The 144,179-nt window shown below is 43.1% G+C and overlaps 2 protein-coding genes across 2 annotated transcripts in view; one reads left to right on the forward strand and one right to left on the reverse strand.

Moving 5' to 3' along the window:
- Window positions 1-33,303, forward strand: part of LOC306934429 (homer protein homolog 1-like) — a gene marked incomplete at its 5' end in the record, with an annotated part of 49,918 nt that extends 16,615 nt beyond the window's left edge. Inside the window, 4 exons of the mRNA XM_079516998.1 lie at window positions 20,435-20,591; window positions 25,073-25,183; window positions 32,628-32,708; window positions 33,014-33,303. Coding sequence (XP_079373124.1) covers window positions 20,435-20,591; window positions 25,073-25,183; window positions 32,628-32,708; window positions 33,014-33,205 — 541 coding nt within the window. The 3' untranslated portion in view covers window positions 33,206-33,303. The remainder of the gene's footprint in view (window positions 1-20,434; window positions 20,592-25,072; window positions 25,184-32,627; window positions 32,709-33,013) is intronic.
- Window positions 33,304-51,960: 18,657 nt separating this feature from the next.
- On the reverse strand, window positions 51,961-119,258 carry LOC306933567 (junction-mediating and -regulatory protein-like; the record flags this gene model as incomplete). Its single annotated transcript, XM_079515827.1, has 12 exons — window positions 118,478-119,258; window positions 117,656-118,186; window positions 114,448-114,795; window positions 72,161-72,311; window positions 69,194-69,363; window positions 65,055-65,220; window positions 62,038-62,213; window positions 61,505-61,594; window positions 61,225-61,317; window positions 60,019-60,670; window positions 55,112-55,225; window positions 51,961-52,199 (listed from the first exon to the last, which is right to left on the reverse strand). Exons 1-12 carry the CDS (start codon window positions 118,589-118,591, stop codon window positions 51,961-51,963), a joined length of 2,844 nt encoding a protein of 947 aa, XP_079371953.1. The 5' UTR covers window positions 118,592-119,258.
- Between the last annotated feature and the right edge of the window lie 24,921 nt (window positions 119,259-144,179).

Raw genomic sequence — 144,179 nt, forward strand, 5'->3', positions numbered from 1 at the left:
TCTGTATGGACAGGGTCACAGGGGTGAAGGAAGAGGTTCTGTATGGACACTTGGACAGGGTCACAGGGGTGCACATAAAGTTTTTGAGGCTATATAGTTCTCTCAGAGGAGCCCGTGGAGATGTTGCCTGGTGCGCGTCGACATCTCTACCACAACGTTATACTTTAGCCAGCATGCAGGCTGACGAAAAAAACGACTCACCTAATGCTGGTGGAGGTTCCATGTTTCAATGTATACTTGTGTACATTGTTTAAGTCACAGATGCATGGTTTTAACGTGGTAAATATGATGCACTTTGGCTAAAAGCTTGTGTTTTAAATCCACGTGGGGTTCTTGTTTACTACTTGGTTATATAGACTATAGCGCTTGGAATGGAAATGATGGAATCATAACAACTCCCTCCCCTCAGGCTAAGCTAACCGAACTAGAGATGCTCCGATAATCGGCCATTTACCATATCTGTGATCGGCAATTTGCCCTATCTGGAGACACCGATCATTTACACCATTTAAGTGGTATAAATGTCAATCAGATATATAGTATAATATCATTTTGCATCTTTGTGAGAGGCCTAAACATTCTCCCCTTCCTCCCCACACACAGTTTTGACGTGGGTTTTGATCCCTAAACCATCCGAACGCTTGAATCTCAGTACAGCAGCTGAAGGCTATAGTGTTTGTGTAGTTATCCGTCGCTCACACTGCCACAGGGAGCCGCCAAAACCTAAAAACCTTCTTAGGTCTGACGTCAAAATAAAAAAAAGACCCCCCCCCCCCCCCAGAAGCGATTTGAATTAAAAATGTTCGCTCTGAAAGAATATATATTTAAAGATTTGCGCCACATTTTCACGATTTTTCAAAAAATAGCAGACCTACAAGTTCATAGATCTGCTATTTTATAGCTAAAGTATAACATAATACTTAAAACACCAACAGGGGTTCCCGTCCAGAATGGGTTAAATCTTCTCTCTCTCTCTCTCTCTCTCTCTCCCCTCTGTGCACCAACTCTCTACCAAAAATAGCCGATCTGCAAGCGTCCAACGTGCTGCAACATGACGCATATATATATAGTGAGCTGTAGATCAGCTATTCTCAGCAGCAGATCAAGAGATTCCCCCTAGAATAGAGTTCATGCATGTGATCAAGCCGTCCGGGTTTATACATAGCTGTGCAGTGTGCACCACTGTCACCACTATAAGTATAGTGTTTACCTAGTTTCTTTTTTAAATGTTTTTTTGTGGCTTTCGCCTTTATTTTATATATATATATATATATTTTTTTTTTGGAGGGACAGACAGTAGGCTGACAGGAAATGGGGAGAGAGATGGGGGAAGACATGCAGTAAAGGCTGTCGGGATCGGGAGTCGAACCCGCGGCACACTGCCAGGCCAGTGTTTACCTAGTTGGTGTTAAGGCTCATTCATAGTCTGGATTTCCGGTGGTGAGGTGACCACCGCTCCGGTGCTGAGGTGACCACCGGAGCTGAAATAACGTTGAGCGGTGGTGAGTAAAAACAGAGAGAAGGGCTGGGGCGGTGGCGGTGGTTTGCTCTGCACCGCGGCTCAGTGACGTCATGTTGTAGTTCGGTGGTCACCTCACCACCAAAAATCCAGACTATGAATAACGCTTTACTGGCCCAGTGTGCATATACCGCTATAGCTGTCACCACTAAGTATAGAGCGTCGCAGGCCCGCCCCCTTTCATGACGACGCCAGGCCCAGGAAATTAATCCCAATGCATTTTTCCCATAGACATTTCAAAAAGTATTTATTTAAAGACCTTTTAAGCGTCGTACGAAGCCAGCTCGAGTCGTGACAAATCATGACAACAAACACAATATTTTGGACCAAACAAATAATTACAAAGAAGAAAACAACAACAAAAAAAGTGTTGTAACCAGCCGTTTTTTTCTACTTTCTAATTCTAATTCTAATTTCTAAACATTGTGTTTATTTATTGTCATGATTTGTCACGACAAGAGTTGGCTTTGTCCGCGGCGTAAACGTCTTTAAATAAATACTTTCTGAAAAGTCTATGAGGAAAATGAACAGGGATTTATTTTCCGGGTCTCTCGAGGGGGCGGGACTGCGAGGCTCTATAGTGTCTACCTACAGTAAGAGCGTCGCAGTCCCGACTCCCGCCCCCTTTCGCTACGACCAGAAGTGAATTCCTCATTCATTTTTTTCCCCCATAGACATTTCAAAAAGTATTTATTTAAAGACGATTACGCCACGGAAAAAGCCAACTCGAGTTGTGACAAATCATGACGACAAACAACATTTTGGGCCGAACAAATAATTACAAAGAAGAAAAACAACAACAAAAAGTGTTGTAACCTGCCCGTTTTCTTCTTCTTTCTAATTTTTTGTTCAGCCCGAAACATTGTGTTTGTTGTCATGATTTGTCACAACTCGAGTTGGCTTTGTACGAGGCTTAAAAGGTCTTTAAATAAATATGTTTTGAAATGTCTATGAGGAAAATGAACGGGGAATCATTTCCTGGTCCAGGGTAGGGGGCGGGACTGCGACGCTCTATAGGGCTCTATGTTCACCAGTGTCTTCCTTACCCCCTATCCCTAACATTCTTTGTCTTTTTTTTATAAAGGTTTCATGACTTTCATTTTCATTTATTTTTCTTTTTTCTTTTAGGTTTTATGACCTCAATTACATCCAAATAAAAAATCACACCCGTGTGAACTGAGTGGTGTAAGGTTTTATATAGCATGATCAGCTGTGGTCTGACGTAATGTCTGACGTAATGAAATCACACCCGGATGTGATTTCACAACTGGCTTTTTTTGTGCAGAAAAAATGAGCATGGTTGCTACGGTCATCCAGTTCACCCGGGTGTGATTTAATTACGTCAGAAATTATTTTGAACATAGCAACCATGCTCATTTTTTTCTGCACACAAAAGCCAGTTGTAGGAGTGGTTTACACCACTCAAAAACCTGAACTTTGAACATTCAGTGGATTTTCTGTGGTCTGGAGCTTTCTCTGGGGTTTGGAAGCCTTTTGAGCTGCAATGAAAACAGGCAAAACAGTGTGAACAGTGACATCTGCTGGCACATCCCATTGACATATATGGGATTTTCTGTCTCTTACATCACAAACAGCAGGAAACTCAGAGCACCTATTTGAGCCAGAAAACCCCACACCACAGAAAGTAGCTCAGATAACCTAAAAAAACCAAGAAAAAGCCTCAAATCAAACATTTGCCATCCAAGGCGTATATAAGAAGAAATGGCACCCTTTTCACATTGGCAAATTATAGCGCCACCAGGAGGCCACAACCTGACCTGCCCTGGTGGAGACCTGTGCACTTAATCTATTTTTATTTTATTTTTTACTAATTTGAAAAATTGTTCAACTAGCTGATCTGCATCAACACGTTGTGAGCTTGTAGATTGGCTATTTGAAAAATGTCCTTCAAATAAGTAAAGTTTAGAGATAAGGAGTAAGGCACTGGCGAAAAATAGGGCCCCTATAGGTGTGTGTGCTATTGGTGTCGTTGAGGGAGGTTGGGGGCCAAATGTGTCTATATCGTCCCTTTTTTTTGGTTGTTGTTGTACATAAATCCTTATTTTATACGAGTGTGTACCTACATTATAGTAAATGATGGCCATCCATCAGATCGATGGGCGCCAGAAAAAGACACAGACAGGATTTAGCCTGGAAGGGTTTTGGAATGACATTTGTGACGTCCATCCATTGAATACTGTCAGTCGACATTAAGGACCAGCGAAAACAGATGCACATGATGCACATCTATAACTGCCAGATGCTTCTCAGGAAATGAAAGACTTTTGCAGGGTTCTGCCGATGGACCTATATATATATATATATATATATATATATATATATAATTATTTTTCAGCAACATTATTGTTGCTGAGGGGCGCTATCCCCCCCCCCCCCCCCCCCCTATCCAACCTCTGGCGTTCGGAATTACTTGCATGTGGCAGCCAAGTCTATGGCTTTTGTAATGTTTGTTTAGAGCCTTTTCAGACGTGACGTCATGTGGACGCCAGATCTATGGACTTTCAATGTTTGAAATAAACTATCACCCCACGTGACGTCATTGTGTGGCTGCTGTTAGAGTGCACTAATACGAATGAGTTTTTTCTTTTTAACCCATGTGTATTTAATCTTGCTTGCTCCTGAATGTTTGCTTTATGTGACGTATTACCAGGGTGTCTATACACTACATCAGTGGTTCCCAAACCATTGTCATGTCAAGGGTCCCCAAATTGACACTAGTTAGCCCACGGTGCCCCATTTGAAGAGATGCCAGGGACCCCCCCCCCCCCCAGCCCACCCTCCCCATAAGAGAAGGTTTTTACGGCAGTGGTTCTCAACCATTTTCATTTTAAGGACCCCCAGGTTTGACCTGAATTAGGCTACGGTCCCCCATTTAATGGCATTTCTGTACCCCAATGTTTAATTGTAAATAATTGTAATAATTTAATTCTGCAGAGAGTGTACAAATGGAACCAAATGGACCCTAGCGGGTCCAGAGTTACAGACGCATAAGGGTCCATTTGGTTCCAAACTATCATTTAGCTGCATGGGGACCCCCCATGGAACTCCCTCAAGGACCCCTGGGGGTCCCCGGACCCCACTTTGAGAACCTCTGGTCTACACTACATTACCCAGCATGCAACACCTGGTCACATTAGCGGTGTAATGGTGAACACACATTTTGGTTCGGTACCCACCTTGGTTTTGAAGCGACGTTTTTTTTTAAAATTATTATTATTATTTTTTTGAGGGGCCTCCTATGTGCCCTGCTTTGTCTGTTTGAGTGAACTTTAGCGATGATTTGATTGGCTGAGCACCCCATAGCGATGATTTGATTGGCTGAGCACCTCATAGAGATGATTTGATTGGCTGATCACACCATAGTGATGATTCGATTGGCTGATCACCCCATAGCGATGATTTGATTGGCTGAGCAAAGTTACATATTATTGAGGATAAAAAGTGAGGGCAGAAAATTGAAACCGCCAATTGGCCGGAATGACAGAAAAATGACGACGGCAATTGTGATTGGCCGGCATGTGATGATGTATGATGATAAGAGTGCCCCTCACGAGTGTGATTTTATTTTCTTATTGTTCTTTTTTTGGTGCAGTAAGCAGTGGTGGAAAAAGTACTCAATTGTTTTACTTAAGTAAAAGTACCAATACTGCAATTTAGAACTATGGAATTGAAGTACGGAATTGAAAATGTACTTGAGCAAAAGTACAAAAGTATCGGCATCAAAATGTACTTAAAGTACTAAAGTAAAAGTATTCATATTGCAGAATGTCCCATTTCACAAGTTCAAAATGTGTACAAAATCTATTGAAAATAGCAGATCTACAAGCTCACAATGTGTCGCGTTGCGACGCATTATGAGCTTGTAGATCGTCTATTTTCAAATGGCCGAAATGTATAGGGTTGAAGTGGTATGTTTTCTAATCAAAATTAAAATCGCCAAAGTAACTAGTAACTAAAGTTTTCAAATAATTACAGTGAAGTAAAAGTACAAATTTTGGCTCTGAGATGTATTGGAGTAGAAATAAAAGTACTAAAAATTGGAAATACCTCAAAATTGTACTTAAGTACAGTACTTAAGTAAAAGTACTTAGTTACTTTACACCACTGGCAGTAAGGGCAAAGTGCATTCTGTTCATTATGGCCTTTTATCAATAATTCATAATTTGTTATAACATTTTGAATGAAACAATAATATATAAAAAAAATATAACAAAAATTAGCCTACCGCTGCTTTCTGTTCAAGGTCCCTCTCTACAGGGATTTGCACACACACACACACACACACACACACACACACACACACACACACACACACACACACACACACACACACACACACACACACACACACACACACACACACACACACACACACACACACACACACACACACAGGGAACTCGTGAAGTTCCGCACGCAAAACATATTGTATTTTTCCCGCCATTCGTTTGGGCCATGATATATTTGTACAGAAACAATTCAGCACCAGTGCGTGCGTGCGCGCACACACACACACACACACACACACACACACACACACACACACACACACACACACACACACACACACACACACACACACACACACACACACACACACACACACACACACACACACACACACACACACACACACACACACACACACACACACACACACACACAATCCTTTATATAACTCATATGGTTTGGCACTCCTGGCCAGGTGTTGTGGAGGCTCATTGGGCTAAGGCCTCATACACACATATCAGACGAACATCCTGTGTTCTGTCTGTGTTTCATGGCTGCATGCCTCAATGCTTTTCCAATGGAAGTCACGTGGTTTGAACAAACACTTGTGGTTTGACCAAACACTTGTGTGTGATGGGGGGAGGGGGGCAATCAAACACAAGTGTTTGGTCAAACCACGTGACTTCCATTGGAAAAGCATTGAGGCGGCCATGAAACACAGACGGAACATAGCATGTTTGTTTGAAATGTGTCTATGAGGCCTAACACACCCTGGGGGGGTGTGGTGGAGGCTCGTTAGCCCAAAAGGCTAACACTCCTGGCAAGGTGTCGTGGAGGCTCGTTAGCCCAAAAGGTTGATTCAGCGTTTATGTAACACTTATATAAGATACTGGAGGTAGTAGTGTAGTGGGAGGTGGGGGGAGAGAGAGAGAGAGAGAGAGAGAGGGGGGGGATGACAGAGATAGAGAGAGTGGAGAGCGAGATAGAGAGAGGGGAGAGATGAAGAGGGGGAGGGAGAGAGAAAGAGAGAAGCTGTGCATGAGTCACTGACACCCCAACATGAACTCACTGCAGAAACACACATGGATGACACCCACACACACACACACACACACACACACACACACACACACACACACACACACACACACACACACACACACACACACACACACACACACACACACACACACACACACACACACAAATGAAGTATATATTATACGGACAGTGGAGTTTATTCTAACTTTGTGTAAACAACAACATATAACAGTAGAACCTTCCAACACTTCATGTTGGGGTGTCAGTGACTCATGCACAGCTTCTCTCTCTCTCACATCGTTTTTGCGATTTCCGCATCAAATCAAATAACATAGGATTCGACCAATATAGCTCATGTTATGCACACAGAATCACTCTTCCTATTTTCGAGCCCTTTCTACTATAGGTGTCATACCATTACCAATGAGGGGGGGGGGGGGGGGGGGGGGGTGACGCAGAAACCTGTGGCCTGTAGAATGATGTTACCATAGGTGCGCGTCGTTGTTTGACGACTAAGTCCTAATTAACACCCTGAGCGCATGCACAGGACGGAGTTCTCCGCCCTATCAATTAGTAACGCCCAGCGCTCAAGACGGAGATTGATCAAAAGGACGGAGATTATTGATATCAAAACCGATCGCATCGCTCCACAGGCTGGGAGCTTCTGTTGCACATTCGATGTTGCGCAACAGTGGGACGTCATCGAAAATGTCGTCCCCCCCCCCCCCTGTTTAGCCGACGGGATGGAAAATCTTAAAACGTGAATAACTCTTGATCAAAAGCATTCCGTCCAATTCTAAGAAAACATTATGTGTTAGATGGCCCACCGCGATCCCGTCGCTATAGTCGCGATAGAATTAATCATACCTCCCGTTGTTGTCAATCGCCTCTAGAGTGTTTTGGCTACATCTAGCTACTTCAGCCACATCCGGGATAACATCCGGTCCGTCGCTAAATGTGCTCCGCTGCTATAAATCGCTGGATTTAATGGATTAAATAACCCCGTTCGGGGTGTTAAAAAGAGGTGGCTGAAATGTGCCTGAATAATGCGCTCTATATTAACCGTACAATTATATGAAGACATTGAGGGCGGGATAATAAGCCTATAGAACCTTGGCAGTATATACAACTTATGAATAAATAGTCTGTGGACGTGTGGAGGCGAGTGGAGTTCTGGTGAGCTATAGGGGCCTATATAGCAACCAGACACCATGCACGTCGTCGACCCTATTCTGATTATGGTGGTGAGACCAAGGCTCTGTTCGATTGACTGTAGGCCTACATCTGAAATGTTTTAGTTTTAGTCTAGTCTTATGTGACCATATTATATCATACGATTTTAGTCACCTAAATCCGTGGTCATATCAAGGCCCATTGTTTATTCTGCATTCGAGCCACGGACCACAAGGCTACATTTTAGCCACTCAGACCCAAAACTAAACAATATTTGGTATTGATGTTATTGTTGGTACCATTAGGAGAGATAACAAGCAAACGCTTGCGTTGTTGCGCCCCTCTTCAACAGACCTGGAGGAGACCTGGTCGTTGATCCAGGCAACTACGCAATAATTTGCGTAGTAATTTACACTCTTGAGAGTGTAAAATACCTACGGTATCAATACCATGGCTTTTTTTGCCACGGTATAATACGGTATATACGGTATTATATACCTTTACATGCCTAATATATTATCCATAATATCTCTCTGCTGTCAGAGAACTCCCACTAGCAGGCTGCTTATGTGTCAATTAATGCAGCGAGGGAGCGTGGGAGCGCTGAGGGGGTTGGCTCTCTCTGTGGCATTGGCGCTGGTTAGCGGCAGAGCCATCTAATAGAAGAGTTACGACATTGAGGGGGCAGAAACCGAGCGCACGAGCACTGTTCATGCAGCCCGGAGAGGGACAAGCTGGAGTTTGAAATACATTGTTTTCAATAAGAGCAATTTTAGGCATGTGTGCAACATGCCAACGGTTTTCAAGTATTGTACAGTGACAACTAAAGTCTCTGTAATGTTTATGTTGTACTATTACTACAAAACAATCTAAAATAAAAGGGATTTAATATCATTAAAGCTGGGCTGTTTGTTGTCTGGGTCCAATGCATTTCTGCCTACTTCCGGTCCAGGACTTTGTCCCTATTTGTTGTCCCCATATTCTCAATAGAAGTCTAGTCTATGTAGGAGTAGCCTCGGAAACCCAGACGTTTTTATTTCCAGGGAGGAAAAAAAAGTCTGGGTCCGAGGCATAGAGTAGCGCAAACATCGCTCACTCTCTGCTGATTTCTGATCGTCTGCACCTTTGTTAAATTGACACACACACACACACTCCTCTCTCTCTCTGTCGCTCTAAGTAATTAGTCTCATGTCGCGCAGCTGCGCATAGTTTCTCCCGGCGGATCCTGCTGGGAGCTGCCTATGCCATAAAAAGCATAGGTGAGTTCCAGGCTAATGTAGGAGAGCCGCCATCGGACTGAAGCCCCATGAAGTGAACTTTGTCTTACTCTATGGCTCTGGTTAGCGGGAGGCCACTGTGAGCTGGAGGATATACCAAAGATAATTAATTTATAAAGATGGGCGATCTAAATTGGAGCCACTAGAGGCCAAATGGTACACAAAGCCTACAGGTCTCCTAAATAAAGTAGGCGTGGTTTGCTTCTCCCCCGACCCCCCCACCCCCCCTCCCTCTCCCAGGCTGACAACAACACTGACAACGGAAATCAGCCCCCATCAACCAAGAGTCTATGGAAAATGATATTATTATTAAGCATTGGAACACACACACACATTTTATTTCACTTTTAATACGTCCATTCATTTCACGTTATAATATTCACATATTCACATATTCTCATCTTAAATATGGGGCCAGAGCCCCCTATGTGTCGTCCGTCAAATTGCAGATGGACAGAGAGTGGCAGATGGACAGTTTGTTGCTGGGATATAAAGAAATGTCGATGACAAAGTAGATTTTCTCCTGATTTGTCTCGCTAAAAGAAGCCATTTTAGTATGAATATCTTGTAAATATTGTGTGCCTTGTGATGACTGGGTCCAGCATTTAGTTCAGTGACCATGGAGCTAAGGAATGGATCATGAGCTGTGTTCACGTTCACTCTCCCATTGGAAATGAATAGACTCCAACGTTCTTCCTGTCTCCTAATAATGTGTCCGCCCCCTTCTCGCGGATACAGGAAGTAATGCAAAGTTGGCCCCTCTTGCTATATACTCTCTGAGCAGCGTGGGGGCGCTCTAAACACCGCTCACAGTTTCCCCCCAATTAGATGCAGAAGCCGATGATGCTGGTGGTGGGAGATACTACTATAGACCCCAAAGTGGGGTCCATGGGACCCCCAGAGGTCCTTGAGGGAGTTCCAGGGGGTCCCCAGCTAAATGATAGTTTGGAACCAAATGGACCCTTATGGGTCTGTAACAAATGGAACCAAATAATGGGTCCATTTGTACACTCTCAGAGTTAAATTAACATTGATTTTACAATATAAATTGGGTCCCAGAGATAGAAATCCCATTAAATTGAGGTCTGTCCGTAGCCTATATAATGCATGTCAAACTGGGGGCCCTTGAAATGAAAATGGTTGAAAATCACTGCTACATACAAATCTTCTGACTTATGGTGGTCCTTGGCACATCTTTTGAAATGGGGGTCCACGGGCAAATAAGTGTTCATTTGAGGGTCCTTGACATGACAAAGTTTGGGAACCACTGGTGTAGACAACTCAGATGCCCTCTCTCTCTCTCTCTCTCTCTCTCTCTCTGTCTTTCATTAATGTCATGAAACATTTAACATTCCAAGGTGTAGCCATTCATGTCATATACGCTGAAGCTGCCTTTATGCCTCCCACTGACTGCAGTGCACACGCACGCACGCACGCACGCACGCACGCACGCACGTACGCACGCACCGCATACACGCATACACGTACCGCACAGCACAGTCTCTGAGAGATGGCATAATGGTGCAACAGTATACATTATGCTCTACTGAGTTGATTTTCGTACTGAATAATAATAATAATAACTTAAGTAAATACAATAAAAAGGCTGCAGTATACTACTTTCTCTGTTGTTTTATTTATTTAGACGGTATTTGTTGGGTATAAAGAAATGAGAGGAGAGGAGGACGAAAACAAAAGGAAAAGAGAGGACGGACACAATGGTATACGTGGTGGGGCACATGCAGCGGGCGTTCTGCGTTGGGTCTTCTGTCCTTCTCCTTCCGTCTCCATTATAGTGGATATCCCTCGCCAGCGTCGTGCCGTGTGTGTGTGTGTGTGTGTGTGTGTGTGTGTGTGTGTGTGTGTGTGTGTGTGGGCACTGGGCATACGTAACGTAACGCACATGTGTGGGTAGATAGAAAGCAGACAGACAGACAGAGAGAGAGAGAGAGAGAAGAGGGAGGCAGCTAGTGACATATATACATGGATGACGGTGTGATACGAGGCGAGTGTGCAGGTGGAAAAAAATACTCGCATGTTTTTTACTTACATAAAAGTATCCATAGTGCAATGAAATACTCTTTTACAAAGTAACAGTCAAGAATTAACCCATTTAGACATGAGGCCGATTTTTTTTTTTTAAGACAGTTTTCTGAAAAACGTATGTTTATATGTTAGTATAGTGCTCAACCTTTTCCATGTGAAGGACCCACAGATTTATCTGTATTTGACCGCAGATCCCCATCTGAAAATATGTAGTTTCAGGGACCCCCCCCCCCCCCCCCCCCTCAGAAGCAAAGGTATGAGTTAAAACGTTCACTGTGAAAGAATATATTCAAAGATTTGCTCCACATTTTAATGATTTTTAAAAAATAGCAGATCTACAAGCTCGTAGCTATACGATACGATACAACTTTATTGTCAGCTTGCACTGACATTTGTTTTGCGTCCATGACGTCACCGTTCAAGATACAGACAAGACAGACAATACATTACAAAAGATACATTACAGGACACAGATCACAGAAGCAGACAGGAACAAGAACAATAGAACATATATCCTCTTGGTTCACCGATTTTGGTTTAAAAGCAGAACAGACTGGTGTACAAAAGAGTTCTTTAGCCTGTTTTTCTTATATTTAGGGACTCTAAACCGCCTCATGGAGCAACAGTTGATATTCATCATTTAAAACATGTAAGGGGTCAGAGGAGATACTCTTTGCCAGTCTAAGCATGCTCTTGGTCTGGGCTCAGACGTATAGAAAAGAGACAAGATCTGACTACTAGCACCAAACGATCTAAGTCGGTGTAAGGAGTACATATGCTGCTCTTACAGCTATGAGCTTGTAGATCTGCTATTTTTCAATAGCTAAAGTGTAACATAATGCTTTAAACACCAGAAGGGGTTCCTGTCCTGAAAGGGTTAAACAAATTGCTTGAGTGCAGAACGTCCGATTTCACAAGTTTTCAAAAGTGTAAAATGTCTTAAAAAAAATAATAATTTGAAAATAGCAGATCTACAAGCTCACAATGCGAGCTTGTAGATCGGGCTGTTTTGTGCATGGTTAAATCGTGTTAATAATAATCATTTAATTTCATTTTCATTTATTTATTTATTCCGAACATATATAAATGAGAAAAGACAAAGGAAATAAAGGAAAATTAGATTATTTAAAACAAAAAAGAAGCGTCCAAAAATAATAATAATAATAATTAGTTTATTGAAAAACGTATTGAGTCCTACCCCTAATCAAAATCTACAACGTACTGTAACTAGTATGTTTTCAAAGAATCGTAGTGGAGTAAAAGTACAATATTTCCCCTCTGTGATTTACTTTATGAATACTTTTTGAATATATTCTTTCAGAGCGAACGTTTTTAACTCAAATCTTTGCTTCTTGGGGGTCCCTGGAACAACATATTTTCAGATGGGGGTCGGTGGCCTATTACATATAATTCTGGCGGTCCTTGACATGAAATAGTTTGAGAACAACTGATATAGAAACATAAGTTTTTCTGAAAACTGTCATGAGTTAGAAGACATTTGTAGAATCTGGTATACAAGTGGGCCCTGATCCAGGACAAGGTTGTGAACCGCTGTCACAGGTCGTAGGTCACCGTTCCACACACACCCTGTCGTGTTCCTTTGCTGTTGCTATGACACGGGTTGCGTGTCCCACGCTGCGTGCTTCCTGTGTGTGAGTGAGTGCGTGCGTGCGTGCGTGCGTGCGTGCGTGCGTGCGTGCGTGCGTGCGTCATGGAAGGATTACCTGCAGCACCTGTTGGCACTCAGCATGTGATTAGAACAGATTACACTTTATACATTATGCATTTACATACATGCATAAATTAAATTACCCATGGATAGTATATACTATATATATGCTCTCTCTGGTATTCACTCTGATGCAATGCAGCAAAGTGTGAAATGCCGAGAGACAACTCCCGACAATATCCCGTTAAAGGCGTAGTGAAATGAAAAATACGTTTTTTCACACTTTTAGACCATATCCGTGGTTATCATATGGGCATACCTAACAATGGGTGCCAAAAAAATGGGCAAATTCTCATTTTTGTGTTTTTATATCAAACGTCCATAAAAATATATTTTTAATACAAATAAAAATGAAGCTCACCAGTTTGATTCCCATAGCTTCGTTCTCCTCCAACACAGCTGGTTTTGATTAAAGAACAATTCTGTTTTTAATCTCATTCAAGATGACATCCAGACAGTGTATATTACTCGTTTTAAACTTAATCATCACGCTAAAAAATGTATATATATGTTGCGTATATGCGTTGTGAGCTTGTAGATCTGCTATCTTCAGAATGTCATTAGGACGGCATCAAGGCCCGCCAAAATACATTTAGTTCGACTAAATCAACTGTAGATTTAGTCGACTAAAATCTTATGATATTTAGTTGACTAAAACAGACTAACACTAAAACATTCCTGTTGACTAAAATGTGACTAAAAACTAAATGAAATCTATTCCAGAGACTCTGACTAAAACTAAAATCAAAATGTGCTGCCAAAAACAACACTTGGTTTGGCGGTGTGGCTCATCTGCTCATGTGATATGGAAAAAGAGTGTATATACTGTAGGCCTATAAGATAAAAGACATTGAACATCATAACCACTTTCAATTGCACGCCCTATAAACCAGTGGTTCCCAAACTGTTTCATGTCAAGGACCCCTAAATTGACACTAATTAGCCCCGCGGACCCCCATTTGAGACATGCCAGCAGGGACCCCCCGTAAGAGAAGATTTGTACGGCTCTAGCAGTGATTCTCACCCGCGTTTAACTTCAAGGACCCCCAGTTTGACATGCATATTAGTCTACGGACCGCCCATTTAATGGCATTTCCATCTCTGAGATCCCCAATTCATATTGTAAAATCAATGTTAATGTAACTCTGAGAGTGTACAATATGGAACCAAATGGTTCCGCTTGTACACTCTCAGAGTTACAGACCCAAACTGGTCCATTTGGTGATCTACAAGCTCACAGTTCGTTTCAGCGTGATGCGTATAGTTAAGCTTGTAGGTCTGTTCCTTTGTCACGTGACCTGTGCAGCTGCAGCGCATGAGCGCAAATTGCGCTTGACTCTTACAGTATACAGTATATATAGTGCAGGAAATTGGGTTAAATATCCTGGAAATGTTTTGGAAAGGTTTCGAAATTTCATTGGAAGAAATACGTGTGGGAAATTACCTTGCTGTGGTTGTTCGATGAAACAGACATAATAAGACAAGGAACCACAGTTGAGTATAATATCACATAATTCGACATAAAGACAATAGCGTGCAAAGTACAAGAGTAAAACAAGGTCGTGGTATTTTTGCCCTAGAGCACATCCACACCGTAGAATTATTATTCATAATTGATACGTTCTTAATTGGTCATTAATCATTTTGGGGACAAAGCAGAACAAAACAACATAACATGCTACAAAACGTCAAGTGTATATGTGTCAGAATTTTACTTTTAATATATACACTAAAACAAACTTTCTATAGCACTGTAACATAACAAAGTTTTAAACAAACTGGTTTAATCAAACAGACGTGAACACAGCCGTAACGGAAGCTCTTCTGTGGGCAGTGTTGAATTCGTCGACTAAAACTATGACGAAAAATGTTTGTCGACTACCTTTTTTCACTGACGAAAACTAAATGGAAACTAAATGAAAACTAAGCTATGGTGACTAAAACTAAGACTAAATATACTGAGAATTTCTATAGTGGACAAGAGATCCAGTATGAGTCATTTTACACTTGGTTGCATGCTGAAAATAGCCGATCTACAAGCTCACAATGCGCCGCGCTGCGACGCGTTGTGGGCTTGTAGATCGGCTATTTTCAGCAAGTGTAAAATTAGCCATTACGACGGGATCAACACCCACCAAAATACATTTTAGTCGACTAAATCAACTGTAGATTTAGTCGACTAAAATCTTATGATATTTAGTCGACTAAAACTAGACTATGACACTAAAGCATTCCAGGTGACTAAAATGTGACCAAATGTAAAACTATTTACAGAGACCATGACTAAAACTACAATCAAAATTTGCTGCCAAAAACAACTGTCTGTGAATATAAGTAGAGTAAAGTTAAAGTAAATGAACAGTATACAGTACAGACACATCAGCGGTTATTCGCGACGCAAGCAGACGCAGCCATAGCTTACCTCTCTGAGCTCTCCCTCCCTCCCTTTGCGTGTCTGAACAGACTTCAGATCTGCTGTTTGGGCGGCATTAAGTGTGGACGTATATACCCTCTCTGTTTGTTTGTACACGCCCCCCACCCCCCCGCCCCTCATTGTAGAAAAAAAAAAACAGCGTTTGCTGCGTTCACACGAGCGGATGCAAAAAATATACACAAAGATACACGGTTATTTGTATATAGCTTTGTATCTTTGTATAGCTGAAAGTTGAAACCAGCTCAACGTTCTTATAAGCTTTGTAGCTGTTAATTGTAGCGCGTGCGGCAGCTATATACACGCGCGTCGAGAGGATGTATCTTTGTGTGTCTCCATATGTCGCCGGCTTCCATTGAAAGTGTAAACGGTACACAGGCTGTTTGCATCTGCCCCGCGTGAACGCAGCATGTCTCTCTACTCTTCTCTTCTTCCACGCTCTTCTCTGTCTCCCATGCACTCTGCATCCTCGCTCTGTGTGCGTGTGTGTGTATGTGTGTGTGCTGGTTTATAATTACATACGTACGTACCTATGTACGTACGTATGTTGGCAGAGCGAACGAGCGGCGTGTCCTGACGAGAGCATGTGCAATGCATGATGATGTAGTACAACAACGGCATGTGTGTGTGTGTGTGTAGGATGACACACACACACACACACGTGGGCGTGAGATGTGTGGTCCCTCTCTCTCTCTCTCTCTCTCTCTGCTGACTGAGTGGGAAGTATATGCGTGGTGTGAACATCACAGAGAAGCACAAGAACACCACCATTGTTTCAAGGTCGTACATACGGAGGAAACCCTTTGTCTGTCTGTCTTGGAGCGAGCTATATAAGCATCTCTTCTGAGTGTGTGCGTAATGCGTATACGTGTGTGTATGCGTGTGACGTGTGTGAGTGTGCGTACGTGTGTGCGTACATGTGTGTGTACGTGTGTGTGTGAGTGTGTTTGAGTCTCTTGTTGTGCGTGTCGCTTGGAGGAGTTACCACACCATGCGTGGGCGTGCGTGCGCGCGGTGGAGAGAGAGCTATATCTCCCTGTTCAGTGGCGTGCGTGCGTGCGTGCGTGCGTGCGTGCGTGCGTGCGTGCGTGCGTGCGCTCTGCACTCCACTCCAGAACAATTAGGTCTCTCTCCACGCTGACAGGCTGAGTGGGGTTTATGTAAGAGCTCGTCAGTCTCCCACTCTCCCACAGTGAGAAACATCAAAGCACGCATGCAGTGAGTTGGAGGGAGGGAGTCCACACATCATGCAGTGAGGTGGAGGGAGGGAGTCCACGCCTCATGCAGTGAGGTGGAGGGAGGGAGTCCACGCATCATGCAGTGAGGTGGAGGGAGGGAGTCCACGCATCATGCAGTGAGGTGGAGGGAGGGAGTCCACGCATCATGCAGTGAGCTGGAGGGAGGGAGTCCACGCATCATGCAGTGAGGTGGAGGGAGGGAGTCCACGCATCATGCAGTGAGTTGGAGGGAGGGAGTCCACGCATCATGCAGTGAGGTGGAGGGAGGGAGTCCACGCATCATGCAGTGAGGTGGAGGGAGGGAGTCCACGCATCATGCAGTGAGGTGGAGGGAGGGAGTCCACGCATCATGCAGTGAGGTGGAGGGAGGGAGTCCACGCATCATGCAGTGAGGTGGATGGAGGGAGTCCACGCATCATGCAGTGAGGTGGAGGGAGGGAGTCCACGCATCATGCAGTGAGGTGGAGGGAGGGAGTCCACGCATCATGCAGTGAGGTGGAGGGAGGGAGTCCACGCATCATGCAGTGAGGTGGAGGGAGGGAGTCCACGCATCATGCAGTGAGGTGGAGGGAGGGAGTCCACGCATCATGCAGTGAGTTGGAGGGAGGGAGTCCACGCATCATGCAGTGAGGTGGAGGGAGGGAGTCCACGCATCATGCAGTGAGTTGGAGGGAGGGAGTCCACGCATCATGCAGTGAGCTGGAGGGAGGGAGTCCACGCATCATGCAGTGAGGTGGAGGGAGGGAGTCCACGCATCATGCAGTGAGGTGGAGGGAGGGAGTCCACGCATCATGCAGTGAGGTGGAGGGAGGGAGTCCACGCATCATGCAGTGAGGTGGAGGGAGGGAGTCCACGCATCATGCAGTGAGGTGGATGGAGGGAGTCCACGCATCATGCAGTGAGGTGGAGGGAGGGAGTCCACGCATCATGCAGTGAGGTGGAGGGAGGGAGTCCACGCATCATGCAGTGAGGTGGAGGGAGGGAGTCCACGCATCATGCAGTGAGGTGGAGGGAGGGAGTCCACGCATCATGCAGTGAGGTGGAGGGAGGGAGTCCACGCATCATGCAGTGAGTTGGAGGGAGGGAGTCCACGCATCATGCAGTGAGGTGGAGGGAGGGAGTCCACGCATCATGCAGTGAGTTGGAGGGAGGGAGTCCACGCATCATGCAGTGAGCTGGAGGGAGGGAGTCCACGCATCATGCAGTGAGGTGGAGGGAGGGAGTCCACGCATCATGCAGTGAGGTGGATGTAGGGAGTCCACGCATCATGCAGTGAGGTGGAGGGAGTGAGTCCACGCATCATGCAGTGAGGTGGAGGGAGGGAGTCCACGCATCATGCAGTGAGGTGGAGGGAGGGAGTCCACGCATCATGCAGTGAGGTGGAGGGAGGGAGTCCACGCATCATGCAGTGAGCTGGAGGGAGGGAGTCCACGCATCATGCAGTGAGGTGGAGGGAGGGAGTCCACGCATCATGCAGTGAGGTGGAGGGAGGGAGTCCACGCATCATGCAGTGAGTTGGAGGGAGGGAGTCCACGCATCATGCAGTGAGTTGGAGGGAGGGAGTCCACGCATCATGCAGTGAGTTGGAGGGAGGGAGTCCACGCATCATGCAGTGAGTTGGAGGGAGGGAGTCCACGCATCATGCAGTGAGTTGGAGGGAGGGAGTCCACGCATCATGCAGTGAGTTGGAGGGAGGGAGTCCACGCATCATGCAGTGAGTTGGAGGGAGGGAGTCCACGCATCATGCAGTGAGTTGGAGGGAGGGAGTCCACGCATCATGCAGTGAGTTGGAGGGAGGGAGTCCACGCATCATGCAGTGAGCTGGAGGGAGGGAGTCCACGCATCATGCAGTGAGGTGGATGGAGGGAGTCCACGCATCATGCAGTGAGGTGGAGGGAGGGAGTCCACGCATCATGCAGTGAGGTGGAGGGAGGGAGTCCACGCATCCACAAGTACTTTCATATACTATGCATGGGCACTGTTGATTTTCACAGCCAATTTAGATTTTTTTTGTTTTAGTCATTATAGTCTCTCGGATAGTTTTCATTTAGTTTTGGTCACCTGGAATGTCTTGGTGTTTAGTCTAGTTTCAGTCGACTAAATCTACAGTTGATTTAGTCGACTGAAATGTGTGGATGGATGGATGGATGGAAGAAAGGATGCATTGCGTTGCAACACGACGCATGGTGAGCTTGTGGTTAATGTATGTTTTGTAATAATAATCAAAATCTACAGAGTAGCTAAAGTTTTCAAATAAATGTAGTGGAGGTAAAAGTACAATATTTGGATCCGAGATGGATAGTGGAGTAGAAGTAAAAGTATTGGAAATTGGAAATACTCAAAGTAAAAGTACCTCAGTAAATGCACTTTCCACCTCTGTACACAACAAGCTAGTGTAAGTATTATAATCATCATTCATTATGATGCGTGATGAGTTGATCTGTTCGTGGCTCTTGAAATAAAATGGTAAATTGTTCTTCCTTTGAGACTACTAGTGTGTAACATTATGTTAATTATTAAATAATGGTGTAGTATCATTTAACTTAGCAATTAGCTACTCAAGAGTTCATATAGTGTTTGTAGCGCATCAAATTAAGTGGTGAATTGTTCTTCCTTTAATTCTAATGTATATGTAGACTTTAATGTCCCTTTTATAGTAACCCATTTAGGAGTCGGACTGAGGCCGATTCTAAAAACGCCTTCTAAATACTCACCTAAGTTTTATGAAAAATGTTTATCAAATATTTATTCAACAATTACACAAAGATTTTTGCTGCTATATACTGTACATATGTAGCAACAAGAACCCCAAAAGGGGTTCCGATCCAGAAGGCTTAAAACACCAAAAATGGGGTCTGTTTTATTTTAGATTTTAACCACTTTATCCATTATTGATTATTTTATACTTCGGCTGTTCAAAAATAGCAGATATACAAGTAAGACGCGCGAACACGGGAAGCGAACGCAGCTCGTAAATTTAAGTTCTCTTTTTTTGTTTTTTTTAAAGACTTTTTTTTTAAGTTAAGTTTTTTTAAGTTATTTTTTAGTGTGTGTATGTGTGCGCGCGTGTGTGTGTTTTTTTAAAAGTTTTCTTTAAGTTTTTTAAAAGTTTTTTAAAAGTTTTTTTTAAAAGTTTTTTTTTAACGTTTTCTTTTAACGTTTCTTTTTTGAAGCACTCGGAAGAACGCTCTACTTCCGCATTTTCCTGATTTGGGAAATCACAGCGCGTCCTTGCAAATTGGGTGCAGGCTTTGGGATGTCGCCTCTACAACCAAGGACGTGCAGAGAGTGTTAGAGGGACAGGGGCTGACATCCCGTTAAGAGGGAACTTTTGGACAAAAATAGCGAAAATAGCAGATCCCGTTGAGAGCTTGTAGATCAGCTATTTTCGGGGCGCAACCCAGCACTCTTTAGCTAGTGGAGATGCGGTGTATACGACCTGGATTTCTAAACAAATTTGTTCAGCGCAAAATGCTCACGTCTCACACATGCACGCGCAGTCACACACACGCACGCACGCACGCACGCACACACGCACACACACACGACACACACACACACACACACACACACACACACACACACACACACACACACACACACACACACACACACACACACACACACCATGTACTTGACATGTGCACATTCATCCATAATGAGAAACAACATTTCCGCGTGTGTGTGTGTGTCCGTGTGTGTGTCCGTGTGTGCGTGCGTGCGCTCCAGTCCCACCATGACCAAGCACTGGGAGGCAGAGCTGGATGCGCTGAAGGGGAACAATGCTAAGCTAACGGCGGCGCTGCTAGAGTCCACGGCTAACGTCAAACAGTGGAAGCAACAGCTGGCAGCCTACCAGGAGGAGGCCGAGAGACTACACAAACGGGTGAGCGGGAAACATGCACAATCTGTTTTTCTTCCATTTTAACCCACACATTTTGTCACACCCATGCAGTGTCAATTATCGAATGTCATCCTGGGCGCTACACTCACTCTGTCAGTGCCAACCTGGGGAGAGCAACGGACTGACCTCATGCTTCCTTCAATGAACGAAGAGTCCTTCTTCTTTTCTTCTTCTTTTTTCTATAATTGTTATCCCACTGACGAAAAGTAAGTTAAAAGTAAATTAAAACTAAGACTAAATATACTGACAATTTCGTCAACAAATAAAAACTAGACTAAAGGAATGTTAGGAAGGGACTAGTGGACAAGAGATCCAGTATAAGTCATTTTACAATTGGTTGCATCATGCTGAAAATAGCCTGCGACGCGTCTATTTGTGTAAAGTGTAAAAAACATCAAGGCCTTTTTGTGTGGAACTAAAAGCAAAAATACATTTTAGTCGACTAAATCAACTGTAGATTTAGTCGACTAAAACTAGACTAACACTAAAACATTCCAGGTGACTAAAATGTGACTAAAACTAAATGAAAACTATTCAAGAGACTAGGACTAAAACTAAAATCTAAATGTTCTGCCAAAAACAACACTGATATGGTGAGCTAAAGGGATGCAAATGCATTTCAAGATAAATAGCAGCCAGTGAAAGGGCCGTCTAGATTTAAGTGTTAACCAGTTGAGGGACTTATACATAACACAATGGTTGGTCATATAAGGACAATGGCTGGGTTTCCCAAACGCATATGGTCAGTGCTTAATTTCTAAATTCTTAGGTGCCGGAGCTCGGGTGCGTGCACGTGCACGCGCACGCAAAATTCGTTTTTTTTATCCCGGATGTGTTTGCCTTTTTTTTTTGCACAAACAACGGCCAGCCCACCCATCAGAACACAATCGAGTCGGCATATAGACGTTTTTATATGTCTTTAAATGTTCTGATGAATTGAAAATGGAGGACCCTGAAGTAACAAGTCTTAAGCTTTTTCTGGTTTTATACTCGTAGCAGTCAGATTTTGTATTGACCTGTGTAGGCTTTCGTTTGAACTGTACCCATTCTACAAACGGAATAAAATTTCCAATCAGTCAATCAATAACATTTGCAGCAGCAGTTAACACAGGGGCCCGCCGGCTCACAACACACAACTACAGTAGGCATTTGCAGTTCAGTTGGCACAGCGGCTCAACGTTATATTAAATACTGTATAAAATACAGTATTAAGTTAGGGTGGCCCATCATCAGAACAGTACGCAATGTATACCTGCATGCGCGTTGTTGTTGTCCTTATCCAAGTTCCTCCTCCGCCTCCTCCTCCTCCTCCTCCTCCTCCTCCTCCGACCACCTCCTCCTCCCTCTCCTCCTCCGATGACAACTCAATAATGCTACTACTACTTCATTCTGTACTAGTCTTTTTTTATTTCGGGCCCACCAAAGCAAGCGTTATGATATTCGATTATGATCGAGCCATGTTGTAAAGCCGGGTGTCTTTGCGAGATTTGGCAATGCAGTCAGTTCTGTTCATAATAACTCACCATGTCCATGTTGTATTGAAAACAAAACGCATGCTGTCCCCAAGGCTAAACTCCAAGTAGCATGAGTTAATCTATTGCTCCATAAAAGTATGAAAGTTCCATATTCCATATGCAACGAACGACAACAGATGCAAATTGCAAAAGTGCGAGACGAGAGTTGTTTTTATTTACGCATCCGACACAGTCAACAGTGAGGCGTCAAGCCACACGACGCCGGGGTTTCATAGCCACCTATTTCCTCTCAAAACTGGCACACATTTCAAAATAAGAAATGTTTGTTTGTTGTTTGTACTTGCAATGCGATCATTCAAGCCATGTTTTATTTTGGAATCGTACTGGAAATAGAAGTAACTATGACGAGGAAGAAGCCTAGTTGACTTGAAAATTAAACTAAAATAATAATAGAGAGTATTGTATATTGTAATGTGCATTTGGGGTGGCGGAGCGCCCTCTACAGCTACCGGAGCTGCCTCTACAGGTGGCTTGAGCTCCCGGAGCTCAAGTGACAGGTACCGGAGCTGAGCTCCGCCAAGCTCCGGCTGAAATGAAGCACTGCATATGGTGTAAGACTTGTAGTGCTGCACATGCTCAGATACTCCTCTAGGCCGCACACAGAAGCCTGTGAACATAGACATTCCGTGCATAGATGTGCCTGGTATGGTAGGCCTCAGGCCTCAGGTCTACCATTCTGAAATTGAATTGAATAATATTTGGACTGCTGACAGTAGGCTCTCTTTACTCTTATATATAAAAAATAAAATAAAAATAAATCTGTGTGCGGCCTAGAGGAGCATCTGAGCATGTGCAGCAGTCTTACACCATATGCGTTTGGGAAACCCAGGCAGCCATTGATTGTTGTAAATTACATTAACACAATCAGTGCCGGGATTTCTTTCAAAATAGCAGCCCGGGTGCCGCGCAGATATGGCAGCTTTTACTCTGAAAGCCCCCCCGTACAAAAACCGGGAGACATAATGTTGCTTGCTTACCTCGCTATGATTACGATAAAGTCACTCGATAATCCATCGCGTTCATATTTTAAACAAGAGGCATGTTGAAGTCAGAAATTAAGAGCTTAGTATATCCATCTGGTCAAAACCACGGAGAGCTGCCTAGATTAAGAGATACTTTCTTTCTGATCCGTATACAGGGAAGTGAACGGCAGTGCGCATGCGCAGACAGCAAGGAGTATGGTGCAGAAGGAGAGGCCAACCCCCCCAAAAACGAAAAAAAAAATCTGAATATTTTTCTCTCTCACTCACTCCAGTGGTCCACTATAGTTCCACACTCACTCCAGAGGGCCACTATATATTTCCACACTCACTCCAGAGGGCCACTATATATTTCCACACTCACTCCAGAGGGCCACTATATATTTCCACACTCACTCCAGAGGGCCACTATATATTTCCACACTCACTCCAGAGGGCCACTATATTTCCACACTCACTCCAGAGGGCCACTATATATTTCCACACTCACTCCAGAGGGCCACTATATTTCCACACTCACTCCAGAGGGCCACTATATATTTCCACACTCACTCCAGAGGGCCACTATATTTCCACACTCACTCCAGAGGGCCACTATATATTTCCACACTCACTCCAGAGGGCCACTATATATTTCCACACTCACTCCAGAGGGCCACTATATATTTCCACACTCACTCCAGAGGGCCACTATATATTTCCACACTCACTCCAGAGGGCCACTATATATTTCCACACTCACTCCAGAGGGCCACTATATTTCCACACTCACTCCAGAGGGCCACTATATATTTCCACACTCACTCCAGAGGGCCACTATATTTCCACACTCACTCCAGAGGGCCATTATATATTTCCACACTCACTCCAGAGGGCCACTATATATTTCCACACTCTCACACTCACCACAATTTACAATTTACAATTTAGGCATTTAGCAGACGCTCTTAATCCAGAGCGACTTACAATAAGCAAGAACAAAAAGCATGGGAATACATCACATATGTAAAAAAGCATTTATCGCGAAACATGCGTAAGCTAAGAACGTGACTAGAACATATCTATATAATGACACTATACATATAAACTATAACTAGAACATATCTATATAATGACACTATACATATAAACTACACATACAGTATATGCTATACTATGCTGTACATATATACTATGAAGTGCTATGACTACTATACACTATATACTATGAAGTGCTATGACTACATACAATGCACTTATTGTGCTGTCTACATGACATGCTATAAGTCTGTTTCAAATGCTATATAAGTCTAAGAAGTGCTGTCTAAGGGGGGTAGGGTAAGTGCTATGGGCCATGATGGAGTCTGAAAAGGTGGGTTTTCAGACTACGGCGGAAGATCGGGAGTGATGCTGCAGTTCTGATTGCAACGGGAAGTGCATTCCACAGTTTTGGGGCCAGAAGGGAGAAGAGTTTGGGACGTGTGGAGCGTTGTCCCGGCGTTTTTAGTGAGGGTACTTCCAGCTTCCCTGCGTTGGCTGATCTGAGTGCGCGGGAGGGTTTGTAGGGTTCAATCATGCTGGCAAGATATGGGGGAGCCATACCTTTGGTTGCTTTAAATGCCAACATCAGAGTTTTGTATTCTGTGCGGGCAGCGACCGGGAGCCAGTGCAGGGAGCGGAGCAGGGGGGAGACATGTGAGAATTTTGGCTGGTTGAAGACCAAGCGAGCTGCGGCATTTTGGATCAGTTGGAGAGGCTTCAGTGCACATGCCGGTAGGCCAGTAAGGAGAGAGTTACAATAGTCAAGTTTTGACAGGACTGTTGTCTGGATTAGGAGCTCTAATAAGAAAAATGTCTAAAAATAAGAGAAGAAAAGATAAGAGATACAAGAAATAAGATACGATACGATATGACAAATCCGTACTTTATAGTCGGTGTGGCCATAATATTGATGCTTGTGTTCCTACAGGTGACCGAACTGGAATGTCAGAGCAACCAGAGTCCTGTGATCAAATCCCACAAGACTGAACTCAACCAAACCATCGAGGAACTCGAAACTACACTCAGAGTCAAGGAGGAGGTGCGTGTGTGTGTGTGTGTGTGTGTGTGTGTGTGTGTGTGTGTGTGTGTGTGTGTGTGTGTGTGTGTGTGTGTGTGTGTGTGTGTGTGTGTGTGTGTGTGTGTGTGTGTGTGTTTGTGCACGTGTTTACAAACACACACATCAGTTTCACGATGCTATGAGTTCACAGAGTTATGATGCTATCACTTGGAGTAGCAACACTTATGTCTGGGGCTTCCAGGGCTTAGCCACCTGCCCATTGTTGCGGCCGTAGGTCGCATTTACTATGAAAACCTGCATCTCCCGTCCGTCAATTAGTTAGTCACCCCACGCCTCCATATATGGTCACGCCTCATGACATCACACCTCCATATACGGTCACGCTCCAGTACTCCAGTTTGGAAGCGCTCGTCGTAAGTCACTGCGTGCTATCTGTTCCGCATTTGCACATAATGCAGGAGGCAGCAGCGCAACCTGTTAATAAAAACGAGTGCTTCCAAACTCCAACAGTTAGAAAAAGAATCACCTGCAGAGACAGAAATGTATACGGTGGATTTTTAAGAAACAAAAGCTCGGCAGATTGAAAGAGGATAATTCAAGCTTGGCCTAGAGCTGCAATGTTGGTGAGTTTAACGTTGTTTGATACAAGCAGATCGCAAACGCAATTTGGGTAGGGAGTCAATGGAGGGTATTGCAACTCTAGATTCATCCCATTATAAAAAAATCACACCCGTGTGAACTGAGTGGTGCAAATCCCCCCCCCCCCCCCCCCCCCCTCTCTCTCTCTCATTAGCAGGCAACAGTGCAGCACTATCTCTCTCTCTCCGTTTCTGGCACAACAGCGCCACTTTTGGTACTCATTGGTACTGGTGCTCATAGTCACACACACACATAGTTGAACACGGACATTGCTGTTCCTTGGAGTGGTTGCACCACTCAAAAAATCTAGAGTTGAAAATTGCGGCTACATATGGTCCATGGTATGGACAGGTGGTAGGCTACATATGGTCCATGGTATGGACAGGTGGTAGGCTACATATGGTCCATGGTATGGACAGGTGGTAGGCTACATATGGTCCATGGTATGGACAGGTGGTAGGCTACATATGGTCCATGGTATGGACAGGTGGTATAGGCTACATATGGTCCATGGTATGGACAGGTGGTATAGGCTACATATGGTCCATGGTATGGACAGGTGGTAGGCTACATATGGTCCATGGTATGGACAGGTGGTAGGCTACATATGGTCCATGGTATGGACAGGTGGTATAGGCTACATATGGTCCATGGTATGGACAGGTGGTATAGGCTACATATGGTCCATGGTATGGACAGGCGGTAGGCTACATATGGTCCATGGTATGGACAGGCAGTAGGCTACATATGGTCCATGGTATGGACAGGTGGTAGGCTACATATGGTCCATGGTATGGACAGGTGGTAGGCTACATATGGTCCATGGTATGGACAGGTGGTATAGGCTACATATGGTCCATGGTATGGACAGGTGGTAGGCTACATATGGTCCATGGTATGGACAGGTGGTAGGCTACATATGGTCCATGGTATGGACAGGCAGTAGGCTACATATGGTCCATGGTATGGACAGGTGGTAGGCTACATATGGTCCATGGTATGGACAGGTGGTAGGCTACATATGGTCCATGGTATGGACAGGTGGTATAGGCTACATATGGTCCATGGTATGGACAGGCGGTAGGCTACATATGGTCCATGGTATGGACAGGCAGTAGGCTACATATGGTCCATGGTATGGACAGGCGGTAGGCTACATATGGTCCATGGTATGGACAGGCGGTAGGCTACATATGGTCCATGGTATGGACAGGCAGTAGGCTACATATGGTCCATGGTATGGACAGGCGGTAGGCTACATATGGTCCATGGTATGGACAGGTGCCGGTAGGCTACATATGGTCCATGGTATGGACAGGTGGTAGGCTACATATGGTCCATGGTATGGACAGGCAGTAGGCTACATATGGTCCATGGTATGGACAGGTGGTAGGCTACATATGGTCCATGGTATGGACAGGTGGTAGGCTACATATGGTCCATGGTATGGACAGGTGGTATAGGCTACATATGGTCCATGGTATGGACAGGTGGTAGGCTACATATGGTCCATGGTATGGACAGGTGGTATAGGCTACATATGGTCCATGGTATGGACAGGTGGTATAGGCTACATATGGTCCATGGTATGGACAGGTGGTATAGGCTACATATGGTCCATGGTATGGACAGGTGGTAGGCTACATATGGTCCATGGTATGGACAGGTGGTAGGCTACATATGGTCCATGGTATGGACAGGTGGTATAGGCTACATATGGTCCATGGTATGGACAGGTGGTAGGCTACATATGGTCCATGGTATGGACAGGTGGTATAGGCTACATATGGTCCATGGTATGGACAGGTGGTAGGCTACATATGGTCCATGGTATGGACAGGTGGTAGGCTACATATGGTCCATGGTATGGACAGGTGGTATAGGCTACATATGGTCCATGGTATGGACAGGTGGTAGGCTACATATGGTCCATGGTATGGACAGGTGGTAGGCTACATATGGTCCATGGTATGGACAGGTGGTAGGCTACATATGGTCCATGGTATGGACAGGTGGTAGGCTACATATGGTCCATGGTATGGACAGGTGGTAGGCTACATATGGTCCATGGTATGGACAGGTGGTATAGGCTACATATGGTCCATGGTATGGACAGGTGGTAGGCTACATATGGTCCATGGTATGGACAGGTGGTAGGCTACATATGGTCCATGGTATGGACAGGTGGTAGGCTACATATGGTCCATGGTATGGACAGGTGGTATAGGCTACATATGGTCCATGGTATGGACAGGTGGTAGGCTACATATGGTCCATGGTATGGACAGGCGGTAGGCTACATATGGTCCATGGTATGGACAGGCGGTAGGCTACATAACCAACCAATAGTTCTCAGTGGTGCACCTGGAGATGTTACTGGAGTAATAATGTTTCTTTAGCCAGCATGAGACAGATGTAAACAACTACTCACCTAATGCCTTGTGGAGGTTCGTTCCATGTTTTACGCCCTTCCAATTTCCACAGTGTGTACATTGTTTCACAGATGCGTGGTTTTCATATGGTACTAAACATAATGCACTTGGGCTAAAAGCTGGTGTTTAATCCAGGTTGGTTCTTGTTCACATCATCATAACAACTTGTCATGGCAGCCAAGTTACAACCGAAATGGACTTCCTCTTCCTCTTCAAAATAAGAGCCACTTGGCCAGTGGTAGCCTATATGAATTTGTTGGATACTATTGTATACTGTAGTTACCTTCCCATGATGTAACCCCAAATGTGGACAAAAATAATTGCTCTTGTGAATAGAAATTGATAATTTATGCTCAAAATATGCTCTCCGTTGACTTACATTGTACGGTGAAACAGCTCTCAAAGTCACTCTTTTAGTACGTGAACAAACACAAACAAAGTTGATTCAGACATTATAGAGCATCACCAAAACCCAGTACTGTTTGTTTTGGAGGGGTACTAGCCCCTCCTGGCTAGGGATGGAGCTCGATAACCGATACCCGAAGAAATCTGATAAGAAGCTTATTGAGCACCCGTTATCAATACGTTTTGGGCTTATCAAGCTTGTTATTGAGCATAGCGGCATAGTGGCCCGGTCATGTTTAAACAATCAAGAGGCGAAATAAATGCCAACCAGCACTGTCCGGGTAAACACAATTATGCTTTTAAAGTGGCGGTACATATATTAACCAGTTTCTTTAATATTATTTTATTGGTTAAAAGGTCAATTGCCTTCTGTCTGTTAGAAAAGTACTGTATTTGAAGGCCCTAGTAAAAGATACTGGTTCTGTTCAGAATTTATTGTCTCCACAAAATAATAAAAAATGCTCGATAGTGGGCTCGATAAGAACCCGGCTCGATAAGCCTGATCAATAAGGTGATCGTTATCAATAAGAATCACACCCGTGTGAACTGAGTGGTGTAAGGTCTTATATAGACTGATCAGCTGTGGTCTGACGTAATGTCTGACGTAATGAAATCACACCCATGTGAACTGGGTGACCATAGCAACCATGCTCATTTTTGAGTCGTGTAAACCACTCCTACAACTGGCTTTGTTAGTTTACGTGTCTGTCTGTCTGTTCGTACCAAAAAATGAGCATGGTTGCTATGGTCACCCAGTTCACACGGGTGTGATTTCATTACGTCAGACATTACGTCAGACCACAGCTGATCAGTCTATATAAGACCTTACACCACTCACTTCACACGGGTGTGATTTTTTTTTGGTACGAACAGACACGGGTACATTTCTTTTGGTACGAAAAGACACGGGTACATTTTTGAGTGGTGTAAACCACTCCTACAACTGGCTTTTGTGTGCAGAAAAAAATGAGCATGGTTGCTATGTTCAAAATAATTTCTGACGTAATTAAATCACACCCGGGTGAACTGGATGACCGTAGCAACCATGGTCATTTTCTCTGCACAGAAAAAGCCAGTTGTGAAATCACATCCGGGTGTGATTTCATTACGTCAGATCAGAGCTGATCAGGCTACATAATACCTTACCTTATTTCATTACGTCAGACATTACGTCAGACCAGCTGATCATGCTATATAAAACCTTACACCACTCAGTTCACACGGGTGGGATTTTTTTTGGTACGAATAGACACGGGTACAAAGCCAGTTGTTGGAGTGGTTTACACCACTCAAAAAATTAACGAGCTCCATACCTACTCCTGGCTATGCACAGCTTTGAGTGTACAGTAGGTGTGTTTGAACACGTGTTTGTGTTTGTAGCACGGAATGTGATGATCTGATTGACTGATGTATGATATGATAAGAGCGCCCTCACTTCACACAGTGGGGTGATTATTTTTGTCCAGCTTTGAGTGTTTGTGTAAACACAAACGTTGCGTAAACATTGAAGACGAAGGTGAGGACGCAAATTGTGATTAGCCGGAATGAGATGATGTATGATGTGATTAAGAGCACCCTTCACTTCACACGGGTGTGATTTCTTTTAAATACAAAATATGATTACTTTTGCCATTTTTATTAGGAAGAAAACCCGGATTGGATCTGTGGATCCGGATCCAGATCTTCAAATAGTGAAATCAACAGGAAACAAAACTGTGTATGGTCGGAAAAAGGGACATGTGGGACAGTCAATAGAGCGTCGCAGTCCCACCCCCTTTCATGACGACGCCAGGCCCAGGAATGAGTGGTGTAAACCACTCCTACAACTGGCTTTTGTGTGCAGAAAAAAATGAGCATGGTTGCTATGTTCAAAATAATTTCTGACGTAATTAAATCACACCCGGGTGAACTGGATGACCGTAGCAACCATGGTCATTTTCTCTGCACAGAAAAAGCCAGTTGTGAAATCACATCCGGGTGTGATTTCATTACGTCAGATCAGAGCTGATCAGGCTACATAATACCTTACCTTATTTCATTACGTCAGACATTACGTCAGACCAGCTGATCATGCTATATAAAACCTTACACCACTCAGTTCACACGGGTGGGATTTTTTTTGGTACGAATAGACACGGGTACAAAGCCAGTTGTTGGAGTGGTTTACACCACTCAAAAAATTAACGAGCTCCATACCTACTCCTGGCTATGCACAGCTTTGAGTGTACAGTAGGTGTGTTTGAACACGTGTTTGTGTTTGTAGCACGGAATGTGATGATCTGATTGACTGATGTATGATATGATAAGAGCGCCCTCACTTCACACAGTGGGGTGATTATTTTTGTCCAGCTTTGAGTGTTTGTGTAAACACAAACGTTGCGTAAACATTGAAGACGAAGGTGAGGACGCAAATTGTGATTAGCCGGAATGAGATGATGTATGATGTGATTAAGAGCACCCTTCACTTCACACGGGTGTGATTTCTTTTAAATACAAAATATGATTACTTTTGCCATTTTTATTAGGAAGAAAACCCGGATTGGATCTGTGGATCCGGATCCAGATCTTCAAATAGTGAAATCAACAGGAAACAAAACTGTGTATGGTCGGAAAAAGGGACATGTGGGACAGTCAATAGAGCGTCGCAGTCCCACCCCCTTTCATGACGACGCCAGGCCCAGGAATGAGTGGTGTAAACCACTCCTACAACTGGCTTTTGTGTGCAGAAAAAAATGAGCATGGTTGCTATGTTCAAAATAATTTCTGACGTAATTAAATCACACCCGGGTGAACTGGATGACCGTAGCAACCATGGTCATTTTCTCTGCACAGAAAAAGCCAGTTGTGAAATCACATCCGGGTGTGATTTCATTACGTCAGATCAGAGCTGATCAGGCTACATAATACCTTACCTTATTTCATTACGTCAGACATTACGTCAGACCAGCTGATCATGCTATATAAAACCTTACACCACTCAGTTCACACGGGTGGGATTTTTTTTGGTACGAATAGACACGGGTACAAAGCCAGTTGTTGGAGTGGTTTACACCACTCAAAAAATTAACGAGCTCCATACCTACTCCTGGCTATGCACAGCTTTGAGTGTACAGTAGGTGTGTTTGAACACGTGTTTGTGTTTGTAGCACGGAATGTGATGATCTGATTGACTGATGTATGATATGATAAGAGCGCCCTCACTTCACACAGTGGGGTGATTATTTTTGTCCAGCTTTGAGTGTTTGTGTAAACACAAACGTTGCGTAAACATTGAAGACGAAGGTGAGGACGCAAATTGTGATTAGCCGGAATGAGATGATGTATGATGTGATTAAGAGCACCCTTCACTTCACACGGGTGTGATTTCTTTTAAATACAAAATATGATTACTTTTGCCATTTTTATTAGGAAGAAAACCCGGATTGGATCTGTGGATCCGGATCCAGATCTTCAAATAGTGAAATCAACAGGAAACAAAACTGTGTATGGTCGGAAAAAGGGACATGTGGGACAGTCAATAGAGCGTCGCAGTCCCACCCCCTTTCATGACGACGCCAGGCCCAGGAAATGAATCCCAATGCATTTTTCCCATAGACATTTCATGCATTTCCAACTTGCATCGTTCCAAGTAGGCCAGTGCCCAACGGGCACCGCTCTACTTGCATCTACTGAGCAATCAGTTTATTTTGCCGCCGACCTGCGCGTCGGCTGTAGCGTGAGGCAGCTTGATGTACAAGTACACCCCCTGGACATGACGCTAGTATATCGCAGGGACTTACCCCCTATCCAACCCTTGATGCTGAGTGTTTGGTCTTTGGTATGACCCGGCCGGGGATCGATCGAACCACGACCTCCCATGTATCAGGGCCGGACACTCTAACCACAAGGCTGTGAGAGTGTCGTGTGCCTTATACCCATACCAAACACTGAAGTGTAAAAGTGTCTTTCTTAATACATACAGTAATACATTTGTGGTTTGCGTCCTGCAGGAAATGGAGAGGTTGAAAGAGGAACTGGAAAACATGAACGACTTGATGGAGCAGAAAGACTCACTGAGCCAGAAATTGGAGGTGAGATCCAGAGCGCTGTAGTCTCTCAGAACACATTATCTCTTCCACACAATGTTCAAATGTGGCGCAGATTTTTGAATATATATTCTTTCAGAACAAACGTTTTTAACTCAATTCTTTTGCTTCTGGGAGGGGGGGGGTCCCTGAAAACAACATATTTTCAGACGAGGGTCGGCAGCCAATTTCATATATTTTTGGGGGGTCCTTCACGAGAAAATGTTTGAGAACGACTGACATAAAAACCTAGGTTTTTCCAGAAAACTGTCATTATTTAGAAGATAAATAATCTTCCCCCCTCTCTCCAGGAGACGGAGCTGCGGGGTCGCGTGTTGGAGGAGCAGCTGACGGGCGCGGAGCAGCGTCTGGAGGAGAACCAGGAGGAGCAGGAGAGCTTCCGGAAGAGCCTGCGGACGCTGCTGGAGATGCTGGACGGCAAGATCTTTGAGCTGACGGAACTGCGGGACACGCTGGCGCGCCTCATCGAGGAGGCCAGCTAGACCCCCTGCCCCCCCCCCCCCCCCCCAAACCCCCACCGCCGTCCCGGACCCCGCCCACTCAACTCAACTCAACTCCATGGACGGAGCCGTATTTATTAACTGCCCCCTTACCCCCCCCCCCCCCCCCTCCCTCACCCCCTCCCCACCAAATCTAATGACGAATTGCGTTTTTTTTAATAGCGCTTTTCCTAACGTACTCAAAGCGCTCCGAACGATGGTTTCGTGTGTTCGTTCCTTCGCTCACACGTCGGGGAGGCGAAGCGGCGAGCGAGCCGAGCGAGCGAGCGGTAGACGCCGTGCGGCGTCCTCCTCCTCGGTAGACGCCGTGCGGCGTCCTCCTCCTCCGGCACACTGACTCGTCCCATGCTGAGATTGGTCCTCCACCCATAGGACCAATCAGGCACAAAAGAGGGCAGCTAAACTTCCAGCCCCCACCCCAAACAAAAGGCACTATAGTATAGATTTGGCAAAGAGCTGAAAGTTCAGCGCAGACATGGATGACCTGCACTTTTTGCTTGGCTGGTTCAGGGCTGTAACTATAACCTTGGGCCGCATTGATTGATCTTTCCGGGTCCGATGCATACAGTAATTATTATTATAAACCTCTATGCAGTCTATTGGTTGTTTGGGGGGAGAGGTTAGCTTGTGAAGATCCATGTCCCTTGGTGCCACCTGCTGTCCGAATCTGGGAACTGCATCACTGCTGGTGCAGCCAGGCAGAATCTCTCTCTCTCTCTCTCTCTCTCTCTCTCTCTCTCTCTCTCTCTCACACACACACACACACACACACACACACACACACACACACACACACACACACACACACACACACACACACACACACACACACACACACACACACACACACACACACACACACACACACACACACACACACACACACACACACACACACACACACACACACCCCTCCCCAAGGGGACGACCGACCGAAGTCACCGGCTGGTAATAATAATTGCTGTTAAGACTGCTGCGTCAAAAAGCTGCCAAAAAAACGTACAGTAAATCCCACTGAAATATGCTCCTCCTCCAGCTATAGCAGATGCTCTCGTCCAACCAAAGTGATTCCCCCCCCCCCCCCCCCCCCCCCGGCAGTGGCATGCGTGCGTGCACACGCGTTTGTATGTGCGTGCGTGCTTGCGTACGTACCGTGGCTTGTGTGCTGTGTAGATTGTGTGGACACATGGTCCTGTTCGTGTGCTTTATTGGACTACATGGAAACAACAACGTAACCTAAACCCATCTGGCTCTGAACCAACCACTGCTACACAGTGACATCACAGTGACATCACGGCCGGCCGGGGATGCTGGGACATGGAGTTTTGTTTACAATAATATAATTGAACTGCTGGGTATTTTATCTTTATTTTTATTTGGATCATGACTGTACATGACTGTACATTGAACATAATATTTAAATGACATATAGAGGCGAGTAATTAATCTTCCATTGTGCATCAACGATGCCCCCCCCCCCCCCCCCCCCCCAGAATAAGCTGAGGCGTGACAGGAGAGGAGGAAGGCTCCTGTATTCCAAACAGCTTCCACATCATCATCATCATCACAGCCAACTGACCCGTCTTCCTTCCTGCCAAACTTCCCGTGTGTGTGTGTGTGTGTGTGTGTGTGTGTGTGTGTGTGTGTGTGTGTGTGTGTGGCGCGTTATGGTGCGTTCAAACGGGGCAGATGCAAAGATACGGTCTACCATTCATTGTCAATGGAAGCCAGCGCCGTGAAGCTACGAAACAAAAATCCGGGAATGCACGCGCAGATCCGACACACCAAAGGTCCGACATGCGGAAATCACCTTGTCGCTCCCGAACACGCGTTGGTCCGTCATGCGTTGCGAGCGCGTCATGCGTTGCGAGCGCGTCATGCGTTGCGCGTGCGCACGCTCGTGCTTGGCGGTTATAGGGTTAGGGTTTTGACAGTCGGACCAATAGTATGTCCGAACTAAAGACTGTACCCGCAAATCCGACGTTTGTATAGCTGCTGCAAAGGATACTAAAAGCTACAAAGATACGAATTGAAGCTGAGCTGCATGCGGGTTCAACTTCCAGATGCAAAGCTACAAAGATGGCGAAGACTGAAGACTTCTTCAGCGCCAGTTAGCTCATTCTTGGCTAAGGGCGCCTTTTACTGTACTGTACTTTTTACTGTACTGTACATGGACAGGACAAAACACTAAACATTGCAAACCTTGAAAACCTTACAGCCTCATTATGGTATTGAAATTATGAAAATACCACGTCCTATAAGAGTGAGTGCAAAAAATAAAATAAAGATAATAGTAATACGATAATATCCAATGCATACTGCGAGCCCTTTTGGACCTAGACATTTTTTACATCGGTGGTCCTTGAGGGCGTTCTCCAGGTGATCCCCTGCAGCTAAAAGATGAAGAGTTGGTAAACCAAATGGAACCTTATAGATCATTTAACTCTTGAGAGCGTAAAATGAAACCAAATTCATTTTACGCGCTTGACGCCGTCAACGACCGTGTGAGCGACAGATTTGACCAAGCGGCAAATATGCTGTGATCTTTGCATCGGGAGCAATTAGGGGGTTCAGAGTCTTGCTCAAGGACACTTGGGACACTAACTCTGGGGGGAGCACACAGGGATCGAAATGGGGAACCTCACAGTTGCCATCCGGTCACTCTAGCCCTGACGCCACTGCCACTGCGTCTTTGCATAATGCCTTGTGTGAACGCACCATTATAGATAGGGAACGACTCGGGGCCGTGCACGCACACACACACACGCACACACACGCACACACAGCAATACCAGACAGGTTCTGGGCAACACATCCGTCTGTCTGTCTGTCTGTCTGTCTGTCTGTCTGTCTGTCTGTCTGTCTGTCTCACATCATCGTATCTCTGTCTACCTGTCTGTCTCTCTATCAGGTACTCTCCTCAGCGGACTCACAGAGAGGTGAGGCAGGTCAGTTGATTGACACCTGTCTGGTGAGACATCTCAGTTGATTGACACCTGTCTGACAGTACAGTATAATGGACTACTCTCGACCTTTGGCCTTTGTGGCAGTCATGTAAAAAAGAAAAAAAGCACTCTTAAAACTCAAAGAAAGGTTCTATGTGTAACTGGAAAAAGGTTCCATAAGAAACAATTAAACACACAAACAAAGGTTCCCCCATATACTGAGGAAACATATATGCATTTCACATCATCGTGCATGCATGAAACTATGGCACTTTTTTTTTTAATTATGGCCTTTGTTATTTATTTATTCATTTTGTTAGAACCACATGGTCCCCACTACGACGTGGGTGCTTTTTTGGGGGGGGGGGGGGTCAACTATCGAACCTTTTTGGTGTGTCGTGTGCAGTGGTGGAAAAAGTTGTACTTAAGTAAAAGTACTGTATCAATACTATACAATGTAGAACTACTCTGTTACCTCCGTAGAAGTCCCGCATTCAAAATGTACTTAAGTAAAAGTGCAAAAAGTATTGCCATCAGTATGTACTTAAAGTACCAAAAGTAAAAGTACTCATTGTGCAGAATGTCCCCTTCCACAAGTTTAAAATGTATACAAAATGTTTTGAAAGTAGCCGATCTACAAGTTTTCATATAATTGATGTGAAGTAAAAGTATTGGAAATTTGAATTACTCAAGTAATGTACAAATACCTAAAAATGTTACTTAAGTAAATGTACTTACTTTCCACCACTGCATGTGTGCGTGTGCGTGCGTGCGTGCGTGCGTGCGTGCGTGCGTGCGTGTGTGTGTGTACACGTGTGTGTGTGTGGTCATAGTGGTACACTGTGTAAGGCTCAGGGTGTCTTCAATAAGTGTTTGTTAACCAAGCGAACCAATCTCCATGCTTCAATGAGACTAGTGTCCACACACATATACATGCCATTAAGACCTGGAACAAATCTGTGTCACTTTAATGTTTAACCACATTAAATAAGACTTTATGTGTGTATTTATGTGGTTTTAGATATTTTAGATTTTAGCAGTGAGCCCAGTGTCTCTGATGTCATGGACACTGGGCTCACTTACTTCCTGGACTACATCAAGGACTATCTAAAGAGGACGAGAAGTGAAGACCGTACGGTAAATGGTAAATGGTGCATTTATGTAGCGCCTTTATCCAAGGCGCATTACATTCACCCATTCACACACACATACATACACCGATGGCAGCGGAAACCATGCAAGGCACCAACTAGCACATCGGGAGCAATTAGGGGTTCAGTGTCTTGCTCAAGGACACTTCGACAGTAACTCTGGGGGAGCCCGGGTTCGAACTGGCAACCTTACGGTTACCATCCAGGCACTCTACCTCTGAGCCACCGCCGCCCCGGTGGACTCCATGTTGCTCCCTGGAAGGAAAGAAACATGCGCAGTTAAGACCAGGAAGTTGTACATGACAAATCATAGATATGGCACAAATGGCAGATGGCGTGATGCCACTGGAGAGATGCTTGTACATATGTATGTCATGTCCGACCAACATTACTGTCCGTGTGATGATCCATGCTGGGACTTACGTATCCACTTGCTGTTAAAACGTTAATATAAAAGGCAAAGTGCAATGACGTGACATGATATACAAGCATCTCTCATTTCAGTGGCATCACGCCATCTGCTGGGCCATTCGTGCCATATCTATGATTTGTCATGTACAACTTCCTGGTCTCAACCAAGGACAGTCTAAGAAGGACGAGACGCGAAGACCGTACGGGCGACGCCATGTTGCTTTGGAAGGAAAGAAACATGCGCAATGGGCTATATGCAGCCAACACTTCCGCGTTCAGCTTCCTTGGTCTCAACTGCGCATGTTTCTTTCCTTCCAAAGCAACATGGCGTCGCCCGTACGGTCTTCGCGTCTCGTCCTTCTTAGACTGTCCTTGGTCTCAACTGCGCATGTTTCTTTCCTTCCAGGGAGCAACATGGAGTCCACCGTACGGTCTTCGCTTCCCGTCCTCTTTAAATAGTCCTTGGACTACATGTTGTCTCAGTAAGACAACCCCCCCCCCCCTATCAACAAGGAGGAGCAGTGCACCAAAGCATTATGGGAATTGTAGTCCAGGAAGGAAGTGAGCCCAGTGTTGATGACATCAGAGACACTGGGCTCACTGCTAAAATCTAAAATATCTAAAACCACATATTACACGCACAAAGACCCCCAGGAAAGTGTTCTAAATCTTCTAATTAGTATATAAGTATATGTCATTAACATATTTATTTTTTTGCAAAAAAGGGTGAAGTGTCCCTTTTAACCATTATTTAAAAAGAAAAATTGTGAACATTTTGTGCAAATCTTTGAATATATATATAACGTTTTTTAACTCGTATACCTTTGCTTCTTCGGGGTCCCTGGAATAAAATATTTTCAGATGTGGGTCAATTATATATATATATATATATATATATATATATATATATATATATATATATTTATTTTATATTAATATTAATATTAATAATTTTTTTATGGGATCCTTGGCATGAAATAGTTTGAGAACCACTGACATAGAAACATAGTTTTTGTTTTGTTTTATCTGCCTCAGGTCTTAATGGGATATATATAATTACTCACTCTTTCAGGGTGAATACAGACCTGTCCTCAGTTTCTAGTCTTTTATACACACACACACACACACACACACACACACACACACACACACACACACACACACACACACACACACACACATATATATATATATATATATATATATATATATATATATATATATTACACGTATAATAGGCCGGTATTAAAGTAACTTTGTACTCTGCTGATAAGGTAAATTAATGGTCAGACAGAATTTGGAAACGCTCCACTTTGCAATGGGGCAGACATTGTGGTGGTATAACTATATTGTTTCAACCTATTGAATGTACGAGTACAACAAAAATGATAATATCTGCTTAAAAGGGGTCTTTTAAGTGATTTATTCATTTGTTTATTTGTTTGTTTGTTTGTTTGTTTGTTTGTTTGTTTACGGTTGTTAAAATGTAATTGTTAAAGATTGAGTGCCACGATTTCTTTGCCACCCTAAAACATGATCATCAGGTATTATTATAATATAAGGAGGAAGAACTTTTTCCAAAAAGTGTACAGTATTTGTTAAAAACATGCTATTATGTGGACACGCCCACCAGTTCATTAAGTATGCCTGGTTTGTCTGGTGGGTGGTGATGAGTGGTCATCTACCTGAACTGAAGCCGCACCCACAGCTGTAATTGTATGATAAAGGGGGAGGGGTTAGGGGAAGGGCTGATAGTGTGATGTCACTATATTACCGTTTATTTCATTGGCCCGTTTGACTGTCAGGGTTCAGCCTCCAGGAAGAAACCCTGAATACAAAGTTAATACACCATTGCACATACAAACGACTCCAGGGTGTCTAATGAAGTACTGTCACCTCATAGACACATGAAAAACTGGAAAAATACCAAAATGGTGGCACTCCATCTTTAAATAGCTCTCTATTCCCATAGTAGTGGTTGCTGGGAAGTGGTGAAAGAAAACCAAGTGTAAAAATAAGCAGACAAAGTTGTAAACTGAACGCTAATAGGCAGTGGTGGAAAGTAACTAAGTAATTTTACTACTGACTGTACTTAAGTACAATTTTGAGGTATTTGTATTTTACTTGAGTATTTCCAATTTCCAGTACTTTTATTTCTACTCCACTATACATCTCAGAGCCAAAATTTGTACTTTTACTCCACTACAATTATTTGAAAACTTGAGAACTATAGTTACTTTGGTGATTTTAATTTTGATTAGAAAACATACGTTAACCACTTCAACCCTATACATTTCGCCCATTTGAAAATAGCCGATCTACAAGCTCTACAATAGCCGAGCTTGTAGATCGGCTATTTTCAAATAGATTTTGTACACATTTTGAACTTGTGAAATGGGACATTCTGCAATAGGAGTGCTTTTACTTTTAGTACATTTTGATGCCGATACTTTTGTACTTTTACTCAAGTACAATTCCGTACTTTTACTTGTAACGAAGTAGTTCTAAATTGCAGTATTGGTACTTTTACTTAAGTAAAACAATTGAGTACTTTTTCCACCACTGCCAATAGGCCAGTCAATCAAAGCTAAAAAAGGGGCGCGACCCAAAATAAATTGCAATAGTAATCGTTTTTTATTTATTTTTTTATGATCCTTAGGGTCATCCAAATAACATATTAAAAATTCATTCTTAGATACATTTTGGATAATATCAAATCCGATTATATCCGTTTTCTCAAATCTGATCTTTTGGCCCGACCGTTCACAAGAAGCATTTTTGCAAGTGACCAGATTGGATCCGGTTTGTTTAAATAAGTCTAAACACAAACAAGTCACATGCGGAATCCGATTTAGATCAGGTCACTGCGTTCAGACTGAGACAGATCTGCTGAAATCAGATTTGAATCAGATTTGAAACCACCTCTGAAATGTCAGCTCAGGTCACATTAAAAAAAAATCGGATTCCATGTTGACTTTGTTTGTGTTTAGACTTAAATTTCAACAGATCTGATTCAGGCTGGATTTGGCTGCCAGTGTAAATGGAGTCAAATTGAAACTGATAATGGGTTATCACTTATACAGCATTTTGTACAGGAACCCCATTTGGTGTTTTAAAGGATTATGTTATACTTTAGCTATTGAAAAATAGCAGATCTACAAGCTCGTAAGCGCGGCACGAGCTTGTACGTCTGCTATTTTTTTTTTATCGTGAAAATGCCGCGCAAATCTTTGAATATATATTCTTTCAGAGCGAACGTTTTTAACTTAACTATATGTCAAGGACCCCCAGAATTATCTGTATTTGGCTGCGGACCCCCATCTGAAAATATGTTGTTCCAGGGAACGCAGCCAAATACAGATAATTCTGGGGGTCCTTGACATGAAATATTGAGTACCACTGACATAGAAACATTTTCAGAAAACTGTCAGGATTTTTACATCTTCTAAATTTCGACGTCAGGTCCAAATGGGTTAAAGCTGTGCTGTAAGTGAGTATGCAGCCCCAACTGACGAACAAGGGGTGTAACATGATAACAAGCTGCTATTCAAAACCGGGAGCGTATTAATTATCATGGCTCTGTTGTCCTAACTATATCCTAATTAGACATGGTTTCATTGGGACACTGCATTCATGTGGTTTTTCAGGTAACATTGTTTAAAACTGTATCATAGATAGAGAAAAACAAAACAAAAAAACACAAGAACTATCCCAAGAGCTATCCAGCTTACTGTGTACTATCCTGGGACAACAGTGTCGAAGGCATATTGTGACTTTTTGGGACACATGTGACTTGAATGGGTTGGCTTTTGGGGAATATATATGATTTTACGATTCTTTCTGTCCCTATATCGGGACATAACCCGGAATGCGCTGAGTCGGCAGTGGACTCCTGTGAGTCCTGTGGCTCAAGTCCGCTTGAGATGGCACTTTTTTTTTTTTTTTTTGGCGGACCGTCAAAAAACACTAAGAACTGGACTTTCGCATTCCTGGAGTGCAGTGCAGAAGTCCCGCAAAGGCATATTTAATTTGTGATTGATTTTTGACGTCACAAGTTGACGTTTGGTCAATAAGAGTCACAGTCTAACTTTTGGGTTGTGAGAGTGTGTTGCAACGACGCCTGGAAGAGCACTGAGTGTACTATACTTTATCCCAGGCTGGGGTCCCATCATATTTGGGTCTAGCCTCGCGTCCCTCTCAGTCTTAGATTCTATTTTCTCGCAATGTCCCGCCCCCATATTTGAAAACTGGGCCCAGGTTGGTTATATATAAGCCTGGCTCCAGACGAATCTGGTTGGCTCGTCACCATTTCGGCCGTGAAGTCCTCCCACAATTGAGAGGGGCCAGACTTCACCTGCATGGGGCAATAATATGCTTTGCAAAGGCAGATGAAGGCTGGCTACGCGAGGCTAGTTTGGGTCATCATCATATGCAGGGGGAAAACAATCTTCTAACCCAGGGGTTCTCAACGTTTTTGGCCGGGGACCCCCGGAAATGCTTTGGCAACGTCTCGGGACCCCCGCCCCGCCCCCTCCCGACCCCCAATATAAATTGACTGCTACAATAACCTTAAACCATTTTGGGCGGGAACCCCTTTTGGTGTTTTAAGCATTGTTATAATTTAGCTATTTAAAAATAGCAGATCTACAAGCTCATAGCGCGCCACCGAGTGGCGCATTCTTTTTTTTTTTTTTAAATAATTTGGGGACCCCCCTAAAATAATTTGGGGACCCCCTAAAATAATTTAGCGACCCCCCGAGGGGTCGCGACCCACGGGTTGAGAACCCCTGTTCTAACCCATCATGTTTGGGTCAGCATCATATTCAGGGGGAAACCATTTCTAAAGATGTATGGAAAGTTTGACACGTCAGTTTGATACGTCGTGTCGCTCACACGTGTCGTGCTGCTGCTGCGTGAGCCTGCAGAGAATTCTCTACGTCAGGGGTTCTCAACCCGTGGGTCGCGACCCCTCGGGGGGTCGCCAAATTATTTTAGGGGGGTCCCCAAATTAATTTAAAAAAATATATATATATATATTCTTTTTTTTTAATTTTATTTTCACGATTTTTCAAAAAAAGCAGACCTACAAGCTCGTAGCGCGCCACTCGGTGGCGCGCTACGAGCTTGTAGATCTGCTATTTTTCAATAGCTAAATTATAAAACACCAAAAGGGGTTCCCGCCCAAAATGGTTTAAGGTTATTGTAGCAGTCAATTTATATTGGGGGTCGGGAGGGGGCGGGGCGGGGGTCCCGAGACATTGCCAAAGCATTTCCGGGGGTCCCCGGCCAAACACGTTGAGAACCCCTGCTCTACGTGACTAATAAGTGGTCGAAGAGACACGAGACAGCCATGGAGTATGAGATGGAACACTTTAAAATTAATGCTAATATTAATGAATGCCTTTGTATAGTAGTGGAACATGGGTTTCACTCTAATGTTTTTTTTTTTGTAAACTTATGATATATAATTAATGTCGGTATATTATTATTATTATTATTATTATCATCATCATCTTAATCGATGCATTTAGAGGTATATGAAAAGACTGGCAATATTTTTGACAATTCAAAGTAATTTTGAACTTATGATATTAAAAAAGGGGTACCTTGTGTTACTGTATGTGATTTGGTAATGAGATGCTGTGTGTGTGTGTGTGTGTGCACGCGCGCGCACACGCGTGTTTGCACGCGTGTTTACAGGGGAAAGGCTTTTACCCATTAATGGGTTTAACCAGACGCTGGTGGGGTACATCGGCGCCATCTGCTGGTGCTTCAGGCAAAACTCAATTATCTCTGTTAATTAAAAGGAAAACAAAGACAAACCCTTCTGGCCTCAAGAAAGAACACACCTCTGTGAACTGTCAAAATGACATGTTATGTATTCAAATACAGTGACCGCATAATTCCGTGTGTGCAAACGGTTGTGTTATTTATTTATTTTCAATCTTGGATTTAAACTGAGATATTGCGATTATACCTACCTGCGCACAGAGACACACGCCGTATGCGCATGTCTGTTTGTGTGCCCGACATGAGATACTGACCATGATACTGACCTGATACTGACCATGATACTGACCATGATACTGACCTGATACTGACCATGATACGGGATGCACACGCAGATCCGACACACCAAAGGTCCGACGTGTGGAAATCGCCCGTCGCTCCCGAACATGCGTTGGTCCGACATGCACTGCTCCGTGCTTGCGGTTAGGTATAAGGGATTTGGGTTGTTGGATCGGTAACAGGTCAGGTCGCCCCAATTCCATCTCGCCCCAGCTTTTTTCCACCGACCTCACGCCGACAGCTCGGTGCTGCGGTTCTTGTATTCTTTATATTTTGTTTTACTGAGAATAAGGTTAGAAATAAGTTTAGGGTTAGGCATAGTTTTACTGGGGTTAAGTTTAGGAATAGGGTTAGGTTTAGGCATTGTTTTACTGAGGTTGAGGTTAGGAATAAGGTTAGGTTTAACCGTTTAAGCATGGATACCAGGCCGCGCTGTTCCCCTGGCTGTACGCCCGGGGCGAGTTGGTAAAGGGGCGAGCAGTCTCGTATTCGTTGGATCAATAGTATGTCGGAACTAAAGCCTGTACCCCATGATACTGACCATGATACACACACACACACACACACACACACACACACACACACACACACACACACACACACACACACACACACACACACAGACAGACAGACAGACAGACAGACAGACAGACAGACAGACAGACAGACAGACAGACAGACAGTATGTAGGCTACTATCTACAAATTACTTTAAAGTGTGCCGTTATTTTTGTATTTTCTCCAGTTTTTCATGTGTTTATGAGGTAGTACGCCATTAGACCCCTTGGTGTGGTTGTTATGTACAATGATGTCTTCCCTTTGTATTTAGGGTTTCCTCCTGGAGGCTGAAACCTTGAGTCAAACATATGCCAATGAAAAAAACAGTGATATAGTGACATCACAATATCATCCCGTCCCCCTTTAAATTTGACTGAGGGACTGCCATTGGATTTTTTATTTTCGTTGTTTCATGTCATATGAAAGCAGGGAATCATAGCTTCAAATAGAGATATTGGTTGTTCAGTTTGACCTACCAGTTTTGGAGATACAGTATCGCTTATGTGATGTCTTGCAGAAAACAGCAAGTTGAGAAAACAGGCTTGAAAGGTTCACTTCTGTGGTCTCTAACATTATACCTAGCTACATGTTTAAGCATTTATTTCATATTTACAGCATGTCGATTTCAGCTCTGACACTTATTTCAGACATGCTCTAGTATGTGAAGAGTCTGCCTGTGCCATTAACTCATTTAAAAAAAGAAAAGAAAAAAAGCTTTTCTCCTCTGGTGAAAAGCTGGAATTTGCGTGATGGCAGGCTCTCAGTCAAATCTGGTCATACTGTATACTTTTTGGAAAACATTCTTCCTCCTTATATAATAATACCTGATGATCATGTTTTAGGGTGGGGGAAAAAATCACGGCACTCCATCTTTAATATAATTATTACACTATAGGCTACAGTTGGAGGCCATCGATATTGTCCTTTTCTTTTTGCTGAGTTTTGCGTGATCTGCGCAAAAGGACAGTTAACCCATTTTGGGCGGGAACCCCTTTTGGTGTTTTAAACATTACGTTATAATTTAGCTATTGAAAAATAGCAGATCTACAAGCTCATATCGCGCCACCGAGTGGCGCGCTACGAGCTTGTAGGTCTGCTATTTTTGAAAAATCGTGAAAATATTTATTTCAGAAAACTGGAGGATTTAGAAGGATTTTTTAAAATGTTGAGGTCAGGCCTAAATGGGTCAAATGATAAGGGACAATATCGGTGGCACCCAACTGTACATCACAATTATCAGGGCATGAGTTCTGACAGATTTGTGCTCTATATCTACTGCGAGTGCACTTTTCTATTTATTTCTTTTACATTTATTCGTGTCTGTGAATACATTCTTGACTCCAGTCCTGCAATAATGTCCAGTAAAACACAATTAAATGACATTCTCAGCATTTGGTTTACAAGGATTTATTAAACTGCAGAGGAAAATAAGTTTGTAAATAAAATAAAAACAATGCCTTTGAACAAATCAAAATGGCAGGACTTAGCAGGGGTAAAAAGGTATCATTAGAATAGTATTGTGTAAAAAAAAAAGTATTTATAAGTCTGTATTCTAGGTGATCAAGCTCAATGCACGACCCATATATCTGTTTCATAATTTTCCCTTACACATTTTCTTTACCTCCAATATTGCACTTAATTGTCTTGTGTCTCACTGGCTTATTGGGACAGTCTGTGTGGCTAACAGGTCTAGGTAGCAATTAAACAAAGCAAACGTGAAAAAAACAAGAACAAAAAAAAACATTTTGGCTGCAACATATCGTGAAAAAATGACCAAAACACAAACAAGGCATTAGAATGTACAATATAAGATAGAGCGAGCTGATGAACAGGCCACGTTCAGTAACGTTCATAAGACTATATAGGATGAAAGTAAAAACACATAGAGTTGTGTTGCTAACGTCAGTCGGGTGAAGAGTGGGTTTACCGTTGTGCTGTACTGTACATCTCCAAAGAGCATCTTCTGTCCCAAAGCCAATATATATATTTGGCTATTTTGTCAATGGAGCAAAGATCTTCTTACTACTAAGGCTTATAGTTCATGGCTTCTGCACCGTAATGTGTGTGTGTGTGTGAGCTCTGCTGCACGACTGCATCACACAAACCTGGTATAGTCCTACACACCTACAACGTAGAACAGGGGTTCTCAACGTTTTTGGCCGGGGACCCCCGGAAATGCTTTGGCAATGTCTCGGGACCCCCGCCCCGCCTCCTCCCGACCCCCAATATAAATGGACTGCTACAATAACCTTAAACCATTTTGGGCGGGAACCCCTTTTGGTGTTTTAAGCATTGTTATAATTTAGCTATTGAAAAATAACAGATCTACAAGCTCATAGCGCGCCACCGAGTGGCGCGCTATGAGCTTGTAGGTCTGCTATTTTTGAAAAATCGTGAAAATAAAACTTTAAAAAAAATATTATTATTATTATTTTTTTTTGAAAATAATTTGGGGACCCCCTAAAATAATTTGGCGACCCCCCGAGGGGTCGCGACCCACGGGTTGAGAACCCCTGACGTACAAGAGGTGTGGGTGTGCCACCGTATGGGAAATCTCTACCGGCCCAGGCCTGTACTGACTGATGGCTGCGTGTGATCTCACAAGCAAAGCAAAGCAAAGCAAAGCAAAGCAAAGTCACTATATTTACCCAGGGTATCTGGGCTAAGCTCAAGAACTTGTTTCCAGCCAGGCCCTGCTCATAGAACATTTCATGGTAGTGGTTCAATGCCTTGCTCAAGGGCACGATCAGCGGTGGTAATTTTAACGTGTCGGACCGCTGATTCGAACTGGCGACCTTCCGGTATCAAGACCGCTCCGCAATCCGTTCGGCCACCGCTGCCCTAAGCAACTATGACAAGGCCCCCAGTAATGCCGCTTCGATGTCAGCACCTCGTTCTTTTCAGGAGCCAGCAGTTACTGTGTAGAGCAGGGGTTCTCAACCTGTGGGGGGTCTCCAAATTATTATAAAAAAAAAAAAAAAAAAAGTTTTGTTTTTTTGCAACTGAATGGCTGGGAAATGGAAATTAAGAGTTTACATAATACGTGGTGCATGCATAAACTTTCCTTAATGATTATATCTGGTTTCAGTATTAATTTATGATATATTTTCTTTTTATTTATTTATTATTTATTATTCTTTTTAGTTATTTTTGCAGTCAGTTTGTAGTGGCGGGGGTCGCGAGACATGGCCAATAATGCATTTCCGGGGGTCCCCAGCCAAAAACATTGAGAACCCCTGGAGGGTATGCACGTGACATCATCATCATACTCGGACGTTATGGGAACGCCTACTGAGTGGCGAAAAACTGCTTTTTGACGTCGACAGACGACAGCCCAAATATCCAAACGGAATAGTCCGGATTGTATTAAACAACGTTAACTTTTAAAGCGGTGGTTTTCAACCTTTTTCATGTCAAGGCCCATTATTATTATTTTTTTTATATCCCACGATTTTGTAACCCATTTTTTCACCCAGTGTCAATTATCTAATGTAATCCTGGGCGCTGCACCTCCTCTGCCAACCTCATGCTTCCTTCTATGCATGAGGAGTCCAAGCTGCTTCTTCTCACCGGACAGGGGAGAGTTTCCCCGGCCGGACGTAGCGCATGGAAGGAACACGTTATTCCGACCAGTTCTTTTCCCCTCCATCGGGCGCCCCGGCTGGCCAGGGGGAGGCAGTTTAGAGACCAGGATTACTGTATGTTTTTTGTGGGGGTGCCTACCCTAGGGGACACGGGGAGAACATGCAAACTCCACACAGAAAGGCCCTTTCGCCAACCCCGCTTTGGGTATGGGCACTGATGACGCGGGAGCACGGCCCCAGTGCCCACGGCGTACCCAGCGGGAATCGAACCCAGGACCTTCTAGCTGTGAGGCGACAGCGCTACAGACTGTGCCACCGTGCCCCCTCAAAGCCCATTATTTAGTCGGAATTTGAGCCACATACCTGCACCATTTGATGAGATTTATAGCCTCTCAGACCAAAAACGTAGAATATTTTGATATCGATCGGATAACATTGTTAACATTGTTAGGAGAGATACAGTAACAGGCAAATGTTGATCAAAATATCAATTCTTCTACATTCTCTAAATGTGTAGACTTCTTGAAAATGAAGTAATGCAGATGTTTAACAAAAATTAAAGTAAAATGAAACCAAATGGACCCATTTACGGGTCCATTTGGTTTCATTTTACGCTCTCTAGAGTTTAAGACCTACAAGGGTCCATTTGGTTACCAACTCCATCATTTAGCTATACATGGGGACCACCTGGAACCCCCTCAAGGACCACTGGTTGAAAACCACCGTTTTTAAGAATCCACGTGATTCTTAAAGAAACATTTGGTTCGACCACCTTCACTACTGGCTTAATTTAACCCAGCATCAAACCTCGTCAGATTCCATAGAACTTTTTTATAGTGTCCGGAAGCGGACTTGTATATAACTTTAACGCACAGTACTTTGTTGGTGATGAAATTAAACAAACAAACAAACAAACAAAACAGCAAAAAGTAACAACTGTAACAGCACAGACGATCTAGACATCTGATAACCACCTATCATGTATCGTGATGATACGTGATATCAAAACCCACTTTAGACAACGTGAGGCAGCTAGTCTCTGAGTATGACACGAAGAAGTGTGTGTGTGTGTGTGTGTGTGTGTGTGTGTGTGTGTGTGTGTGCGTGCGTCCGTGCATTCGTGCGTGCGTCTACTGGGAAAAAAGTACTCACATTTTATCCTTATAAGTGAAAGTATCAATTCTGCACTGCAGAAATACATTGCAGGCATTCATTTTGCACGAAATGCACTCCTTGGGCTACGAACGGCCATATAGCCACATTTGTGATGACCGCTATGGACGCTTTTAGCCCAACAAGTTATTTTTATGGGTAAGGAATTCATTCCCAGATTGGACATTGTTCCGATAATATTATTCTCCGACTCCACGCACGCACGCACGCACGCACGCACGCACGCACGGTCTCGCGCACGCACGGTCGCACGCACGGTCGCACGCACGCACGCACACCTTTCTATTGTTAGAATGTTTTACAAAGTGCAGAACAGCACACATTTACAACAACCTATATGTTTTTGGACGAGGCGTTCGGTTTAGACGAAGAAGACGCTCAGTGCAGTGCAGTGCAGTGTGTGCGTAATGTGTGCTGAGAACATGGCCATGAAGGTCCTTAAAATAATCATGGCATTTATATCGTTACAATTTGCTTACAGGCCTTGAAATGAAAACCCGATCCGTACAGTACAGTACAGTACAGTACATACAGTAGAAAGACACCGGTGACATCATCCCTCGTCACGGTGAATGCAGTGTGGACTGTGCCAGATGGGGGGCGCTATTGAGCGTCTCTTCCATTCGGCGGAGTCTGCGGGGTAGGACTGTTGTTGTCAGTTCTCAAAGTGGGGTCCGTACCGGTTGGGTTGGGGGGGGGGGGGTCCTTAACCCATTTTGGGCGGGTACGCCTTTTGGTGTTAGCATTATGTTATGCTTTAGCTATTGAAAAATAGCAGATCTACAAGCTCATAGCGCGCCACCGAGTGGCGCGCTATGAGCTTGTAGGTCTGCTATTTTTGAAAAATCGAAGAACGACTGACATAGAAACATAGCTTTTTCAGAAAACTGTCAGGATGTAGAAGACATTTTTAGAATCTGATCTCAGGTCAAAATGGGTTAATGGGGGACCACCGGTGAATGGATGGGTCGGTACAGTAACTGATTCCAGCCGTGGTGGTGAGACTCACTGACTACATGCGTTTTTTATCAGATGCTGCTCGACAGCTCGGAGGGAGAACACAAAGTGTATGAGAGTACGTGGTGGTGGTGGTATCGTCAGAAAAAGTCCAACGGATCAAATTCTTCCTTCCTGGGCTTCTCAGATGAGGGCGTTGTCCGCGGGCGGCCATATTATGCATATACATTTTAGGGGTCCTCGACCCCTAAGGTTAAGAGAGAGACCACTGACGGCGCAGACCGGTGGTTCTCTTTGATATCATAATATCATGACGTGTATTATAATAATTATAATAATAATAATAATAATAATAAATGATCCTAATATGATTATTCTGGAGGTGTCAATGGTTCTCTGCTTGAGGTGCTCTGATTGATCGGCCTCGATTTTCACTGGAGAAACCGATCTTTTAGACCATTTAAGTGGTATAAAAGTCAATCATATATATATATATACATATATATATATATAGTATAATATCGTTGTGGAATCCAATGGACCCTGTTCTCCTTTATGGAAGACCTTGACTTTGCAGACGACCTGGCAGTCATGTCATCCACTCGCAGCCATCTCCAGGAAAAGTCTGACCGGCTATGCAACTATGCAAAGCAAACTGGTCTGTACATTAACCAGAAAAAGACCCAGGTGATGTGCATCAACACCCCAACAGCACCTCCAATCACCATCGATGGAGAGACATTGGAATGTGTTGAAGACTTCACATACCTTGGAAGCCTCATAAGCAGAGAAAGTGGAACGCAAAAAGATATCAAGGCGCGCCTAAACAAAGCAAGAGGTGCTTTCAGCCAACTTCGAAACATCTGGAAGTCCAAACATTATAGCCTCAAAACCAAACTCAGGCTCTACAACAGTAATGTTAAGGCTGTACTGCTATATGGCTCCGAGTGCTGGAGAGAAACCAAAGAGGATATGAAAAAGGTTGACGTCTTCCATAATGGCTGCTTACGCAAGATCTGCAACATCTTTTGGCCAAACAAGATCTCAAATGACGAACTTTATAAAAAGACTGGCAGCTCTCATATGTCCCTTGAGATAAAGAGACGCAGATTAAGATGGCTCGGTCACGTACTCAGGATGCCCAACGAAAGGGCACCCAAGGTTGCCTTGAGATGGACCCCAATTGGGAAAAGAAAGAGAGGCAGACCAAAGAACACCTGGCGAAGGACAGTGATGATGGAGCTGAAGGAGATGGGTCTTACCTGGGACGAAGCACAGGCCAAAGCACGAGACAGGATCCAGTGGCAGTGTATGATTGCGGCCTTATGCCCCAACCGGGACGAAGAGGATAAGTAAGTAAGTATAATATCGTTTTGCATCTTTGTGACAGGCGTAAACATTCTCCCCTTTCCTCCCCACACAGGGACAGTTTTTTGACATAATCAGGCATCTAATAATTTTGGAAATATTGAAATTTTCCCCTTCAAGATCGGTATCAGCCGATCGTGAGGAGAAAAAAAGACAACCGGTGATCCGCATGACGGACAATGCACAGGAAACAAACAGTGACGTTAAGTATTAGATCAGATAACCTAAATGCACCGGAAAGAGATGGGTACCAGTGTAGTGTAGCTGTGTGTGTGTGTGTGTGTGTGTGTAAGTACAGTACAGACTATAATGTGCAGTGCCATATTGTGCAAGCATCTGTGTGTGTGTGTGTGTGTGTGTGTGTGTGTGCGTGCGTGCATGTGTGTGTACAGTATGTTCAGTGCCATATTGTGCTAGCGTCTGTGTGTGTTCGTGCGCGCGCATGCATGTGTGTGTGTGTGCGTGCGTGCGTGCGTGTATGCGTGTGCGCCTGCGCGCGTGCGTGTCCTCCTCCTCCTCCTCCTAGCTCTCCCAGTCGGGGCAGCTGGAGGACTCGTCATCGTCCGAGTCCGAGTCGGGCGAGGCCTCCTTGATGCGCCGCAGCGCCTCGTGGATGCTCCGGGTGAGCGGGTCGGTGCAGGAGGAGGGGGGCGGCGGCGCCCCCCCTCCCGGGCCCCGCCTCTCCCTCTGGGGCACGCGGCGCAGCTTGACGCCTCGACGGATCTGGGCCAGGATGCTGCCGGGTTCGCCGTCCTCTAGGCCTGTTGTTGTTGTTGACACAACCATCACAACATTTGTGTTGAGCCAGTGTTGATTTCGTCGACTAAAAAAAACTACAGTTGGGTGCCACCGATATTGTCCCTTATCATTTGACCCATTTAGGCCTGACCTCAAAATTGTAATAAATCCTTCGAAATCCTCCAGTTTTCTGAAATAAATATTTTCACGATTTTTCAAAAATAGCAGATCTACAAGCTCGTAGCGCGCCACTCGGTGGCGCGCTATGAGCTTGTAGATCTGCTATTTTTCAATAGCTAAATTATAACATAATGTTTAAAACACCAAAAGAGGGTTCCCGCCCAAAATGGGTTAACTGTCCTTTTGCGCAGATCACGCAAAGCTCAGCAAAAACAAAAGGACAATATCGATGGCCTCCAACTGTATGACAATGAAATGTTCCGTCGACTACCCTTTTTTTCACTGACGGAAATGGAAAATGGAAACTACATGAAAACTAAGCCACGGTGACTAAAACTAGGACTAAATATAGTGACGATTTTGTCAACAAATACAAACTAGAATGTTAGGAAGGGGACTAGTGGACAAGAGATCCAGTATAAGTCATTTTACACTTGGTTGCGCGACGCGTTGTGAGCTTGTAGATCGGCTATTTTCAGCAAGTGTAAAATCAGTCATTACGACGGCATCAAGGCCCACCAAAATACATTTTAGTCGACTAAATCAACTGTAGATTTAGTCGGCTAAAATCTTATGATATTTAGTCGACGAAAACTAGACTAAACACTAAAACATTCGAGGGTGACTAAAATGTGACTAAAACTAAATGAAAACTATATTCAAGAGACTAAAACTAAAATCAAAATGTGCTGCCAAAAACAACACTGATTTGAACACATTGGATCAGGACAGGTATACTCGTCCTATGAATTAATTACGCGGGGCACACATGACGAGTAGGCTCGTCTTCAGGCGTTTGATATCGCCTGTGAGATTTGCCTCACTGCGTTGCGTTTTTGGAAGCGCTCCGGTATGACCACAACCACACTAGCTTCTGTTTTAGGCGCGGCCTTTGCAACGCTCCTTTCTCGGAAACTAATGCGCTGTCCGTGGTTTTGAAGGGATCATCCCTATATGTTCCCCAGGTTCTATGTTCCCCACTTACCTTAGGGTTTAGGGTTAGCGTTAGGTTTCTGGTTTAAGGACTTCAGTGTTTTGTACTATACAATTGTATGTATAAGTACAGAACAAAGAATGTTTGTTTTTGCCATCTTTGTTGAATAGTCTGAGCAATTATGTTTTAGTTTATTGTATGCCAGTGTTCATTTTTAGTTGGCTAAGATAGCTAGATAGTTTAAGTAGCCTAGGCAGGCCTAAAGTTCAATGGATTGTTCAAAGACTGAGCTTAAATCAGAATTTGCTACTAAGTTACTAAGTTGCTAAAATACTTACTAAAATTATTAGGTTAGGTTTCTGGTTTAGGTTTATTCTAAGTGGGGAACAAAGAACCTTTTTTGCATGGTGGGGAACATAGAACCTGGGAAACAAAGGTACACTCCCGTTTTGAACAAATGGCCGATGTTCGGAGGTCTTTTCTCTGATTGTCTGGTGATCGCGATTGTAACATTGGTGTTTTCATTTTAGCTCGCTATAGCATTAACGCTAATACTTTAGCATCCAAGATGGAACCCAAATCCGGACGCAGGTCATAGTGAAATTGCTTCTCATCACGTGGCACCCAAGCACAACCACTTTCGTCCACCAGGTGGCATTCAATGTGTTAACACATTTTGTGCCCAAGACGTCCACAGACGTCCTGGGAATTACCGCTATGTGGTGCCCAGGACGTCTGTGGAACAAAAAAATAATTTTATAAATTTTATAAAAAATTAATAAAATGTCAAAAATAACATTGGGCCACTATTTTGAAAGGGCACACAAAGTTAACTGCTATTTTTTAATCACGTTTTGAAAATGAATATATGGACATTTTTCATCATGGAAACGGTTGACGATTATGACTTGCGATTATCTCAAATAATTGCGATTAGGCGATGATGTAATCACTGTGACGGGCATAGACATATATAAAGGATAGATGGCTCAAGGCGGAGTCTCTGACGTAGTTCACCCGGCGGCCATCTTGCTTCGGGACTACAGTACAGTATGTTCAATAGCAGCTCAAACAAAAACAGTTATAACTCTCTCAAATCTTGACGGATTTACAAACGGGTTAGTTTATTACAAACGTTGTCAACGTGGCTGTGATTCAGGATGCTGCTTAATTTTGTTTTTTTATATGAACGTCGTATAAAAGCATATACGTATGCGGACGTCTCTGACGTTTATAACAAACCAAACCGTTTGAAAATCGGTTGAAAATTGAGCAAGTTATGGTTATTTAAAAGTACATGCCCCATAGACCAGTGGTTCCCAAACTTCTTCGTGTCAAGGACCCCCAAATAAACATTTATTAAGCCATGGACCCCCCCCCATTTGAAAACATATGCCAGTGACCCCGATAAGGGAGGATTCTTGCTCTAGCAGTAATTCCGAAACATATTAATTTCATGGACCCCCCCAGTTTCAAACGCATTATGCTATGGACCCCCGGTTTAATGGCATTTCTATCTCTGGTACCCCAATTTAACTCTGTGTACAAACCAAATGGACCCTAATGGGTCCATTTGGTTCCCTTTGGTTCCTAACTATCTCTAATTGAGCTAGGTACCCCCTGGAGCTTCCTCAGGTACCCCCAGGGGTCCCCGGACCCCACGTTGGGAACCCATGCCATAGACACAATGTTATGCTTCCCCGAGGTAAGATGGCCGCCACGTAGCAACGTCGCTCTCCATTGGCCAGAGCGCGGGTGAGCCATCTAGCTTTCTTATATATATATATATATATATATATATCTATGATGACGGGCCCTTACCGTCGTCTCCGTCCTTTCCTCCTCCTCCTCCGGGCAGGGGGCGCTGTTCCACCTTCTTCAGGTGGAAGCTGCCTCTCTTCAGAGAGGCCAGCACTTCGTCCATGGGCGAGCTCACTGCAGAGAGAGAGAGAGAGAGAGAGAGAGAGAGAGAGAGAGAGAGAGAGAGATTTAATCAGCCCTTATCAACAGCCAGTGTTGTTTTTGGCAGCACATTTCTATTTTAGTTTCTTGAATAGTTTTCATTTAGTTTTAGTTCACATTTTAGTCACCTGGAATGTTTCAGTGTTAGTCCAGTTTTAGTCGACTAAATGTCATAAGATTTTAGTTGATTTAGTCGACTAAAATGTATTCTGGCGGGCCTTTGTGCCATCGTAATGACTGATTTTACACTTGCTGAAAATAGCCGATCTACAAGCTCACAACGCGTTGTGAGCTTGTAGATCTGCTATTTTCAGCATGCAACCAAGTGTAAAATGACTTATACTGGATCTCTTGTCCACTAGTCCCCTTCCTAGCATTTTAGTCTAGTTTTTAGCTGTTGACGAAATTGTCAATACATTTTAGTCTTAGTCATCATAGCTTAGTTTTCATTTAGTTTCCATTTAGTTTTCGTCAGTGAAAAAAGGTAGTCGACGAACATTTCTCGGGAGAACAACAGCGGGAGAACAACGGCGAGCAACACCGTAATCACCCGCAATCGCTGGATGATGTCGCCCAAAAGATGAATTATTTTCATATTTTCGGGCGACGTTCCTCCGCCAACTTTTCGACCATCGCCTGTTATCGCCTGCTATCGCCAGTAGTCGCCGCGTCCCATTGACAAATAATGCACTTCCGGAACATTCGTCTGACTGTCGCCCGCTGCTAAAACGCACTGTAAGGGTCTTTTTGGAATCATTCCCTATGAACTAGTTTGTGATACCTCTCCTACTGTAAAGAACCAGGTTTTTTTTTTTTTGGGCTTTTCTGCCTTTATTGATATAGTATCAACTTCAAGTGAAGATTGACAGGAAAGAGGGAGCGAGAGAAGGGGAGAGACATGCGGCAAAGGTCGTCATGAACATATATATATATATATATATATATATATATATATATATATACTAGAATTTCGCGGGCCTTCGGCCCGCTCATCCCAGAGTTGCGTTGCCCCGCGTTGCGATACAGAAGTCCACAGATCCAGAAGTCCACAGTGACACGCGTTGTATGCAGCTGTTTTGTGTTGCAGCGCGTGCGTGCGCGCGCGCGCGTGTAGTGTTGTTGTTCTTATCCATATATGCGCCTCGGTTCGTCCCGTTTGTTCCACGCCATATTCTGAATTAGCAAAAAGAGGACACATGCGCGCGTGCATGTGGATGTGGACATGCGCGTGCACGTCGTGCATGTGCATGTGTCGTGCGTGGGCGGTTCTGTTAAATTCAGATGTCAAAATAATCTATAGCCTAACAATAAATTGATCAAATATGCTCTATATTAGTTATGTATTTATTTAAAGCAGTGGCTCTCAAAGGTGTGATCCAGGGACCCTCATGGTTCCTTGAGGGGGTTCCAAATGGACCCATTATAGGTCTGTAACTCTGAGAGTGTACAAATGGAACCAAGTGGACCCTACAGGTCTGTAACTCTGAGAGTGTACAAATGGAACCAAATGGACTCTTTTATAACTTTTAACTCTGATACTGTACAAATGGAATCAAATGGGACTGTTATGGGTCCATTTGGTTTTACTCTGAGAGTTATGGGGGTCCTTGAAATTAAAAAGGTTGAGAACCTGTATGCAATGGCTTATGTCTTGTAAAAAGAGAGACCAGCCTATTCTCCAAACCATCATATGTTATGCTTTGCTAGGTTGTACAAAATAATATTGGGTCAGTATAATTTGCAGGAGTCACCGCGCGCACAGCTGCCTTGTGTGTGTTGACATGGGCTTGCAGGACAGAACTTTTATTTGTGACAGACACATAGTTGCTTTGCAGACAATACAAACTGCTTGTCATTGGTCAGTCACAAAGCTAAGTAAACAATGTGAGGAAAAATGTATGGACTGGAAAGCTCTGTCTTTGTCTATCTCTCTCCCTACATGAAGACGTGTGTGCTCTGTATCTCTCTCGCTCTCTTCTCTCTCCTCCCTCTCTGGGGTGTGTGTGTGGGGGGGGGGGGGGGGATTAGTTGCGCTGCCTTCGACAGTGCTATACTTCTCCAGCAGCGGTGCAGAACCGAGAGAGTGACACATTCTTTTGGATGTAAACTGCGCAACTTTTAGCTGTGAAGTTCGGATTGTGTAGTCGCAGCGGTGCTACAAAGTGAATGTTACAACTCGCACGGTGATATTGTAAGTCGCAAATGCGAGTACCTAGTCGCACTGTCGAGCCCTGTGTAGTGTAGTGCCATTGTCGCGGCATCGCGAGGCGATCCAAAATCCCCCCCCACGCGCGCACGCACGCACACACACACACACACACTGTACGTAGCTGTTTGTTGTTGCAGCGCGCGCGTGTGCGTGTAGTGTTGGTGTTGGTATCCATATATGCGCCTGGGTTTGTCCCGCTTGTACCACGCCAGGTGTCGCCGCGGTCGTGTTAGCATTATTGTAAATGTCCAAGTTAGAATCAGAGTGTGCGGTGTGTAGTTCTTCTTCTTCTACTTGGTTTTGGTATGTGTGTGTGTGGGTGGTATGTGTGTGTGTGGGTCACGTGGTGGGCTTTGAGCAAATGGGAGAGGGAATGTAGTGTTGCCAGGTCCGCGTATTGTAAGCGAGTGGTAGTGTGTGTAAGTAGCGTGTTGAATGGCATTTTTTCTGTGCTTGTTTTCATAGACGTGGCAACAAATTAGGCGGGGGTGTCGGTGCTTGTGGCGTGTTTGTGTTTATTATTGATATTGATATTGTTTGAGAGTGTGGACGGGAGCCGGCTTTAGTGGCAGTGCAATGACAACTTTTACGCGGGTGGTGTTGGGTGTGGGCGTGCGGCGCGACATGAGGAGATAGCCGTGGATCGACGCGGAGGGTAAGTCTGTGACGTCTTAGTGTGTTGTTGCAGTGTGTGTTGCTCCTGCTTGGGCTTCGGCACCCAGCGTGTCAGTGACGTAGTAGCTGGTGGCTTTGGGTATTGGGTTGCTTTTTGCGCACATGTTTTCAATTGTATAATAGATATATATATAAGAAAGCTAGATGGCTCACCCGCACTCTGGCCAATGGGTTGCTATGTGGCGGCCATCTTACCGAGGGACAGCATAACATTGTGTCTATGGGCATGTACTTTTTAAATAACCATAATTTTTTCAACCGATTTTCAAACTGTTTGGTTTGTTATAAATGTCAGAGACGTCCGCATACGTATATGCTTTTATACGACGTTCATATAAAAAAACAAAATTAAACAGATAAGCGTCCTGAATCATAGCCACGTTGACAACGTTTGCAATAAACCAACCCGTTTGTAAATCCGTCAAGATTTGAGGGAGTTATGACTATTTTTGTTTGAGCTGCCATTGAACATACTGTACTGTAGCCCCTCAGCAAGATGGCCGCGGGTGAACTACGTCAGAGACTCCGCCTTGAGCCATCTGGCCTTTATACTGTATATGTCTATGGTCATGAACAGGACTCGAACACGTGACGACGCGCTGTCAGGCCAAAGCCTACAGGTATATGTAACATGCGCCTGGACCACTAGGCCAGCGGGTGCGCCAGATGAACCATTATGAAACTAGCCCCCCAAGCCAGAGATCTCTGTTCGCCAAACAAGGAACAGAAACGCGCTGGACATTCCAACATGCCAGACTGAGAGCAGAGCTACAAGAAATCACCAATCACCAACATGTGAAGACTCTTAAAGGGGAATTTCTCCCTAAACCTTTTTTTACAAAAGTAAGTTGATAATTATGTATATTGACCAAAAAATTAAATAAATAAATAAATAAAGATATACAGTAGGGGAGCTGGTCCTGGAGCTGAAGCTGCTCATGGAGGGGTCTAACTCCTATTCAATCGCGCAATTGGTTTTAGTTTTTTGTTCACATCTGTTCTAGATGATGTGACAGCAACACTCCATGCATTGTTGACACTGCACTCTTCCTGGTCTACGTGAGCAGCTCCCGGACCAGCTCACCTATAGCTTTATTTATTTTTTTAATATTTTTTTTGGTCAATATACATAATCATCAACGTACTTTTGTAAAATAAGGTTTAGGGAGAAATTCCCCTTTAAATGATAGGTCGATTTTAGATTTGCGTTTTAGGTTATACGATTTTCAAGTTTCATGTTGTAATCAGCAAAATAATTCAGTGTTTGCTAATCCCATCTCACTTGAACACGGTGAAATAATACGGATTGGCAATTCCGTACTTCCGTACATAGGCTACTAGAAAACTCAAAAACCAAACATATTACACTCACCCAAACACGATGAAATAACACAGATTGAAATCCGTACATAATTACAATTTTGACATTTAGCAGACGGTCTTAAAGGAGAATTCCATACTAAAAGGCTTTCTTACCTTTCTTTGTAGTTGTTACGTCCCCACCAAAGAGGTCCAGGTGTTATTTTGTGCAAAAGCTCCTTATTGGCTATTTCCCCTACCATAAGCCCTAAATGAATTGCATTGAATTGTCTACACAATTAGAGAATGTAGAAGAATTGTTATTATGATCAACTTCAATACAGCATGGACAAAATCTTATCCAACGAAATTTTGGGTCTGAGAGGCTAAATGTCATCAAATGGTGGTTCCGTGGCTCAAATGCGATGAATAAATAATGGGCCTTGATATGAAAAGGGTTGAAAACCACTGGTGTAAAGGCATGGATTTGGGTTTTTGGTTCTTTCTAGTAGTGTACTGTATGTACGGAATTGCCAAGCCGTGTCCTTTCATGGCGTTTGGGTGAGATCGGCGCACGGTTTACCTCTCCTACTGTGGCCGTCCAACTCGGGAACCTTCCTCAGCTTCATCCGGGCGCTGACCAGCTGGCTGCTGTCGAAGAAGCGCGGGACGAAGGGGCCGAGAGGGGACAGGGAGGAGGAGGGAAGGGGCTCCCGTTCCGCCGCCCGCGCCGAGTCCTCTCCCGGGCTGTAGGAGCTGGGGGTGAGCGAGGAGAATGACGCCTCCTCTCTGGTGGGAGGAGGAGGAGGAGGAGGGGGGAGCGGCGGTGGGGGCGGGCGGGACACGGGAGAACCCAGGAGGGAGGGCAGGGAACACGGCGAACAGGACGACTCGGCGTGGGGGGCAGCAGAGACGTCCAGGGCGGCCGGTGGCGGCGGGCCGTAGCGCTGTGCTACGACGACGACCCTGGGCTGGGTGGTGCAGAGGGCGGGGGGCGACGGGCCGCAGGGCTCCGTCTGCACGCTGGCGCTCTGGTGGCACACCGTGCAGGGGGGCGAGTCTTTGTCCCTGCTGCTGCTGTCCCCCCGCCGCCGCCCCCCGGCCCACCCCGTCGTCTCCCCCCCCTCCCCGCTCCTCCTCCTCCCCCCCTCGCGGTTTCTCTCTCTCTCTCTCCGTCGGGCGTGGGGGGCGACGCGCAGACGCGCCGACTTCAGGATCACTTGGCCCGGGTTGTGCTGTGAGGGCGGAAAGGACAAACCGTGGGTTAAAGAGAGCACCGCAATGAAGCAATATTACAACTCGAGGTTGTTCTGCACGCCTGCGATGCTGCAGGTATCGCCTGCAGCATCGCAGGCGTGCAATAATCACGGTAAAGAATACCCTTGAGTGTACCGTAATATTGCAATTATACAACAGTTACCCTTAAAACTAAGATATTCTCTAAAAATATATATATTTTTTAATGACAGATGAAGCCACTACGACCACAAGTGTCCCAAGATACACACACTAGCCTATAGCAACACATTCGGCTGCGCTCTGGGAGAACAGAGCAGCTGATTTCTTTGTTTTGATTAGGTGTTCCTATACTGTCGTTTAAGCGCGGCTATAGAAGGCTGTTTCAACCAAACAGATTGCTTCCTCAAAATTACCTGTTGTATAATGTTAAATTACGGTGCTCTATATATTTTTTAGTAAATTACTCATTTATACGCATCCTAGCTGGGTCACGTTTACCCCCTCATAAAGTGTGTAGTCTGTCCAGAGTCCTCTGTCTCTAATATAATACCTGTTTGAACGTGCGTAGCCTGTCCAGAGTCCTCTGTCTCTCCTCACTCACTCTGCTGTTCTTCTTCTCCTCATCCTCCTCTTCCTCCCCCATCTGGTGAGGAAGGACGTTCGACAAGGAGAGAGAGAGAGAGAGAGAGAGAGAGAGAGAGAGAGAGAGAGAGAGAGAGAGAGAGCGAGACGTTAACTCGACATGGTGCGGGAGGAAAAGCAAGGACGAGTCAATCACATCACATGCAGCAACATTACATTCCATACACCGCACAGCAAGCCGTGTATACCTGCTGCTGCGAGGCATGCTGGGAAGTGGAGTCCTTCTGGCTGGCTTGACGTTCCAGCTGCTTGTCCGTGTTGTTGTACACACATATCTCCTGAAGAGGGAGAGGAATGGATGGAAGACATGATGGCAACTCTACGATAAAAATGTGTGATCCTTTTTTAGGGTATATATACTTAGAGGTAGAGCTTTACCAGGCCTGCACTTTCCCACCACACATATTGTACCAGCCATTCAGTTTTATTCATAATGGGATATATGGGAAGCAATAATGTCATGCACATTTGCCCAGTGCATAGCCTACTGCAGGCCTGGTTGACTAGATTTAGAAGACATTTTGAAGGTTTTGCTTCTGAAATGATCCATTATTTATACGGAGAAATCCCCGTCATTTAACATGCAATGGGTGAGAAGGACAGCTTGACCTGTCTCTTCGCTGCTAACGTGCCTATTGGACAAGGACGGGTTGGGGAGGGACTTAAGCGAAGGGCTAATTATGTTGAGTGGTGACTGGTGAGTGAGTGAATGAATCCAGACCCGCTTGCTCTTCAGATAGGAGCGCTTGGCGGTGATGCGCCCCCTCCTGGCCTCCAGGTGCCTCACGCTCTGCTGCAGCCTCCTGAGTTCCTCTCTCTCTGCCACGTCCTCCTCCCTGACCACGATGGCTTCTGGACTCTCATAGGTGTCGTAATACACCACCTCGTCTCGGAGCTCTGCGCACGCACGCAAATACACACACGCACGCACACATTTGAAATGTTTATCTATGTCCACATAAACAGAAGTACAAGGAATGCCTGCCTTGTACAAAGGACAAAAACACTGCCAGTGCAGTCAGACAATAGCAGAACAGCCAGTTGCAGTGCATAGATACAAAAATACATTGTTACCTTATTACAGTATAGTTGAGTTAAAGGAAACAACGCCTCCTCCAAATCAAGCGGCTTCCTATAAGATGATGCTGAACAGTACCTTGATGCTAATATCTGATACTGAACAGTACCTTAACCCATTTTGACCTGAGATCAGATTCTAAAAATGTCTTCTACATCCTGACAGTTTTCTATGTTTCTATGTCGTTCTTTGATTTTTCAAAAATAGCAGACCTACAAGCTCGGTGGCGCACTATGAGCTTGTAGATCTGCTATTTTTCAATAGCTAAAGCATAACTTAATGCTAGCACCAAAAGGGGTTCCCGCCCAAAATGGGTTAAAGGTGATATAGACAAGTTTTCAGCCAAAATTTAAAATATAAATGTATTTCTTTGGCCTTTTTTCCCTCTATCTTTCCCTATATTATGCTGCTGAGGTGTTCTCAGCACACTCTCCCTCTGGCGCCCTCTGGCTGAAGGGACTGTTTATATCCACTAGAGCAGGGGTTCTCAACGTTTTTGGCCGGGGACCCCCGTAAATGCTTTGGCAATGTCTCGGGACCCCCGCCCCGCCCCCTCCCGACCCCCAATATAAATTGACTGCTACAATAACCTTAAACCATTTTGGGCGGGAACCCCTTTTGGTGTTTTAAGCATTGTTATAATTTAGCTATTGAAAAATAGCAGATCTACAAGCTCATAGCGCGCCACCGAGTGGCGCGCTACGAGCTTGTAGGTCTGCTATTTTTGAAAAATCATGAAAATATATATATATATATATATTTTTTTTTTTGGAAAATAATTTGGGGACCCCCTAAAATAATTTGGCGACCCCCCGAGGGGTCGCGACCCACGGGTTGAGAACCCCTGCACTAGAGTAGGGGTGTAATGATATATTTTAACAGCGATACGATATGTATCACGATACATGGTTGATATTGGTTCATTATGGCGATACGATACGATTCAATGATTTGAAATCGATACAGTAACAATTCAAAATACATTGACATTATTTTAAACTAAGCAACCCCTATTTTTCTTTTTTCTTCAAAACATTGCTAAATAGGCTACCACGCACAAAAGTATAGTATTGATGCAATCAATTATTTGCATAGCAAACCGATTCGATACAGATTATTTGCATTGCAAAACGATACGATACGATACATAGTCAATGTTGCTGTTTTCATTTCTATATACTTCGATTCTTGAAATGAAAAGCGTTTTTTCGATGCAGTTACTATATCGTTACACTAGAGTTTACTGTTCAGGACGTCGGGGGGGGATTTAAACTTTTAGCCAATTGCAGCGCGAGGCTGTGGCGGTGTGTTCAACTCAGCAGTATTATAATGAAAACGAGCTGCGATTGCGATGTATAATATTATCCCCATATCTTAGTTTCACCAACAGTGTTCATGTGAAATAGTATGTTTATGATTTAATATGTAGGCCTATTGAAATTATGAGAGTTGCTATGTATAGCGCTGTGCGCATGGTCTGGGTGGTGTGAAAACACCAGCAGCCAGCACCCCTAAGAACTCGGAGGATCCTAGAAGTCACAGAACGTCGGACCCCCCATAAAATCTCCTCGTTACATCAATATCGTTCATGTGGAGTGGGTTGTATACGGCTTATTTGTTGACATGGTGGAAGTGGAAGTGAGTAATAGTATCATGTCACGGTTTGTCACCACCGCGGCGACCACGACTGCCTGCCGGCTTGAAGCATGCATTTAACCCGTGCTCGCCAACGGTGACAGCCGTCGCGGATCATCATAGCGATTTTCTGTACCAGACAGTCATCTGTCTGGTACACATACAGTACCAGTCATCTGTCTGGTACACATACAGTACCAGTCATCTGTCTGTCTGGTACACATACAGTACCAGTCATCTGTCTGGTACACATACAGTACCAGTCATCTGTCTGGTACACATACAGTACCAGTCATCTGTCTGTCTGGTACACATACAGTACCAGTCATCTGTCTGTCTGGTACACATACAGTAACAGTCATCTGTCTGTCTGGTACACATACAGTACCAGTCATCTGTCTGTCTGGTACACATACAGTACCAGTCATCTGTCTGTCTGGTACACATACAGTACCAGTCATCTGTCTGTCTGGTACACATACAGTACCAGTCATCTGTCTGGTACACATACAGTACCAGCCATCTGTCTGTCTGGTACACATACAGTACCAGTCATCTGTCTGTCTGGTACACATACAGTACCAGTCATCTGTCTGTCTGGTACACATACAGTACCAGTCATCTGTCTGCGTACACATACAGTACCAGTCATCTGTCTGTCTGGTACACATACAGTACCAGTCATCTGTCTGTCTGCGTACACATACAGTACCAGTCATCTGTCTGTCTGCGTACACATACAGTACCAGTCATCTGTCTGCGTGCACATACAGTACCAGTCATCTGTCTGCGTACACATACAGTACCAGTCATCTGTCTGCGTACACATACAGTACCAGTCATCTGTCTGCGTGCACATACAGTACCAGTCATCTGTCTGGTGCACATACAGTACCAGTCATCTGTCTGCGTGCACATACAGTACCAGTCATCTGTCTGGTACACATACAGTACCAGTCAGCTGTCTGGTACACATACAGTACCAGTCAGCTGTCTGCGTATATGCTGTCCAGCTGCGTACATACCGGTCATCTGTCTGCGTATGCTGTCCAGCTGCGCAGTCAGCAGAAGTTCTTCACACTGCAGTATCTCAGCCTGGATGTCGTAGAGGCGCAGCTGCAGCTCGTAGTACTGCGCCTCCATGTGGTCGAGGCGCGCCATGGCACCCTCGCCGCTGCACAGACTCTGCATCTGAGACAGGACAGGACAGCAGGTCACTAGGATGTACCCATGTGGACATTTTGGGCGGGAACCCCTTTTGGTGTTAGCATTATGTTATGCTTTAGCTTCAAAAATAGCAGATCTACAAGCTCATAGCGCACCACCGAGTGGCGCGCTACAAGCTTGTAGGTCTGCTATTTTTGAAAAATCAAAGAACGACTGACATAGAAACATAGCTTTTTCAGAAAACTGTCAGGATGTAGAAGACATTTTTAGAATCTGATCTCAGGTCAAAATGGGTTAAATCTAGCTTTGACTCAGAGCTAGGGCACTAACGAGTTAAGATTTTCCCCAGTTGACTAGTCTGAGAGTAAAGTCGAAGTTGAGTCAATGCATCGTTTAATGACGGGGGACGGGGACGGGGGGACGGGGGGGGGGGGGGTAGGCGGGGAATCCCCGGGAAGACTTTAACGGGCCGTGGCTAAACAACATGGCACAGTAGAGACCTGCGGATGAGCTTTTTTTGTCACCCGCATATTAATAATCCGCCCGTTATTCAACCGCATTAATTAAATATTCCAATTTATAAATCCACAACCAACCGCCATCCGTTCTCTGATTTAGGGGCAGCGGTGGCCTAAGGGTTAGAGGAGCACCCTTGTTGCCGAAAGGTTGCCCGGTTCGATTCCCAGGACGGGAAGGAAAAATCTGCGTCGGGAAGTGATTGGTCAACACTCACCCAACACCGCTGAAGTGCCCTTGAGCAAGGCACCGAACCCCCAACTGCTCCAGTGGAGCTGCTTAGTGGCCAACAGTATAAGACTGTGGTTGTACTGGTCAGCTCCCAGGTTTTAATTTGTGTCTGTCTGTGTGTCTCTATGTGCAGGGCGTTGCTGAAAATGAGCACTTGTGCTCAGCTACTACCCTGGGTAAATAATGGATAAAACAAAAAAAAGTGTAATGCTTTATCAGTGTGTCGTCCTACAGTAACAGTCTTTGTATTGAGCTTTCATGTGAAATGTACCCATTCTGCAAACTGTTAATAAATACTTCAATCAATCAATTCATTACTTGATTAAGCTTGTAGATCGGCTATACAATGGGCGCGTTCGGAAATACCGCACCGGAGCGCACTCGCCTATCAGTTTCCATTGCACAGTGCGCTCAGTGCCCCCTATATATCAGGGGTTCTCAACCTTTTTGGCCGGGGACCCCCGGAAATGCTTTGGCAATGTCTCGGGACCCCCGCCCCGCCCCCTCCCGACCCCCAATATAAATTGACTGCTACAATAACCTTAAACCATTTTGGGCGGGAACCCCTTTTGGTGTTTTAAGCATTGTTATAATTTAGCTATTGAAAAATAGCAGATCTACAAGCTCATAGCGCGCCACCGAGTGGCGCGCTACGAGCTTGTAGGTCTGCTATTTTTGAAAAATCGTGAAAAAAAAACTAAAAAAAAAAAAACATTTTTTTTTTTTTTTAATAATTTGGGGACCCCCTAAAATAATTTGGCGACCCCCCGAGGGGTCGCGACCCACGGGTTGAGAACCCCTGCCCTATATATCACTCACCACTCTCGAGAGTCACCAATGTTATGTAGTGGTTATTGTATTTCCATGGTAACAAGCCGTCCACGTTCTGGCGTTCACGTTCTCATGTCGTAACGTATTTTCATGCGGCATATATCCAGACGTCGTCGGCAGGGTTAAGAACTTAAATCCCATGATGTCTCTCGCCAAACTTATATTCCTCTCTTCTTTTTTTATTTAGTTTTAACTTTCTCTCACTCACTATAGCTGCCTGTAGCCTGTACCATAGAGTATTAAAAGTCTAGAGACTGAACCGGAGCGACAGCCCCCCCCCCCCCCCCCCCCCCCCCGCTATTAATTTCAGTGGAAGTTGCTCAGTGGCGTTTTGAAGCACCCGGAAGAACCGCCTACTTCCGCATTTTTTTGATTTGGACACCAACATTTGGTGTCCAAAATTCGGAAGTGCAAACGAGCGTTCAATGTTAAAGCCCAGCTGCACAGGGTTTCCTCGTCATAACTCCACGGGTCCACCTGCAGTCCCCGCTCTTACCACTAGGGCCGGAGCGCCTCAACGTTGGAGAGCCTCACTGGGGCCTTGGCCTGTACCCACTGTGTTATTGTTTTGGGTCCTTCCCAATGCAACGTGTATAGGCGGCTAATTTGTGCCAGATGGAAAAAACTAAACAAAACTACTAACGCACGCACGCCGAGATTTTGTGTTTTAAAAGCTATAATAAGAACGAAGTGCCCAGTTTGGGACATATGAATAAACTTGATCTTGATAAGCCTATAGATAGATGCCATTAATTTATTTCCGGCATTATTTCACCCGCGGCTTATCCAATATTAACTTATAATATGTTTTAATGACCCATATCCACCCTAAAAATCCGCCACCCGCTGGTCACTATAGCGCACACAGTGGCCTCTCCAATATGGCACAGAATCCCATATAAGACATGGCTAGGCTACACACAGTGTATGTATCTATGGCAAGGCGCTGATTATCAAAACATAAAAATATAATAGTAAACACTAAACAGTGCAGGCACACACGCACACTGGCACAGAGACCAGAAAAGAGAACACAACAGAACAGCGCAGCACTGCGGCCCGCCGGCCAGCCATATACAGAATATAATATAATACGACCGTAAGACAATAGAAGACAAAGTATAATATTAACATTAGCAGCCAGCAGCCAGCAGCAGGCACATCATCAGAACACAATAATAGTAATTGCTATTACCTTCGACGTTCAGGTTGTTTTCCTTCTCCTCCCCGACAACAACTCGCCAACGTCCTCAATAATCAACGCTACAAATTGTCTGCATGCCAGTAAATAAACAACAACCACACTGACAACTGACAGGAGAGATTCACGCGCCCCACGCGTAAAACTAAACCAGAAAGGGGACAGCATCACTGCGTCAGCATGGACGGTATTGTCTGGGGAATGGGGAAAAAAGTTTGCGCTTCTGTTCTGACTTCTGGCACAGTGCAGCGGCGCAGCGCGCTGAGCGCAGCCAGTTAATCAGTGGGACACCGAGCAGCTGAGAGTAGAGAACGGAACTTCAAAGCCACACTCACAGGTGCCAATACGTTGTCAATTAATGGCTGAACTCCGATGCAGTTAGAAAGGGAAAATAATCACTTCTGAAGTTCTGTCCGTGACTATAACCAATCCTACAGTTTGGATTCTGAACACACGTCACACGCACACAAAGAGCGGAAATAATGATAATTCTTTTTTTTTACTCTCGACTTCTCCCAATTTGAATCGACTTGTGTCAATGAAGTCGATGCGTCGATGCATGGATTTATTAATGAATGCCCTACTCAGAGCTAGCCTTGGATCAAATGATCGATTTTGACAATTTTATATCAAAAAGTAAAAGTCTGACTTGATGAAATACATCCGAGATGAATACCGCGGTGACGAAAACCCCATACCGCCCCAGCCCTGTGTGTGTGTGTGTGTGTGTGTGTGTGTGTGCAGTGGTGGAAACTAACTAAGTACTTTTACTTAAGTACTGTACTTAAGTAGAATTTTGAGATATTTGTACTTTACTTGAGTATTTCCAATTTCCAGTACTTTTACTTCTACTCCACTACATCTCAGAGACAAAATTTGTACTCCACTACAATTATTTGAAAACTTTAGTTACTAGTTACATTGGAGATTTTTTCGGCCATTTGAAAATAGCCGATCTACAAGCTCACAATGCGTCGCAACGCGTTTTGAACTTGTGAAATGGCACATTCTGCACAATGAGTACTTTTAACTTTTTGATGCCGATACTTTTGTACTTTTACTCAAGTACATTTTCAATTCCGTACTTTTACTTGTAACGGAGTATAGTTCTAAATTGCAGTATTGGTACTTTTACTTAAGTAAAACAATTGAGTACTTTTTCCACCACTGTGTGTGTGTGTGTGTGTGTGTGTGTGTGTGTGTGTGTGTGTGCTGTACCTGCTCCCTCAGTGCATGTTTCCTCTGCTCCAGGCTCAGCTCCCTGGCTCTCTGCAGCTGCAGCGTTTCCTTGGCGACGGCGTAACGCAGACGCTCCATGCGCTGCACGGCTGCAGACCACGCAGACCTGCCCAGTCTGCGCTGGTCTACACGCATACGCTCGTACACGGCTGCACGCACACGCGCACACGCACACGCACACGCACACACACACACACAGATGATCAGACTTTCCCAGTCTGCGTTGGTCTACCTTCATACACTCCTAGGAGTCCTACACACATACAGTTGGGTGCCACCGATATTGTCCCTTATCATTTGACCCATTTAGGCCTGACCTCAACATTTTAAAAAATCCTTCTAAATCCTCCAGTTTTCTGAAATAAATATTTTCACGATTTTTCAAAAATAGCAGACCTACAAGCTCGTAGCGCGCCACTCGGTGGCGCGCTATGAGCTTGTAGATCTGCTATTTTCCAATAGCTAAATTATAACATAATGTTTAAAACACCAAAAGGGGTTCCCGCCCAAAATGGGTTAACTGTCCTTTTGCGCAGATCACGCAAACCTCAGCAAAAAGAAAAGGACAATATCGATGGCCTCCAACTGTACACAGACGCACGCACACGCACAGTCGCACACGCATGCACAAAGACGCACACACATACACGACCGCACACACACAGTCACATGCGCTTATCTTATCATTTCTCCACGGACAACAAACGCAGCTTTTCATGAGGCCCTATAGCCGCACCAATGCAACTATAGTCGCATCTCCTTGCCACAAAACAGTTTTAAGGACATGTCACTCCTTGCAACTGCCATTGGGGATAATAGTTGCAAGGTTGGTTGCAACTTGCAAGGAGTTGCATGACGAATCATGGTTTTGACGTTAGAGATGTCATGTTTTGGCTAAGCAGTAAGACACTAGTTCACACAGACGCGACACCAAGCACTGTATTGTAGGCCAGCACCGTAGAGTGACTAATATAAATAATAATAATAAACTTTATTTATATAGCACCTTTCATATGCAGCTCAATGTGCTTCACAGGGCAGAACACAAAAATAGAATACAGTAAAACACGACCAAGTAGTTAAAATGATAGAACAATGGCAAAGAACAAAATAAAAGTGTGAAAACATAGAAGAAAATAAAACACAACATGCAGCAAATCAGTCAGGACAGAGTAGGAACGCAGATATTAAAACTCAACTAAAAGCAAGAGTGAAGAGGTGAGTCTTGAGTTGAGATTTAAAAATGTCTACAGAGGGTGCGTGTCTGAGCTGGAATGGTACTTTATTCCAGGCGAGAAAGGAATGATCAATACGTTGTCCTTGTTTTTCACATCTCACATCAGCGCACAGATCAATATCCTGCTGCAATATAGTGCTGCTAAAACAGTATGAATTCAGTGGCGTGCACAGACATTTAGAGGGGCAGGTGCTCAAGTTAAAAAAGGGCACCTTGTGCAGCGCGTGGAACCGGCCAGTTGCCTTAATCCATTTTGGGCGGGAACCCCTTTTGGTGTTAGCATTATGTTATGCTTTAGCTATTGAAAAATAGCAGATCTACAAGCTCATAGCGCGCCACCGAGTGGCGCGCTACGAGCTTGTAGGTCTGCTATTTTTGAAAAATCAAAAAAAAAAAGAAGAAAAAAAATGTTTTTTTTTTGTTTTTTTTTCAAAAGGGCACATTGCCAAAAGGGCAGGGGGTGCTCTAGCACCCCCTAGTGTCTATCTGTGCACGCCACTGTATGAATTAATACTAGAACGCGCGCCTCATAACATCTCGGTCGTACAGCCGGCGGAACCACTCAGCCTGGCGTTCCTAACGCATAGCCTCAGTAAGCTATGCCTAAACGGTTGAACCTGACCCTATTCCTAACCTTAAAGGACCACTTCACCACTTTTCAACATCTCTTCATATAATTGGTCCTCACTAATGTTCATGATAAAACACCACCATTTTTTCCTACTCAGTCTGTGTCTCATAGGAGGGCTTTGGGCAGTTCGGACACCCGTCCACCAGATTAGGCAGATTTTTTGTTTAACAAGATTTGTTTTAAAATATATTTTAGATTTGTATTATCGTGAGAACGATGGCTTCAACATTTGCATTGCAACTTTTCAGGAAAAGAAAGCCTGCCGTTTCTATTAGCTTGGATTCACCATCGATGATGTCACTGGTGGACGGGTTTCTGAACTGCCCACAGCCTTCCTATGAGACACAGACTGAGTAGGAAAAAATGGTGGTATTTCATCATGAACATTAGTGAGGACCAATTATAGGAAGAGAAGTTGAAAAGTGGTGAAGTGGTCCTTTAACCCCAGTAAAATGTTAGTATGCCTAACCCTAAACGTATTCTCAGTAAAACAAGAACCGAAACATTCTGAACAGACATTTGTTTTTTAACAACACACACAGTGGCAACACCAGTGTTGTTTTCGTCGACTAATACTACGGCGAAAAATGTTCGTCGACTACCTTTTTTCAAAAACTACATAAAAACTAAAGAAAACTAAGCCATGATGACTAAAACTAAGACTAAATATACTGTGGATTTTGTCGACAAATAAAAACTAGACTAAAATATTAGGAATGGACTAGTAGACAAGAGATCCAGTATAATTCATTTTACCCGTGGTTGCATGCTGAAAAGAGCAGATCTACAAGCTCACTACAAGCAGATCAGCTTTTTTCAGCAAGCGTAAAAACAGTCATTACGTGATTGCGATGGCATCAAGGCCCGCCAAAATACATTTTAGTCGACTAAATCAACTGTAGATTTAGTCGACTAAAATCTTATGACATTTAGTCGACTAAAACTAGACTAACACTAAAACATTCCGGGTGACTAAAATGTGACTGAAACTAAATGAAAACTATTCCAAGAGACTATGACTAAAACTAAAATAGAAATTTGCTGCCAAAAACAACACAGTGACAACACCACACAGTACCTTTCTGAGCCTTGGCCGTGATCTCAAAGTATTGAACGGTGAACTCCTGGATGTTTAGCACCGCCTCCTGGGCCTTCTTCTGCCAATCAGAATCCTCCTTCTTCAGAGACTCTATCCGCCTGGGGCCCAGGTGGTCGTTGTCCATGGAGATCTGGTGAAGACAATTTACAATTTACAATTTAGGCATTTAGCAGACGCTCTTAATCCAGAGCGACTTACATTAAGCAAGAACAAAAAGCATGGGAATACATCACATAAAAATGCATTTATCGCGAAACATGCGTAAGCTAAGAACGTAACTAGACAGACAGACAGACGGTGGAACGATGGGAGGTTGAGGACATGTTGAGACCGGGCACATTCTACAAAATGTCTTCTATACATAATGACCGCTTTCTGAACATAAAACTTTTTATGTGTCAGTGGTTCTCAAACTATTTCATGTCAAGGACCCCCAAAATTGTATATATAATTGGCAGCCGACCCCCATCTCTCTAGGTCGTCCTCAGACGAGTCTTCCATCGTCGCTTCCAGTCATCCCGGTTCTCCATACATCCGACCATCTCGTTGGTGCTTTGCGCTCCTGCATCTTTCTTGAGTACGTCCGCATATGTTAGTATGGGACGTCCTCGTGACCGGTGCTCATGTGTTGGTTCCCACAGCACCAGTCTGCTGGCTGGCAGCTCTTGGTGTCTTTGGCAGTGTCCTGCGAGTCTCATTCTCCTGGCTGCTATTTTGTCACTCACCCTGAATATTCCGGCATACAGATTCTCGTTCCATCCGAAAATACTTAGTTCCAGGGACCCCCCCCCCCCCCACCCCCAGAAGCAAAGATATGAGTTAAAAACATTTGCTGTGAAATAATATATATGCAAAGACATGTTTTCACTATATATATTTTGTATTGGTTTTATTATTTTTGTTTTGCTGTCTATCACCTACTTCCTATCTGTGCACTTTCACTAAATGTACAGCATATATATACCTATATCAATATTGATTGATTGATTGATGGATGAAGCTTTGCAGAGCAGCTACTGCTGTATAGAGCGCTGGGTCGCGCACAGACAGTATAAGGCCTATAGGGGGCACTAAGCACTCACAGATGAAGGCTGTGATCTTCCTCGTGCAGAGCCAACTGGTCCAGGGGTCATCTGGGGTCATCTGGCTTGGCTGACCCCTGGATAGTGGTGGGCAATAGAGCGTTGCAGTTTCATGACGACATTTTAAAAAAAAAATTAAAGAAGAAAAATAGGGCAGGGTACAACAGTTATTTTTGTTGTTTCTCTTCTTTGTTTTTTTGTATATATTTTTTTGGCCCAAAATATTGTGTTTATGATTATTGTCACGATCCGAGTTGCCTTTGTTCGAGGCTTACAGATCTTTAAATAAATACTTTTTGAAATGTCTATGGGGAAAAATGCATGGGGAATTATTTCCTGCATGGGCCTGTCGTCGTCATCAAAGGGGGCGGGACTGCGACAAGGGTCAGGGGTCAGCCAAGCCAGATGACCCCAGGACCAGTTGGCTCACGAGGAAGATCACAGCCTTCATCTGTGACGCTCTATAGTCTCATTGTTTATGCCACGGACATACAAATGAATAATATGACCACCAATATGACCTTCCAATGGCGGAAGAAGTAATCAAATAAAAAAAAAATCAAGATTATAACAAAAAACATTGCATGGATGCACCTGGGACGTATCCTGTGATGCGTGATCACAGGATACATGCGTGATCCTGTGAAGGGATACATCCAGTGATGTATCCCTTAAGGTCATCGGGCTTTCGGGTCTTTCGAACATCATACCGCTCACTCAGGCGACCCAGCCGGGGTGATCAAGTCCCGACTTACGTCGCAGTAGCTACCCTCGATCAGTCCCATTAGGGAAAGACCAGGGACACACAATCCGTTGGAACTACTCCAGAACTATACTCTGCCAGGGATGGGAGGTACGCTTCTGGTGCATGGAAGGACTAGGCTCTGTGGGTTGACTCCTGTCCGGGCCCCTTCTACTTCTCACCAGGTCCACTCATGCTCTCACCAGGCCCAGGACTTTATAAATGTATAAACATCTTTTGAAAATAGCAGATCTACAAGCTCACAATTCGTCGCGATGCAACACATTGTGAGCTTGTAGATCTGCTCTTTTCAAAGGGCCGAATTGTATACGTAATACGATGGTTAATGTACGTTTTGCAATAATAATCAAAATCTACAAAGTAACTAGTAACTACATTTCCGTCTCTGAGATGTAGTGGAGTAGAAGTAAAAGTTTTTGGAAATTGGAAATACTCAAGTAAAGTGCAAATACCGCGAGACATGGCCAAAGGATTTCCGGGGGTCCCCAACCAAAAAAAGGTTGACAACAGTGTTGATTTCGTCGACTAAAACTAAGACGAAAAATGTTCGTCGACTACCTTTTTTCACTGAGGAAAACTAAATGGAAACTAAATGAAAGCTAAGCTATGATGACTAAAACTAAGACTAAATATATTAACAATTTTGTCAACAAATAAAAACTAGACTAAAATGTTAGGAAGGGACTAGTGGACAAGAGATCCAGTATAAGTCATTTTACATTTGGTTGCATGCTGAAATTCACGACGAATTGTGAGCTTATAGATCGGCTATTTTCAGTGTAAAAACAGTCATTACGACGGCATCAAGGCCCAACAAAACACATTTTAGTCGACTAAATAAACTGTAGATTTAGTCGACTAAAATCTTACTGTATATTTAGTCGACTAAAACTAGACTAACACTAAAACATTCCGGGTGACTAAAATGTGACTAAAACAAAATTAAAACTATTCAAGAGACTACGACTAAAACTAAAATCAAAGTGTGCCATGCATACATAGTGTCGTAGTAAATCAGTGTCATACATATTCTGAAGAAAACCTGGAGACTTGGCATTCAGTAAGTGTGCGTTATGATCAAAATATAAGAACATTATAATGATGTGTAAAAACAAAATCCAAAATATGCCACGGACCAGGCCAAGTCATGTCTTGTAAACACACACACACGCACGCACGCACGCACGCACGCACGCACACACACACAATTTATTAGAATGCCAAGCCACAACAAGTTGTCCCAAGACTAGGGTGCAGGATTAGAAAATTATGACCGATATCCGATCTCCGATTATTTGCAGGGTCATATCTGCCGATACCGATTCTGACCGATTCCGATGTTATACAGAGGACCACAATGGAAACAAGCCTAGGCCCTAGGGGGGCTTATTGTAGCCTGGCTTGGCCAGCCTCATAGCGGGGATTCACTGAAGATTCTTCCCCGTGGAGGAAACATCAGTGAACCCTCGCTATGAGTCTGGCCGCGCCAGGCTAGGCTTATTGGCCCAAAGCCTGTTAATAAAGTATTCAATCATTCAATAAATACTATTTATTGAATGATTGAATACTTTATTAACATTTATTAAATAGCCATACTTTTATCTGATCTACAAGCTCATAGCGCGAGTGCCGCGCTATGAGCTTGTAGATCTGCTATTTGTTTTTAAATCTTGAAAATGTGGCGCAAATATTGAATATAATAAGTGAACGTTTTTAACTCAAATCTTTGCTTCTGGGGGGGTCCCTGGAACAACATGTTTTCAGATGGGGTCGGCGGCCAATTACATATAATTTTTGAGGTCCTTGACATGAAATTGTTTGAGCACCGTACTGACATAGAAACAGGCTTTTCAGAAAACTCACGATTTAGAAGACATTTGTAGAATCTGGTCTCAGGTCTAAATAGATTAAGTGGTTAAAAGGTGACTGTGGTCTTATGTAGGACCCTCTGGGGTGGGTTAAAGTTCACGTCGTCACATAATCAGGGACGCTGGCCTTTAGACGGGACAAACCTGGTCACAAGGTCTCTTTCTCCTCACCTCTCCTTATCGACTCGTCAAGGACCACTCATCATTAACTTGAATGACTTTTAACCGCATTAGCTTTCTGATCTTCTCACAATGAGACGTCCCGGTCAAATAAAGGGTCCAAAAAATAAAATAAAAACGCTATAATAGGCGAAGAACGTTTAGCGGAAATAGACAACATTCACAGAAAATAGAAGATCTACAGGATATAACCTCACGAGCTCCATTCATTATTACATCTGGCAAGCATGAGGGAGCAGCCAAGACTTAAACCATTCTGGGCGGGAACCCCTTTTGGTGTTTTAAACATTATGTTGTAATTTAGCTATAAAATAGCAGATCTACAAGCTCATAGCGCGCCACCGAGTGTATGGTATGCTATTTTTGAAAAATCGTGAAAATATTTATTTCAGAAAACTGGAGGATTTAGAAGATTTATTTTAAATTTCGACGTCAGGCCTAAATGGCTTAACTTCACTTTACAAAAAAAAACACACGCAGACAAAGTTAAACAGTAACATGACCCTCACGTTACCTCAACAGACCTCAGACACAGTGGTGGAAAGTACATGTATTCATTTATTATACAAGTAGCCTACTTTTTTGTAAAATGTTGAGGTGTTTGTACGTTTGAGTATTTAAATTATTATTAAACATCTGCATTACTTAATTTACAAGAAGTATACAAAATTAAAGAATGTAGAATAATTGTTGTTTTTGATCACCCACCCACCCCTTTTCCCCCCTCACTGTATGTATCTTTTCCCTTTTTACCTCCTTTATGATGAATTCCTGTTCTGTTCTTTGGTTAAATAGAAGTGTATATTTGTACGTCTCTAAATGTTTTGATGAATTGAACAAGGTGGACCCTCTTGTAAACAAGTGTAATGCTTTATGTCGTCCACTCACAGTTAACAGTCTTTGTATTGAGTTGTGCTTGAAATTTCAACAATTACAGTTGAAATGTAACTGTAATTGTAACTGTTAATAAATACTTCAATCAATCAATCAAATCAACGTTTGCCTGTTATCTGTCCTATGGTACCAACATCAATACAGCATGGAATTGTGGAGAAAATCTTATCCAACGACAACAACAACATATTCTTTAGTTTTGGGTCTGAGAGGTTAAATGTCATCAAACGGTGGTTCCGTGGCTCAAATGCCAAATACATAAGGGAACTTGACATGAAAAGGGTTGAAAACCACTGGTTTAAGTGCTCATTTGGCCCAGCAGAGGGCGTACAAGACTCGACTTCACAAAAGGAGAAAAAAAAACATCAGGCTATAAGTTAAACAGTAACAGCATCCTCAGATGACCTCAGGTTACCTCTCTGTTCACAATACGACACAGAATGGCTTCACTGGTGCTTACATACATACGCACGCACACACACACACACACACACACGCACACACACACACACACACACGCACGTGCACGCGCACACGCACGCATGCATGTTCACACACAATCATGCACAAAAGCATAATGTTATAATCACACTTTCAACTATGACCTTACGTAAACCTTAAGTCATTCTAGAATGAATGCTTTATAATGTGTTAATGATTATTGTTATAACAAGCACAATGCATATGCATGAGTTACTTATAAGTACAGTGTTACAGTATAAGTAGTTAATAATGCATTATAAGCATGCTTATGATGCATTATAGTGTACTGTACGTACAAGGGAGCAAGTATTGCCAAAACATTGTGATATTGTTGTCAACGAGTAAAGATAAATCCTACAGCCTACGGGTTGTACAGTTGGGTGCCACCGATATTGTCCCTTATCATTTGACCCATTTAGGCCTGACCTCAACATTTAAAAAAATCCTTCTAAATCCTCCAGTTTTCTGAAATAAATATTTTCACGATTTAAAAAAAATAGCAGACCTACAAGCTCGTAGCGCGCCACTCGGTGGCGCGCTACGAGCTTGTAGATCTGCTATTTTTCTAGTTTTAAATTTTTCAATTTAAAACACCAAAAGGGGTTCCCGCCCAAAATGGGTTAACTGTCCTTTTGCGCAGATCACGCAAACCTCAGCAAAAAGAAAAGGACAACATCGATGGCCTCCAACTGTAGGTACACTGGGGGAAGCTGCTGTATTCATTAAATACATACCATTAATCTGATATGGATTGTTAACCCATTCAGGAGGGGAACCCCGTTTGGTGTTTTAAGCATTGTGTTATACTTTAGCTATTGAAACATAGCAGATCTACAAGCTCATAGGAGCTTGTAGATCTGCTATTTTTGAAAAATTGTCAAAATGTGGCGCAAATCGTTATATATTCTTTCAGAGCGAAATGTTTGAGAACGACTGACATGGAAAACATGAAAACACACGGAAATGACGGATTGATAGAACAACAACAACAAACTGTAGCAGGAAGGTGGAAACTGTACTCGCACGTTTTACTTAAGTATAAAAGTATCGATACCTCAATGTATAGATTGAAGTAGAAGTTCCTGTATTCAAAATGAGTAATTGAGTAAAAGTGCTAAAGTATATCGGCCTCAAAATATACATAAAGTACCAAAGGTAAAAGTACTCATTGTGCACAATGTGTCATTTACCCATTTCACAAGTTCAAAATGTATATACAAATATTATTTTTTTAAATAGACGCTGACGATCTACGATTGTGAGCTCGAAGATCTGCAATTTTCAAATGGCCGAAACCAGTGTCGTTTTTGGCAGCAAATTGGCAGCTAATTTCTATTTTTGTTTTAGTCATAGTCTTTGGAATGTGCTAGTCACTTGGAATGTTTTAATGTTAGTCTAGTTTTAGTCGACTAAATCTACAGGTGATTTAGTCGACTAAAATGCATTTTGGCGGGCCTTGATGCCGTCGTAATGACTGATTTTACACTTGCTGAAAACAGCAGATCTACAAGCTCTCAACGTGTCGCGCTGCGATTTTTTATTTTCAGCATGCAACCAAGTGTAAAATTACTTATAATGGATCTCTTGTCCACTATAGTCCCTGCCTAACATTTTAGTCTAGTCTTTATTTGTTGACGAAATTATCAATATACAGTATTTAGTCTTAGTTTTGGTCATCATAGCTAAGTTGTTATTTAGCTTCTATTTAGTTTTTGTCAGTGAAAAAAGGTAGTCGACGAACATTTTTCGTCTTTGTTTTAGTCGACGAAAACAACACTGGCCGGGGCTGACGAAGTAAGTACGTTTTCATATAATTGTAGTCGAGTCAAAGTAGAATATTTTGATGTAGTGGAATAGAAGTAAAATAAATGAAAATATTGGAAATTCCCCAGTAAAAAAAAAAAAGTACCTACATTTTTTTAGGTACTTTTATTTATTTATTTGACAGGGACAATGCTCATTAATCAACACGTCAGTTTTCACATCCATGTAAATGGGCCAGCCTGAGCAGGCTCTTAAAATGATGATAAAGCTATCCATACAAAAACACGTACAACAATAAAACTATCCATACAAAAACATACAATATAATACAGTACAGTACAGGAACAAATACACTTTGTACAGGGGACAGAACAACCGTACTTGAGCATTATGGGCAGCGGTGGGCAGCGGGCAGCAGTGGCCGAACGGTTTGCGGAGCGGTCTTGTTATCGGAAGGTCGCCAGTTCGAATCCCCGGACCGGCACGTTAAAATTACCACCGCTGAAGTGCCCTTGAGCAAGGCCTTGAACCCCTACCATGAAATGTTCTATGAGCAGGGTCTGGCTGTAAACAAGCATCTCGAGCTTAGTCCATTCGCCCTGGGTAAACAAAGAACTTTGCTTTGCTTTAGCAAATGTACTTGGTTACTCTTTCCACCACCACCACCACCGCTGCTGGGACTCTGGGAGGAAGCCAAGAGCCAGAAAGACTGCACAGTTACAGGCTTTCCAAATTGAGCTTTGAAACCCCTCCCCCCATGACTGAGCAAACAGCTGGTTCCATGGTGTAATGGTTAGCACTCAGGACTCTGAATCCTGCGATCCGAGTTCAAATCTCGGTGGGACCTGTGGTTTTTGCGGTTGTGGCCAAAAGTAAAGTGACTCGCGTCACAACAACAGTTTCAATAGCAGCCAGTGCAACAAGAGAATGGTGGTGGTGGTGGTGGCAACGAGTTGAAAGAAAGCGCTGACTGTCAACTTTGACCTACTACTGTAACATAACAGCAGACATCTGCTTTACTCTCTCCTGCTGTTTGAGTCTGGCAGTGACACTGCACGCACGCACGCACGCACGCACCCACGCACGCACGCACGCACGCACGCGAGAAGTCAGGATGGTCAATCGGTTCTGTTTGTTTGGGACAGTGGGCACGGACTAATTTGTATGGGTCACGACTCAAGTAAAAATAAAATGTTCTTTTCTTACATTTAAAAATGTATATATTTCATATTTCAAATATGTATATATGTATATATATATATCAAAGAATGTTAGGATTTTTATAACAAACAAACTAAAAGGAAATTCCGTGACTTGGGTCTTGGGTGTATTCGACAACTCTATCACGGTTTGAAGTTACAATTGGCTTTTTTTTTTTTACCTTTCCCCTTTACTACGTGGATGCCTTCTCATCCTGGTCGAAGTCAAAGTCGCACAATCTGTCACACACGTTACCCCAGTGAAATTTGTTCTCTGCATTTTTTTTTTTTTTATCGTTTCTTGGAGCGGTGAGCCGCAGCCAAGGAGCTGGGGGGGCTCCCCCCAATCCCAAACCCATTGATGCTGCTGAGTGCCAAGCAAGCAGGGTGGCATTCAGTATTTTAGCTGTGACGTGAGCGCGAGCACGTGAGATACTTCCGGGTCCTACTTTTGTGTCCCCATATACGCTTTTGTGTCCCCATAGAGTTATACTGTGACGCTCCGTCGGACTAAATCTGAGACGAAAACAACCACGAAAGTCTCATTTTACCGCTTTCCTCGCAACAACAAAGCTGCGCTGCTCTCCCAAATCTGGCTGTGACAGGCCGTCTGCCCCACACGGAATAATATCGCCATTTTATTTCATTGTGTCAACTAAATCCTCATTAATGCAAACTAGATTCAACATACTCAAGCCTGCAAACATTCTAAATATGCCCCCGAAATATTTTACTGAGCAAATGGACTGTTACCACCTTCAATAATAATGATAATAATAGTCTTTATTGTCTCCACATCATATTTCGTCAGCAAATACAAACTAGACTAAAATGTTAGGAAGGGACTAGTGGACAAGAGATCCAGTAGAAGTAATTTTACACTTGGTTGCATGCTGAAAACAGCAGATCTACAAGCTCACAACGCGTCACTGCGCTATTTTCAGCAAGTTTAAAATCAGCCATTACGACGTCACCTAAATCAACTATAGATATAGTCGACTATAATCTTATGATATTTAGTCAACTGTAACTAGACTAGAACACTAAACTAAAACATTCCAGGGTGACTAAAACTAAATGAAAACTATTCAAGAGACTAATGGCTAAAACTAAAATAAAAATGTCCTGCCAAAAACAACACTGCTTTGCTATGACCCAGCCGGGGATCAAACCCCAACCTGAGCAGTTCCAGGACGAACACTCTAAACACAAGGCTGTCCCCCATCAGTACACCTACAGGCCCATGACTTATTCAGGTCTCTGTGAGACTGCAGGAAACCCAGGAGATCCAGGAGGGTCCATTCTGGCTCACAACCACCAACCAACCACACAAAGGTGTTGTAGAGCCAAGCTGGCGCTACGAGGATGCGTGCGTGTGTCCCGTGTGCACGTTTTTTTTCTTCTTCCTAGGATGGCTGCGGGATTGGAGGAATTTGGAGCGCTGTGATTGGTTGTCACTAGTGGAGTAGGAAGCGTTGGGCTGTGTTTTGGACCGCACACAAGTGGTTATCAAGGGGCCAGTGAGGCTATTCAACGTTGAAGCTCTGGGCCCTAGTGGTAGGAGGAGGGACTACAGGCGGACCCGTGGATTCATGACCGGGAAACCCCGTGCAGCTGGGCTTTAACATTGAGCGCTCGGTTGCACTTCCGCATTTGACCACCAAAATGTGGTGGTCGAATGCGTAAGTAGACGTTCTGAGACGGTACTTCCGGCAGTCTTCCGGGTGCTTCAAAACGCCACTGAGCAACTTCCACTGACATGAATAGCTGGGGGGGTGGAGCTTCGCGCCAGTTCAGTCTCTATCCTTTTATATACTCTATGGTGGTTATGCCTACTAGTACTAACCCTATCTCTAACTCTAACCTAAACATAACCGCAAGCAACTATTATCGTACCCCTCACCAACCTTAATCCAAAAACTATTAACGTACCCCTCACCAACCTTAATCCAAAAACTATTAGCGTACACCTCACCAACCTTAATCCAAAAACTATTAACGTACCCCTCACCAACCTTAATCCAAAAACTATTAACGCATCCCTGACCAACCTTAATCCAAAAACTATTAACAAGTCAGCGGTTGTAAAAAATAGTGGTGGCAGTGGGATGCAAACATGTGAAGCATGGATTGCTTGGAGTCGGCGTACTAGTCCACTAGGCTAGCGAGGCAGCTGGCAGAATGGGGGTTTGTGGTTGTATAATAGAAGGTGAAGTTCCGCCTGCGCGGGCAGCGCTTTCCTTGGCTACTAGTAGTTGCCGGTGGGGTAAAACGAGCGTTCCTTTCCTGAGCTATCCTAGGAATAAAAAACGTGTGTCTCGTGCGTGCGTGCGTGACATTATGGGCCCTGTTTTCACCAGTGCCTTACCCTTATATCCCTATAAAATTCTTTGCTGTTTTTTTTTTGTTTTACCATTTTGAAGAACATTTTAAAATTGTCAACTAGTCGATCTACACCTAACACGTTTGTGAGCTTGTAGATTGGCCATTTGAACTATTCAGAAATGTTTCTCAAAATAGTAAAAAAGGGTAAAGAAGTTTAGCGATAAGGGTAATAATAATAATATGTGTGTGGCGTGCGTGTGTCCTCCGCGTATGATGGCATACGCATGTCAGTGTTATGTGTGATCGTGTGTGCACACGCTGATTCCAGTAGTGCACGTGTCTTGCTGTACTGTGTGACAGGCGTAGCGTAGAGAGAGAGAGAGAGATGTGTGTGTTATTGATGAGTCAATGAGCTAAATATAACAGCGCTATCAGTCCTAGCTGCTGCGGAACACTTCAACATACTGTGTTCGCTCACCAGCCGCCCGGCTGCTGCTGCTCTGCCTCTCACCATGACCAATGATCTCATTGTTCTCAGAGGAGGTTGGACAAGAAGAGTTACAGAAATCCACTCAAGTGTACACGCACGCACATTTTAGTCACAGTATTTATTCAACCCCATCTCACAGAAATACGTAGATATGTACGGAATTGCAATTCCATACAGTATACACCAGGGGTTCTCAACCCGTGGGGGTCGCGACCGAGGGGTTTTTTTTCACGATTTTTCAAAAATAGCAGACCTACAAGCTCGTAGCGCGCCACTCGGTGGCGCGCTATGAGCTTGTAGATCTGCTATTTTTCAATAGCTAAATTATATCAATGCTTAAAACACCAAAAGGGGTTCCCGCCCAAAATGGTTTAAGGTTATTGTAGCAGTCAATTTATATTGGGGGTCGGGAGGGGGCGGGGCGGGGGTCCCGAGACATTGCCAAAGCATTTCCGGGGGTCCCCGGCCAAAAACGTTGAGAACCCCTGGTATACACGACTACGGTCAGACCCCAAAATCCGTAAATATGACACTGAAGTCATACCCGTAGACAATGACGGAGGGGCGCCGTCTCTACCGGTGAGAAACCACCGAGCGGCCCCGCTAATAGGGCCGCGAGGTGCCGTGTCTCGCGGTGCGAAGTTCGGTAGAGCAGACTCAGCCCTGAGGACGATTCTACAAAGGCCTTCTAAATCCTGACAGTTTTCTGAATAAGCCATGTTTCCTCTGTGAGTCATTCTCAAACATTTTCATGTCAAGGACCCCCAAAAATATATGTAATTGGCCGCCGACCCACATCTGAAAATATGTAGTTGTAGTAGCACAGTATGTAGCAGTAGTAATATGTAGAATAGTAGCCTATTCAAAGATTTGTGCCACATTTTCACGTTTTTTCAAAAATAGCAGATCTACAAGCTTGTAGCGCGGCACTCGGTGCCGCGCTATTAGCTTGTAGATCTACAATTTTTCAATAGCGAAAGTATAACATAATGCTTAAAACACCAAAAGGGGTTCCCGCTCAGAATGGATTAATGTCAAACGCGAACTCTTCACCCACCCTGCCCGAACCTCCATCGCGGTCAAAACAGTAGTAGTGTCATATGTACGGATTTTGGGGTTTTCTAGTCATGTATGTACGGAATTGCAATTCCATCATTTATATTTACGCATTTCTGTGAGATCAGGGTGATTTATTTGAAATCCGCAAATTACAATTACTTTCACAGGGAAACAAATTAGCTCTGGTCCATAGCTCTAATGCATTGCATTTAGAGCTATGTTACTCTCGACTTCCGCCGCTCGCATGAATGCAGACCAGCCTCTCGTCTTTAGCGTAAATAAAAAGAACATTTTTGCTACTCGCCAAAACAAAGGGTTGTGTCTACTTTCCTTAGTGGAAGCACTCTGAGCCGCCCACCACACGTATAAACGGTACTTTTTGGCCAAAAGGGGATTTTGTTTCCACCGAAAAAAAACCCACTTTTAGTTACTCCACTGTGCCTTCTACCGATATTGCCCAGAGAACTGCCTCATAGAGAATATTTTTCCTCCGGTGAAAAGAAAATCCCTTTCTGGCCAAAAAGTACCGTTTATACGTGTGGTGGGGGGCTCAGAGTAGCCTGGCTAATAAGCCAGACTCAAATCACACTGTCGTGTGGTATTTGAGTCTGGAGATGCTGTGTATGGATCTTGTTTCCCGGGGGGCGGGTTCAAACATTTTCTCTTTGACGCAATTGGTCAGAGCTACTGTCAGTCAAAGGTCTCAAGCATTGAACGTCACTATACCAAAGCCCGCCCATATTGCATACCGTGTCCCGATTGGCCACACCAGTTCTCTCTCTGGTGTAGGAAATGGGCGTACAATTGAGCCTCTCCAGACCGTAATCCGCCGGCAGGCAATTTTTTTTTTGCCAACGGCTGATTCGGTCTGGCTTATTAGCCAGGCTAGGCTCAGAGTGCTTCCACTAAGGCTTTCTAATGACACAACCCGCCTTTGTTTTGGCGAGTAGCAAAAACGTTCTTTTTATTTACACTAAAGACGAGAGGCTGGTCTGCATTCATGCGAGCGGCGGAAGTTGAGAGTAACATAGCTCTAAATGCAACGCATTAGAGAGCTATGGACCAGAGCTAGGAAACAAATATAACAGGGTTGAACTTGACAGTTCATGGGCACCTAAGGATACACAACATGGAACCTTCTCCTCCACACAGACACACTGCCTAGAACAGCCCAAACAGAGCTCAGTCAAGCTTGGTCAAGTTGTTTGGCTTTGCTCTTTGTCATGCCAGCTATTGTTAGGCCACTCATGGTCAGTTTATGCACAGTACGTGGCCCAGGCTTCCAAATATCAGTATCAGCACACGCGTGCGCACACACATGCACACACACACATGCACACACACACACACACACACACACACACACACACACACACACACACACACACACACACACACACACACACACACACACACACACACACACACACACACACACACACACACACACACACACACACACACACACACACACGGCAGAATCTATTTTAACCCATTTACGCCCGACGTCGAAATGTCTTCTAAATCACGACAGTTTTCTGAAATACCAATGTTTCTATATCAGTGGTGCTCGATATTTCATGTCAAGGACCCCAAAAAGTATATGTAATTGGCCGCCGATCCCCATCTGACAATATGAAGCAAAGATTTGACTTAAAAACGTTTGCTCTGAAAGAATATATATTGAATGATGTGAGGCACATTTTCATGATTTTTCATGATTTTTAAAAATATGCTATTTAAAAGAATAGCAGATCTTCAAGCTCTGTAGCCTGTATATCGGCTATTTTTCAATAGCTAACGTACAACATAATGCTATGAACACCAAAAGGGGGTTCCCGTTCAGAATGGGTTAACCCATTTTGGGCGGGAACCCCTTTTGGTGTTAGCATTATGTTATGCTTTAGCTATTGAAAAATAGCAGATCTACAAGCTCATAGCGCGCCACCGAGTGGCGCGCTACGAGCTTGTAGGTCTGCTATTTTTGAAAAATCGAAGAACGACTGACATAGAAACATAGCTTTTTCAGAAAACTGTCAGGATGTAGAAGACATTTTTAGAATCTGATCTCAGGTCTCAATGGATGAAGGGGCTTGAGAACCTCCTCTGACCTGATGACCACCACTCTCCGTTTCCAGCACCAACATGTTTAGCCGGTGTCTTTTGTGTCCCACCACCTGCATGCTGACTCTGTTCTATTGCAGGGGTTCTCAACCCGTGGGTCGCGACCCCTCGGGGGGGGGTCGCCAAATTATTTTAGGGGGTCCCCAAATTATTTTCCAAAAAAAATAAATAATAATAATATTTTCACGATTTTTCAAAAATAGCAGACCTACAAGCTCGTAGCGCGCCACTCGGTGGCGCGCTATGAGCTTGTAGATCTGCAATTCTTCAATAGCTAAATTATAACAATGCTTAAAACACCAAAAGGGGTTCCCGCCCAAAATGGTTTAAGGTTATTGTAGCAGTCAATTTACATTGTGGGTCGGGAGGGGGCGGGGCGGGGGTCCCGAGACATTGCCAAAGCAATTTTTAACTCACGTTAAACTCACTTTGCCACTCAGTTTGACACTCCCCCCCCCCCCCCCCCCCCCCCCCCCCGCGCACAATCAGAAGCACTCAAAGAGATATACCTGCCAGACGAGTATATGCTACAAAGGCTTGAAAGTCATGCATTTGCGTTCCAATGGGTGATTGAGGGTCGCGCTCTATACGCGCAACGGCCAATCCGCTGCCCGATAATAGTTGTCAGGTCTGGTTGTTTGTCCTCTCTTTTTTCTCAGTGTATGGATTTTTTGGCCAGGGCATAAATGGATTTGGACAGGCGGCCGCCTGGCCTCGCCTCATTGTACTGTAGCCACTGATACCAGACCGGCTGTCTTCTCCTTCATTCATTACAGCAGGGGTTCTCAACCCGTGGGTCGCGACCCCTCGGGGGGTCACCAAATTATTTTAGGGGGTCCCCAAATTATTTTCAAAAAAAATATATATATATATTTTTTTTTAATTTATTTTCACGATTTAAAAAAAATAGCAGACCTACAAGCTCGTAGCGCGCCACTCGGTGGCGCGCTATGAGCTTGTAGATCTGCTATTTTTAAATAGCTAAATTATAACAATGCTTAAAACACCAAAAGGGGTTCCCGCCCAAAATGGTTTAAGGTTATTGTAGCAGTCAATTTATATTGGGGGTCGGGAGGGGGCGGGGCGGGGGTCCCGAGACGTTGCCAAAGCATTTCCGGGGGTCCCCGGCCAAAAACGTTGAGAACCCCTGCATTACAGCACTGGTTCCCAGTGGGTCTGGAGGGAAGTTATTAGGTCACGACGCTCGAGTGAAAACCCCATTTTCATCCCCAATAAGCCCATATAGGACCAGGTTGGCTGGTTGGACATGCTGGCCAAGTGTTATCAACGAGCATGTGGTTGACAAACATGTGGCCAATGCTTGCATGGTACTGCAAGTTTGGGCCCAAAACATGAACCAGCAAAACGGGCCCGACAAGGCGACAACCTACCTTAACCCATTCTGGGCGGGAACCCCTTTTGGTGTTTTAAACATTATGTTATAATTTAGCTATTGAAAAATAGCAGATCTACAAGCTCGTAGCGCGCCACCGAGTGGCGCGCTACGAGCTTGTAGGTCTGCTATTTTTGAAAAATCGTGAAAATATTTATTTCAGAATTTAGGAGGATTTAGAATATTTTTTTTACATTTCGAGGTCAGGCCTAAATGGGTTAAACCCTAACCTAACCATAACCGCAAGCACGGAGCAGCGCATGTTCGCCAACCTTTAAGTAAGTAAGCAATGTGCCTGCTTATGTCCTTATGGGCCCCGTGATACTTCTGGCGCGAGCTTCATTTGAAACGAGTGAGTTGGGGAACGGATTCCCCGGTGGCCTTCCGGATAAAACATACAGTAAATGGTGCATTTATATAGCGCCTTTATCCAAGGCGCTTTACATAGATTGTGCATTACATTCACCCATTCACACACACATTCATACACCGATTGCGGCGGAAGCCATGCAAGGTACCAACCAGCACATCGGGAGCAATTTGGGGTTCAGTGTCTTGCCCAAGGACACTTCGACATGTAGACAGGAGGAGCCGGGATACAGAACATATCTCACTGTTCATCCCCCCCAGAGGCATGACTTACTGATATTCATGCTTCTCATATACATCCTTTCCTTTCACGTGTGTGTCTGTCTGTGTGTGCGTGTGTGTGCATGTGCGTGCGGTGTGTGTGACCTTGATCTGCTGCCTGCACAGCATGGCCAGCTCCCTCATGTCTCTGAAGGGCTGCAGGAGGAACTGGTAGAGCTGAGTGGAAGCCTCCAGAAGGTCCGAGTACGCCGAGTCCTCCTCCTCGTAGACCTGCAGGAGGTCCACCATGCTCTCCATGGAGCGATGCTTCTCTAGGAGCTACAACACACACACACGCAACGCACGCGCACACACACACACACACACACACACACACACACACACACACACACACACACACACACACACACACACACACACATACTGGTTTTTGTGGTTTGTGGGGACCAACATTTTTTTCATCCCTCGTGGGGACCACCCTTTCTAAAGGTTATACAGCTATGAAAAAAATCAGGTATAACAACTATGGCTTTGTAAGCTTATACACGACTTTAAATATCAGAATTGATGAAGTAATTGCTGGACCATGCCATATGGGGACTTGTGAAAAATCTGGTTAACATGGTTGATGGGGACCTCATTTGAATATCATTTAAATAATTCACACAAGGTCCGCTCTAATGTGATTAATGGGGACCTTGCAACAAGTGTAATTACTAACTAGTAAAACGCCCTTAATGACTTAATACTAGTATTAAAATGTTATTGCCTTCTTTCATGTCCAATGAATTTGTAATTAAGTTATTAAGGTAACATACCATATGGGAAAATAATAATAATAATAATTCAAAACCATAACCAATTCAAAAATAGCTAAAACATAATTCAGTTTTCCAATTAAAAAATAGCCAATCTACAAGCTCAAAACGCATCAAAGCACAACACATTTTGAGCTTGTAGACTGCTATTTTTGCTATTTTTGACAGTATATGCATTGTGACCCCCTGGAGTGACTGAAAATATAGTGGCCCTCTCCATCATCAAAGTTGCCCAACCCTGACATAGATAATGCACAATGTTGACATAAATAAATAACACATAAATTGTAGAACAACAATTTTAATTGTACAAGCGAACAAATTGGTACTAATATCCTGACTACGCCACCTCCCGCTTGTTGAGGGGGCAGGAGGAACCCCTAGAGTGTAAACTTTGACCAACTTCCCCTTTAACAGGAACAATGTACGAGAGGCATTTGTGGAAAATGTAACAACTTTATTTATATATAACTACACAGTATATATTAAAAGGTTAGGGCAATACATCAGTGAGGCAGATAAGATAATAAAGTGAAAAGTATATAATTAGCTCAAATACATTTGGGGAAAGAAAGGGGACAGGCCTAGCACGAAAAAAAAACTTGTGCAATACAACAATAAAATCAATACAAAACATGCAGTGCAGGGGGTTAACAAATACACACCAATAAAACCCAAACCAATAAAAGACAGTCATACTAAATAGTAGATAGATAGTAGGTATTTAGAACACACTTTCAGTTCTGTGATATATGGGGATATTTAACACACTTTAAGCTAATGTGCATCACGGGGCCATATAAAAACACACACACAAACAAACAAACACACATCTTAAAACATGCATCTTGGGGACTGAAGTTTCAATTATTTTGCCTTCAAGCTTGCATAAATACACACACACATCTTAAAACATGCATATTGGGTACCCCGTGCTAATGTGCATCATGGGGACGTCTTCTGATGTTTCAATTATTCTGCCTATTATCATGTGATCTACAATATTTAGACTTTTAATGCCCTTTACATTAGGCTAATGTGCGTCACGGGGACATACATGCTGTTAGAGTTCTCAACGGGCCTGACAATAAAGCCTGGACGCGAACTGGTCCAACCCAAGGCTTGGCCCGGCCCGAAACATTATCATAATGTTAAGTCTGATAAGCCCCAGTAAAGGAAAAAACACCACCAGTTGGCTGCGGCTATGTTGTTAAATTTAGATCATTATACCGAGTGAGTGTGTGAGAGAACGGACAGTCATACTAGACATTAGGACATTACACAACATCCTTGTAAGGTGTGCTCTCCCCATTTACCTTTTCAATGGAAGTGGATGTCTTGGCAACTGCTGGAGCCATGTGTGTCTGTTGGGGAGTCTCCAACCCCTGTTGCAGGCATGTCATTCAACATCTGTTTAGAATAAGATTCATTGAATATTTAAAAGAGTTAGGCATGTGAAAGTAGTGCACTTGACTATCAATGTTGAATGCACTTATTGGAAGTTGCTTTGGATAAAAGCGAGTTCGAAATAACTCATGTAAGATAATGTTACTAGTATTACAACATCCTGATGTAATCCAATATACAATTTTGTTACATAGTAGGTATTTAGAACACACTTTCAGTTCTGTGATATATGGGGACATTTAACACACTTTAAGCTAATGTGCATCATGGGGACATATAAATACACACACACAAACAAACACACACATATCTTAAAACGTGCATCTTGGGGACTCCGTGCTAAATGTGCATCATGGGGACGTCTTCTGAAGTTTCAATTATTTTGCCTTCAAGCTTGCATAAATACACACACACATCTTAAAACATGCATATTGGGTACCCCGTGCTAATGTGCATCATGGGGTCGTCTTCTGATGTTTCAATTATTCTGCCTATTATGTGATCTACAATATTTAGACTTTTAATGCCCTTTACATTAGGCTAATGTGCGTCACGGGGACATACATGCTGTTAGAGTTCTCAACGGGCCTGACAATAAAGCCTGGACCCGAACTGGTCCAACCCAAGGCTTGGCCCGGCCCGAAACATTACCATAATGTTAAGTCTGATAAGCCCCAGTAAAGGAAAAAACACCACCAGTTGGCTGCGGCTATGTTGTTAAATTTACATCATTATACCGAGTGAGTGTGTGAGAGAACGGACAGTCATACTAGACATTACACAACATCCTTGTAAGGTGTGCTCTCCCCATTTACCTTTTCAATGGAAGTGGATGTCTTGGCAACTGCTGGAGCCATGTGTGTCTGTTGGGGAGTCTCCAACCCCTGTTGCAGGCATGTCATTCAACATCTGTTTAGAATAAGATTCATTGAATATTTAAAAGAGTTAGGCATGTGAAAGTAGTGCACTTGACTATCAATGTTGAATGCACTTATTGGAAGTTGCTTTGGATAAAAGCGAGTTCGAAATAACTCATGTAAGATAATGTTACTAGTATTACAACATCCTGATGTAGTCCAATATACAATTTTGTTACATAGTAGGTATTTAGAACACACTTTCAGTTCTGTGATATATGGGGACATTTAACACACTTTAAGCTAATGTGCATCATGGGGACATATAAATACACACACACAAACAAACACACACATATCTTAAAACGTGCATCTTGGGGACTCCGTGCTAAATGTGCATCATGGGGACGTCTTCTGAAGTTTCAATTATTTTGCCTTCAAGCTTGCATAAATACACACACACATCTTAAAACATGCATATTGGGTACCCCGTGCTAATGTGCATCATGGGGTCGTCTTCTGATGTTTCAATTATTCTGCCTATTATGTGATCTACAATATTTAGACTTTTAATGCCCTTTACATTAGGCTAATGTGCGTCACGGGGACATACATGCTGTTAGAGTTCTCAACGGGCCTGACAATAAAGCCTGGACCCGAACTGGTCCAACCCAAGGCTTGGCCCGGCCCGAAACATTACCATAATGTTAAGTCTGATAAGCCCCAGTAAAGGAAAAAACACCACCAGTTGGCTGCGGCTATGTTGTTAAATTTACATCATTATACCGAGTGAGTGTGTGAGAGAACGGACAGTCATACTAGACATTAGGACATTACACAACATCCTTGTAAGGTGTGCTCTCCCCATTTACCTTTTCAATGGAAGTGGATGTCTTGGCAACTGCTGGAGCCATGTGTGTCTGTGGGGGAGTCTCCACCCCCTGTTGCAGGCATGCCATTCAACATCTGTTTAGAATAAGATTCATTGAATATTGAAAAGAGTTAGGCATGTGAAAGTAGTGCACTTGACTATCAATGTTGAATGCACTTATTGGAAGTTGCTTTGGATAAAAGCGAGTTCGAAATAACTCATGTAAGATAATGTTACTAGTATTACAACATCCTGATGTAGTCCAATATACCATTTTGTTACATAGTAGGTATTTAGAACACACTTTCAGTTCTGTGATATATGGGGACATTTAACACACTTTAAGCTAATGTGCATCACGGGGACATATAAATACACACACACAAACAAACACACACATATCTTAAAACATGCATCTTGGGGACTCCGTGCTAAATGTGCATCATGGGGACGTCTTCTGAAGTTTCAATTATTTTGCCTTCAAGCTTGCATAAATACACACACACATCTTAAAACATGCATATTGGGTACCCCGTGCTAATGTGCATCATGGGGTCGTCTTCTGATGTTTCAATTATTCTGCCTATTATGTGATCTACAATATTTAGACTTTTAATGCCCTTTACATTAGGCTAATGTGCGTCACGGGGACATACATGCTGTTAGAGTTCTCAACGGGCCTGACAATAAAGCCTGGACCCGAACTGGTCCAACCCAAGGCTTGGCCCGGCCCGAAACATTACCATAATGTTAAGTCTGATAAGCCTCCTGTAAAGGAAAAAACACCACCAGTTGGCTGCGGCTATGTTGTTTAATTTACATCATTATACCGAGTGAGTGTGTGAGAGAACGGACAGTCATACTAGACATTAGGACATTACACAACATCCTTGTAAGGTGTGCTCTCCCCATTTACCTTTTCAATGGAAGTGGATGTCTTGGCAACTGCTGGAGCCATGTGTGTCTGTGGGGGAGTCTCCACCCCCTGTTGCAGGCATGTCATTCAACATCTGTTTAGAATAAGATTCATTGAATATTTAAAAGAGTTAGGCATGTGAAAGTAGTGCACTTGACTATCAATGTTGAATGCACTTATTGGAAGTTGCTTTGGATAAAAGCGAGTTCGAAATAACTCATGTAAGATAATGTTACTAGTATTACAACATCCTGATGTAGTCCAATATACCATTTTGTTACATAGTAGGTATTTAGAACACACTTTCAGTTCTGTGATATATGGGGACATTTAACACACTTTAAGCTAATGTGCATCACGGGGACATATAAATACACACACACAAACAAACACACACATATCTTAAAACATGCATCTTGGGGACTCCGTGCTAAATGTGCATCATGGGGACGTCTTCTGAAGTTTCAATTATTTTGCCTTCAAGCTTGCATAAATACACACACACATCTTAAAACATGCATATTGGGTACCCCGTGCTAATGTGCATCATGGGGTCGTCTTCTGATGTTTCAATTATTCTGCCTATTATGTGATCTACAATATTTAGACTTTTAATGCCCTTTACATTAGGCTAATGTGCGTCACGGGGACATACATGCTGTTAGAGTTCTCAACGGGCCTGACAATAAAGCCTGGACCCGAACTGGTCCAACCCAAGGCTTGGCCCGGCCCGAAACATTACCATAATGTTAAGTCTGATAAGCCTCCTGTAAAGGAAAAAACACCACCAGTTGGCTGCGGCTATGTTGTTTAATTTACATCATTATACCGAGTGAGTGTGTGAGAGAACGGACAGTCATACTAGACATTAGGACATTACACAACATCCTTGTAAGGTGTGCTCTCCCCATTTACCTTTTCAATGGAAGTGGATGTCTTGGCAACTGCTGGAGCCATGTGTGTCTGTGGGGGAGTCTCCACCCCCTGTTGCAGGCATGTCATTCAACATCTGTTTAGAATAAGATTCATTGAATATTGAAAAGAGTTAGGCATGTGAAAGTAGTGCACTTGACTATCAATGTTGAATGCACTTATTGGAAGTTGCTTTGGATAAAAGCGAGTTCGAAATAACTCATGTAAGATAATGTTACTAGTATTACAACATCCTGATGTAGTCCAATATACCATTTTGTTACATAGTAGGTATTTAGAACACACTTTCAGTTCTGTGATATATGGGGACATTTAACACACTTTAAGCTAATGTGCATCACGGGGACATATAAATACACACACACAAACAAACACACACATATCTTAAAACATGCATATTGGGTACCCCGTGCTAATGTGCATCATGGGGTCGTCTTCTGATGTTTCAATTATTCTGCCTATTATGTGATCTACAATATTTAGACTTTTAATGCCCTTTACATTAGGCTAACGTGCGTCACGGGGACATACATGCTGTTAGAGTTCTCAACGGGCCTGACAATAAAGCCTGGACCCGAACTGGTCCAACCCAAGGCTTGGCCCGGCCCGAAACATTACCATAATGTTAAGTCTGATAAGCCCCAGTAAAGAAAAAAACACCACCAGTTAGCTGCGGCTATGTTGTTAAATTTACATCATTATACCGAGTGAGTGTGTGAGAGAACGGACAGTCATACTAGACATTAGGACATTACACAACATCCTTGTAAGGTGTGCTCTCCCCATTTACCTTTTCAATGGAAGTGGATGTCTTGGCAACTGCTGGAGCCATGTGTGTCTGTGGGGGAGTCTCCACCCCCTGTTGCAGGCATGTCATTCAACATCTGTTTAGAATAAGATTCATTGAATATTTAAAAGAGTTAGGCATGTGAAAGTAGTGCACTTGACTATCAATGTTGAATGCACTTATTGGAAGTTGCTTTGGATAAAAGCGAGTTCGAAATAACTCATGTAAGATAATGTTACTAGTATTACAACATCCTGATGTAGTCCAATATACCATTTTGTTACATAGTAGGTATTTAGAACACACTTTCAGTTCTGTGATATATGGGGACATTTAACACACTTTAAGCTAATGTGCATCACAGGGACATATAAATGCACACACACAAACAAACACACACACATCTTAAAACATGCATCTTGGGGACTCCGTGCTAAATGTGCATCATGGGGACGTCTTCTGAAGTTTCAATATTTTGCCTTCAAGCTTGCATAAATACACACACACACACATCTTAAAACATGCATATTGGGGACCCTGTGCTAATGTGCATCATGGGGTCGTCTTCTGATGTTTCAATTATTCTGCCTATTATGTGATCTACAATATTTAGACTTTTAATGCCCTTTACTTTAGGCTAATGTGCGTCACGGGGACATACATGCTGTTAGAGTTCTCAACGGGCCTGACAATAAAGCCTGGACCCGAACTGGTCAAACCCAAGGCTTAGCCCGGCCCGAAACATTACTATAATGTTAAGTCTGATAAGCCCCAGTAAAGGAAAAAACACCACCAGTTGGCTGCAGCTATGTTTTTAAATTTAAATAATTATACCGAGTGAGTGTGTGAGAGAACGGACAGTCATACTAAATAGTAGATAGATTGTAGGTATTTAGAACACACTTTCAGTTTTGTGATATATGGGGACATTTAACACACTTTAAGCTAATGTGCATCACGGGGACATATAAATACACACACAAACCAACACACACACACACATCTTAAAACATGCATCTTGGGGACTCCGTGCTAAATGTGCATCACGGGGACGTCTTCTGAAGTTTCAATTATTTTGCCTTCAAGCTTGCATAAATACACACACACACACACACACATCTTAAAACATGCATATTGGGGACCCCGTGCATCATGGGGTCGTCTTCTGATGTTTCAATTATTCTGCCTATTATGTGATCTACAATATTTAGACTTTTAATGCCCTTTACTTTAGGCTAATGTGCGTCACGGGGACATACATGCTGTTAGAGTTCTCAACGGGCCTGACAATAAAGCCTGGACCCGAACTGGTCCAACCCAAGACTTGGCCCGGCCCAAAACATTACCATAATGTTAAGTCTGATAAGCTCCAGTAAAGGAAAAAACACCACCAGTTGGCTGCGGCTATGTTGTTAAATTTACATCATTATACCGAGTGAGTGTGTGAGAGAACGGACAGTCATACTAGACATTAGGACATTACACAACATCCTTGTAAGGTGTGCTCTCCCCATTTACCTTTTCAATGGAAGTGGATGTCTTGGCAACTGCTGGAGCCATGTGTGTCTGTGGGGGAGTCTCCACCCCCTGTTGCAGGCATGTCATTCAACATCTGTTTAGAATAAGATTCATTGAATATTTAAAAGAGTTAGGCATGTGAAAGTAGTGCACTTGACTATCAATGTTGAATGCACTTATTGGAAGTTGCTTTGGATAAAAGCGAGTTCGAAATAACTCATGTAAGATAATGTTACTAGTATTACAACATCCTGATGTAGTCCAATATACCATTTTGTTACATAGTAGGTATTTAGAACACACTTTCAGTTCTGTGATATATGGGGACCTTTAACACACTTTAAGCTAATGTGCATCACGGGGACATATAAATACATACACACAAACAAACACACACACACATCTTAAAACATGCATCTTGGGGACTCCGTGCTAAATGTGTATCATGGGGACATCTTCTGAAGTTTCAATATTTTGCTTTCAAGCTTGCATAAATACACACACACACACACACATCTTAAAACATGCATATTGGGGACCCCGTGCTAATGTGCATCATGGGGTCGTCTTCTGATGTTTCAATTATTCTGCCTATTATGTGATCTACAATATTTAGACTTTTAATGCCCTTTACTTTAGGCTAATGTGCGTCACGGGGACATACATGCTGTTAGAGTTCTCAACGGGCCTGACAATTAAAGCCTGGACCCGAACTGGTCAAACCCAAGGCTTAGCCCGGCCCGAAACATTACCATAATGTTAAGTCTGATAAGCCCCAGTAAAGGAAAAAACACCACCAGTTGGCTGCGGCTATGTTGTTAAATTGACATAATTATACAGAGTGAGTGTGTGAGAGAACGGACAGTCATACTAAATAGTAGATAGATAGTAGGTATTTAGAACACACTTTCAGTTTTGTGATATATGGGGACATTTAACACACTTTAAGCTAATGTGCATCACGGGGACATATAAATACACACACAAACAAACACACACACACATCTTAAAACATGCATCTTGGGGACTCCGTGCTAAATGTGCATCACGGGGACGTCTTCTGAAGTTTCAATTATTTTGCCTTCAAGCTTGCATAAATACACACACACACACACATCTTAAAACATGCATATTGGGGACCCCGTGCTAATGTGCATCATGGGGACGTCTTCTGATGTTTCAATTATTCTGCCTATTATTACCATTTTCTTTAATATCACATCATTGCAGAGTCACTGGCTGCACTGCTACAGTGCTACACAGAAAGACAGCAGCTAAAGGAAGCTAATGCTACAACACTACAAACTGGACCAAACTCAACATATATACTTTATACAGTAGAAAGTCCTAACACAAAAACGAAATTGTATACCCATTCTGACTATTTTCACAGAAAATAATAGCAAAAAAAAACGTTTCAGGAGCCCACATTGGATTACATTACATGAAATTACCACCAAACAACATCATCCTTATATCTGAAGCTAAACTGAAGCTAAGTATCTTAACTCCATCTCAAAAGTATTTGTGTTACAAAACAGTAGTTTTAAGGTCATTACTAACCTGAAAGTACAGGAAAAGCAATCCCTCTAACTGATCTAAACTGTCTTCAGCCCATGTGAGCCATTTGAGCTAACTTAGCTAACTGAGCTAGCTTAATAATCAGAGCTAATTCACACAATGTTATGAGCTAACTTAGCTAACTGAGCTATCTTAATAATCAGAGCTAATTCACAAAATGTTATGGTCAAATACTGGTTATAGTGATCTTTCAAATATCTGTGGTTGAGCACTGTTTTTATTAATTGTTCATTCAGAAAAAAATAGCTTACCTTGTGTTTTGCTTTTGCTTCCATCTTCACTGCCTTGTTCTGGAATCTCCTGTTCTGTTACACCTGTTAACACTCAATTTGATGGTATAATCCCTCCTTGTGGGGAACAGGGTGGGTGGGGCCACATAATGATGTGGGTGCGGCCACAAAAGTGTGTGTGAGAATGTAATGAGTGCAATAGCAGCTAAAACCCTTAGGGGGAGATACTGAGCACCACTTACACACACACGATGATCAAAAAACGTCCCTTATGGGCCAAGGCTAAAAACCTCACAGGCACATATAAAGCATCTCCTGGGTTGGTTTTTTAACGGTTTCCCTCATGGGGACTAGGTTTTTTGTCCCCATACCGTAACTGGTCCCCATGACGTGACTGTGTAAACAGATTTGTGTCCCCACAAAGATATAAAAACCAGTGCACACACACACACACACACACACACACACACACACACACACACACACACACACACACACACAGTGTGAACATGCAGTGCCGTCTCCAGGCACAAATCAGCAGGCCCCCCCCCCCCCCCCTATGTATAACAAATATTATACAACAGGTCGTTTCGAGGAAGCAATCCGATTGGTTGAAACAGTCTTCGAGCCGTGGTTCAAACGAGCACCACTCCACACCTAATCAAAACAAATAATTCAGCTGCTCTGTTTTCCCAGAGCGCAGCAAACTCGGTGGCTAGGCTAGCTAGTTTCTTGGGACATTTGTGGTCGTAGTGACTACATCTGTCATTAAAAATGACAGCGTTTTCTTAGTTTTAAGGGTAACTGTTGTATAATTGCAATATTACACTCGAGGGTGTGGTTTAACGTGATTATTGCCACTTCAGTGATGCTTGCGGATTTGCGGAACTCGACTACGTCTCGTTCCTGACCGCATCACTGTCGTGGCAATAATCACGTTAAACCACACCCTCTCGTGTAATATTGCTTAAGTCGCCTATTAACACTTTAATTGCCCGGGGTTATTTAATCCATTACATTATAGTGCCCATTCGATTTATAAACACAGACCCCTTTTCCGGACGGACCGGCGGAAGTTGTTGATGTGTGTGTAGCAGCTAACAATAGCCACACCACTCTAGAGTCGATCGACAACAACGGGAGACAAGAATAAATCTATCGAGACTAGCGACTGGACGCGGAGCGCCGTTTAACACAGGATCTTTTTTTCAGAAAAAGACGGGATGATTTAGATCGCGAGTTATGAACGTTTTAAGATTTTCGTTTTCATCAGCTAAACAGGGGAGGGAGTTTTTCGATGACGTCTCACTCTTGCGCGTCACCGAGGATTGCCCAGCAGGTGCGCCTGGGCTATAGAGCCATGCGATCCGTTCTCATATCAATAAACTTCGTCTTTTGGACAATACTTCGTCCTGGGCGTCGGGCGTTACTAATAGAAAGGACAAAGTACTTCGTCCTGGGCGATGGGAGTGTTAACAAAGTGATGCTTGAAAAAGGCTACAAGTATAGGCTACAACTACAGTTGGGTGCCACCGATATTGTCCCTTATCATTTGACCCATTTAGGCCTGACCTCAACATTTTAAAAAATCCTTCTAAAACCTCCAGTTTTCTGAAATAAATATTTTCACGATTTTTTAAAAATAGCAGACCTACAAGCTCGTAGCGCGCCACTCGGTGGCGCGCTATGAGCTTGTAGATCTGCTATTTTCCAATAGCTAAATTATAACATAATGTTTAAAACACCAAAAGGGGTTCCCGCCCAAAATGGGTTAACTGTCCTTTTACGCAGATCACGCAAACCTCAGCAAAAAGAAAAGGACAATATCGATGGCCTCCAACTGTATGCAGCAGCACCAACAACAAACAAAGAAATACAAATATGTTGAGCATTATAATGTCTTCTGCATGCATATACTGTATTACCTTGAATTTCTATTAACTATTCAATTCATTTGAACATGTACTGTATATATTTACAATAATCATGAAGAACTTATAGATTTAACATTTGTAAAAACATACAAATATTGGTAGGGTAGGGTACTACTGGCCAATCTGGACTGGAGGGGCACAAAATCCAATCTGGGGGGGCAATGCCCCCCTGTAGAGACGGTACTGTGAACATGTTATCAGGGACAATGCACGTTAATCGACACGTCAGAGTTAAAGTGGTTAACACCTTGAGGGCCCGGGCCTATTTAATCCATTAATAAAAAGTGCCCATCGTTTATAGCGCCCGGACCACTTTTACCGACGGACCGGATGTTGTTGTGAATGTGTGTGTAGCAGCTAACAATAGCCACACCACTCGATCGACAACAACGGGAGGTAAGAATAAATCTATCGCGACTAGCGACTGGACATCGGAGGGCCGTCAAACACAGGATCTTTTTTCATAATTAGACGGGATGATTTAGATCGCAAGTTATGCATGTTGTAAGATTTTCGTTGTCGTCAGCTAAACAGGCAGGGAACATTTTCGATGACGTGTCACTGTTGTGCAACACCGAGGATTGTGCAACAAGCGCATGCCCTCTAGGCTGTAGAGCGATGCGATCAGTTTTCATAGCACTAATTTGACGGAGATTAATCAATCTCCGTCTCGGGCAACTGACCGTGAACTTGAACTTGATGGTGATCTCCATCCTGCGCCTCCAAGGTGTTAACTGGTGTGTTTGTTTGTTTTTTTTGCTGCGTTTTGCGGATGTGAAAGTAGGAGGCTATATGGTTGGCTGTCAGCCTGTCACCAACACCCCACTAGACAGTAGGAAGTAGTAGGCTATGGTTGGCTGTCAGCCTGTCACCAACACCCCACTAGACAGTAGGAAGTAGTAGGCTATGGTTGGCTGTCAGCCTGTCACCAACACCCCACTAGACAGTAGGAAGTAGTAGGCTATGGTTGGCTGTCAGCCTGTCACCAACACCCCACTAGACAGTAGGAAGTAGTAGGCTATGGTTGTCTGTCAGCCTGTCACCAACACTCCACTAGACAGTAGAAAGTAGTAGGCTATATGGTTGTCTGTCAGCCTGTCACCAACACCCCACTAGACAGTAGGAAGTAGTAGGCTATGGTTGGCTGTCAGCCTGTCACCAACACCCCACTAGACAGTAGAAAGTAGTAGGCTATATGGTTGTCTGTCAGCCTGTCACCAACACTCCACTAGACAGTAGAAAGTAGTAGGCTATATGGTTGGCTGTCAGCCTGTCACCAACACTCCACTAGACAGTAGAAAGTAGTAGGCTATATGGTTGGCTGTCAGCCTGTCACCAACACCCCACTAGACAGTAGAAAGTAGTAGGCTGTGGTCGGATGTCAGCCTGTCACCAACACCCCAATAGACAGTAGAAAGTAGTAGGCTATATGGTTGGCTGTCAGCCTGTCACCAACACCCCACTAGACAGTAGAAAGTAGTAGGCTATATGGTTGCCTGTCAGCCTGTCACCAACACCCCAATAGACAGTAGAAAGTAGTGGGCTATATGGTTGGCTGTCAGCCTGTCACCACTCACCAAAACCAACACCCTAGACCCCATGGCCACTATAGGGTGTAAAAACGTGTACGTCACCAAGAGGGGGGCGGCGTCTGAAAAGCTAGCGGCACCATTCTTGTGGGCTTTAAACTCTAGCCCACATCACTCAGAATAGAGTGACGGTGGTATATTTTTGTAAATATTGAGCTCGTTCTTGGCGACAACATAGTGAACCAACACCAGGATGGATAGAAATAACGTCAGGCCCAAATACCTTACAAGGACCTCAGGTCTAAATGGGTTAAAGATCTAATAAGGGTCCATTTGGTTACCAACTCTCCATCATTTAGCTGGGGACCACCTGGGACCACGGGTGGTCCCCGGACCACTGGTTTAAAACCACAGGGCTAAAGAAGACCAGACCACAGAAGCGATGAGCGCATGTGTAAGTAAGCACCACCACATGCTGACGAATTCCCAACGACTGCATATACATAATGGGCAGGGTGCCATGTACTTTCCCTGTTCTGTAGCCTTTTCTCTGACACGCACGCACGCACGCACGCACGCACGCACGCACGCACACGCAGCAGTTAAAGAATGGGGAAACTAGCACAAATCCTTCCCATTTTGGGCGGGAACCCCTTTTTGTGTTTTAACTAAGCATTATTGTTATACTTTAGCTATTGAAAAATAGCAGATCTACAAGCTCATAGCGCGCCACCGAGTGGCGCGCTATGAGCTTGTAGGTCTGCTATTTTTGAAAAATCGTAAAAATGCGGCACAAATCTTTGAATATATATTATTCTTTCAGAGCGAACGTTTTTTTTTATTTCGACGTCGGGCCTAAATGGGTTAAGTGTGAGTGTGCACTACAGTAAGTCACAGTCAGAGAAAAAGCATGTCTCTCTACTGCTGAAGAGAGAACCAATATCCTCACAGGCTCAGCCGTCAAGCTCGCACTGACAACCCAAACAGCCATGAAGGGGAATACGGTACTCATTCTCAACATTATTGAACTATGCCATCAACCCATTTTTGGCGGGAACCCCTTTTGGTGTTAGCACTATTGAAAAATAGCAGATCTACAAGCTCATAGCGTGCCATCGAGTGGCGCGCTACGAGCTTGTAGGTCTGCTATTTTTGATGTAGAAGACATTGTAGGATGTAGAAGACATTTTTAGAATCTGATCTCAGGTCAAAATGGGTTAATATAACTTCGAGTTGAGCCCAAGTTGTAGACCTCCAGTTCTAGGCTATAACAGAAGTTATATTAATGACGTAGTTCAATGTTGAAAATTGATTGATTGATTTATTAACAGTTTGCAGAATTACAGTACATTTCAAGCACAACTCAATACAGAAAAAAGCTGTTAACTGTGAGTGGACGACACCATAAAGCATTACACTTGTTTACAAGAGGGGCCCACCATTTTCAATTCATCAAAACATTTAGAGACGTACGGATATACACAACTATATAGTCAAAACAGGGAAATCTTCACAGAGGAGGTAAAAAGGGAAAGGGGGAAAAAAGGGACAAATTAGTGGTTTTCCACTTTAATTAGGGCTCTTCAATGCAGTGGTTAGCACAGCTATAATCTTAGCCAACCTGTCATCACTGAATGATGATAGCTAGCTAGCGCAGTTAGCCCATGCGAAGATAATATTAACCAACCAACAGCTGACCGGATGTGTCCAACACAGGGAAGGTTGCCGTATATTAGATTAGTCGATGGGTGGCTCTTCCAAAAGAGATGTTGCGCTCTCATTAGAAGGCGGGTGTAAGTGCCATCCAACCGTTTCTCTAATTTCTTTGAAAGTGTCCATGTCTCTGAGCCATAGAGTAGAATCGGCTCGACGGTCGTCCTAAATATTTTTACTAAGCTGGGATGACCAGATCTTATGCATGTCATTGCAGGCTGACCAGGCCATACCCTTCCTAGTTTGAAAGTCCTTTTCGGGAAGAAGATATATGAACCCAAATACTTGTAGTCATCAACCTGTTTGAGAGGAGTGTTGTTAAGTGTTTTCTTTAATAATGTGGTTATTGTTGGATTTGCATATATTTACGCATTCAGTTTTCGTCTCGTTGAGATAAAGACCAACACTAGTATAGCACCACACAACACAAGAGCATCCTAGAAACAGGAGTGGATTCAGATGAAACCATCTAGTCAGCATCTAAACCAGTCGAGCCACAGGGTACTGCAGGAGGAGGAGGGAGACATTTTGGAGCCAACTGTATAAATCCTGCCGTGTGCCTCCTCCACTCCACTCCAGTGCCTGACGCTGATTGTAAGAATTGGCCCAGATAATGATTCTCCTCCTGGGTTGGTTGGAGACAGACAGGACCGCATGGTTGAAGAAGAGCACTCAGCAGGAACTGACAGCTCCGCCGTTGGATCATTCTGCTCAGGAAGGCTGTTTTAAAACCCATCGAGACCTGGCACGCATCATGCCGTCGCCTTATAGCTCTTAAACCACTTTAAAGCTGCTATAAGCAATAATGTGTCACATTTTTAATGACCTTTTTTTTGGGTGGGGGGGGGGGGGGGGGGGGGGTATTCAGACCGCAAGCAATGGGTAGAACTCTGCCCAAAAACATGAAGTTTCTGTGACACATCTATGGGCCGCAATCTGCATTCAAAGATTTTCCTAGAAGCTTTGTCATTGTTCGATTTTCCTGTCTGCTTCCTGATTGGTTAGTCATTGCGACCGGGTTTGTTTCGACCAATGACAAAGCTTCTAGGAACATCTTTGAATGCAGATTGCGGCCCCTAGATGTGTCACAGAAACTACATTTTTTTTGACATATTATTGCTTATAGCAGCTTTAAAGGGATAGTTCAGATTTTTTGAACTTAAGTTGTATGAAATACTTGCCATTAATATAGTGGTTGCAACTGTATTAATTGATTGCCCGAGTCCTGTGGTGGGAGTTCTGCTTTGGTTTTGGTGAAATATCAAGTAGTTCCGGTCATTTTGTGGGGGGCACTGGGGGCCACGCAGTAAAAGTAAATTAATCCACAAAACTAACGTCATTTGTATTGTTGACCTATTTCTAAAATATTAGTGCAACTTCCGTTCTTTTTTTACCCCTCTATCACACAGAACTATGTTTTTTGTGTCCATATCACTACGCCCAAAAAATAGTTCCATGTGATAGAGGGGTCAAAGTTGAACGAAAGTCGCGCTAATATTTTAGAAATAGGTCAACAATACAAATTATGTTCGTTTTGTGGATTCATTTACTTTTACTGCGTGGCCCCAGTGCCCCCCACAAAATGACCGGAACTACTTAATATTGACCAAAACCAGAGCAGAACTCCCACCACAGGACTCGGGCAATCAATTAATACAGTTGCAACCACTATATTAATGGCAAGTATTTCATACAACTTAAGTTAAAAAAATCTGAACTATCCCTTTAAACCATTATTTTCCCTGGAACGATATATTTTGAGATGGGGAGTCGGTTGCCAAATATAAAGATAATATTTGGGGGTCCTTGACGTGAAATAGTCTGAGAACCACTGACATTGAAAACATGGAATTTTCAGAAAACTGATTTAGAAGGCATTTTGTAGAATCAACCTCAGGTCAAAATGTATATAAAAGTATAAAAAAGGTGAGTACTTTGTTCTAGCACGTGTTATATCCGTGGTGTGTGTGTGTGTGTGTGTGTGTGTGTGTGTGTGTGTGACAAGTGAAGTCCTCATACAAACATTAGCACATTACAACAGACCTGGGCACGCGCGCGCACGCACGCACGTGCACCATCATGGCTCTGTGCAGTTACATTAATAGTGCATCATTGATTAGTAGAAGAATATGAGATGTGGTGGGCATCAATACAATGTGAGTTTATATTAAGAGCAATTAATCAATCGTGGCCTCCATTGTGTGTGCGTGTGCGCGCATGTGTGTGTGTAAACTGAGCTGTGCCTGCAGGTACTTCTGCAAAGCGTTTGGTCTGGGTTAACCCATTAAGACCAGTCGTTTTAGATTTGAACCAAACTTATTTTTTACTTTGGCTATTCAAAAATAGCAGATTGGCTCTTCCGGGCACATCTTAAGTGTTGACCGTGTGTGACAACCGGACCAATCTTGGGGTCGACAGGATATGGCAAAAACACTGGAGAAACACCGGCGGTTTTGGAAGAGATGCATGATTATTTCATATATATACACCTGGCAATCAATGTCTTAACTGCAGTTCATGTTATATAAGCAGTGTTGTATAGTCGAGTCCACCTAAAGCAGGTCCAAGTCAAGACCAAGTCCGAGGGGTCAAGGTCAACACCGAGTGTGGGAGGGGGTCGAGTCCGATGTCGAGACTGACGGGAGGCGAGACAGAGTCGAGACCGAAACCAGATTGTTGTTCTATTTTCTCATCTGATAGGTGCAGAAAACACTGCCAGAGCAGGCAGTGCGTCACCTGCGCTCCGTTATACTTAAAGGAGAATTCCATGCTAGAAGGCTTTGTTACCTTTCTTTGTAGTTGTTACGTCCCCACCAAAGAGGTCCAGGTGTTATTTTGTGCAAAACCTCCTTATTTGCTATTTCCCCAACCATAAGCCCTAAATGAATTGAATGGGAATTGAATGGGGCTATGGGGTGTTGTGCTAATTCGCTTATTTCCATCGCTCAAAATGATAATTTGTTTGTATATATCCTCTCTTCATAATGTAAATAATATCCCAAGCGGCACACTTTACTACTTATTTCGATGGAAATAAGCAAATTAGCATAACACCCCATAGCCCCATTCAATTCCCATTCAATGCAATGCAATTCATTGAGGGCTTATGGTTGGGGAAATGGCCAATAAGGAGATTTTGCACAAAAAGAAAACACCTGGACCTCTTTGGTGGGGACGTAACAACTACAAAGAAAGGTAAGAAAGGTAAGAAAGCATTCTAGCATGGAATTCTCCTTTAACAAGATAACTGTCTATAAAGCGCCAGACAGCTCTCTGACAATGTTAATGTGAATGGACTCCTCATAATAATATATTGGTATAATACATTTATCTCATTGCATCGTAGTGACTCGTGACTCCAGTGGACTCGGTGGGGGTAGATCGAGTCCCGAGTCTTTTGCTCCGAGACAGAGTCAAACTCAAGACCGAGTCAAATTAACCCATTCTGAACGGGAACCCCTTTTGGCGTTTTAAGCATTATGTTATACTTTAGCTAATTGAAAAATAGCAGATCTACAAGCTCATAGCGCGGCACCGAGTGCCGCGCTACGAGCTTGTAGATCTGCTATTTTTTGAGAAATATGGCGCAAATCTTTGAATATTCTTTCAGAGCGTTTTTAACTCAAATCTTTGCTTCTGGGGCTGTCCCTGCGGAAACAACATATTTTCAGATCGGGGTCCGCGGCCAAATACGGATAATTGCGGGGGGGGTTCTTGACGTGAACATGTTTGAGATTTAGAAGACATCTGTAGAATCGTCTTCAGGTCTAAACGGGTTACGGTGCGGGACCGAGGAAATGAAAATGTGGACTAATGATTAGGACACAGAGAAAATGTTTGCACTTGCAGAGTCACAGTCTGTCTGTCAGTGTCAGTCATCCTGTCAGTCTTGTCAGCCTTGCCGATATGTTCACTATACCTCTGCTCTCCAACACGGAGATGACTCTGCACATCATTCATTTGGACAGCTTCAGTGAGAAACGCTGTACATGAAAAGCACCTCGTCAGCGTCCCAAACGTGCAACGGTTTAAAAAGTGCTCCATGACAAAATCACCCCTGAAGGAGGAGATGGGCGTTTTGATTTATGTTTATGTTAATTTTATTTTAGTTATCAATCAATGTTTTGACATTTAATTAAACTCCCGGAGGCAACTCACTTTGTTTTTTTCATGGAATGCATATTTAAATGCTAATGATTTCATAATATCATCTCCCCCAAAATGTCCCAAGGTTTAAAAAAAAATGCAATCAATTTCCTAGACCTCAGCGAACAATGACATTCAGTGTGTTTCTGTGTGTGTGCAGAGTGTGTGTGTGTGTGTGTGTGTGTGTGTGTGTGTGTGTGTGTGTGTGTGTGTGTGTGTGTGTGTGTGTGTGTGTGTGTGTGTGTGTGTGTGTGTGTATGTGTGTGTGTTCGCCTCTGCCCTATCTCAGCTGTGCAAGCAAGCAGACACGCTGACACAACAATATTGCTGGCAGAAAAGTTCAAATTACAAAAATTCCTCCGAGGCAGTGGGATTAAGGCAAGGTCTAAATGACTCTCACGTTTCACTGCTGATGTGCTCTAGCTTAGCATGTCTGTAGAAGTAGAACTCTGATACGTTAGAGCCAGTACACAAACACATGCTTCAATCAGATTAAGCAGGGAGTTTAACACATTTAGGCCTGAAAAAAGTATTCTGAAAGAATATATATTCAAAGATTTGTGCCGTATTTTCATGATTTTTCAAAAATAGCAGACCTATAAGCTCGTCGCGCGCCACCGAGTGGCGCGCGACGAGCTTGTAGGTCTGCTATTTTTCAATAGCTAAAGTATTACATAATGCTTAGTTAAAACACCAAAAGGGGTTCCCGTCCAAAATGGGTTAAGCAGGGAGTTTAATATGTTGACGTATGCATATACTATATTGTCAGAATGGCGTCTACACCGAATTCACACCAGCAGCCGTATTGCACCTTCTGAAAAAGCATTCAAAAGGTATCCCTGGCTAATACGCCTTATACGCCTTACCAATAGTGGGGAGGTGCTGACCACGGGAGACAAACTCTGGACAGAGAAGAGAGGCTCGTAGTCACGATGCAAATATACTTTATTTTAGAGTACCAACGTTTCAACACAAAAAAATGCCTTCTTCATACCCTGAAGGCATTTTTTTTTTTTTTAAGATTTATTTTTGGCTTTTTTTTCTGCCTTTATTGATAGTTTCAAGTGAAGATCGACAGGAAAGAGGGAGCGAGGAGAGACATGCAGCAAAGGTCGCCATGAACGGGTCTCGAACACGCGGCGCGCTGTCAGGCCAGAGCCTATATGTGGCATGCGCCTGGACCACTAGGCCAGCGGGCGCCCCCCGAAGGCACTTTTGTCGAAACGTTGGTAACTTGGTACTCTCTCCTCTGTGTTAATACAGCTTATATTATGCCTAAAGTTAAGACGTTATAATTGCCCTCTATAACCAAAAATTAAGAATTAAAGACCAATAAGAATGGAAGTGAAGTTTACGCAACTCTTTCAGTCGCACATGTGTGACCCGACCCCTGACACTGCTGCTCAGCAGCGAGACAAGGCTGTATAGCCAACCAGAAGCGTGGACTAAGCGTACACGTACTGTGTAAGGTGATGTGGGTATTAGAGCCGTTGTACACACTAGAGTTCTCCTCGGGCCCGAAAATGAAGGCCCGGCCCTAACTGGGCCCTAACTGATCAGGCCCGAGGCTGGGCCCGGCCCGACTAATTAGCATAGATTTTAGGCCCGACCCGGCCCTAAAACGTCGAGTCGGGCCTGGTCGGGTTTGTGCAGAACTTGAGAACTCTACACAGAGTAAAAGTGAAACGCCATTATACAACAGGTCGTTTCGAGGAAGCAATCCGATTGGTTGAAACAGCCTTCTAGCCGTGGTTCAAACGAGCACCACTCCACACCTAATCAAAACAAAGAATTCACCTGCTCTGTTTTCCCAGAGAGCAGCAAACTCGGTGGCTACTGGCTAGGCTAGCTAGTTTCTTTGGACATTTGTGGTCGTAGTGACTACATCTAAAAAAATATGTTTTTTTATTTTTGAAAAATCGTGAAAATATTTATTTCAGAAAACTGGAGGATTTAGTTTTTAGCCTAAATGGGTTAAAAACCACGTACTGTAAGCCCTATATGATTATTAGAAAGAACAGCTAAAATAGCCCAATCAACAAGCTCACAATGCGTATGACATGTTGTGGCTTGTAGTAGCCTGGCATGGCCAGACTGATGTCATTGAAACGGAGGAGTGCCAGACCAATCTCCACGGGTATTTGATTTTCCCCTGTGGCAGATTTGGTCTGGTTTTCAGGCTAGGCATGTAGATTTACAATTTACAATCTAGGCATTTAGCAGACGCTCTTAATCCAGAGTGATTTACAGTAAGCAAGAACAACACATGGTAATACATCAAATAGTGACCAAGGATCATACGTAAGCTACGAACCTAACAACCGTCTAACAGTGGAATATCTACAGTATATAACGAAACTATGTGAATACACTACTATAGAGTGCTATGTCTACATAAAATAGTATCTAAATGGCATACATTGAGCTTTTGCATACGCCTCTAAGGTCGTCGAGGCTAGCAAGCCCACTTGCCCACATCAATTTGCTTTTGATGTTTTTTGAAAATTGTGAATATTGACATTTTTTTTTTAAATGTCTTTGATTTTCCTTTTATGTCTAACCAAAAGCATGCACCCGACAAGAATGCGTCATTAGTTAATGGACAAAGCTTTCCTGCCTGTCAACTTCTCAACAGTGGGTAATTAACGGGATGTCAAACAATATGGGCATATGGGACTAGGTAGACGCTTCAAGTTCCATCCACTCCCATTCTAAAAGGAGAAAACCGGAAAGAAGGCCACTGCACAATTAATTAAAAAAGAAGGGTGCAGTACTTAGTTTAGACAGTTTTTTGTTTATACTAGTCATTGGTTAGACCATGTATTGTATGTATACCAATGTATTGTTAGACCCATACCCGGCAGTGATAGGCACTAACTACCAAAGGGAACGGCTCAAGTTCTGCCTGGGCTCCCGTTTTGCTCGCTCAGACGTTGGGTACGTCTGTGCATTTCCTACTGTGGGAGTACGTGTGATACATCCTGGAGAAGCCTGGAGGCTTCTTCGTCCACAAGTTTCCATCAAGCGCTTAAGGCGCTTAACAATTAAGCATCATTATACCACAGGTCGTTTCGAGGAAGCAATCTGATTGGTTGAAACAGCCTTCTAGCCGTGGGTTAAACCAGCACCATTCACCACCTAATCAAAACAAAGAATTCAGCTGCTCTGTTCTCCCAGAGCGCTAGCAAACTCGGTGGCTAGGCTAGCTAGTTTCTTGGGACATTTGTGGTCGTAGTGACTACATCCGTCATTAAAAAAATATATTCTTTCAGCGATTTTCTTAGTTTTAAGGGTAACTGTTGTATAACTCGAGGGTGTGGGTTAACGTGATTATTGCCACTTCAGTGATAATTGCGGAACTCGACTTCGTCTCGTTCCTCACCGCATCCCTGTCGTGGCAATAATCACGTTAACCCACACCCTCTTGTGTAATATTGCTTAATTTAATCCCCATGCAGAGATTCAGGTGTCACCGCAGCAACATCAGCCAGTAACACAGGATAGGAGTTAGGCTACTGCCAAGAGCAACTTGTGTCAGAGCCAGTGATCATTCATTTGAATCAGCCGTGTGGAGGGAGATCTTGTAGGGCAAGCAGGCAGACCAATTGTAGATCGGCTATTTTTGTAATACATTTTTAACTGCGTGGTGGTGTCCCTCTTCTGCTCACTATTGCATATCACAATAGAGCACCGGAGTCTGACGTCAATATCGCTAAAGGGCGCCAAGTCCACGGGGTTTGTGTACTTTTTTTATTTGTATTATAATCCCCATAGGGGGATTTTAGATCGCCTCATAAGAACTGTGTTTGAAAAGTAAACAAATCATCCTGGCCGTTTCACTCATATGGATGTGAATAATCAACTGACTGAGAGAGAAGAAAACTCCAATGTTGCTGCTGCAGAATTAGTTACATTTTCGCTAGAAACAGACTGTATCAAATATGAGTGATTGACTGTCGGAAACGATACAGAGACATCTCCGCGACAATATCGCCAAGACCGTTTTTTGTTTATTTTTGGACCACAATTCTTATATGAAACGATTTTAAGATGACCCCATGTTATTCTCCAAAGAGAAACATTTCCGCCAACGCCATGGAACCAGGCCTACTGTATGATCTGAGCCTGACTTAATGCTGCAATACGAATGTTTTATGTCCTCCCTGGGATTTGAATCTGGGTGGGTCTCTCTCCCTTATGTTGGAAAGAGTGCCAATAGAGGGTATGCACGTGACATCATCATCAAACCAGGAAGTTATGCAGGAATGCCTACTGAGTGGCAAAAAACTACTTTCTGGCCTTGACAGCCCATACATCCACATAGAAAAGTCATATCTGATTGCATTAAACAACATTAAACGATGTTAAACTCACTTTGCCTGTTGCTTTGCCACTCGATTTGCCACTCAATGTGCCATTCACTTTAAGCATGCGCATACTCTCTATAAAGTAACAATGTAATTCGGGGGGGTTCCATGGATGAAAAGGGTATTTACGGGGTTGACCTGAGCCAATAAATAATGTTTGAGAACCAGAACCACTGTAGGTTAATAATTTACATTCTCTGCTATACAGATTGCTTAAAGTATCACAAAACTATACCAGGCAACAAAAGCTCTGTTCCACAGCTTTGGAATGTCGAAGGGCGTCACACAATGTGATGATGATGAGATGATGTTTCTGTCTGTTGCTTGATGAAAAGCAGAAAACCATACGATAGTAGATAGTATCTCTCCTCATGATCTAAGTGTAACCCGTTCGGGGCGGGAAACCCTTTTGCTGTTTTAAGCATTATGTTATACGTTTAGCTATTGAAAAATAGCTTTTTTTTTAAATCGTGAAAATGTGCCTCAAATCTTTGAATTCATTACATACATTCTTTCAGAGCGAACGTTTTAAACTCAAATCTTTGCTTCTGGGGGGTTCCCTGGAACAACGTATTTTCAGATGGGGGTTGGCGGCCAATTACATATAATTTTTGGGGTCCTTGACATGAAATATTGAGAACCACTGATACAGAAACATGAGGTTTTACAGAAAACTCAGTATTTTGAAGACATTTTTTTAAATTTCGACGTCAGGCCTAAATGGGTTAAGGCCTGGAACGCATCTGTGTCACATTAGCTTTAATCCATTTAGACCTGAGGACGATTCTACAAATGTCTTCTAAATCAGGGGTTCTCAACCCGTGGGTCGCGACCCCTCGGGGGGTCGCCAAATTATTTTAGGGGGTCCCCAAATTATTTTCAAAAAAAAAAACAAAAAAAAAGAAAGATTGTTTTTAAAATTTTATTTTCACGATTTAAAAAAAATAGCAGACCTACAAGCTCGTAGCGCGCCACTCGGTGGCGCGCTATGAGCTTGTAGATCTGCTATTTTTCAATAGCTAAATTATAACAATGCTTAAAAAACCAAAAGGGGTTCCCGCCCAAAATGGTTTAAGGTTATTGTAGCAGTCAATTTATATTGGGGGTCGGGAGGGGGCGGGGCGGGGGTCCCGAGACATTGCCAAAGCATTTCCGGGGGTCCCCGGCCAAAAACGTTGAGAACCCCTGTTCTAAATCATGACAGTTTTCTGGAAAAAAAATCAAACTATTTCATGTCAAGGACCCCCAGAAATATCTGTATTTGGTCGCAGACCCCCATCTGAAAATATGGTGTTCCTGCAGGGACTCCCCAGAAACAAGGTTTTGAGTTAAAAACGTTCGCTCTGAAAGAATATATATTCAACGATTTGCACCACATTTTCAAGATTAAAAAAAATAAATAGCAGACCTACAAGCTCGTAGCGGGGGCACTCGATACCACGCTATGAGCTTGTAGATCTGCTATTTTCCAATAGCTAAAGTGTAACATAATGCTCAAAACACCAAAAGGGGTTCCCGCCCAGAATGGATTAAACCACTTTAACCACTATTTTAGACTTTAGCTATTGGAAATGAGCAGATGTAAAAGCTCGTAGCATTGCGTAGATCTGCTATTTTTGAAAAATCGTGAAAATGTGTGCAAATCTTTGAATATATATATATTCTTTCACAGCAGACATTTTTAACTCAAATCTTTTGGACCAAAATATTTTGAGATGGGGGTCCGCGGCCAAATACATATAATTCCGGGGCTACTTCTTGACAAGGAAATAGTTTGAGAACCACTGACATAGAAATATAGAAACGTTTTTCAGAAGTTTAGATTTAGAAGACATTTACACATTTAGTATGGGGGTGGGAGTGGCTCGGGGGGTATAGTGACCAGTAGTGACCAGTAGAGCAGCTGGGTGGCAACCGCGCAGTTTCCAGTTCGATCCCGGGGCTCCCCCAGAGTTAGTGTCGAAATGTCCTTGAGCAAGATTCTGAACCTCTAATTGCTCCCGATGGTGCCTTGACTGGTTTTATGGTTGAATGGGTGAATGTATTGCACAATCTATGTCAAGTTCTTTGGATAAAAGGAGCTATACCATTTAGAATCAGGTCTTAACAGTTTGACTGCGGAATTAATTACATCGCAGGCCACTGCCTGGATTTCACTAAACTTTGAAGAACGACCGTGCCGACGTCATCGTTGCTTTTCATGAAAACCGGCTATTTGTGTAAAAACGTCATTACGACGGCATCAAGGCCCGCCAAGTGGACTAAATCAACTGCAGATTTAGTCGACTAAAATCTCATGGTATTCAGTCGACAAAAACTAGACTAACACTAAAACTGACTAAAATGTGACTGAAACTAAATGAAAACTATTGAAGAGACTACGACCGAAAACTAAAAATCAAAAATATTTGCTTTGCAAAAACAACACACAGGCTTTTCATTACCTCCTGCAGGTGTTTCTTGGCGCGGCCGAGCGCCTCCTCGTAGCCGGACTGCCGCAGCTCGCTCAGGCTCTCGTAGTACTCCTCGGGGTCGTCGCTCTCCGTGAACAGCACCTGCGACAGGATCTTCCAGCCGCAGGTGTCCAGGGCATGGCCCAGGTACAGCTGCAGCCCGTAGCACAGCTCGTCCATCTCGCTCTCCGGCACCTCGGTGGAGCCGAACAGGGCGCTCCACACCCCGGACCCGCCGCCGGACCCCGACCCCGACCCGGGCTCCTCCGGGAAGGCCGGCAGGCACGGCTCCAGGTCCGAGTTGACCTGGCAGAGCTGCAGGTGGACCGCCCGGAGGTCCTGTGAAAAAAAACGAAAGTAGACCTTTAGAGCAGTGGTTCTCAAATTGTTTCATGTCAAGGACCCCCAAATTGACACTAATTAGCCCCGCGGACCCCCATTTGAAAATATACACCAGGGACCCCCCATAGGAGAAGATTTTTTACGACTCTAGCAGTCGTAAAAATTTGTCATTTTAATGCCAATAGAAAAATCTGCGATATACACACTATATCTCATTTTCACGGGGAAAGACTATAGTATTGGACAATCAGTCCTGATGGTGGCGGTAACGTCACCATTATGCCGATTTTGACCAAATAGAGCGAGTGAACGGTGATCACTTCCGGTTTAAGGAATCACAACATCCGGGACTAGTTTGGACTGGTGCAGCACTATCAGATGTCCGGAATGCTAAGCGATCATTGTTTATTTGAATAACTAAGTCAAATTAAGCTCTAATCAAGCCCAAAATATCGCATTTTACGCAGCGATGCATGCGCGATCACACGCGTGCGTGATCGACCGTGCACGCGCGGATTTTGTCCGGTTTTAGATAGATTACATCGGCCGTTAGCCAAACAAGCTAATAGTTGCTACATTTTGTTATATTAAGCTCCCGATTACGTCAATTACGTCAGTGGCCATAAGGGATTATTGATTCATTACATCAATAATACGTCATGGCCATAAGGGGGTTAATAGCACAGGCAGACTCTTCACATACTAGAGCATGTCTGAAATAAGTGTCAGAGCTGAAATCGACATGTACATATGAAATAAATGCTTAAACATGTAGCTAGGTGTAATGTTAGAGGCCACAGAAGTGAACATTTCAAGCCTGTTTTCTCAAATCGCTGTTTCTCTGCAAGACATAAGACATATCTCCAAAACTGGTGGGTCAAACTGAACAACCAATATGTCAATTTGAAGCTATGATTCCCTGCTTTCATATGACATGAAAAAAACCAAAATTCAAAAAAATCCAATGGCAGTCCCTCAGTCAAATTTGGTCACATATGATGATGTAGAGTTGGTAACCAAATGGACTCTTATATAGATCTTTAATACTCTTGAGAGCGTACAATGAAACCAAATGGTTTCATTTTACACTTTCAAGAACTACATCATTGTTAAAGCATTACTTAATTTACAAGAACTCTACACAACTAGAGAATGTAGAAAAATTGTTATTTTGATCACCGTTTGCCTGTTATCTCTCCTAATGGTTCCCAACATCAATACAGCATGGAATTGTGGACAAAATCTTATCCGACGACAACAAAATACTACAAAATACTTGGGTCTGAGAGGCTAAATGTCATCAAATGGTGGTCCGTGGCTCTTGATTTGAGAAGGGTTGAAAATCCACTGCTTTAGAGCATCAACCCATTTAGGCCTGACGTCGACATTTAAAAAAAAGTCTTCTAAATCCTGACAGTTTTCTCAAATACCTATGTTTCTGTATGTAGTGGTGGTGCTCAATATTTCATGTCAAGCACGCCAAAAATTATGTAATTGGCCACCGACCCCCATCTGAAAATGTGTTTTTCCAGGAACCCCCCAGAAGCAAAGATTTGAGTTAAAACGTTCACTGTAAAATAATATATAGGCCTATTCAAAGATTTGCGCCACATTTTAACGATTTTAAAAAAATAGTTGATCTACAAGCTCGTAGCGCGGCACTCGGTGCCGCGCTATGAGCTTGTAGATCTGCTATTTTTCAATAGATAAAGTTTAAAATAATGGTTAAAACACCAAAAGGGGTTCCCATCCAGAATGGGTTAAGAACTTCAGAGTACTCTCCGGTGCAGACACAGTAATGACTGTTCCGTTCCTACAGGGGGCGCCCCAGTGATCTGCTGCGGAACGAATCAAAACATTGATTCGCAAAATGTCAGGATCGTATTTTGTTTTCATTAAAAATACTCATTTGCTGTTTACATATTCATATCAGGGATTATTATGTTCCCATTGTATTTTGAAAATAAATAATATACCACGTTTTAGGCAAAAGAAATAATAATCACTGTGTATCACCTCATAACCAGGGGTCATCGCCATGTCAGTGTTGTTTTTGGCAGAATTTCAGTCCTAGTCTCTTGAATAGTTTTCATTTAGTTTTAGTCACATTTTAGTCACCTGGAATGTTTTAGTGTTAGACAAGTTTTAGTCGACTAAATATCATAAGATTTCAGTCGACTAAATCTACAGTTGATTTAGTCAAACAAAATGTATTTTGGCGGGCCTTGATGCCATCGTAATGACTGTTTTTACACTTACTGAAAACAGCCGATCTACAAGCCCACAACGTGTCGCAGCGTGACGCGTTGTGAGCTTGTAGATTGTCTATTTTCAGCATGCAACCAATTGTAAAATGACTTATACTGGATCTCTTGTCCACTAGTCCCTTCCTAACATTTTAGTGTATTTTTTAATTTGTTGCCAAAATTGTATATTTAGTCTTTTTAGTCATCATAGCTTAGTTTTTATTTAGTTTCCGTCAGTGGAAAAAGTTAATAAAACATTTTTCGCCACATTTTCACGAGAAAATCGTGAAAATGTGGCGCAAATCTTTGAATATATATTCTTTCAGAGCGAACTGAATTCAAATCTTTAATTTAATTAATTCAAATCTTTGCTTCTGGGGAGGTCCCCTGGAACAACATATTTTGAGATGGTGGGGGGGGGGGGTCGGCGTCCAAATACATATAACTCTAGGGGTCCTTGACATGAAATGGTTTGAGAACCACTGACATAGAAACATAGGATTTTCAGAAAACTGTCAGGATTTAGAAGACATTATTTAAATTTCGACGTCAGGCCTAAATGGCTTAGGATAAACTGAACGAGAGAGAGTGACGAAAAGTGTCAGAGTCACCTGGAAGGAGAAGAGGCCGGCCCAGGAGCAGTCCTCGCCCTGCTGCCGGCACAGCCTGGTGGCGTCCATCACATCCACCTCCTCCAGCTCCAGAGTTTCCACCGAAAGCAGAGAATCGTCGTCTTCTTTGAGCGGCTCCAGAACCTCCATGTCTTCTGCAGGGCTGACAGCGGCAGGGGAGGGTGACCGAGGATGGCACGAGGATGACCCACCGGTGGCTGCCGATTTATTGGCAGGAGGAGGGCTAGGGGTTGTCTTAATTGAGGAGGGGGGCGACTCAATGGCTTTATTAGGGCTGCTATTAACGCCTTTAACCGTGGCTCCCTTATTAGTATTATTCCTCCCAGGACTGCCTAGTAGTATGACAGCTTTCTCTCTGACGGGACTTGTTTTGGGCCATTTTGTTTTAGTACTCTCCTCCTCCTCCTCCTGCGTCGGCTCCATCACCATCAACAACACGGAGTCTCTCCCCACCATACTCCTCCTCTGTGCCGTCCTGTTGTGACACGTAATGGCACACTTGCCCTCCACCTGATTGAAATGGAATTGACATTGTTTTTATTTCGCACTAGGTATGGAGAAGAATGGGTATACATTTCAAACGGAGGCACAAGTCAATACAAAAAAACTACCTTTTACTGTGTGGACGACACCATCCTTGCATATAACACTCGTTTACAACAGGGTCCACCATTTTCAATTAATCAGAAGTACAAATAATACACTTCTATAAAAACAGGAAAAAGAAAGTAAAAAAAGGGGGGGGGGGACAAGTACAGTATGGGGAAAAGGGGGGGGGGGAGACTCAGACTTTATATTTACCTCGTTCCACGCCACGATGAACACGAACTTGTGCTTCTCCTTCTCCTCGAAGGCGTTCGGCCGCACGGCCACCCAGCCCGACTCCTCCAGATTATCCTCCATTGTGAAGGACATTTTTTTTAATGCATATATATAGGCAGCTATAGGACGATGCAGTGAGCTTTGGGTTTATAGTGAGTGACACAAAAAAACAACCAAACCACAAACACTATAGAGTCTTGCGTGTTCGGACCGACTGCACCAATATTAAACCGTCGAGTCGGATGCAGACGGTGCGGTCGGTACGGTGCGTCTGCAGACTATCACATCGTTCACCTCACCAGTGTTTATCAACAATGTTGAAACGTTACCCCGTCGGTTAACTCTCTCTCTCTCTCTCTCCGCTTCTCTTCTCTTCTTCAACGCTTAAAAAAACGGTCCCGTGTCGTTTACTTCTCCATCTCCTGCGTGCTCTTTCCTCGGCTGATGATGATGTGCGCCCGACAATAATAATAAAAATAGGAATAATAATAATTATAAACGCCCGCTCATTTAAGTTGTTGTCCCCCCCGCGCGACAATGTGAGAAGATTATTGTTGATGTTATTGTTTACCACCAGGTAACGGACGGGGTATAACTTCCGCCCCGTTATTATTATTATTATAATTATTATTCCCAGTTCTCCGTCGCTCGCAGCCTCCTCCCCTTCTCCTCGTAAACTGGAAGCTGCATAATATACACACGGCGAGCATCGTTTAAGGGCAGCAGTACTGGCCTACTAACTGTCTAAATTAGGGTTGTATGTCATGTCGTGTCCCTTTTCTCTCCAACCCCAAGAAACTAAAGCTCCGATCCTTTTCAGACGAGAAGAATTGCATGATCGCGCATTGATTGGCCCCCAAATAAATGCATTTGTTTTCATCTTGGTTCGGTTGCTTTTGCGACCGACGTAGGAGGAGACTGATCTTGAGCGCCGTGTACTATGCATGGCAAGGACGTGCTGACGTCACACAGACATTTACACTGTTTTTTAAGACCTGAGACCAGATTCTAAAAATGCCTTCTCTACAGTTTTCTGAAAAACCTATGTTTCTATATCAGTGGTTCTCAAACTATTTCCTTGTCAAGGAGCCCCAAAATTGTATGTAATTGGCCGCGAACCCCATCTGAAAATATGTTGTTCCAGGGACCCCCCGGGCCCCAGAAGCAAAGATATGAATTAAAAACGTTCACAGTGAAAGAATATTAAAAGATTTGCACACATTTTCACGATTTTTCAAAAATAGCAGATCTACAAACTATCGATCTAGCTGCTATTTTTTCAACAGCTAAAGTTTAAAAATAATGGTGACGTAGATATGCGTCCTCAGTCTAAATGGGTTAAACTGAAAGTAAAAGTATCAATACCACAATTAGTATAGCCTATAGGCATTAGAGGGTTTAACCTCAAACAAATTGCTTTATTTTTGAGGGTCGCTATATACAGGTTTAATGTTTGTTTTTAGTTCAATGTTTGTATTAAAAACACCATTGACAAGGAATGGAACATTTACGTCATCTTGTCTCTAACACAATTAAATGCCATTAACAATAAAGAGAATTTAATGTTTGTGTTGGCACCGTTTGTTTTACTGTACATCACCATTACATCACCTAATCATAGCAACATGAGTTAGACTTTAATAGAGCAAGTGGTCAGGAGGTGCACGCACATCCCAGGTAAATTCAACGGGTGCTCGAACAAAAAAGAACAGACTGAAAAAGGAAGAATAAGACCCTGTATACACGAGGATGGCTCGGGCTGTTAGCCGCGCAAGTTTGTAAACGATATAAAACTTTCCTTCGTCCACATTGCGGTTATGTTAATTATGCATGTCGTCCAGACAAGAGCTCCGGATTGCAGAGAAAGCTGTAGTACACATGCCCGGCCTGTAGATGGGACACAAAAAAAAAGAAAAAGCATATAGGTAAAATGCATGTGAATGAATGCATAATCAGTCTGTAGCTGACGTTTTTCTTTCTTTTCATTACTCATTACAATTTTACATAGGCCTACTAATATTCTCATAATAACTACCCTCTTCTGCCAGATGTAGGCTACAAAGTAGGCTATACATAAGCACGCAGATCTTAAAGCTCACAACGAGGGGCGGCATGATACATTGTGAATTTATGAGTTTGACTTTGGAGATTATATTCGGGCTGAAAAATGTCAGATAATTGCTCGTTAATAAATTGATTCCACCTGCTGCCTGCACAGCACTAAACATTTTGCCTATTCTGTAGCTATAGTTAACAAGAGAAATTGCACATAGGCAGGCTATACTATAGGCCTACAAAAGTATAAAAAAGAGGAATTAGAAACAGTGAAAACAGGTCGTTTATCGAGGAATATGGACAGTAAAATCTCCACCCAAGAAGACAAAGCACTTTGACGAGGTGAGTCCAGTCCATGCTACTGCATGTGCACCTCGCAGAGAGACCTGCCTGTGAGAGGGATGGACAGACAGCAGTGGCTGCGTGCATATACTAATCTGTTCTACACTACACCATATTTATTATAGTAACAATAATGCAGATCATCCGTTTTTTTCTTGTCTTTCCAGATTGGTAAATCACCATAATTTATATCTGTTCTCCGAGAATAGCTCATCTACAAGCTCATGCATGGGCTGCAGATCGGCTATTTTCGGAGAAGAGATTTATAGACATTATGTGCAAATATAAAATAGGTGTGAACTTATGTAAGTGGTTATGGTGAAATAAACCATTAACACTGGTTAGTTTGGAGGGGGCGAGGGGACTATGACATCACCGGCTCAAGAAAGAGACGGCATTCGCTGTACACATGGAGACGACAAAGTCGCGTCTCCAAACTTTCCCAAACTGGCAGGTGGTTTCAAAATCTGCCGGTTAAAGGCTCATTCGTAGTCTGGATTTTCAGTGGTGAGGTGACCACCGAACTACAACATGAAGTCACGAGCCGCGGTGAAGAGCAAACCACCCACCCAGCCCTTCTCTGTTTTTACTCACCACCGCTCAAAGTTATTTCAGCTCTGGTGGTCAGCTCACCACCGGAGCGGTGGTCACCTCACCACCGAAAATCCAGACTATGAATAGGCCTTAAGTCCCCAAAAACGCCGTCTCCGTGTGACAGAAAGGGCAGATCGGCTAAATACTTGCCCGGGTAACGCAGAATACATCCTCGTCTGGACATAGCATAAGTCTGCACACCGTAAAATAACGTCATTGTAAATATATTCACGCGTTTAGATATTCTATTTACAATGAGCTGCGGACGGGAGCTGGTGCCACTTGGACCCGGACGTAACGTAGCACTACAAAATGACGTCGGACTTAAATACTGAATTAGGCTATCCCTGTGTGGCCACCAGGGGAAGGAATCATACACACATATGCAAACATAATGTTTGCATATGTTGGGATAGCCTAATGGCTGCATTCTCTGTCCTGAGTGTCATAGCCGAGTTCAAGCCCGCAAATAAGGACTGTCCACAGGTGTGAGTGCCTGTCACTGATTTGTATCTGCCCACTTATACCTCTATATATACCTGTACTATATGCATTGCTATCTAATATACCTGACGAAGGCCACAGAGGCTGAAACGTTGTGTTTTACCCCTGCCTTGGTAAATAAAGTTTTTGGGGAGCTTTCAAAACGGTGTGCAGACTTATTCTTCCTTTTTCAGACTTTAATAGCGCCCCTCACTTCACACGGGTGTGATTCTTGTCTCAACATATAGCCTATTAATCCCAGTGGTGGAACATATTGGAAAATGCTGAAATAGGTTGTCGGAATTGTCCATTGATGCCCATGTTAAAACAAATAATTATAAGCATTCCGTTATGTTTACAGTATGCACTCATGTTCATTTCATATGCATTCGTATGTGAAGTACTGTTTATGTGATTTTGTTGATGTGGAAAGCACAGCATTTTCTGTGAGAAAGAATAATAATCGTTTATCATCATCACCGTCGTCAGACCATTTAGTGTTTGTATAACTAAAAATCACACTTGTGTGAAGTGAGGGGCGCTCTTATCATCACACGTCATCATCACACATCATCATACATGCACATGCTGTGCTCAGCCAATCAAAATCATCACATTAACACATTCCGTGCTCATACACACAAACACACAAACCTGTGCACAGGAGGGTCTAGCGCCCCTCAAAACCCCCAAAATACGAACCTTTAAATTCTTAACTGTAACTGTGTGGTATAAATGTACTGTGGACCACTTCCAATATGTTCAATATAGTGGCGACATCACTCAAGCCAGACAGTCATGACAAATGTGATGAGGTCAGCACACATGTGATGAGGTCAGCACATTTTGGACAAGTGGCTATGGCTGTTATTGGCCCAAGAGGAGTGTATGTTGTGCAAAACTAATGCCTGGAATGGATTCAGAATCATGAAAACCCCTTAGTTTGACATGTCAGCTACTTGAAGCAAAAGGAAAGTTTGACATTTTTGACATTTTTTGCCTGCCATAGGATGTTAATGGTATAGGATCACAAGAAACCGCTATAAAAAAAAAGCCCAATACCGACAGCCGGTCAGCAAGTGGATTCATGTATATATAGACAATATTTTAGGCCAATAAAAAGACTACCAAATTTCCCGCACCTGTCCACCTCGACTGCCGGACTATAAACTGAGCAGGCAGAATTTGCAACTGAGGGTGCCATGCAGCCCCGCGTGGCGCCGGGCCTGACTCAAGCTACTCAAGAGGATCTGATGAATTGTCAGATGTCCAACTTAACCCATTTTGGGCGGGAATCCCTTTTGGTGTTTTAAGCATGGTTTTACTTTAGTTATTGAAAAATAGCAGATCTACAAGCTCATAGCGTGGCACCGAGTGCCGCGCTACAAGCTTGTAGATCTGCTATTTTTAAATGTGACGCAAATTTCGAATATATATATTCTTTCAGAGAGAACATTTTTAACTCAAATCTTTGCTTCTGGGGGTCCCTGGAACAACACATTTTGAGATGGGGGTCGGAGGCCAATTACATATAATTTGTGGGGGTCCTTGACATGAAAACGACTGATATAGAAAACTGTCAGGATTTAGAAGACATTTGTAAAATTGTCCTCAGGTCTAAATGAGTTAACATCACCCAGCCAGCCGTGCCCTCGTCTCTGGTCCTACGTCGAAGAGGCAGGCTTATGTGGTCCCTATATAGGAAACAGGTGGTAATAATATGTTTATATACAGTCTGCTCATCCTCGCCACACTGGCATTCTGCATGCGCTGCTTTGCCATGCCCCACTTCTTCATTGATGATTTAAAGCATTCAAATGGGTGGTTCAGGAGGGTCCACCAACTGTGATTGCATCCCCTGGGTCCCGGATGTACTGATGGATTTGCGTGGGCCCGGGCCACTCCTGCTTCCAAGACAGACTCGTCAGTTATTGATAGACTATAGCCATGGTTCACATGACGCTCGTACTTCACGAGCGTCATGATCACGTCATGGCTTAACTTCCATCCGCCTGTTTTACGCGATCGCTACATTTACATTGTAAACGTGTACATAAAGATCAAGTCTATGGACTTAACTTAACTACGTGACGTCATGTGCAGGCAGCTACAGTGGGCACCCCTCAATTCACGCAAGTGTGATTTTATGAGTGGCGCTAGGACTTCCTATATACAGCTTTTGTCCCCGCACAAGTCTCAATATTTGCCATTGACAATGAAAGGAGAAATTAGGTCAAATGTCCGCCAAATATGACGTAAATATGACGTTTGTACGATGACAAGAGCGCCCCTCACTTCACACGGGTTCTTCTTTTTTCTTCAAAAAAAGCCCAGACGTTGGAGGGGCGAGCGGCCCTCAGAAATCACACTCATGGGAAGTGAGCGCCGGTGCCTGTCATGCCTGTCAATGACCATGTATCTTCATGATTACTTCATCGTCATACATCATTTTTTGAGCTCCAATGCATGGCTTTACGAAATTACGTCATAGGTCAGTCAAGTCTATGGACTTTTAATGTCCATAGAGAGCCTAATAATTATAAAATTGCTGTCCCGGCCAAGTCGGTAAATTATGATGTAATTTTTCCAGCCAAATCTATGGAATTTAATGTTTGTTTAGGGTAAAGACGTCATCTCTCTGATATAAATTATAATCTATGTATTACAAGATGTATTTACATCTTGTGGGGTGCCCAGAATTCTGGGCACCCCAAGTGCAATCACACAAGTATAATCTTTACTTTTTTCAGGGGTTTTGCTACCTGTTTTTTTATATATAAAAAATATATACAGGTTTAATGTTTGTCTTTGTCTGTCAAACATTAAAAACGCCATTGACAATGGACAGAGTTTAATGTTTGTTTTGTCACTAACACAAACATTAAATGCCATTAACAATGAACAGAGTTTAATGTTTGTGTCGGTAAAGCGCCCCTCACTTCACACGGGTGTGATTTTATATATATATAATATATATATATATAGGCCTAGGTTATTTTTGACTATAAGATCTAAGTGAATTACGTTAATAAACGACGTATCTCACATGTTCTGGATTTGATTTGCTTTCAGGTAAGGTTCTAAGAACCTAATTTAGGCTCTGCACAGGAGGCAATTCTCTTTTTGTTGTTGCAAAAGAACAAGTTCTCGGGTGCCCAAGTTATGTGGGAGAGTTCGTGTTTAAGGCGCATGCCACGTATATATACCGTATATACGGTCGCAGCTGGGCGCCTGGGTGTGGACTTGTCCACTTCTTTAAACGTTGCAAGTCTGAACTCATACAGAACTCGCACAACGCTTACAACCTTCATAGTACAGATTCCTTCCTGGGAATGGGAGGGAGGTGAGTGGAATTCCCAGGTGTTTCATTAACAGCCCCAGATACACATCCTCCAGATAAACGGCGTCAACGTGCCTGGAGGCTTCCAGGAACATTCGAGGCAGGTCTGAGGAGAAAACGTAGCCGCCTCCTAGTGCATATGGTGGGTAATGCGAGTCAGGGAAAACATCACGAGGCAGGAACCATTTTGATTTTTTGTCTCTGATAACTTCACCCCGAGGCTCCACGTGTCCAGTCATGTAGCCGACCCGAGGAGCGTCCAGCAGCATGTCCACCAGGTTGTGCACGTTGAGGAACATGTCGGTGTCGATCTTCATGGCGTACGAGGCGGTGGGGCACCGAGACACCAGCCACTCCATCATGACCATGGTCTTAATGGTCAGGTTGTTGTAAGTGTCCAGGAAGTCGGCCTGCAGCAGGTCGCGATGGTCTCCGCTCTCCTCCAGCACGTCCCGTTGGACCCGTTCCGCGTCCTCTCCCGTCGGCATCCCCAGCAGGAAGAACAGGCTCACCCGCTGGCCCAGCACGGGACTTTGGGTGTCGCCTCCCCACATCCGGCGGATGGTGTCCCGGTTGGCCCTCTCGCGGGGATTCGCCGGAACGATCACCACCACGAAAGTCTCCTGCTGTTGACATTGTTCAGCCTCGTCAACAACGAAGTGGTATTCATGGGGATACTGCACGTAGTACGATCGTCCCGGAGAAACATGCAGGTCTCTGGCGGTTGATGGCGGCGTGTTGGGGCTGCGTCCGCCGGCTGCAGATATCTGGCGTTCATCGACAGGCTCCTGTTGTTGACGTTGTTCTGGCTTGTCCATGAAGTCCACATGTGGATACTCTACTACAAAGTACGGCGGTGCTGGAGTGAAATTGCCTCCAGCGGTTGACATGTTGGGGGTGTGTCCGGTGGCTCCATACATGGACATGTTGGGGGTGTGTCCGCTGGCTCCATACATGGACACGTTGGGGGTGTGTCCGGCAGCTCCATAGATGGACACGTTGGGGGTGTGTCCGGCGGCTCCATGCATGGGACGACCATCAACATTAAAGTTCCACCCTATCATTAACAGAATGAAAGAGGCTGCAGCGGCCACGCCCATGAAGCAGCTGATTCGGTGCCTCATATTTCTTTCTTGCAGGGTTCACACTTGGGCTGAAAACGACCACAGAGAAGAGCTGTTGGCTGCGCCGTTGTTTTATAGTCTGAGCAGAGCCCTGGTCTGACGTCACACAGCAAACACAAACGGTTACCACCACGGTGCTTAACGATGTGACCGATTTGCACGGCTTCTTCGTCCCTTATTTGGAAGTTGACAGTTTTTCTCCAAACACTGAGGAGTCTGGAATCATCTGAGGCCCTATGCAGGCTAGAATGTTGCAGCGCCAGCATGAGTTCTGCAAAACACAGTTTTGAGGCGCGCTATAGCCTCTCCTACATCGAGCTTTTAGTTACCGTCCACAAACTTCATATAAAATAAACATTAAATTCCCATTGACAACTAGGTAAAGTTTCCCTCAGGGCACAGGTCTCCACCAGGGCAGGTTATTTCTGGAAAATTTGGGGCAGAGGTTACAATTTACAATTTACAATTTAGGCATTTAGCAGAGGCTCTTAATCCAGAGCGATTTACATTAGGCAGGAACAAAAGTATGGGAATACATCACATATATAAAATGCATTTATCAAGAAACATGCGTAAGCTAAGAACGTAACTAGAACATATCTATATAATGACGCTATACATATTAACTATACATATATACTATACTATGCTATACATATGTACTATGATGTCCTATGACTACATACAACTACATACATTATTGTGCTGTCTACATGACATGCTATAAGTCTGTTTCAAATGCTATCTAAGTCTAAAAAGTGCTATCTAAGGGGGTAGGATAAGTGCTATGGGCCATGATGGAGTCTGAAAAGGTGGGTCTTCAGACTACGGCGGAAGATTGGGAGTGATGCTGCAGAATTTTTTTCCTCAAAGACCCCATACATAGCAGCATTGTAAATTACATTAATTTTAAAACCAATTTGTGGCATTTTCCCCCGCACAAAACTGGTTCATCATTGGCATCCAGGGAGTGTGTGTGCAAAATTTGGCATCAACCGGGTTAACAAGTTAACGGACCGGGTTAATTTACTGAAAGTCAGTCTCCAGGTTTTCAGAATATACATACTATGACACTACGGGCTCCATCTTGCGTCACCGGCCCTTTTTCCTTAATTTGGGGATTTAGTATTGTGTAAGAGGCGTTCCCCCGTAAAATCTTGTGCCACCACCTTAAAACACCTCTGCTAGCCATTACATTATGCATATAGCAGCATAGGTGGGCTTTGGGCGTTACGCAACTTGAACCAATCAGTGTGCCAGGTGCCATTGCCTTTAAGAGATCTATTATCCATAATCTATTATGCCCTGGAATGACCTGTCCTGCCTTATGGAAGAGCAATGCGTACTGCATTCGAATACATTTATTTTAGATACAGAGCGTTGTTTTGTGTCCAGTATCTGACTATTCTGCCATCCACTCCACGACCAACACAACTAAGTTGTGCTGCTCCTCCCCACGTGTTGTTTCTTTTTCTTTTTTCTTTTCTTTCCACCGTTATTGAAGAATTCAAAGTGCTGTGTAATCTGTAAATGTCGGTCTTTCATTTGGTATATATTCCCAAGGGTATACTGCCTCTCTATGAAACGATATCAAGCGAAAACGGAAGTTCGGGAAATCGGATTGATTAAATAGACTTGCACGGAACTATGGCGAAATCACATTGGAAATGACACCCATCTAGCATTTAATTGCCTTTCATTTGGTTGACACAAGTATCAGCTACGTGTTACTGATTATGGGGAATTTTACATTATTTTAAATTCATTACATGCATATTTGGAATACCGGACATCTCACCCCGGTGAGTTGTCTTCACTTTTTGACATGTCGGGGTGAGTTGTCTGTACTTTCCGCTGGGGCGAGTTGGGCGAGAAAGTACGGACAGCTCACCCCGGAAAGTGAAGACATCTCACCCCGGTGAGATGTCTTCACTTTCCGGGGTGAGCTGTCCGTACTTTCTGACATTGCGGGGTGAGTTGTCTGTACTTTCCGTGGCACCCATTACAGTAGGCATAATTCAATTTCGGATCTAACTATCGGTTCCTACAGACGTGCGCAGTCAGTTATTTATTTAACAGTAAAATCCGGTGAAACACTTGTAAGGAGTAGAGCGTCTCTCTCTCTCTCTCTCTCTCTCTCTCTCTCTCTCTCTCTATGCAGCATTGAGGGGGGGGGGGTCGTTTGTGGATAATGTTTGCGCTTCAAAGGCAGAGTCTCACGGCTGTACAAAGTTGCTAATTAGACGCACAACGGACGCATGATCAATCAATCACAGTTCTAATAGGCCTATACTGACTGAATTACATCTGAATAGCAAAGCAATATCGATGATGATCTGGCTACTGCTAGTTACATTAGCATGTGAGAAAAGTGACAGCCATCTGAAGTAACCAAATTGAGAGGGGTTCAGTTCACATTTCTTCAGAAGTTTGCACACACACACACACACACACACACACACACACACACACACACACACACACACACACACACACACACACACACACACACACACACACACACACAAACTGTTTGAACTTTGTTTACAATGTTTCTATATTTAAATAAACTACATTACATTTGACCGTACATTTGACTCTTGTGTTATATTCTTGTGAAATATTCAGTAAAGTATAGCTCAAAGGCTACATATTCAGTCAGACTTTTGGTGAGTTGTCCTGACAACTCACCCCTAAACGTGAAGACATCTCACCCCGAAAGTGGCCAAAAGTGAAGACATCTCACCCCGGAAAGTGAAGACATCTCACCCCTGGAAAAGCAGGGGTGAGATGTCTTCACGTTTAGGGGTGAGTTGTCAGGACAACTCACCAAAAGTGGCAAAAGGGGTGAGTTGTCTTGTTACCCATATTTTCTGCATAATGGGGTGATGAGGTGATGAAACTGAACGAGGGAATCGTACACAGTGTGCCTTGGTACAAATCTAATAACTTATTTGACTAGACAATTAAACACAATGAGCACAATGAATCGACACTCTGCTATTGAAATTACAATCACAGATGTGTGGAGAATTAAGACAGAACAAGACCTCTGAGCTGTGAATGTTTTGCAACATGCATACTTCAAGCCGAGGCAGCTCCAACTCAGGTCGCACCATCTGAGGAGCGCATTCTTTTATCAAACGGATTCGCATTGCGGGTGGTTTGAAAGGGCACTTTCCGTTGTCCTAAATCTGTGTGCATAAGATTGCAAATACAGGGAAAGCGCATCGACACGCCTGCAGACACACCTCCACCCGCAAATATAGGTGTCGGCAAAATTAATAGTGGGTTAATTGTGTGGCCGTAAGATAACGTTTACGCACAGTGGAAGCTCCTAAATGCGTAATTCGCGGAAAAAATGTAATACTTGCGGATAAAGAATGGTGTGCGATGGAGCCCGAGATGGCCTCCTGGTGAATCACCTGGTTTTCCACAGTTTGTTCACCACTGTGCAAATAACGGTTCAGTAAAATGATTGCTCTACGGCAGACATTTTATCCTCAAAGACCCCATACATAGCAGCATTGTAATTTACATTAATTTTAAAACCAATTTGTGGCATTTTCCCCCGCACAAAACTAGACTGCCCTACCAGCAGGTGCTCAATTGTTTCATCCTCATCACAATTAATGATTGGACATTTAACAGTTTTAACGAAGCAGCTCCATTTTACAGCTAGTCTCCTCAGGGCGAGGGTAGCAGCCTCCTGTCGATGGCTGGCCCGGGTCATCCCATGAGGACTAGCAGGTTGAACACAGGGTGGGCTTCGGCCAGGCAAGCGGCTATGATGTGGATGGAGATTTTGATGGCAACGTCAACCTTTTTGGGAAATTTGGTAGGCCTATATAGTCTTTTTTTATTGGCCTAAAATATTGTCTATATACATACATTCATGAATCCACTTGCTGAACGGCTGTCAGTATTTGGCAATTTCTTTTATAGGGTTTTTTTGTGACCCTACCATCCTACCTCCTTGGGCTAAAAACGGCCATAGACGTCATGACAAATGTGATGAGGTCAGCACAAATGTGATAAGGTCAGCACATTTTGGGACCATTTGGGCAAGTGGCTATGGCTGTTTTTAGCCCAAGGAGTGTATTTTGTGCAAAACTAATGCTTTGGTTAATAATAATCTCAATCTCACACAGGTAGAAAGTTCCCATGCCCACATTTGTGCAGGTTGCCACATTAACAATGTTATTATAAGCTAAAACTAATCTCCTTTGCACAGTTTTGTTCATATTTATTGTTCAGAGTGGTTAGCACTCAGAACTCTGAATCCTGCAATCCGAGTTCAAATCTCGGTGGGACCTTAGTTTGGTTAATACATTATCAACAGTCTTGCACTTATAGAAAGTTCCCGTGCCCACACTTGTGCAGGTTGCCACATTAACAATGTTCTTAAAAGCTAAAAGTCATCTCCTTAGCTACGTTTTGTTCATATATATTGTAACAATTTTAGATAATGACTAAAGTTGTCCAGAAGATGAGGCCACACCCATATTATCAGAAATAGGGTTCCATGGTGTAATGGTTAGCACTCAGGACTCTGAATCCTGCGATCTGAGTTCAAATCTCGGTGGGACCTTAGTTTGGTTAATACATTATCAACAGTCTTGCACTTATAGAAAGTTCCCGTGCCCACACTTGTGCAGGTTGCCACATTAACAATGTTCTTAAAAGCTAAAAGTCATCTCCTTAGCTAAGTTTTGTTCATATATATTGTAACGATTTTAGATAATGACTAAGGTTGTCCAGAAGCTGAGCCCACACCCATTTCAACAGATACAGGGTTCCATGGTGTAATGGTTAGCACTCAGGACTCTGAATCCTGCGATCCGAGTTCAAATCTCGGTGGGACCTTAGTTTGGTTAATAGTACATTATCAACAGCTTTGCACTTATAGAAAGTTCCCGTGCCCACACTTGTGCAGGTTGCCACATTAACAATGTTCTTAAGGTGAGACATGGTAGGTGAATAGGGAAAAAAGTTAACTAATAGCTATCACAATGAAACTTCTCCAGTTGATTACTTATATTAAAACTAAGATTTTTTGTATTACAAGTTTTCTGAAATTATATGTTTAAATATGCAAATTAGCGCATTTCGGGACGATAAATCTGAAGATCGGATAAAGCCAGGTTCAAAATGATTGTTTCATTTTGTTGACATATTAGAGACAAAGAAAATTACAGAAGTGATTTTAGATATCTCTAATTATCACTCCACAAATCAGAAAATACTGTCAACATAAAAAACCCAATTTTCGGCATGTTTTTAGGTATAAAATGTGATGTAAATCAGGCTGTGAATGATATATCAAGTGAGTGCAACTGAAGTGGAGATTCTTTGTCCCAGGTATGAGGAAAACTCATTTTGAGTAAACGGCCTTTAAAGAATTGTATTGTAAAATTCCAAAACGTTTTATTTTAAGCCACTATTTTGAGACAAAATATCTCATCCAAATCTTGGCAAAAACATATAAGGCCATATATCATTGGAAAGGTCTGGACCTCGAGCTGACTGTGGTTTGGTCCAAATATGGTCACTTCCTTTGTGCCAACAACCAATCATGAAAATTGAGAGGGTGGATTTTCACCCAGCAAAACGAGCTGTCATTGGCTAAAATAAACTACTAAAATAAACATCTAAATCTGTGTTTTGAATGTTTATTTTGCTTTAGTTTGGAAGAAAACATGTTTAGGAAGCAAAAAAAAACGTGATTTCACCTACCATGTCTCGCCTTAAAAGCTAAAAGTCCTCTCCTTAGCTAAGTTTTGTTCATATATATTGTAACGATTTTAGATAATGACTAAAGTTGTCCAGAAGCTGAGCCCACACCCATTTCAACAGATACAGGGTTCCATGGTGTAATGGTTAGCACTCAGGACTCTGAATCCTGCGATCCGAGTTCAAATCTCGGTGGGACCTTAGTTTGGTTAATAGTACATTATCAACAGCTTTGCACTTATAGAAAGTTCCCGTGCCCACACTTGTGCAGGTTGCCACATTAACAATGTTCTTAAGGTGAGACATGGTAGGTGAATAGGGAAAAAAGTTAACTAATAGCTATCACAATGAAACTTCTCCAGTTGATTACTTATATTAAAACTAAGATTTTTTGTATTACAAGTTTTCTGAAATTATATGTTTAAATATGCAAATTAGCGCATTTCGGGACGATAAATCTGAAGATCGGATAAAGCCAGGTTCAAAATGATTGTTTCATTTTGTTGACATATTAGAGACAAAGAAAATTACAGAAGTGATTTTAGATATCTCTAATTATCACTCCACAAATGAGAAAATACTGTCAACAGGCATAAAAAACCCAATTTTCGGCATGTTTTTAGGTATAAAATGTGATGTAAATCAGGCTGTGAATGATATATCAACAAACCCATCTGTAAATATCTGCAGAATATAGTTATGAATAAGACTGGAACGTTTGGTGTATGTGAGTGCAACTGAAGTGGAGATTCTTTGTCCCAGGTATGAGGAAAACTCATTTTGAGTAAACGGCCTTTAAAGAAGTGTATTGTAAAATTCCAAAACGTTTTATTTTAAGCCACTATTTTGAGACAAAATATCTCATCCAAATCTTGGCAAAAACATATAAGGCCATATATCATTGGAAAGGTCTGGACCTCGAGCTGACTGTGGTTTGGTCCAAATATGGTCACTTCCTTTGTACCAACAACCAATCATGAAAATTGAGAGGGTGGATTTTCACCCAGCAAAACGAGCTGTCATTGGCTAAAATAAACTACTAAAATAAACATCTAAATCTGTGTTTTGAATGTTTATTTTGCTTTAGTTTGGAAGAAAACATGTTTAGGAAGCAAAATAGCAAAAAAAATCGTGATTTCACCTACCATGTCTCGCCTTAAAAGCTAAAAGTCCTCTCCTTAGCTAAGTTTTGTTCATATATATTGTAACGATTTTAGATAATGACTAAAGTTGTCCAGAAGCTGAGCCCACACCCATTTCAACAGATACAGGGTTCCATGGTGTAATGGTTAGCACTCAGGACTCTGAATCCTGCGATCCGAGTTCAAATCTCGGTGGGACCTAAGTTTGGTTAATACATTATCAACAGCTTTGCACTTATAGAAAGTTCCCGTGCCCACACTTGTGCAGGTTGCCACATTAACAATCTTCTTAAAAGCTAAAAGTCATCTCCTTAGCTAAGTTTTGTTCATATATATTGTAACAATTTTAGATAATGACTAAAGTTGTCCAGAAGATGAGGCCACACCCATTTCAACAGATACAGGGTTCCATGGTGTAATGGTTAGCACTCAGGACTCTGAATCCTGCGATCCGAGTTCAAATCTCGGTGGGACCTTAGTTTGGTTAATAGTACATTATCAACAGCTTTGCACTTATAGAAAGTTCCCGTGCCCACACTTGTGCAGGTTGCCACATTAACAATGGGCCTCATGCGCCAATAAGTTCCTAACTTTTCCTCTTACATTTCTTCCTAAGTGAATTCCTAAGAGAAGTCCAGTCAGATTCATGAAACGTTCTTAAGTAGGCAGAATTGTTCGTAAGCATGTTCTTATGATGATGAATCCAAATCCTCGTAACTTGAAGGGTTGTGCCAGTTCATTCAAATGATCATAGGTAGACGCCCCACATATCCTAATTAACATCCTAATTACCATAGGGAACCGCCCCACCAATCCCATATAAGGCATTGGGAATTCACTTTCCTACCTGTGTTCACCCAGGTGGGTGTGGTTTTGCATGACTCTAGCCGCTGCCACACGGTCGAAAGAGCTGCGCACGTTCTCGGCTGCGCGTAGCTTAAAGCTTGAGTTTTTAGACAGCTGGTGGATGGAAATTAAGCTCCACCTCCGCGGAATTCTTGCGCGACGGCCAGATTCCCGGAAACGCTCTCCTCCGCTCAAGTCTTCGGCGGAGGTGGAGCTTCTTTTCCATCCACCAGCTGTCTAAAAACTCAGAATTTAAGCTGCGCGCAGCTTAAGAAGTGCGCAGCTTAAGAAAGTTTTGCGCTATGGTGTGGAGACGGTGTCCATGGCCTTGCCTGCAGTCACACCTGTGTGTGATTGCAGCACACAGAAATCACAGGACCTCACACATAGAAATAAAGTTGAGTGAAGTCAAGAATACCTAAACTAAAGTCTAAATAATGGTGGAACACCAGACTCCAATAATACTGTGGAGGTACTGAAGTGAACAGAAAATTTCAATATTTCAATATTTCCAATAATCATGAATGTATTTCATTATTTATCTCACAATAGTCAACTTGGGGGGGGGGGGGGGGTGATGGTGGGTGCATGGGGTGGGGGTTATGTGGTGGGTATGGTGCGTTGGGTTGGGTTGTGAACTCTAAACCAGTGGTTCTCAAACATTTTCATGTCAAGGACCCCCAAATTGACATGCATTCTGCAGACCCCCATATGAAAATATTTTCTGCTAGGGAAATGTTTTGAAGATTTATCAAAATGTTTCGAAAATAGCCGATCTACAAGCTCAAAATGGGCAGTAATGGGACGCGTTTGTGAGCTTGTAGATTGGCTATTTTCAAAGTATAAAATGGGATTAAAGTGGTAAATGTTCCATATTTTGCTGTGGACTGCCTGGAACTTCCTCAAGGACCCCTTGAGGTCCTCAGACCAAACTTTGAGCATCATGCAGATGGCGCTGTTTTTCCTTTATGTTTTCAGATTGCACTTAAGAACAAAAAAGGCACCCTAAGAGTGCTCCACAGTGTGCGTAGATTCTGTTCTTACCTACGAACAAATCACAGCTAAGAAAACATTGAGGGATCCCAAAACCTTCTTAAAAACTTCCTAAGTGGGTCTAAGAACAAATTTCCTCTTAAGAACTTCTTAAGAACGGTTGGCGCATGAGGCCCAATGTTCTTAAGGTGAGACATGGTAGGAGAATAGGGAAAAAAGTTAACTAATAGCTATCACAATGAAACTTCTCCAGTTGATTACTTATATTAAAACTAAGATTTTTTGTATTACAAGTTTTCTGAAATTATATGTTTAAAAATGCAAATTAGCGCATTTCGGGACGATAAATCTGAAGATCGGATAAAGCCAGGTTCAAAATGATTGTTTCATTTTGTTGACATATTAGAGACAAAGAAAATTACAGAAGTGATTTTAGATATCTCTAATTATCACTCCACAAATCAGAAAAAACCCAATTTTCGGCATGTTTTTAGGTATAAAATGTGATGTAAATCAGGCTGTGAATGATATATCAACAAACCCATCTGTAAATATCTGCAGAATATAGTTATGAATAAGACTGGAACGTTTGGTGTATGTGAGTGCAACTGAAGTGGAGATTCTTTGTCCCAGTTATGAGGAAAACTAATTTTGAGTAAACGGCCTTTAAAGAATTGTATTGTAAAATTCCAAAACGTTTTATTTTAAGCCACTATTTTGAGACAAAATATCTCATCCAAATCTTGGCAAAAACATATAAGGCCATATATCATTGGAAAGGTCTGGACCTCGAGCTGACTGTGGTTTGGTCCAAATATGGTCACTTCCTTTGTACCAACAACCAATCATGAAAATTGAGAAGGTGGATTTTCACCCAGCAAAACGAGCTGTCATTGGCTAAAATAAACTACTAAAATAAACATCTAAATCTGTGTTTTGAATGTTTATTTTGCTTTAGTTTGGAAGAAAACATGTTTAGGAAGCAAAATAGCAAAAAAATCATGATTTCACCTACCATGTCTCGCCTTAAAAGCTAAAAGTCCTCTCCTTAGCTAAGTTTTGTTCATATATATTGTAACGATTTTAGATAATGACTAAAGTTGTCCAGAAGCTGAGCCCACACCCATTTCAACAGATACAGGGTTCCATGGTGTAATGGTTAGCACTCAGGACTCTGAATCCTGCGATCCGAGTTCAAATCTCGGTGGGACCTAAGTTTGGTTAATACATTATCAACAGCTTTGCACTTATAGAAAGTTCCCGTGCCCACACTTGTGCAGGTTGCCACATTAACAATGTTCTTAAAAGCTAAAAGTCCTCTCCTTAGCTAAGTTTTGTTCATATATATTGTAACGATTTTAGATAATGACTAAAGTTCTCCAGAAGATGAGCCCACACCCATTTCAACAGATATAGGGTTCCATGGTGTAATGGTTAGCACTCAGGACTCTGAATCCTGCGATCCGAGTTCAAATCTCGGTGGGACCTAAGTTTGGTTAGTACATTATCAACAGCTTTGCACTTTTGGAAAGTTCCCGTGCCCACACTTGTGCAGGTTGCCACATTAACAATGTTCTTAAAAGCTAAAAGTCCTCTCCTTAGCTAAGTTTTGTTCATATATATTGTAACGATTTTAGATAATGACTAAAGTTGTCCAGAAGATGAGCCCACACCCATTTCAACAGATACAGGGTTCCATGGTGTAATGGTTAGCACTCAGGACTCTGAATCCTGCGATCCGAGTTCAAATCTCGGTGGGACCTTAGTTTGGTTAATAGTACATTATCAACAGCTTTGCACTTATAGAAAGTTCCCGTGCCCACACTTGTGCAGGTTGCCACATTAACAATGTTCTTAAGGTGAGACATGGTAGGTGAATAGGGAAAAAAGTTAACTAATAGCTATCACAATGAAACTTCTCCAGTTGATTACTTATATTAAAACTAAGATTTTTTGTATTACAAGTTTTCTGAAATTATATGTTTAAATATGCAAATTAGCGCATTTCGGGACGATAAATCTGAAGATCGGATAAAGCCAGGTTCAAAATGATTGTTTCATTTTGTTGACATATTAGAGACAAAGAAAATTACAGAAGTGATTTTAGATATCTCTAATTATCACTCCACAAATCAGAAAATACTGTCAACATAAAAAACCCAATTTTCGGCATGTTTTTAGGTATAAAATGTGATGTAAATCAGGCTGTGAATGATATATCAAGTGAGTGCAACTGAAGTGGAGATTCTTTGTCCCAGGTATGAGGAAAACTCATTTTGAGTAAACGGCCTTTAAAGAATTGTATTGTAAAATTCCAAAACGTTTTATTTTAAGCCACTATTTTGAGACAAAATATCTCATCCAAATCTTGGCAAAAACATATAAGGCCATATATCATTGGAAAGGTCTGGACCTCGAGCTGACTGTGGTTTGGTCCAAATATGGTCACTTCCTTTGTACCAACAACCAATCATGAAAATTGAGAGGGTGGATTTTCACCCAGCAAAACGAGCTGTCATTGGCTAAAATAAACTACTAAAATAAACATCTAAATCTGTGTTTTGAATGTTTATTTTGCTTTAGTTTGGAAGAAAACATGTTTAGGAAGCAAAAAAAAACGTGATTTCACCTACCATGTCTCGCCTTAAAAGCTAAAAGTCCTCTCCTTAGCTAAGTTTTGTTCATATATATTGTAACGATTTTAGATAATGACTAAAGTTGTCCAGAAGCTGAGCCCACACCCATTTCAACAGATACAGGGTTCCATGGTGTAATGGTTAGCACTCAGGACTCTGAATCCTGCGATCCGAGTTCAAATCTCGGTGGGACCTTAGTTTGGTTAATAGTACATTATCAACAGCTTTGCACTTATAGAAAGTTCCCGTGCCCACACTTGTGCAGGTTGCCACATTAACAATGGGCCTCATGCGCCAATAAGTTCCTAACTTTTCCTCTTACATTTCTTCCTAAGTGAATTCCTAAGAGAAGTCCAGTCAGATTCATGAAACGTTCTTAAGTAGGCAGAATTGTTCGTAAGCATGTTCTTATGATGATGAATCCAAATCCTCGTAACTTGAAGGGGTGTGCCAGTTCATTCAAATTATCATAGGTAGACGCCCCATATATCCGTATTAGCATCCTAATTACCATAGGGAACCGCCCCACCAATCCCATATAAGGCATTGGGAATTCACTTTCCTACCTGTGTTCACCCAGGTGGGTGTGGTTTTGCATGACTCCATGGCCTTGCCTGCAGTCACACCTGTGTGTGATTGCAGCACATAGAAATCACAGGACCTCACACAGAAATAAAGTTGAGTGAAGTCAAGAATACCTAAACTAAAGTCTAAATATGGTGGAACACCAGACTCCAAACATTAAAAATCAATAATACTGTGGAGGTACTGAAGTGAACAGAAATTTTCATATTTTCAATATTTCAATATTTTCAATGTTCATGAATGTATTTTATTATTTATCTCACAATAGTCAACTTGGGGGGGGGGGGGGGGTGATTGGGAGGGGGGGGGTTATGTGGTGGGTATGGTGCGTTTGTTTGGGTTGGGTTGTGAACTCTAAACCAGTGGTTCTTAAACATTTTCATGTCAAGGACCCCCAAATTGACATGCATTCTGCAGACCCCCATATGAAAATATTTTCTGCTAGGGAAATGTTTTGAAGATTTATTAAAATGTTTCGAAAATAGCCGATCTACAAGCTCAAAATGGGCAGTAATGGGACGCGTTTGTGTTGCTTGTAGATTGGCTATTTTCAAAGTATAAAATGGGATTAAAGTGGTAAAATGTTCCATATTTTGCTGTGGACTGCATGGAACTTCCTCAAGGACCCCTTGAGGTCCTCAGACCAAACTTTGAGCATCATGCAGATGGCGCTGTTTTTCCTTTATGTTTTCAGATTGCACTTAAGAAAGAAAAAGGCACCCTAAGGGTGCTCTACAGTGTGCGTAGATTCTGTTCTTACCTACGAACAAATCACAGCTAAGAAAAGATTGAGGGATCCCAAAACCTTCTTAAAAACTTCCTAAGTGGGTCTAAGAACAAATGTCCTCTTAAGAACTTCTTAAGAACGGTTGGTGCATGAGGCCCAATGTTCTTAAGGTGAGACATGGTAGGTGAATAGGGAAAAAAGTTAACTAATAGCTATCACAATGAAACTTCTCCAGTTGATTACTTATATTAAAACTAAGATTTTTTGTATTACAAGTTTTCTGAAATTATATGTTTAAATATGCAAATTAGCGCATTTCGGGACGATAAATCTGAAGATCGGATAAAGCCAGGTTCAAAATGATTGTTTCATTTTGTTGACATATTAGAGACAAAGAAAATTACAGAAGTGATTTTAGATATCTCTAATTATCACTCCACAAATGAGAAAATACTGTCAACAGGCATAAAAAACCCAATTTTCGGCATGTTTTTAGGTATAAAATGTGATGTAAATCAGGCTGTGAATGATATATCAACAAACCCATCTGTAAATATCTGCAGAATATAGTTATGAATAAGACTGGAACGTTTGGTGTATGTGAGTGCAACTGAAGTGGAGATTCTTTGTCCCAGGTATGAGGAAAACTCATTTTGAGTAAACGGCCTTTAAAGAAGTGTATTGTAAAATTCCAAAACGTTTTATTTTAAGCCACTATTTTGAGACAAAATATCTCATCCAAATCTTGGCAAAAACATATAAGGCCATATATCATTGGAAAGGTCTGGACCTCGAGCTGACTGTGGTTTGGTCCAAATATGGTCACTTCCTTTGTACCAACAACCAATCATGAAAATTGAGAGGGTGGATTTTCACCCAGCAAAACGAGCTGTCATTGGCTAAAATAAACTACTAAAATAAACATCTAAATCTGTGTTTTGAATGTTTATTTTGCTTTAGTTTGGAAGAAAACATGTTTAGGAAGCAAAATAGCAAAAAAAATCGTGATTTCACCTACCATGTCTCGCCTTAAAAGCTAAAAGTCCTCTCCTTAGCTAAGTTTTGTTCATATATATTGTAACGATTTTAGATAATGACTAAAGTTGTCCAGAAGCTGAGCCCACACCCATTTCAACAGATACAGGGTTCCATGGTGTAATGGTTAGCACTCAGGACTCTGAATCCTGCGATCCGAGTTCAAATCTCGGTGGGACCTAAGTTTGGTTAATACATTATCAACAGCTTTGCACTTATAGAAAGTTCCCGTGCCCACACTTGTGCAGGTTGCCACATTAACAATCTTCTTAAAAGCTAAAAGTCATCTCCTTAGCTAAGTTTTGTTCATATATATTGTAACAATTTTAGATAATGACTAAAGTTGTCCAGAAGATGAGGCCACACCCATTTCAACAGATACAGGGTTCCATGGTGTAATGGTTAGCACTCAGGACTCTGAATCCTGCGATCCGAGTTCAAATCTCGGTGGGACCTTAGTTTGGTTAATAGTACATTATCAACAGCTTTGCACTTATAGAAAGTTCCCGTGCCCACACTTGTGCAGGTTGCCACATTAACAATGGGCCTCATGCGCCAATAAGTTCCTAACTTTTCCTCTTACATTTCTTCCTAAGTGAATTCCTAAGAGAAGTCCAGTCAGATTCATGGAACGTTCTTAAGTAGGCAGAATTGTTCGTAAGCATGTTCTTATGATGATGAATCCAAATCCTCGTAACTTGAAGGGTTGTGCCAGTTCATTCAAATGATCATAGGTAGACGCCCCACATATCCTAATTAACATCCTAATTACCATAGGGAACCGCCCCACCAATCCCATATAAGGCATTGGGAATTCACTTTCCTACCTGTGTTCACCCAGGTGGGTGTGGTTTTGCATGACTCTAGCCGCTGCCACACGGTCGAAAGAGCTGCGCACGTTCTCGGCTGCGCGTAGCTTAAAGCTTGAGTTTTTAGACAGCTGGTGGATGGAAATTAAGCTCCACCTCCGCGGAATTCTTGCGCGACGGCCAGATTCCCGGAAACGCTCTCCTCCGCTCAAGTCTTCGGCGGAGGTGGAGCTTCTTTTCCATCCACCAGCTGTCTAAAAACTCTGAATTTAAGCTGCGCGCAGCTTAAGAAGTGCGCAGCTTAAGAAAGTTTTGCGCTATGGTGTGGAGACGGTGTCCATGGCCTTGCCTGCAGTCACACCTGTGTGTGATTGCAGCACACAGAAATCACAGGACCTCACACATAGAAATAAAGTTGAGTGAAGTCAAGAATACCTAAACTAAAGTCTAAATAATGGTGGAACACCAGACTCCAATAATACTGTGGAGGTACTGAAGTGAACAGAAAATTTCAATATTTCAATATTTCCAATAATCATGAATGTATTTCATTATTTATCTCACAATAGTCAACTTGGGGGGGGGGGGGGGGTGATGGTGGGTGCATGGGGTGGGGGTTATGTGGTGGGTATGGTGCGTTGGGTTGGGTTGTGAACTCTAAACCAGTGGTTCTCAAACATTTTCATGTCAAGGACCCCCAAATTGACATGCATTCTGCAGACCCCCATATGAAAATATTTTCTGCTAGGGAAATGTTTTGAAGATTTATCAAAATGTTTCGAAAATAGCCGATCTACAAGCTCAAAATGGGCAGTAATGGGACGCGTTTGTGAGCTTGTAGATTGGCTATTTTCAAAGTATAAAATGGGATTAAAGTGGTAAATGTTCCATATTTTGCTGTGGACTGCCTGGAACTTCCTCAAGGACCCCTTGAGGTCCTCAGACCAAACTTTGAGCATCATGCAGATGGCGCTGTTTTTCCTTTATGTTTTCAGATTGCACTTAAGAACAAAAAAGGCACCCTAAGAGTGCTCCACAGTGTGCGTAGATTCTGTTCTTACCTACGAACAAATCACAGCTAAGAAAACATTGAGGGATCCCAAAACCTTCTTAAAAACTTCCTAAGTGGGTCTAAGAACAAATTTCCTCTTAAGAACTTCTTAAGAACGGTTGGCGCATGAGGCCCAATGTTCTTAAGGTGAGACATGGTAGGAGAATAGGGAAAAAAGTTAACTAATAGCTATCACAATGAAACTTCTCCAGTTGATTACTTATATTAAAACTAAGATTTTTTGTATTACAAGTTTTCTGAAATTATATGTTTAAAAATGCAAATTAGCGCATTTCGGGACGATAAATCTGAAGATCGGATAAAGCCAGGTTCAAAATGATTGTTTCATTTTGTTGACATATTAGAGACAAAGAAAATTACAGAAGTGATTTTAGATATCTCTAATTATCACTCCACAAATCAGAAAAAACCCAATTTTCGGCATGTTTTTAGGTATAAAATGTGATGTAAATCAGGCTGTGAATGATATATCAACAAACCCATCTGTAAATATCTGCAGAATATAGTTATGAATAAGACTGGAACGTTTGGTGTATGTGAGTGCAACTGAAGTGGAGATTCTTTGTCCCAGTTATGAGGAAAACTCATTTTGAGTAAACGGCCTTTAAAGAATTGTATTGTAAAATTCCAAAACGTTTTATTTTAAGCCACTATTTTGAGACAAAATATCTCATCCAAATCTTGGCAAAAACATATAAGGCCATATATCATTGGAAAGGTCTGGACCTCGAGCTGACTGTGGTTTGGTCCAAATATGGTCACTTCCTTTGTACCAACAACCAATCATGAAAATTGAGAAGGTGGATTTTCACCCAGCAAAACGAGCTGTCATTGGCTAAAATAAACTACTAAAATAAACATCTAAATCTGTGTTTTGAATGTTTATTTTGCTTTAGTTTGGAAGAAAACATGTTTAGGAAGCAAAATAGCAAAAAAATCATGATTTCACCTACCATGTCTCGCCTTAAAAGCTAAAAGTCCTCTCCTTAGCTAAGTTTTGTTCATATATATTGTAACGATTTTAGATAATGACTAAAGTTGTCCAGAAGCTGAGCCCACACCCATTTCAACAGATACAGGGTTCCATGGTGTAATGGTTAGCACTCAGGACTCTGAATCCTGCCATCCGAGTTCAAATCTCGGTGGGACCTAAGTTTGGTTAATACATTATCAACAGCTTTGCACTTATAGAAAGTTCCCGTGCCCACACTTGTGCAGGTTGCCACATTAACAATGTTCTTAAAAGCTAAAAGTCCTCTCCTTAGCTAAGTTTTGTTCATATATATTGTAACGATTTTAGATAATGACTAAAGTTGTCCAGAAGATGAGCCCACACCCATTTCAGCATATACAGGGTTCCATGGTGTAATGGTTAGCACTCAGGACTCTGAATCCTGCGATCCGAGTTCAAATCTCGGTGGGACCTTAGTTTGGTTAATACATTATCAACAGCTTTGCACTTATAGAAAGTTCCCGTGCCCACACTTGTGCAGGTTGCCACATTAACAATGTTCTTAAAAGCTAAAAGTCCTCTCCTTAGCTAAGTTTTGTTCATATATATTGTAACGATTTTAGATAATGACTAAAGTTGTCCAGAAGATGAGCCCACACCCATTTCAACAGATATAGGGTTCCATGGTGTAATGGTTAGCACTCAGGACTCTGAATCCTGCGATCCGAGTTCAAATCTCGGTGGGACCTAAGTTTGGTTAATACATTATCAACAGCTTTGCACTTATAGAAAATTCCCGTGCCCACACTTGTGCAGGTTGCCACATTAACAATGTTCTTAAAAGCTAAAAGTCCTCTCCTTAGCTAAGTTTTGTTCATATATATTGTAACGATTTTAGATAATGACTAAAGTTGTCCAGAAGATGAGCCCACACCCATTTCAACAGATATAGGGTTCCATGGTGTAATGGTTAGCACTCAGCACTCAGGACTCTGAATCCTGCGATCTGAGTTCAAATCTCGGTGGGACCTTAGTTTGGTTAATACATTATCAACAGTCTTGCACTTATAGAAAGTTCCCGTGCCCACACTTGTGCAGGTTGCCACATTAACAATGTTCTTAAAAGCTAAAAGTCCTCTCCTTAGCTAAGTTTTGTTCATATATATTGTAACGATTTTAGATAATGACTAAAGTTGTCCAGAAGATGAGCCCA

The sequence above is a fragment of the Electrona antarctica genome (genome assembly GCF_951216825.1).
Source record: "Electrona antarctica genome assembly, chromosome: 12".
Taxonomy (NCBI): domain Eukaryota; kingdom Metazoa; phylum Chordata; class Actinopteri; order Myctophiformes; family Myctophidae; genus Electrona; species Electrona antarctica.